The sequence below is a fragment of the Numenius arquata genome, chromosome 4 (genome assembly GCF_964106895.1).
Source record: "Numenius arquata chromosome 4, bNumArq3.hap1.1, whole genome shotgun sequence".
NCBI classification, from domain to species: domain Eukaryota; kingdom Metazoa; phylum Chordata; class Aves; order Charadriiformes; family Scolopacidae; genus Numenius; species Numenius arquata.
In genome coordinates this window covers 62,439,778-62,583,007 of record NC_133579.1, presented here as the reverse complement: position 1 = coordinate 62,583,007, position 143,230 = coordinate 62,439,778, and the positions used below count along the sequence as shown (strand labels likewise).

Genomic DNA, 143,230 nt, shown 5'->3' with positions numbered 1-143,230 from the left:
GCATTTACCTATACGTGCTGGATTATAATTATGGAATAAACACACCACCTAGTAAATCTCCTGCTTCTTCCAGGTCCTTTCCCATGTGCCAAGGGAATGAGAATATGTCCTGGTTTATACCTCCTATAATTCAATATCTTGAGAAGGTTACACAGGGTATATATTGGGGCAGATTTCAATGCATTGTGCCTTTGGGAAGGTAGTTATCCCAGTTCAACTATATGTTTATAGGCTAAGTTTTCCACAAAGGAAATACAGCTGGGCAGAATTAATCTCACTAGCTTTACATGAGGATTAAATAAGACATTCAGTAGAGGGTTTGGGAAACAAAGCAAAAACATAGACATTATTACAGATATGTTTTTGTGAGTTATAATCCCACTTTGTTCCTTTCTGGGTTTTCTGACTTTACAGAAGTCAGTGATAATCTTAATTTACGGGTATTCTTTTAAAATATAATTCTAGCTTTACTGTGGCAGTGAAAGCATGACTAAATTCTAGAGCATGTAAATTTATAAAAACAAGAACTTAGTGTTTTAGCCCAGTAAAAATGTAGAACAGAGGGAGTTTGGTTTGGGGGCTCTATAGTAAAGAAGTTACTACAAAAGCCAGCCATGGATATGAACATCTGTCTGCTCCTGTTCCAGCTGTGCCAGCAGACAAGACTACCGCTCCTAGACAGACACACAGCACCATCCCTTTGCTGCAGGTCACTGTCCCGCAGGGCTCCTCACATGAGCTTTGCACAAGTTATTTTAAGAGCTCCTGTTTGGATAGTTTCAATTAACCAGGGTGACTTTAACAGAAATACGTTGCAGTCGTACAAACAGCACTGCCAAGAGGTCTGTGGTGGTGTTCCCAGCCCAAAGGAAGCACAGCACGGGAGCTGGACCACAAGAACCCAACTGTCCAGCCAGCACAGTGACTCTCATGGTGCCTAGAACACAACAGCTCTCTAGCTCCGGTTTGGGGCTTATTTATGTTTAATACAGAGTTCAGTGCAGTTTAATAACTGCATTAAGTGGAGAAGGTTTTGATCATCAGGATGAAAGTATTTTCAGGACCACTATTTTTTTTTAAAAAAAAACTAAGGTATCTGATGTTATAATTGTCTATTTGCTCCAAGGAGTTTTTATACTTATAACATTCATCTGTACACATTCAGTAGATATGGCAATTTTAATACTTTAGGAGCATGAAATTAATAGTAGTGAACTTTGAGATGCATAATACATTGACTATAAATACAGTACACAGTTAAGTGATGCAAACAAAATGTGCTGCATTTAATTCGTTTTCATAGGTACAGTACCTTTAGCATTTATATATTAAAATCCCATTTTACGTCACACAACCTGACTAGGTGAATTTATTATCGGTTTGAAACAGATATTAAGTACATGTATGTATATAGCTGTCAGTTTTTCCAACAGCTCTCAGAGTCTTTCTTTTTTGTTATGTGCTTCACAGACTGTATTCAATCTTCTACCGCTGCTGTCCTTCGCAGAAGTGTGTTTATAAAGGGAATCAGCATTGCAGGAAAAAGTCTTAATTAAGCAATTCATTAGTTAATATTTTACAAGTTGAGTTCCTGACTTACAGTTTTCTGAAGGGCTGCTGACAATTGTCTGTCAAAGAGTATGAGATAAAAAGAAAAAATCCTAAGGCTTTGTTTTCTTGTTCATATTTTTATATTTTATTTTAATTTGATTTATTGTATTTTAAAGCAAGAACCCCACAGCCCTACTTTTGCTTCTGCCTAGAGGAACTAGAAACACTACCCAGGCAGGTTTTCAAATACTCTTGTCTTGTCCCTCTCCTGGTAGTCGAGTGCCCCGCAGCACTAGTACCAGCTGTTTAAGAAACTCGGGCAAAACCATTCACTCCAGGAGAGCCCCGCTCAGGGAACACATTTCAGAAAATCCTTTTTGATCCTCCCTGCCTGTAACAGGAGGGGCAGGCAGTCCCTTGCACATTAATCCCCGGCGTGGGGACATCGTGTTACATTGCAGACATCTGGGACGGCAACCAAGAAACCTACTTCTTCGGCATAGAGTGCCCTTTGTCTCACTGCGCTGCCAGGATTGTGGGAAAACCAGAGCTCTTGCTTTTGGGGTTGGGGTTTGGTTTTTTTTGAGGTTCATTGTCCAACAAGCTATGAGATCCTCTGCAGAGGCTTAGGGTCTTCTATTCATCTTAGACCTTGAAGTTTGTTACAGTAGAAAATTACGAGATTTTTCACAGTACTAGAAAGGATATGTTGTCTGCTTGTCTCTGGTGCTTTCTCCAGAAAAATGGCCAAACATGTACGCCAAGTACAAAATAAAGCCGTGCATGCATTATACTAACTTACGAAATCAGCTTCTCAGCAGCAACAAAATCTGTCTGCAAATAGCAGGGAAAACAAAACTGTCATGATACGGCACACTGAGAAAACTTGTTTTAATTCTCCCCTAACATTTCATTTACTCCCTTGTCCCCAACTTTTTTATTCATGGCAGGGATCTAAATTTAGGATGCAAACTTTTTGCTGCAAAAACTGTGTAATTGCATACATGGCATATGTTGGGCAGATGCTGTATACCAGGCACATCTTTGGGGTATATTCTGTTCCAAAACCAAATCATCTGGTAAATCCAAAGTGTTAAAAAGGTAGTTACCCTCCCTCACTCTGGTAGAATTATTTTCCAATTTTTCTCAAAGTGCAGCTGGCTGCCCTTATATAATGAGGAGTGATACTCTGCTGCTTCGTTACGTAGTTTGGTTAGGCATCCTTTACCACACCTACTTGTTTGGAAGCAGATACGAAAGCCTGCACAGCTTAACATATTGCTGATGTAAAATTAATTCTGATACTGATCTGTCTTTCCAACTCCTTGTAAAGTTAACAAGAGCTGACCAAACCATTAAGGAAGCAACTGTAACAGAATTAACCTCTCTGTAAAAAACTGATTGTGGTTCTTTGCTTGCAACTTAAGGACCTTCCTGGTCAAGCCATGACTGGTTCCTGAGGACCATTGCTTTGCCCGAGGAAGTGATTTATTCACTCAGCCTAATAGGAGGCGGCAGAATTTTTATCTACCCTTTCATTTTTGACTCATTTCCTTTTTGTTTATTCCCTCCCAGTCATATAGTCTTGTCACATCGTCACTGTCAGGAATTATGCTCTGTCTCAGCTCATACTGTCACTTTAAATCTGATTGTTAGAGCAAAGGAAAAACGAGGTCAATAATTGCTACTATTTTGTTGGGTACTGACAGGCTACATCTAAGGTCTCCCTAGAGAAATCTTCTTTAATTACAAGTTAAGCTGATGTTCCCCTGTGTAGTAGGTAGAATTGAGCAGGATTACTTTTAAAAGGATTGCACCGATCTGCTTTGGTGACAGTTTCATTTTGAAATTCTGATAACAAGCAGGAGGATGCATTATAAAGATACTGTTCTTGGGAGCGTACACGACTGACACATACTGCAAATTGGGCCACAGCAACCACCCTTCCTTCCCACTCTTCTTTAAAGGCCAGATGAGTTCTATTTTGAACACGGTGATTGCCATGTATTATTTTAGCGATTACTTAATACGATTGTAAAGAACAGAGGAAAAAAAAGTTTGGAAATTGTAGAAAGGAAATCTTGCAAGCAGTGATTTCAGAAAGGGAATTTTTCATCCTGGAGACTCAGCCTTTTAAAAGATGAAACAATGAAAAATGTGTAATAGGCTGAATGCTTTCAAGTACTTAAATTTTGAATAGATTTTGGGAAACCAAGTAAATATTAATGAGTTCTTAAATCACTTTCATTCTAACCCATGCAACTGTAGTGCAGAAACCTTCCAAATTCCTTTTCCTTGTACTAAAAAAACACCACATAACCAAAACAGCTGATTAATTTTGCAAAAACTATTTATCTCAAAATGTTATATGATCTCACAGTAGTGTGGCTGGTAAAATAAGACTTTATAAGAGAAATTAATATTTTCTATGACTCCTAGTAGGTTGCATAATCCAGAAACAAAGACCAATGTCTGAAATAGCTCACATACTTACAGTGTTTTCATGAAAATTGTTCTGCCTCTTAGGGCTTACTTACTCAACCTTTGGGGCTGATGGTGCTTCAACCTGATTCGAGTCCTGACAGAAGCCATAAAGCAGATATTCCTCCACCTAGGTCCTTATTTCCACGTGTGGGATGAGCGTGTGTAGCACCAAGCAGAACTACAAAACCAAGTGAAAAAAGACCTCTTGTTAAACAAAACTAAAAATCCCAAAGCAGAAGGAACCTAAATATTAGTGCTGTATCTCCAGAAGTGAAAAGCATGGAGTACGTTGGCTCCTCAGCTGAAAACAGCTCAAATTCCCATTTCCTACAGGAGCACACCAGCCACCAACCATCAGGCTTAAGAGTGCTTCTCCAGAATCTCCTGGCTGTAAAGGCCTGTCAAGCAGAACTGAGGTGCTCACAAAGTGCCCGCTTCTGATGGCAACTGCCAAAGCCAGGCAATCCAGTTTCAGGAGTTTTACACCAAGTAAAATGCTGCACAACTCACTCTGCAAATATAACCACACTAAAGCAATACATGCTGGGTTTTAGTTTTTCTTCATGTATTATTATAAAGTTAGCAGTACACGACAGAACTTGCTATTCTGCTTCACTACAGCTAGAACCTACCATTTTCAGAGAGACATAAGAACTATGATAGCTTGTGAAGCCTTATAGCATCAAGAGTTAAATCCCAGTCTTTTGGGGGGGGGGGGGGGGGGCGGAAAGCAGGGTTGTTTTTGTTTTTTTTTAAGTTAGGAAGACAGAATGAAAACACACACACAAAGCTTTTATAGTTTGATCTTCATTTTCCATGACAATTTTTTAAGAAACGTGAATGTTAGGAAAGCCCAAAAGTAAACTTATTTTTTTTCATTGCATTGGGTTGTCATCTACTGCATTTCCCAAAAGCACCTTATGTGCAAGAAAACTTTATCATTCCATAAGCTTTTGTTTTAGAGAAGCATCTCAGCAGCAGCAAGGATTGCCTATAGATTCACACCTGTAAGAACCAAGAAAAAATTTGGGACTGAGGTGGATATTGCAGCTGTAGATAAGGACGAGATGGATTACAGCTGATGTGGGTGTGCGTCTACACTGTGGTTACAACTGAGGATGGAGTGCAGGCATGTTGTGTGAAAGAGCAAGCATAGTTGTCTCCTTGTGTTGGTCCCCCATCCTGAGGTGACCAGTTGAAGCCTTGCCTGGAGCTCCGAAACCTAAAATAGGTGCTTGCCCTGTTCCACTCCAGGACCAACCACTGCAGGCGGGGAAGCCAAGCCCAAGAGGTGTTTTCCTTCCTGCTCCATCAGAGATGATTCCCATAAAGGGCAGCTTCACCGGGAACCATCAGTAATAACAGGTCTCAGCACAGAAATCAAAGAGAAACTCACGAGAGAAACATGCGCTCAACTTGGTTTTGATGTGTCCTGCTAGCCTTCTGTTAGCATCCAGCACATTAACCTGGAGCTTGTGGTTGTTGCTGGATTTCAAACTCCCCCCGTTGGAGGGAATGCTGTAGCTGCACAGCTCTGCCTGTGTATTTTTCCACTATGACTGACTTTAGTGTGGCTGGAAACAGGGCCAAGATGCAGAAAGGAGATGGTGAAACATGTTACTTCTCCCAGCACTAAGCCCTCTTCCACTCCTAGCACCCTTGTCTGCTCCTGACGGATGGTGCCATTTGTGTTACACTCGGTGATAAAGGTGGGCTGCTACCAACAGCAAATTGCATCAGGCACCCATTTCAGTCCACACAAAGAAAGAGGGGGCTGCTGTTCTGGGGGGCAACGAGCAAGCTCACCAAAGGGCTCTGCTTCCTTGGTGTGAGGAGCTACGAGTGCCACGTGGGCGGCACGGCAAAGGCTCTGCCTTTAGTAGGCCACCGTTTCTCTTAATGCTCTCTGTGAATAATACCCTGAGAGACATAAGGTGCCTAAGCAGGGGGGTGTTAAGAGAGCTGTGTCCTCTGAATCTTATGTAGGCCACCCAAACTCACACTCCACAGAGGAGGACGAGGAAATCGTTCAGCCTTCAAGCCACAAAATCATCTGCTTCCCTTTGCTGTCTCAATGCAAAGTCTCACCTGAAGGAAAGAACTTTTAAATAAAACACTGAGGATAATTCCAAAGATAGCACAGGAACAGATATCAAAGAATGGGGTTGGGCTTCTGCTACTAGCTGCTTTAGCAGAAATGGCAATTAACTCAGGCCAGGTCTGTACTAAGTCCTTTCTGGTCTTACTCTTTTCTGTGGAAGCCTCTAGATCTGCCCATGGGAGCTGTTGTTTTGAGACTTTGCTGTTTCTCCACCCCAGGCAGTGAGGAGGGATGTTTTCTGGGCCCACAGTTCCTATTGCTTTAATATTCCGGTCTTGTTTGGGGGGAAAGACACCCACAAAAAATACCATCAACACAAGTGGAACTGCATAAAGGTGGCATAATTCACCAGAAACACTTGGAGACCACAGGGGAACTTGCTTAAGGTGCACATTAACCAAAAGACCAGTTTTTAACTCCCTGAAGAACAGAGGGATATTATCAAGAGGAAAGATTTCTGCTGAACTGTTGTAATCAACAGTTACTGGCAGGCAGAGACTATTTTAATATTGAGTATGATCTCGAGATTACACGAAATAATGAAGAAAACCGATACAGATGAAAGAGGCTGTTATGGTTTGAGAAACCCACAACAATTTATTGTTGTTTGGGTGATAGAATAATTGTCTAATGACCCCTCCCCACCCAGGAAGGGGAATCAGAAAAAAAAAGGAAACCTGAGGGTTGAAATATAAACAGATTTAACAGAACAAGGCTAAATAATTAACATTGATAATACTAAAGAACCAGTATTGATCCCATTAGCAATATAAAATATAGAAGTATTATACTCAGCCAATACCAGTAGGAAGCTGTGCACTCCCATCAGGGGACAGCAAATGTCAGGCTCTGTGAGTGCTATGGCTTTGGGAGGAGGGGAAGGGCTCAGGGGTCCGGCATTGGGGCAAGAAGTTCTCTGGACCACTGCCATCAAGGAAGAGAGAGGACTCCTCAGCAAACTTTCTAATTTATATTGAGTGTGACATACATGGTATGAAATAATGTTGTAAAGCAGAATGTCTTTGAAAATAAAAATATGGCTAACATTAAGTTAAAGCAAAACTAGCTACTCGTGATGCCACCAAATTCACTACTTTATCATTCCCTAATTCAGTGTAGACAGCCACCACCTGTTGCATTGCAGACCAAGCTTCAAACCACTCTTCTACCCAGATTGACCCACATCTCACATCTTTTTATGACTTCCCTAACCACTTGTGCTGGCGTGTCCCCCTAGATCTCTAAGCATAGTCAGCCATCACCAGCATCAAAGAAAGGGGAAAAATCAGAACTTAAGTAATTTACCTCAAGTTCTGGATTTTAGTTCCTGCTTAGACATCTACTGAAGTATTTCACGTGGAGACAAGAGCTGCAGTAGAAGAAATGAAGAAGAATAAATTGCAGAGTTAACCCGTCTAGTCTAAGGCTCAGAGCAGAGGGAGGATACAAGCTGAAAGCCCACTGGCAGAATAGCAGAGTGCAGGTGCAAACACCTGTATCACTGGAGCACCCGGCACACTGGCTGCTGCTTGTACACAAGTACCACTTTCTTCTTTTGGCTGTGTTGTCAAGGGGAAAGACTTGTGTAGGTACCCAGCTCCAGAAACAGTCACTGGCTGTAAGAAAGAGGCTTAGAAAGGCTCTCCAGAAAGGGAGCTCCTGTACACTCTCCAACCCATCTGTCCGCACACCACGAGAAGCCAGCTACCCAGCTCTTGTGTCGGGAGCTTGGACATCTCACCTGGGACCATGGAGGTCATCAGGACACCTCAATATCATGCACCACAACACTACACCCCAGACTCCTTTGAAGATTAAACTCTTCCTTGCAAGATACACTCAAGTAGAGAGAATACAGAACTAAAAGATGACATTGAAGAAATTCAGTTTGCCTGCAGAAGTAGCATCTTTTAGAATGCTCCTGGCAAGCCAAGTGTTCTGCTTCAGGCTCGGTGCGGGTACTGCTGGCAGCCTACCCCTTTCCTGCAGGCGTTGCTAAACCAAGTGGTGAATTTCTCTGAACTGCAATAAAATAAGAGAACCTTTAGACACAAGTGCCCTCACTTTGAAATTACAAGAACATAGGAGAACCAAATAATTCAGAAAAAAATATCTACTGTTCAAAGTCTAGCCACCTAGACAGTGCAGCTTCAGTAACCGTTGAGAATAAAACCTCCAGCTACATTTAGTTATGTCTTATGCATACTTACCAAACTTTACATCCTTCCATTCAATTTTTGTATCAGAACTTGTTATCTAGTCTTCTTATTGAGGAAGCCACCAAAACCATAGCATTTTCTTGCGGGCACTGTAACCTAAGCAGCTACTGAAGCAAATTTTGTGCACCTCCCTCTCCCTTGCAGCTACCTTCCCCTTATCTTTTCACTCTCAGTAAGACCATCATTAACTCAGCTTTCCCTGCAGTGATAAAATCAGCACAGGAGAAGGTGTTCAGCACTTTTGGCTGTAATCACTGTTCAAACAGCTGTTCTCAATCCCCTCTAGAGAAAACCAGCCTATTTGATGTATCAACTCCCCCACTGACTTACTCTGTCAGATAACAGGCAGGCCTGCAAGCAACCAGCCTTGTGCAAGATGCCAACCTGCAGTCAGCAATTTCCAAATATGTGCAAAAATAACCCTCAGCTGCAAAAATATTGCCCTTTTTGTCACAAAAAAAGTGCTATATTTGGTAATATCAGCTGGAAAACATCCAGACATTTGCACATATGCATGCAAGCTTTAGGAGTGGAATGGAGGATATATTGCACAGTATGAGAAAATAATAGGAATAAAATGTAATCTGGTTGAAAAACATTGAAACTCAAATTCTTTTCAGACAGGATGAAATCTTTTAGAAATACCATGTATGTTTCTCAAGTATAAGCACTGCTATTCTTCATTACCTTCAAAGCTATTCTTGAAGTCTTTTAAATAATTTACTGACCAGAATAACAACATCTTTCTCTCCTGGAGTGCTTACAGTTTATTGTGAAAGCTTTTAGAAGAAAGAAAATAAGAAGATAAATATAGAAAGGCCATTCAATTTTTATTTTCTGTGCTAAAGCTGGAACAGCCTTCTTTCGCTTTTTCTCCACCGTACTGTATTTTTCAAACAGAGGTTTTTGCATTAAATTAAAATGTATTATACAACTTGCATTTCCAAACCAAAGATGCAGATCTCTCTTCTCTTGGAACTCACAGTAACTGTATCTTTAGATGGAGCCATCAGTGTTCTTTCTATTACCTATTCCTGGTTATCTTCTACAAAACAGGAGCATTAGCAAGCATTGCTCATGGATTGGATGGGCATCTCACTGGACCCAAACCACCAGCAGAACTTCCCTTGCTGCAGTACTGCTTAGCTTTGGTCACTTCTGTCACACCAAATGATGTGCCTTCTGAGCACAGGTCCAATTACAAAAGTCTGCCAGCTTTGCAGTGCTGCTTGTTAGGAAGAAATCAGGCTGTGAGACTGCTATGCTAGCAAAAACATCCCAGGTGGATGCATCTGATATTGGCAAAAGAGCCCTTTAGCCAGCCCTGTTTACCACAGTCAGAGGGCTGTGCTTCTACTGGGAGCTCCAGCAATATAGCTGTGCTGATTAAGGCTTTGTGATGTAGCTAGCCCCTAACCTTGGTCAGCCATCAGAGTTGAAAGCATGTCCCAGAACAAGGGATGCAGAAATTACTGTATCAAATAAGGTGCCTAGTTTCTGTTTCTTGAAACGATTAATCTGAAATGCTAAAAAAGAAGATCTGAGATAATGTCCCTTCTAGCTAATCTTTTTCCTTCCCTCCCTGTGCATTCATAAGACTTCACGGCAGTCTCATCCCCCAGCTAGTTGTCTGTTTCTCTCATGAGCTCACCCCACCTTGTTCCTACTCTCAGTGAGATTACCTAGCAGTGAGTTCCATATATTTATTATAAATTCCATAGTGCAACAGTTTATTATCAACTTCTGGATGTCCTGTCTCCCAATTTGATTGAATATCCCCCTTGTTCTAATGACACAATATGCAACCATCTCTAGCTCACCTTTCTGCTTTCAGCTTCTCTTTCTCTGCCACTTTCTTTAGGGGTTGTTACACACATATTTCCCCTACAGATATAAAACAGAAATCATAGAAAATAATGCAAGAGATTTCTAGGTAGCGTAAGTGAGATTGAATGCAGTTTACTCCTCTGTAGGAAGTTTATTTCAGAAAGCCATTTAAAATCTGCAAAATAAATAAAAAGCCTCACAAACATACCTCATTATGTATGCCTATATTTAATAATTGTCTTTTATTTGTCTTTTAGTTACAGTTATTGTCTGTAACAATACTTTATGCACATGAAGAACACATTGAATACAAGTTCCTACCCTAGCTCAGAAAAGCCTGGTATTGAAATCTCTGAACTTCAAGGAGCCTTTAATTTCAGAATGTCCATCCTCAGACTAACATGAGTTATGGAGACCCCATGCATGTGGGCAAATTCTCCTTCTAAAGGGTTTGTGACTGCAGCCCCTAGGACCTAAGACTTTTAGTGGGCTCTCTAGCCCGTTAGTGCTCATTCCTATTCCCAAAGGATCAAACAAGTTACTTTGGTTATAAGCTCCTTGTTTCTAGACTGTGGCATTAGTTTACTAAGGTTGGGAAATTTTTGAAGATTGGCACTGGGAACAATAGCTGACAGGGACATGTCCATCCACTTGCTTCTGTGAATGAAAGGAGTTTTCTCATGCTTATATTTTATTCCAGTAGCCTGCTTTTATAGCTGTATAAAAAGAAATTTAAATGACTTAAGGCAGTGTTTTCAGTGGGCGGTAGATAATGCTTAAAGATCATGGGTATTTTGACTAATCAAAGGTATTTTGGTACCGGCACTGTTTACATAGCACATACATAATTTTTTGCATAGTTTATACTACCTTTTACTAAACTATTAGGAAACCAGTAGATATTGGTGTCTCAGTGAAGACCAAAGTTATAAGCACAGAATGAGAAGTGATTTTTTTCCTATACCTACTGATTTTGAAATAGTGCTTTAAGCACAATCAGCATGAAAACAGTAATTCACATATGCACACTATGCTACTTATTCACTTATTTCCACTTCTGTTGCAAAAATACTGAAGCTCGTTAGAGATCTTTATGTTGCTTTTTATCATTGGCTTTATGCTCCCTCCTGATCTATCCATTTGGGTGATTTGATTTCCTCAGATAACCTAATGTCTTTTTTGTAGGTGTAGGTAAATAGAGTTTCTACAAATCTGTCTGAAATCCTGCCAAACTGCTAGCATTGCCAATGCCCAGAGCAATGTCCTGTACAACAGAAGGAAAACCACGAAATACACGTTAACCTTTAGCCTTGTAACTCAAATACTTTCATTGATAAAGGCTATTACAGTGATTTGTCAGAGAGAAGCGAGTTGTGTGGTTTTGTTCAGGCTGGTTTTATTTGCTATTCTTTAGAAATACAACTGATCACGTTGAGCAAGACATTTGCATCTAATCTGCCCAGAGGTGCTATTAAGGACATGTTCCAAAACCCAGAAAACCAGCATGGTCTCTCATAGCTGTGTTGACAGGAAGGTGACAAGACTAGTCACACAAAATGACCTATCTTTTTTAAAGTAAGATTATTCTTTTTTCCAAACCATTAGTACTAGTATTAGGTATATAAACAATTGTATTTTCTTTAACAGCCTTGTAAATCTCTGTCTTGTAAACCTCTATTTTTGTTCCTGTAAACTACGATAAGCTGTGAAAAAGCTAAAAGTGAGACAAATGCTGGGACATTCTTAAGAAGTATATTTCTTTCTTCTGCTGCACATCCTAGAAAAAATTCTACTCTCAAATTACAAATGAAAGCAAACCAGGCACTGAATTGATCCAGTGCTAATTAAGACAGACTGGAGCAGGGCTGGGAGCTGGTACAAGTCCCCACTATGTCATTTAAAAACACATTCATAAGGAGGTAGATTTAACTTTAGACTGGCTCATCTACTCAGCACACTGTCTGCTCATCCCAGCCAGGTGTAAGAGATCAACTGTCACAAGCTGGATCAATGAAAGCATTAACCTATGCAAAAAGCAGTATTGGTATATTTTGCAGACAACACCAAGCTGGGCAGGAGTGTTGATCTACCCAAGGGTGGGAGGTCTCTACAGAGGGATCTGGACAGGCTGGATCGATGGACCAATAGTATGAGGTTCAACAAGGCCAAGTGCCAGGTCCTGCACTTGGGTCACAACAACCCCATGCAGCAATACAAGCTTGGGGAAGAGTGATGGAGAGCTGCCCAGCAGAAAAGGACCTGGGGGTGTTGGTTCACAGCCAGATGAATATGAGCCAGCAGTGTGCCCAGGTGGCCAAGAAGGCCAATAGTATCCAGGCCTATGTCAGAAATAGTGTGGTCAGCAGGACTAAGGAAGTGATCATCCCTCTGTACTCAGCACTAGTGAGGCCCCACCTCAAATACTGTCTTCAGTTTTGGGCCCCTCACTGCAAGAAAGACATTGAGGTGCTGGGGTGTGTCCAGAGAAGGGCAATGAAGCTGGTGAGGGGTCTAGAGCAGAAGTCTTAAGGAGCAGCTGAGGGAACTGGGATTGTTTAACCTGGAGAAAAGGAGGCTGAGGGGGAAACCTGATCACCCTCTACAACTACCTGAAAGGAGGGTGTAGCGAGGTGGGTGTCAGTCTCTTCTCCCAAGTAAGAGGCGATAGGACAAGAGGAAATGGCCTCAACTTGTACCAGGGGAGGTTTAGAGTGGATATCAGGAAAAAATTCTTCACAGAAAGAGTTATTAAGCATTGGAACAGGCTGCCCAGGGAAGTGGTTGAGTCACCATCCCTGGCGGTATTTAAAAGACACGTAGATGTAACACTTAGGGACATGGTTTAGTGGTGGGCTTGGTAGAGTTACGTTTACAGTCAATGATCTTAAAGGTCTTTTCCAACCTAAATGATTCTATGATTCTATGATTTTTTTTATCTTCATTCTTCTCTTTCTCCTTAACCATTATTCTAATTCCTCTGTCAGAAGAATTCAGTCCCTAATTTCCATTTCAATGCAGCTGAGAGCAGATTTGTCTACAGTATTTTAATATAAAAGGATATACATGGTTTATTATTTTGTTCTTGACGTGTAAGATTTTTTTATATAATGTAAGCATGAAAGCAAGTAGCTTTGCATGCTCATTCCTACAAATCACTTGAATCCATTAAAGTGTTTTTTCCAGAGCAGTTTGTCAAGTCTAACCACAAAACCATCAAGCACAGGAGTAGTTCTGTTTCAAATTAATAAAGCAGGTTGGCTCATCATAGACAAACAGCAGTGTGGCATTCCCCAAATGGCAGTACCTTCCTCGTGAAATAATAGCAGAAAAACCCCATAGCTCAAGGATGTAAAAATGGAAGCAGATCTTTTGCACAGGTCCCAGACCTGGAAACGGAGCCACCTCCTGTGGCAGAAGCCATCCTTAGGCTGCTGAGGAAATTGCAAAAAATGCCTTCCTCCAGGGTCCCTTTTCTAAAAGCTGGTTTAGTTCCCTCAGTGCTGTGAAGTATGACAATTTTTTTCATATCATGAATCATCAGTTTAATTCTCTCCTTTTTCAAAGCAAGTCCTATATTTTTCTGTTAAAAAAAAATATATATATACTTTTAGTTTTGGGGGTTTTGTTGGGTTTTTCTTTAAGCTAAGGTGAACACAGCAACATTTTGCAGAGACAGAGCTTTACAGCCTGGGATGCTGCAAAACCTCTTGCCGCCACATATTCACACAAAACCTGTCCACGTTGAACATCCTGATGACCAAAACATAAGAGGGGAAGAAGCACAAGGGGCTTGGAAGTGCCAGGAGCTTCTCCCTGCCCAGACCACAACCCAGCCTCAGCAGGGGAATGCAGAAGCCACGTCTGGACCTGCCAGGGTGCAAACGTGGTTCTTCACAAGGCAGATCTGCTAACGGTGACTGCAGCCCAGGCCAGCATAGAGACACCTGGCATTCAAAGATGCACACAGCCTTCATCAGCTCTCACCCTGTGGAGATTCTCAGCATCACTCTGTGTCTTTCTCCTCAGCTTGGCTGCATTAGCTCAGTGCTGAAATTAATTAATCAAGCACAGTAGGGCATTGTTGGAAGGAGCCGAGGAAGAACCTGGCTGACCTCAGGCTCGTGGCAAAGAGTTGTTCAGGCACCGGCATGCAGGAAGCCCCTGCCCAGAACTGGCGTCTGGGAATAAGTATTTTGGAGAGGTCACCACATCTGACTGAGGGAAGGACTGTGTTGATCATGGCTTAGCTCCCAACTCAGTCACAAACAGACACAAGCTTGCCAGCTTAGCAGCTTCATTGACTTAGACCTCAAAACACAATGTCTCTATAACGTAGCCCTCCTCTTCCTGCCTCCTCTTCCTCCCTCCCTACATGGCCTGAACTTCATTACTGGGGATCTGGGTTCTCCTGCGGACTTTTTTAGGAAGTCAGTGCCTGATTTAGAGAAATCTCAGTTGACTTACCCCAAAGGTTTCCTTCTTTAAGAGTAAAGCATTGAGATAACTCAGCTGATGCGCTGTCACTGGGCTGGTTGCAACCAGGGAGCTTTGTGAAGCCTACCAAAGGATTCACCAGCTCCTCTCTACAAAAAAAAAAAAAAAAAAAAAAAAGTCAGTTGAGGAAACATAACAAAAACAACTGCAAAAAACATCTTTAGCAGAGTGAAAATGACATCCATCAGAGATGGGTTTGCTGTGATACTTGTTCTTTTTAATTTGTAAAATCTTAATTTTCCTCCCTAAAGAGTTCTGGTTTGGGCAGTTTCCAGTAACAAGGCCTCTATTGTTATCTAAACCACAATCTGCCCTAAATAATTTTTAAGAGGTTTGTTTTTTTGCAGTAGACATGCTATTGGGTACACTGGAAATACTTGAGCATTACACACTCTTTGCCAGTTTGTTGAGGGTTTATTAATTGTATTGTCTACGTGAGCCATGAGATAAAAAGGATGTGTGACAAAGACATTGTATTTTTTTAGGAGCACCTGAAAGCTTTTGACCGGGAAGTAAATGCATTTGTGGACTACATGTTTGGACCTCGAGGTAAGCTGCTCCACCTATAGCCCGTTTAGGAAATAATACCTACCCCAATTACCATCCAAAAATATTCTAATAAATAGAAGCAGTCAAAATCTTCTATCTGAATAATTTCTCATTGAAAAACGTGGACAGGCAGAATCACAGTATTTGCAGGAACACACCATTATTGTAGGAAATCTGTCAATGCACTGCATTTATAGAAAGCTAATAGATTTTTGTTTTGACTGTTTAACATAATATTATCTGTAATACAAATTAAAACTAATCACAGATTATACTGAAGGTGAAAGAAGAAATGCAACCGATTTTTTTTTAAACCTTAAAAAAAAAAATCAATAGAATCGAGAGTCCTTTTTTTCTGAGAATATCAAAGGATTTCAGTTTTACATTCTAGTGTAGATTAAGAAAATGGAAAGCCTGGATTTTTCTGAAAGTGGAAGATATGTTTTGGGACTGATTGTTATTCATAATCCAGGTGGTTTTTTTGGTCCAGATACCTATCAGATAGCCTAATTCAGAAGGATGCTCAGAGCAAAAGCAAGAAAGGGCTTTTAGCACCCTGCAGGATCATGTCCAAAATTTCAGTAAACCAGTAGTCGGGGCAGGAGAACAGATGGATCTTTCTACTTCCTATTTTTGCTTTCTAAAACAGTTTGGACAAGAATAACTTGAATAACTGCAGATTGGAGATGCCTCATGCCTTGTTAGGACTGAAGAAAGTAACAATCAAAAAAAAAAAAAAAACCAACAAAAAACAAACCCAACCTGAAGTAGGAGTGCAGAAAGAAAGAGAAAGACTATGGCAAGGCGAGGACAGAGCATCAAAGTCAGGGCTAAGACAGCCAAGCAACTGGAGGAAAGGGGTAAGACAGGAGCTTAGACAGCAGACAGTCTTCAGAGAAGGTCCCTGTAAGGCCACCCTGCTGCTGGTGGGGCTGGGCTTAAACATCCAACTTCAGGAATAGCCTTGCAAACTTTTCCCAATGGATAAATCCAGAACTGTTGCCCACGTGGATGGACATAGGCTTACGTATTCTCATTTTGTTGCAATAATGCTCTCCAGGTCCCAGAAACCATTCTTGCTTAATTAGAAGGACGAAGGGAAAGAAAACTGTGGCATTCTTAAAATTAAGAAATTCTCATTTTTCTTACCTGGCTGCCAGGCTACAAAATCTTTTCCATCATCTCTGCAGTAAATGTGAAGCTTGAAAGAAAGATTTCTGGTGAAGAAACACTGAACAGCTAGGGAACTGCAGAAGCTATTAAAACAGAGTAAGTTTTATTATGGCTTCTACAATACTCATAAAAGTACTTTTTTTTTTACTTTTTTTTTTTCAAATGGAGATAGTGTTCTCCTTCATTCCTCTTTCCTTGTTGGTCCAGAACAAATTGTTTGAAGGAATGAATTGTAGTTAATCCAATGCAGAATACCTCACAGATCCCTTTGGGCTTTTAGAAAGCACTTCAGTTAAACAAGTATTATTTGTATTACTTGCCAAGTACATCATGATCCCTCTCCAGACATCAATGCTGAAGATAGCATTTGTTTGTCCGTGCCTCTTCACTATAATCTTTAGCGGGTGGTATAATGACACAGTATCATACATTTCGTGAATAACACAGTTCCCTCCAATGTGTTTATACACATAAATAATTCACAATGAACTGCAAACAGTTTAAAATTGGATAGAATGATGCCACAAATGAAAACTAATGAATTCTTAAGAGCTTCCCCAAATGTCTAAAACGAACAAACCATTCTCCTGCTTTCTCTCCTCCAATTTTCACCTACAGTGCACACTTCATTTAGCAGCAAGATGGCTTAAAAGGACAGATAACGGTGTTCCATTTTTTTAAAAATCAATCCCATATTTATTATTTGTATTTTACATAGTGACTCCTGAAACATTGGTATCACTATACAGGGTTCAGTCATCATTACCAGATGCGGCTGAGGGCATGAGAAGAGACAGAAAGCCACACACTAGTTCCCGGAGGCAATCTCTGCTGACACTGGTGGTACCAGGTTAACATAAGCTGCAGTGCTATGCTACTAGAATAAGGGGTGTACTATCAAAGACCTGAGTTTGATTTATATATAGGCACATTTTTTGCCTTTGTTCACTAGTGTCAGCTGGACTTTGTACACAAATTTATCTCAGTGTTTGCTTTTGAACTAGCAGACCAAGTCCTTTGGATCAGGGAACAGAAGCCATACACATGCCCATCAGTTGCATCTCTTAATAAGAAGTGGTCTTGCAATTTGGCGTCGGTCCGTATTATTCTGCATAAGAGATAATCCAGGCTCAAGGAAAAATGAGAAACAGTGAAATAGCTACTTTGTTCTGTAAGAGAGCATTTTTCCAGGGTCGCCTTCATCTGCAGAGTATTGTTTGGTGTTATGCAAAATCAAGGAATATTGAATTGCAGGAGCTAAATCTAGTCAATTGGTTGCTTGTTTCATCTGTGAAAGAAATAGAGGTGGTCAAGAATAGATATATTTTAATAAAGTTATGAAATAGTAATAAGCACTCTTCCTCTCCTCAACTGAGTGTGAACAGTAGCAAGGTATTGGTGCAAACCCATCTACCCTCTGCACCTGAAAAGGTCTGAATCTACTCAGGCACTAGCTGGCCAAAGCTATACAGAAACCTGAATCAAAATGTTTCTAAACCTCACTGATAAAAGCCTGATACGTTTAAAGAACCTGGGAGGCCTGCCACTCATTTCAAAGGAGCCAAGATTTCACCCCAAGGGTCTGGCACATTGTAGGCAGTGACCGTGAATGAGCTTATTCATGGAGCGACCAGAGCTTGTGGGTGCCTGCTCCTTCCCCTGCTGTAGTCCAGCACTTTCACACTGTGCCTTTATTCACTGCCTTGGTCTCAAATTCATATGCTTTGTGGGTTCAACATTGTAGAAGTAATTCTTTCTCCTATTGACAGCGTATCTTTATAGTACTTGAACACAGAGATCGAACCATCAGTCAACAGAAATACTTTTGATCTCTCCTTCTTCCAATAACTTCTTTTGAAATACACTTCCTTTCCTTTCCCTTCCTGCCACATAAAAACCTCCCTCTTCTTGTCATTCAGGGATAAGCGTAAGTGGAAACAAAATAGTCACGTTCCTTGGCTGCTGTTTATAAACCACTTTCTGCCAATAACTGTCTTACTCTTCAAGGTACCAAGGTCGGGGTGGAAAGTAATCAATAAGACTACATATTTGAATAATTTCTCTTGAAATGGAAGTAGTATAGATCTTAAAAATACTTGACGTGCTGACCTGAACAAGCACACAAGTTCTGCTTTTGTACGGATCAGCCCACATGCTTGTGGCCACTCACAGCAGAGTGAAAATTTTCTGAGGGCACACTAGGACAGCATTTAATGCTGTTTAGTTTAATTTGTATTCTCCTCTCTTCCAATTACTTTTCCTCTCTGAGCAAACATGCTGTTTCATTATCTGCTGATGCCAGTTGGCTTTTGGGCAAGTAACCTTTATGCACCAAGTGTTGCAATCCTTGGATGATGAGACCCTATCTCTAGATAGCAGCTGGCACGATTGCTTTGTACATCTTCATTTAGGTTATCAATTAAATCCTTATGTTCCGAAAACATACACTAGATGAACACATGCACAGCATTACCTGTCCTATGACTCCTGTGTCCTGTTTAGAGCCAGTATGTGAGGAGAACCTGTGTGGAGCCCACATGGGAGCAGAATCCCCTCAAAAACATCCATTCCAGAGCTTCACATGTGGCTCATGAACTTTAAGAGGGCTGTTGGAAGTGTTTTACTCTCACACTGAGTTGATCTTAAATAGATATTGAGATTTTAAACAAAAAACAGGTGTTCTGTCTTGGTAATGCACAGCAAAGCAGGGGCACCCTAAAGGAAGGATGGTGCTTTGTCATAGATGGTTGTGCTGGAGCAACTGCTTTAATCCTATGCCTCTCCTAGAGACTTTTGGAAGTCCAGAAGGGACAGACAAAACCAGGGGAGCTCTGGCTTTCCACAGTACCTTAGGTCTGATTGAAAGTCTTTCCCGAAAAAGAGCTAACATCCTATGTGGAGCCCAAATCCAACAGATGAGCGTTATAGCCACTGCGATGGAAGCAAGGTGGGAAGCGGAGGGAGACTGTCATAAGAAAGCTGATGCTCATAGCCCTGTTCATAAGCAGATTACTGTAACTCACTTAAAATCTCACTTTTTGTATACCTGTATGCATGTATTTCTGAGGAAAGAATAGTCGGAAAGGATACAGTACAGCAAAGTTGTAACTGGCAACAGTTTGTTAAGTGCTTGGGCACATTTGGTTTGTGCATTGTCCATTGCCCAGTCCTTTCCAAACTGAACACAAGTGGAAAAACAGTATTTTTTTCATGCACCGTGAATACCTTCTCTTCTTTTACAATTTTTAACATAATCTTGGTCTTTGTAAAAAATAAACTAAGTAATTTAAAACAGTTTCTACGAGCTGAAAGAACTACTGTGACCTGCACGATAGCTTCTCACTGACTTATTTATTCACTTACTCCATAAATTGTGACAGATTTAGAGTAACCTTTCTGAAAAACTAGCCATGATGCCCCCTGTTATTTTCATGGATAAACGTCTGAAGATTGTTGCTATGGAAAATTAACTCTAACTTTTGCTCCATCTTGGGGGGAAAAAAAAGAACACAACAACAAACAAAACCACTCCTTTCGCTCATAGGACAATGAAGCGATGCCTCCAGATTGGCATACAGGATTAGGCTTTGCTCATATACACTGAGCTATCTGATTACTGCCAATGGGATTACCTGTGTGAATAAGGCAAGCAGGATTTGACCTTAATATTTCATTTCAGGACGAGGCAAATGGGGCAGAAACTGTGAGAAAGCAAGCCCTTGCCTTGCCAAATATCTTTGATAACCATCAAAGTACACATTTGCCATTTGTTTTTCGTATTTAATGTTTCTTGAAAAATCCTCCCCTTGATTTTCTAGCAAATGTAATATACCTTCATATTTATATGGCAAATGCAGAATTAAAATATTATATGAACTGGCAACTTAACATGCATACTTTGTATTAAATACATTCTGCAAACTGTCCATTGAGCAGATTAAGACATGATTCAATTAAATATTAAGTTAAAACATTAAATTACATTTTTACAAACATATAGAAATATTTTCTTCTGTTTTTTCTTTCCTGTTAAAATAAGGAGGTTTAGGTCACCTCAAATTATTATGGAATTTCATGCAGTTTCCAGCACACATTCTCTGAATAAGTACACAGTTTTGGGGAGGTAAAAGCCAATAGCTCTCACAAACAAAGCCTGGCAGATTCCCTCTCATGCTTTTAGCAGACTTTTTTCATGATATGATCCGCCTTATTTTAGCAATACTTCACCATATCCTTCTTAATTGCCTGCTGCATGTGTTTCTTTCCAGATACCAGGGTTAGAGGATGGTTCCTTTTGGACTCTTACCTTCCCACATTTTTTCTCACTGGAGCATACCTACTCTGCATATGGCTGGGCAACAAGTTCATGAAGGACAGGCCTCCTTTCTCTCTCAGGGCTCACCTCATTGTATATAACCTTGGGATTACACTGCTCTCCTTGTACATGCTCATAGAGGTAAGTGTTCTTCCATGCAGCACAGCTGAGAAAGGTAAGCAATATACAGGTTTTAGCAGAAATATCTTGGCAACAGACAATTTTGCTAGAAAATTTAACATCAGCAGCAAAGTAAATTTAAGTTGAAGAAAAGTCCCTTAGCAATTGGACAGTGAGTTGTATAGTAACTTATCAGCTTATATCTCGGCATGTTTTAACTGTCCTTCCTGAGCTACCGTCCACTCCTGCAGACAGCTGGCCGCTACCAGGACAGTGTCTACAAGCATGAACTGGAAACTGCAGCAGTTCCTATGACTGTCTATAGAATGATTTTTCTATGTACAAATGTCAATGCTTAAATGTGAACAGATTTATAGATGAGAGTAAGTACTGACTTATTTATGGCATTGGCAATTCGATGGGTTTTTTTCTGCTCTGCTGGCTAAGAAGCTTTCCTCATATAGTCAGACAGTAAGAGACAGATTTTAAAAACCTGCCACTTCAGCCAAAAGCAAGTGCTGTGGGACTTGGAGGCTGAATATGGTCACACAGATTATTTCCCAAGTACTTATCAGGAAGGAACAGGCTCACAGAAATCAGGATCCATTCAGAACCAGAAAAGAGGTGTGAATGCATCTGACAATTTTGCAACAGCTGAGGACTCACAGTGCTCCTCAGCAAAGATACATGTGTTTTCACCTCCCCAGTGGGGAGCAGAAGCCAAAAGTTGCTATTTTGATATTGTTTGGGAGGTCCTCATTCCTACCCTTGTGATAATTGAATTATTTTTAATATTAAAGCATTAACAACCATCACTCGTGGCCCTAAAAAAGAAACACTAAAAGACGAAAACCACAAAACTTTTTCTGACTTGGCATAAAGAGCGACCCCTGGGCATGAGAAGCCCTGGCTGAAGGATGTGCTTGATTTCATGGTGTGACCTGCAGAGGCGTGAGCTGACTTTGCTGCCTTGCCTACGTAGCCTCGCAGCACTTCTTGCTCCCCGGGCTCCCTGCCACAACAGCAGTTTCCACGAGAAAAACAAGGACTGACTGTTCCGTCAGCTGGAGAAGAAACTTTGCAGAAGCCAAACAGGACCCCAAAGATTTCAAGTTTAAATTAATTTGAGCTAAACACTGGGTGACTGGCCTGGTCAAGAGGCTGAACAGCAGTTTAGGTTTTGTGCCTTTGTGCAAAGGAGTGATTGTGCTGGAGAGGGCTACAGAGCTTCGTCCCGGCCAAAGCTCCAGCTGGCTTCAGCGGTTGCTGTGGGCATCTGAGAGTGCAGGATCAGGCCCAGAGCAAAGGAGAAACCAGCACAAATGCTGGAAGGTTTGACGACTCCATACTGATTGTCCTCCAGAATTTATATTAGCACTTTGATGTTTAAATCCCTATTTTGCTTGAAGGTATACAGATAACTGTCTTCAGTAGCAGGACTCAGCAAAAAGAATTAACTGAATACAAAACAAAAATACTGCTCCCTTCCCCTGCAGGCTGATTTGGCTTGCCACAAGTAAATGAATGAACAAAGAGAATTTTAGCAGGTCTCACCTACATGAATGAAGCTAACTTGGGTTTTGCCCGATTCCCACCTCTGTAGGAATTGTGTTGAGCCAGCTCCCGTTCAGCCACCTCACTGCCCAGCCCTTCCTGAGGCTAACTTTGCTGCAGACGATTGCTGAGTTGCATTAGTCCTCTGGTTAGTCCCTTCAGACCTTGATTCTGTAGCTGGAGGCTGCCGATTTATGCCTCCCGGACTGCAGCTGGGCATGGCTGGCAGTGGCTCATAGCTCCACATTCTGCATTTTTTGGGAGCCTGGGGGGACATCACTGATCTGCACTCCCAGCTGTTTTACTGCACATTTCATTCTTGGCTCTGGACTGTCAGCCAGGCTGGGTTTACACTGGACAAAACACTCTTTCATAATAGCGGCTCTGGAATTTTTTATATTCTTCTTGCCTGGTTCCTATCACAGCTTCTCCTGTGAAGGAACAGAAGCCAAGACTTGCAGACCTGCCTGAGGTAACTTGCACATCCCTGCTGAAGGAAAACAAGCAAAAAGGAAACCAGCAGAAATCATCTATATATCAATCGCTATCAATACAGACTGGGGGATGAGGTATTAGAAAGCAGCCCTGAGGAAAGGGACTTGGGGGTGCTGATGGATGAAAAGCTGGACATGAGCAGGCAATGTGCACTTGCAGCCCAGAAGGCCAATCACATCCTGGGCTGCATCAAAAGAAGTGTTGCCAGCAGATCCAGAGAGGTCATTCTGCCACTTTGCTCTGGTGAGACCTCACCTGGAGTACTGTGTGCAGGTCTGGAGCCCTCAATATAAGAAGGACATGGACCTGATAGAGAGGGTCCAGAGGAGGGCCACTAAAATGATCAGGGGGTTGGAGCATCTCTGCTACGAGAACAGGCTGAGGGAGCTGGGGTTGTTCATCCTGGAGAAGAGGAGGCTCCGGGGAGACCCAATAGCAACCTTCCGGTACCTGAAGGGGACCTACAGGAAGGCTGGAGACAGTCTGTTTACAAAGGCCGGCAATGACAGAACAAGGGGTAATGGCTTTAAACTGGAAAAAAGCAGATTTAGGTTAGACATTAGGAAAAAGTTCTTTACCATGAGGGTGGTGGAGCACTGGAATAGGTTGCCAAGGGAGGTGGTTGAGGCCCCTTCCCTGGAGACATTCAAGGTAAGGCTCGACGAGGCCCTGGGCAACCTGGTCTAGTTGGGGGTGTCCCCACTGACTGTGGGGGGGGGTCAGACTAGATGACCTTTGAAGGTCCCTTCCGGCCCAGATGATTCTATGATTCTATGATCTTCAGTATGGAACACAGTTATGGTGACTCAACATTTCAAAATGCCTCATTTCTGAAGCTTCTCTCTGGCCCATTTCTCTGTCTTTTATGAACAGTAAGCTCTTTAAGGCAAGAGTTACCTCTATTTAAAGATTTCTGCACAGTGTTTTTTTTATGTAAACACAGCTGAACCCTCCAGTATGATCCAGGATTAATTCCTAGTTAGAGACATTATAGCAGTTGTCCTATTCCTCCACCTTCCCACTGCACCTGAACCCCTCTGGTCTCTGTAGCAGAGAAATCACAAAATCGTAAGCTCTATAATACAGATGAACCACCAAAAAACCAACAAACCAACAAAAAACAAAACAAAACCGACCCCCAAAATCAAACAAAACAACAACAAAAAAACAAAAAAAATCCCAAACCAGTTATTGGCATAGTTGTTTTTATCTCTTCTTGGTTCTGTTTGTAAGGTGCCACAGCTTTCCCTGTGATAGCTCCCGAATAGAGCGGGTGCTTCTTAGTCATTCCAAAGAAAAATATCTCATTTAAAAGAAGGGGTGTATCTCCAAATGCAGACTGTCCCACATGATGACTTTAATGAGAAATACGGAAAACCAGCTGAGGGGGGTCATCCGTGCTACAATTCTTCACCTCCTAACCTAGTTTAGCTGTCTCTTGACTACAGTTGATTTGCACAACCCTCAAGGCAAGAAGACAAAGGTTATAGCAAGGAGTTACAAAAAAAGGGCTAGTTTTAAATCTCCAAAGGCAGATTCCTCTTTTCACACAATCACAGAATCGTCATGGTTGGAAGGGACCTTTGAGATCAAGTCCAACGACAAAAAAAAAAACCAAAACCCCCCCCCCAAAAAAAACCAAAAAAAAATCCACACCAAAAAAACCGCAAACAGACACAAACCAACAATCTCGGGCACTAGAGCATGCCCTGAAGTGCCATGTCTACATGTTTCTTAAATACCTCCAGGGATGGCGACTCCACCACCTCCCTGGGCAGGCTCTTCCAGTGCCTGACCACTCTCTCAGTAAAGGAATTCTTCCTCATATCTAATCTAATCCTCCCCTGCTGCAACTTCAGACCATTTCCTCTGGTCCTGTCATTATTCACTTGGGAGAAGAGGCCAACACCCACCTCTCTACACCCTCCTTTCAGGTAGCTGTAGAGGGCAATGAGGTCTCCCCTCAGCCTCCTCTTCTCCAAACTAAACATGACCAGAAAAACTGCGTTTCATTGGGACAAAACGGGAACATTTCAGCCAGAGCTCCATGCACTGCACTGTGGGCATGAAGTATCTGCAAGCCAAATTTAGCGCCATGAGCTTTGAGGTCAACCAATCCCTAAAGTACTTGGAGGAACAGCTCCAGGACAACTCTAAGATGTGCCATCAGCATCAGGTCAGGTATCCTCACTATACCTGAAGGACAAATTCTAAAAAAACCCAAACAAAACCAAAAACAGCTCTGCCCAGCTGCCCTTATACTACTGAGATCTCAAAACTTTGTCAAGAAAGAGTTAGGTACCTTCGAAAGCTTCTCAGAAGGGCAGTTTATTAGACCTTAATTTAGACATTTGAGTCAGACAAAGGGATTTTCTTGAAGTCATCAAAGGCACTTACCTCTCCCCACTGAATATAATGGAAAAGTGGTGTACTTGGGTTTGAAGCATGGCTTTTTCAAGTGTCTGAAGCTTATATTAAAGTTCTATGCTTATATTAGGCAGGCTGCAGGAGCACTGCCAAGGGAGTCAGAATACAAATCCCTCCATCCCTTCCCCTACAAGAGAAGGCTGCATCATAGGTTTGTTATTAGATGGTGCTCTTCTGTACCATTAAGTGTTCATAGACCCATATCAATAGAGCTGATCCAGTAGAACAGTTTCCAGTAACATTGCCAAAAATCTGCATAAAGAAAAACAACCACCACTTTTTTTTTAAAAAAACAAAAATCAAAAATTTCAGCAATTTTCACTGAAGAAAAATATGTCTTTCCTCTACAAAAATCTCTGCCTAAGATCCTAAAAGTGCCAATTATGAGCAGAAAACCAGTTTACTGTGAAAAGCAATCAGGACTTTGCATATTTTATAATGATTTCATGGGCAAGTCAATTCACAGACCACACTCCAGGGACCCAGTCAGAAGCACCAGAGGCCAAGATAAGGTTTTGAATTTCACTGCAGGATAGAATTGTCACAACTCCAATGCTAAATTAAAACTGGAAACAAAGGAGACCAATACTGATCTCTGAATTGTGAAATTACTCAGGTGAGGATACTCTCTCTCATTAATAGGAAAAGACAATCTCTAGCATGGTCTTAGGTTGCTTTCCCCAGCAGTAAGTATCACCTCTGCCCTGTTTAAATTAAATCTCAGCTAGTCATCAAGCTCTCACCCAAGTCCTTTTGTTGATCAGGCACTGAGAAAACCAGGACACTGGCACCATCTGTGTCAGATTAAAAAGGAGATCTAGAGATATGTGTCATTAGCATAGGGGTGGCGTGATGTCTCAAGCTGCCTGTATCCCCAGGTAGCTTCACAGACTTACTACAAATCCATAGGATTTGTAAGCAAGCAATCACATTCATGTGGGGAAGCAGGACTTGCATGTGAGGAGCCCTCAATTCAGAGCAAAGAGGAAAGAACTGCACAAGCCTTGCAAGACCAGTGCATTAACCTTTTTAGTGAAACTAGAAGAAAAGTCTTTTACCCTACAAAGGATAAAAAAAAAAAAAAAGAGACAAAATTACTTTCACTTTACCGGTTTCTAGGACCTGAAAATTCACCAACAGTAAGTCAGATTTCTGAATTATAGTCATGACTTGCAGGTCCACAGGTGACAAGATGACATGAGGATTCCCAGGAGTATCAGAATTGCCTTCTCTGTATCGTCTGCCAGCAGGGAAAGATCAGAGGACAATGCTGACACAATCTGGGCCACTAGCCGCCGTTTTTAGCCCTACACATTGCAACTGGGACAACATCTCACAAATTGCTAGAAAGTATGATGCCTGGATTTAGGATAACTGTGGGCAAAATGAAAGGAACAAACCTAAAATAAGAGGAGCAATTCAACTCTGTTTTATTCCATCATTATAATAGCTGATGTGAGAAAAATTTGCTTCCTAACTGTGCAAATGTTAAAAAGATAGGGTTGAGTAGTGAAAGGTCTAAGTTTAATTTTAATAGTGCAGGTGATGAGGAAAGGTTAAAAAAAAAAAAAAAAAAAACATTGATCCTAGTTGATTTTACTATCCTGGGATTTTACTATAGAAATACAACTTCAACATAATAATAAAAAAAAGAGAAAATTAAGTTTGTAATCAATTATTTAATCCTTCGTTAATTGTCTAGAAGTTAGCAAATGTAAATTTAGCAGAGAAGCAAGGAAGGATTCTAGATCCATAAGAATCAGTGCTTGAGGTAAAGGCTTCTTTTGAAGTAATTCTTTAATTAGGACAGAAATTCTATTTTAACCTTAGGGGAGCTAGAGGAAAAGAACAAAATGAGAAACCAGAAGAAATCAGGTGTGCTTTTCTACCATTTAGAAGAAGGGAGAAGTGAGAAAGACAAACTGGACAGCAAAAGGTCGCTAAGACTGCAGTGTAAAGCAGTGAAATGTAAGGACAAAAGTAAACACTTTTTGAGAGGGTAAGAACTTTGTCTGGATAGAGTTATATTCCCAGATGTTCTTCGATCTTAATCAGATAATTTGTCTGGAGACCTGAGGAGCTGACTTTGCTGTTCTCACCTGCAGTTTTTCCAATGAGACACATTGTCCTCACTTCTCAGTTTTCATCCTCTGAGTTCTCCGTGTCTTTTCTACTGACCTTTCCAAGCTCTGCATTTAGATAAAATGTTTAGCCTGCTCATGAAAACGGCAGCGCTCTGGATCTCACCCACCCAATACAAACAGATTTCAGTAGAACATTGTTGCAAACCAAGAGCAAGATTTTATAGAATAAGGGTTTTCTTCACATGTGCAAATCTTCCAGTACAACCACTGGTACTATAAAATAATACACAGAAGCTATTCAAAATGGAACATGTAATCAAAGATTCATGGAAAATAAGCCTGGAAGGGATTTGGTTTAGCCTATTTCACTATCCCAGAAAATAGCAACACAGAAAAGAACCAGCATTCATAACTCCAAGTCATTTTGAAGTCATTAGTTCACTAATCCTTCTAGCAGCCTCCTATTTAAGGGGTATTAAATGGAACTGGCTAGGAGTTTCTCAGTAACACAGCTTTACATTTGAAAGAGTTTTTGTGACAGAAAAAGAATTCAGACATTTATTGAAACTATAAACTTTCTGATCTCAAAATAAGAAGAAAGCATGGACCACTTGCTTCCTCTGCTCTGGAATAACCAGTATCCTTCTACTTAGGATGCCCGGGTAGGATAAGAGACCCAGCATGGAGCCCAGCTCTACATATTGCAGGTCAGGACAGAAAACACCTGTCAGTATATCACAGAATTAACCAATATTTTTTTGGGCCACCACACATGTAATTATTGGACCTCTACCCAGACCCATGGAGAGATGGGAAGGCTTACTGAAGAGTAGCTCAACGCATGCTCTTTACATTCCTGTCCCCATGAAAAAAAAAAAAAATCTCAGCTGCATCATAAAGAGGGACAACAAAATATTTCAATTGTGAAAAATCTTGTGATGTGTTTCCTGTTCAGCATCTGTTTCTCAGAATCACGTAGGTTGGAAGGGACCTTTAAGATCATTGAGTCCAACCATTAACCTAACACTGCCAAAACCACCACTAAATCATGCCCCTAAGCACCATGTCTACATGTCTTTTAAATAACTCCAGGGATGGCAATTCAACCACTTCCCTGGGCAGCGGTTGAATACTAATTCCAATATTCGGGTTTGGCTTCACCTTCTGAACTTTTTCACAGGTACCAAGGTGTTTCAGAAGCCTATTTAGGATGGCTCTGATAGGAAAAAAAAAAAAATCAAGGCAGATCAATCTGGAGATAAAAGTCATGAACCAGGAATCAAAGGGGATCAGTCTGGACAGCAAAGCAGTACATGCAAAGCTTTGCTGAAGTGTTGATTTTGGAATTATCTCTAGGAGCTAAAACTCGATGAAAATAAATAGTGAAGAAATGTATACATATTAGTACAAATAAATGAACTAAAAATTAGAAGGGTGGGTGTGGTGAGAAAGATCTGTGCATTTTCCTGAGACCGCAAACCAACCCTCTCTCCAGGTAAACTGAAAATATTCTGAATGCCTTACAAGGCTTGCTCACCTTCCAGATGGTGGTGCCTCACCCTCTGTCTTTCTCCTGCTGTGGGACAAGGGGCAACACCTTGTTGCTTCTGGATATTTTCTCTCTGAGAAAGCGCAACATGCAACAGAGCTTTTTTGACAAGTCAAAGAGCACAGAAACCACAGTCACTAGAAATAGCAATATCCATTCAGAAAATGACATTGCTTTCCTTTCTAGCCTACCTGTAGAGGACAGATGCAGGAACAAGCTACAGCTGTGAGATTTTTGAGGCTGAAAGCCTCAAATGAGCACAGCTCAGGCACCCAGATTAGGGCTCTTGGTGCTTAGTTTGCTACTCAGCAAGGTGGGAGGCATTGGCATAATTTTCTGGCACCTGCTGGTCCTCCTCTGCTGAGATTTCTTACAGAATAACCAGCTCTCATTCCTGAAGAATGTGATTTAAAAAATCCATTTAAAAAAGAAACAAAGGTAAGAGTTAGATAGCAGCAGTGAAGCAAGTGTTGTGAATCCTTGTGCTGTTTATACTTGAGCAGATGAGTAAAGGTTATTTGTTGGTGAAACAACTGGAATCTGTTAAGAACATCAGAGCAACAGCAAAATATCAAAACTTGACTAATAACAGGATGTTGCTACTTAGTTTTTCACAAGGCAGCATTTTCCTCTTTACGTGATCTGTTTTTCTAAATAGCTTCAAACAATGCATGTGTTAATATTATTTTCAGGGTAGGCTGCCAAGAATGCAAAGCATTCAAAGAATTGTTTGCTAGAGAGAGAGAGAATTTGTATTTTGAAAGAGAGAGGGGATTTCTCATCTCTTTAATATATCCTGCACTTGCACAATCTCTGCATGACTCACAATACCATCAGCTCCACAGTGGTGAGAGCGCTCAGCATGTGAAAGGGAACATAACTGAAACTGTATAGTAATGTATGAGTTTGGTATCAGAGAAAAAGAGACCTAGTCACTGAACATCTTGTTTCAGGGTACCAGCTTCCTTTTCAGAAATAGAATCATAGAATCATCTAAGTTGGAAGGGGCCTTTGAGATCAAGTCCAACCATCAACATAACACTGACAAAAAACCACCAAAACCATCACCAAACCACATCGCTAAGCACCACCCCTACCTGTCTTTTAAATACCTCCAGGGATTGCGATTCCACTGCTTCCCTGGGCAGCCTGTCCCAATGCTTAATAATCCTTTCAGTATAAAAATTTCTCCGAATATCTAAACCACCCCTTGCACAACTTGAGACGTTTCCTCTTGTCCTATTGCCTGTTACTTGGGAGAAGAGACTGACACCCACCTCGCTACACCCTCCTTTCAGGTAGTTGTAGAGGGTGATCAGGTTTCCCCCTCAGCCTCCTTTTCTCCAGGCTAAACAACCCCAGTTCCCTCAGCTGCTCCTTAAGACTTCTGCTCTAGACCCCTCACCAGCTTCATTGCCCTTCTTTGGACACACCCCAGCATCTCAATGTCTTTCTTGCAGTGAGGGGCCCAAAACTGAAGACAGTATTCGAGGTGGGGCCTCACCAGTGCCAAGTACAGGGGGACGATCACTTCCCTAGTCCTGCTGGCCATGCTATTTCTGACATAAGCCAGGATGCTGTTGGCCTTCTTGGTCACCTGGGCACACTGTTGGCTCATTTGGTACCACTGGGTAAGCTGCTTACCTTCTACATCATTGATAGCCAACACGAAAGTCACGGCCTAGGATCACCAGGATCTCAAAAAAGTACTCTCTGCCCTCCAAGCTTCTTCACTAATTTTTTGTTTAGGAAGTTAGCCAGAAATCTTAAAAATTAGACAAAACTCAAAGCGGATTCTTCTCTTTTCCCTAAAGGAGACCCAGTGGTATGTAAGAGACCTACAACAAACTACAAAAATGTTGAGCTACAGAAAAGCTAACATGAAAGAGCAAGGCTAAGATAGTCAAAACAGATCTTCTAAGCCGCTTCAAACAGAGACAAATCAGAGGGAACTCTTCTGCATGACTGGGGAATAGGCACAGTATGATCTGCAAAATCTGGCATTAAACAGAATCATGGAAGAACAAACAAAAGAAATTAAAGAAAACCCTGCAGTCAGAGGTGGTATTCTTACCCTGAAGCTTGCTCTCTATTTGCATGCTGACCAATTGTGATGAGCTGCAGATTTCTCAAATGCTAAGTTAAAAAATTGTGATATTTAAAAGAAATAAATATTTATTTCTGAGCCTTTAAGGGTTTTCTCATCTCATTTTCCAACGTGAGACCTATGAATAGAATACTTGAAAAAAAGTCTTGAGATAAGACTGAGCAACTAGTTCAGCACCAGCAGGCAAGTTTCCTGACTTTTAACACACAAGAAAACACCACACAAAATAGATTTAAAAAAAAAAAAAATCAGTCTGTTATCATATACAAATCAGAACATTTGTAAATCTTTTGATTGGTATGTTTTAAAATAGCAATTTTTTCTAGCAAATTTCTGTGAACCAACATTTCACCTATTGTAGCAGAAAATTTTATGAGGTTAGGTATCTTCAGCAAAGCAAAAAAAATGGATTAGTTGTTAAAGGAAGAGAAAAGACGTTGAAAGAGTAAAGCGCTTGCACAATTGGAACCTGAAAAAAGCAGATTCCCAAAGATACATTAAAAGAGGAATGCACAGATTTGACCAATTTAAGCATAGGAAAAGTACGAATTTGCAGATATAGAATGCAATAGAATCAATCAGGTTAAATTGCTTTAGTTAATATTAGAAGAAAATGTTAAGAATTGCATACCTCTCATAAGGTTAAATTAAGAGGTTTAGATTAAAAAAAAAAAAATGTTATAGGCACATCAGATCATATCCAGGGTGGCATCCAGAATGTTGCCTCCAGATGGGCTCCTGATACTCCAGTGCTGTTTGGCCGTATTGCTCCCAGCCAAGAACAAGATGCCAATTCCATTTTCTTCAGCATTTCTCAAGGAACAAGACCGAGCTGAGAGCAAATCTTCAACAACAGCCTGTCAATGATGCTGTAACCTCGCTTTTCCAAAAGTCTCAGTTTGGGGATCACTCAGTCACCTCTCATTTGCAGAAAAAAATCCAAAGCAAGAGAGTGCACAAAGAAGGCACTGAGAGGAGATACCCAGAAAAGCAACCATGCAGTAATGTCTCCCCATCCCTCACAAAGCTGCTACCCATTGCCAGCTACAGCGTAGGCACAGATCTGGGGACCAAGGACATGCCACAGGGTGGACAGCTGGCGAGCTGCATGCCCTCTGCCTCCTATTCAGAGAACAGGAGTGACCCCTGTTCCACTCAGATGCTTTTGGAAAGGTAGCAGGGAAACAGATAATAGGGAAATGAAGTGGCTTTTCTCAACAAGTTTTAACTCCCTTCTCCTCCAGCACCTCTGCAGGTTACATTCGTTGGAGAAGCGTGACCCATGCCTCCCCTTCCCACCCACCTGCCACAGTGGGGAAAGGAGAGGAGCCCAGACATCCCAGCCCTGTGCACTTGCAGGCACAGCACCCAAGCAGAGGCCAATTTGGCAAGACAAGTTGTAATCTCAGCTGCACCGAGCATTTGCATGGGGATCTCTAGCTGGATATTTGTTGTTTCTCCTGTTTTTAGACTCCAGTCCCATCCTGCTTGGTTTGGTGACCTCTGGCACACGCTGTAGGCGAATCCACTGAAACACAGGCTGTTCCAAAAAGGAGTGGGTTTGTTTTGGCTTTATATAGCAGTTACCCACAGAACGCTCATTTATTGTCTTTTAGTCTCTCTCAGCAATCTCTATGGGTTATTTTAGCCACATACACCAACTATGTTGGAATTACAGAAACAATCGCTGAATTGTAATTCAGAGGAAAAATAATAGAAGACCCTGGCTCTCCAGGGTTTGTTGCTTTTTAATGTAAATTTATAATAAATATTCTGGGCTATTTTCTAATTCTCCAAATAATATTATCAATAATTTTTTTAAATGCATTTACTCTGGGAATTAATTCAGTTTGATCACTGAGAATATCTCTGCTTCACTTTTGTATAGACTGTCACACATTCAACACAGGAAACTACTTTTCAGTCTGAAGTGGAGGGAAAAGTCTGTACACGCGCTGATACACACCTTCCCCAATGTAGTGCCAGAGTTGAAGGCAGTCCACTTCTCATAGCATCTTGCAATTCTGCTTACAGCATAACAATTCAATGTACTTCTCCCACCACTGCTCACTGCATCCTCTGTAGAGAGGGAGACAGACCCCAGAACATGAATCGCTCGGTTTGGCCCCCAAAATCACTTTTCACACATTCAAGAATAAGCCAAACCTTTTTTTATTTTTATTTTTTAAAAAATCAATGGACTCTAGGTAGCATTTATAGACAACAAATTATACTCCCTATTCCAAAACAGCTGCTGAATGCTTTAGGTGGTCATTACTATAAAAATATTCCGTATCAAAAACCACCACATGGGTTTCTAGACACATCCTGCTCCACCACAGCATTGTAGCCTGACACTTCATTGCTTTGTCTGCTTCCCAGCATGAAATGTACTGAATCTATGAAATTGCTTGTGTGTCTATTCATGTCTCCACTCAGCACTTTGCCCACTCTTCTCTACTTCCTCCTGCATTTAACAGTGTAAAATAAAGAAATATATGGCATAAGGAAATATTTCTTCCATTGCACTACTTTGGACTTGCCTTTTGTTTGCTTGCTTGGCATTGGGGATTTTTCTCCAGGACGGTTTTGCACAAGTAGGTACGTTAAGCTCTGTTCCTATCGCTTCAGGACAGAGATACAATATTCAAGCACAAGCTTTGGAGAGAGGATCACTGCACTATAAGTAAGAAGAGATTTTAATGGATGCCTTGAAGGCTCTAAAGCCAGAGAAATGTAAAAGGCATACCATTTCAGTGTGTCTCTCCAACACAATCTGATGCCTTTCCCATTTCAAAGCAGAAGATATTAGTGAACTGTCTGGTTTAAGAGCATCAGCTCATGGAAGGAGTGGGGACCTACTATACTTCTGTGCTGCTTTTTTCAATAAACACAGAACAGCTGCAGGGGTAAAAGCAAACAGCTATGTCTGTTCATGAACATCATTGCCGTGTTTTCTGTTCCAGCTCATCCTGGCCACATGGGAAGGAGGATACAACTTGCAGTGCCAGAACCTCCACAGCGCAGGGGAGGCCGACATCCGGGTGAGAGACAGCAGCAGCTCAGCCCCCAGCATCCGTGGCAGCCCTTCCCTCTGCATCCTCATAACTGCCTTCACAGCAATTATAAGGACATTATCAGTAACATCTTTAACATGAGGGTTTTTAATCAGGTTGCCTAACAGCTGGTAGCAAACAAGAAATGTTATCTTTCTGACTCAATACAGATGCACCTGTATTCAATACTGTAGAAAGCATGACAGGGAGTATTTTGAAAAGCCATATATCAAGATCTGTGATCAAAACAGTGTTGCCTGACTATTCAAATAGAGAATATAGAAAATTTTAAAGCTTGGAACAATAATCAATTATCTAAAGTGTAACACTTGTTGGGCTGTAGCTGGAAACTGATTTAAGTCCAACTCTAAGCTCTGGAAAACTGCAGAAATGTTTTTCTGGCTTAACTAATCTCTGGTTTCAACCCTTATTTCTGCATCACAGCAATTCCACGTATTAACCCTCTGTCATTCCCCACATCAGGCTTACATTCCAGATAGTGTTAGGGCTCAAGGACAGAAAGATTGGTTAACCTATATAAAATTTTCCCCAACCCTCAGAATTTGCATGTGTTATGGCAAGAAAAAGGTCAGTTAAATGCCTTTTCCCATCAACAAGGTGTTTTCCCTCTTTCCATTTTAACTAACTGCCTGGCACATATCCTGAGATTTGATAAAGTGTCTCAACTCTAGAAGAGGGTATGTTCCACTATGTTGAATGTCAGGTCTGCATTATTTAAAAAGAAGAAGCTGCCAGCAAAATCTGTTCAGCACCAAGAAAGTGTAAGTGGTAGAACCCTTAAAAAAAAAAAAACAAACCACAAAAAAACCCCACACAACTGTATCTTTGATAAAAAAATAGAACAATTAGAAAAACCTTCTTCAAAGTCTGTATTTCTTAAATTATATATAGATAATGATATAGTTATACATTCACAGAAAAAATTATGCATTTTTTTCTGAACTGCCTCATTGAAAAGGGGAATAAAATTTAAGCAAGAGCTTGTGCTCCTCTTCCAATAGGATATCATTGCCTTTTGGGAAGTTGCATGCCTAGAGACTGATGAAGTACAGCAATGTTTAAGCCCTTTTATGGACAGATAGTGATCTCCTGCTGCTTTGTTCTTGCTTGTACAGGTAGCCAAGGTGCTGTGGTGGTATTATTTTTCCAAAGTAATTGAATTCATGGATACTATCTTCTTTGTACTGAGAAAGAAAAGCAGCCAGATCACCTTCCTTCATGTGTATCACCATGCCACTATGTTTAACATTTGGTGGTGTGTCCTGAACTGGATACCTTGTGGGCAAAGTAAGTCTCTGTTTGCTTTATCACCTGAGGTATAAGTCACCTGTTGCGGGAGGGGAACCGCACCAGCAGGCAAAGGAAGCCTGTCACTGCACTATATGGCAACACCTTTAAGGTTCATAGCCTGTGTTTCAGAACTGCCAAACACCTGCAGATTGCAGTAAAATTAAATGCACGGTTAAAAGCTTAAGGCAAAAAAAATTATCTGAGTGTTCGGCCCTAGATTTTCCACTTAGATGCCACCACCTCTCATATTTACTCTCTTCAAACCACTTTTAGACAGGATAACACTACTGAGTAGTACACAAGAATGCAATTTCTGTCTAGTAATATAGCATACCAAAAAAACCCAAAAATACAATTTTCTTTAACATCAGGGATTGTTTTAGTAGCTACCAGTTCATATCATTATGCAGTAGAGACTTTTAAAAGTTAATTTATAAAGGCTTTAGAGAATTTTGTGTTTAGGATAGAATTGAGGGCACTCAGAAGGCAGCAGGCTAAACTAAATCAGCATTGCCTCCATGCAAGCGTGCAGCAAAACTTAAAACTACTACTTGAACTGTGAAAAGAACTGCCAGAAGTATTCTATAAGGTCTTACATTTCATATTGATACAGCAGCATCATTTGGCTCGTTATACTTTGGGTCCAATAGATTTCACAACACTAACCTCTAAATAATTGGATCTTAAGATACTGCAATTGTTGTCACCTCCCCTGTTAAAGTGGGGAAGATGCTCCACAAGCGGCTCACTTAGTATGATACCAAGTCCAAACAGCAGAGAATGACTTCAGGTGTCTCACAACGTGCACACTTTTCCAGGGCTTCATACAACCAGAGCCTTCCTGTAGCTTTGTTATCAGACCTGAAAAGAAAATCAGTTTTCTTACTTTGAGCTATTATAGGGAGTCACCTCAGTCCTCTGTAATATTTTATAAAACAAGTTGTTGCAGATGTTTTCAGAACAAAAAGCAGAATTCACATTTGTTGGCACTTATTTTGAACAGCACAAAAATCAAAGTAAATCACTGTTATAGCAGAGATCAAAGTTTTCACAGCAATTACGAGCTATTTCCACAGAGGAATAAACAACTTAGCAGGGGTTTGTGCTTTCTGTTGTGCCTGAACATATTCCCCAGACTTTGTACTAGCTTTGCACTATTATAATTAACGGAGTGGAAAATTCAGTAGCTAAGTAATTAATTAGTAATTAATTAATCAGTGGAAAAATCAAAACAATTGGTGAAATCATCTTGTAGTCGTCATCTGCCATCAAACACATGAACATACAGCAGGTGGAGTACTGCTGCTACTTCTCAATAGTCTGTAAGGTACAGAGGGTAATTAATTTTCTCTAGAATTAGTAGTTACTAACTACAGCTGATTAGAGTGGCAAGGTATTATCTGGGGTGAAATTCTGAAAATCTGCATGTAGCAGAAGAGCCACTGAAGAAAACAAGAGCAGTGCCCAAACACAGCCATATGAGGCCAGTTTAATTCAGAGTAAAGCCCTTACTACAGCATCAGGAAGCAGGAGAGTGGGTGCCTCCCAGTGCACTAAGTTGCAGCACTAGCAGGACTCACCCACAGCGATGCCTAAAGCTTACAGCAATAATGGAGAGGCTCATCCCCCCCATTTGGGAGAGAAACAACAGCAATAACCAGAATACAAAAGGAAAGTGGAGAAAATGAAAAAGATGGGATGAAAATACAATATTCAGCATGAGAAAGACCCTGCAGGGAGTACCATTCAGTTTGTCAGTTGTCCCTAGGACAGCACCTCTTCACATCAGGAACGTATTTAGCAAAGGATAAGCAGAGGGAAGACTTACCATATGCAGCAGGCATTGCTAACAATAATATCTTCTTTCACTTTTTAGCATTTGGTATATTAAATGTTTCCCTTGTTGGATTTTCACAGGTTTCTTTGGACCCACTTTGAATAGCTTTATCCACGTACTCATGTATTCTTATTACGGACTGTCAGTCATCCCTTCTATGCGCAAGTATCTGTGGTGGAAAAAATACCTCACTCAGGCACAATTGGTATGTATCTATTTTAATCTCACTTTTAATGACCAGAAATCCTTCAAAAAGCCAGAATTGAATGATAGATAAAAAGTGCCAATTGCAGAATTAAGCCAGTTGGAATTCAAATCAAAATACTATCATAGTTTAGGTTGGAAAGGACCTTAAAGAGCATCGAGTTCCAACCCCCCTGCCATGGGCAGGGACACCTCCCACTAGACCAGGTTGCTCAACCCCATCCAGCCTGGTCTTGAACACCTCCAGGGAAGGGGCATCCACAACTTCCCTGAGCAACCTGTTCCAGTGCCTCACCACCCTCACAGTGAAGAAGTTCTTCCTAATATCTAATCTAAATCTACCCCCTCTTTCAGTTTAAAACCGGGACCCCTCATACTATCACTAGATTCCCTGATAGAGTCCCTCCCCATCTCTCCTGTAGGCCCCCTTCAGGCACTGGAAGGCTGCTATCAGGTCTCCCCAGAGCATTCTCTTCTCCAGGCTGAACAACCCCAACTCTCTCAGCCTGTCCTCATAGGAGAGGTGCTCCACCATAGGAGCATCATGCAGACTAAGTCACTAGTACAGCTTGCACAACTTAATAAAGGAAATGATGCTCTGAAATATTTCCTACAATACAGTAGAAACTCTACAGTCCATAAAATTCCATTATTTTTTATGTCTTGCATAGAAAATGGACATTGCTTAATCATGGCAAATAGATGGGAACTTCCATTTTCAGTTCAGACTGATAAGGCTATTACCTGGAGTCTTCAGAGTTTTCTCAAGTTTCTGCCCAGTATCTGGCACAACACAGTCTGGGAGACTGAACAACCCCTATTAAAATAAAAGGGCTTTCATTTTGCCAACTAGGCCTCATAATTTTAGAAGCCTGACCCCTTTGTTGTTTGTTGTTGGTTGTTTTTTTTAATTTCATAAGAGTATCATTTTAACTTAATGCTCACAATACATTCACAGATTCAGAAAGGGACAGTTTGCAAGAGGGCTCGAACTTTCAAAGAGCAGGAGTAGGTGACTTTGTGATATCTATTTTAGCTAGCACCAACCCTTTCTCAGCAAATACTCATGCATGATCTTTCCTCCACAGGTCCAGTTTGTGCTCACTATTGTGCACACACTCAGTGCAGCTGTGAAGCCATGTGGATTCCCATTTGGCTGCCTCATGTTCCAGTCCTCCTATATGGCCACACTGGTCATTCTCTTCATAAACTTCTACATTAAGGTAAGCAGTCTTCCAAGAGCTTTCTGATAGGGCTGGGGGGGAAGAAAAAGAAAGAAAAAAAAAAACCAACTTTTTTCACACCAATCTTGATGAACTCATATGTAGGATTAGCATCAGTACCTAAAATGTTTGTATTAAAATATGTATGTCAGTTAAGAACGACAGATGTAGTAACATCTGCAAGAAATAGACATTTAGTAATGATGACCTCCCCCATTGCAGCTCAGCTCCTCCATACTGCAATAACATAGTCTTGTAGCAGGGCTCAATTCTGTACTCGTATACCAAGTACTGCATTCAGGACTTGGGAGGTCTGAATTTGCTCTGTTGGGCAACTTTTTGAGTCTTCCTCCCTCCTTGGAAAAAAAAACAAACAAGCAGCCCTGTCTTTTTAGCAGAGACTGTTCCAGCCTGCCTGCATACATAGAGCTTCTAGTGAAAAGGGCTTAAAATCTCTTTTGACTTCAAGAAGTATTACAGTAATACTAGTAAGGTAATATCACACACAGCAGTGAAAAAAATACAGTTCCCTTAACACAGTCTGAAGGAAATCTATACATCTGCATCAACAAATACCAGACAGCTCCATTTTACAGTTAACTGTAAGTAGTGTTTGGAGGCCACTAAATAAATCCAAGTATTTACTTTGGATTTTGCTTTTATAGACATACCAGAAAGCACCTTCAAGAACAGCTATAAAGGAAACCCCTGTCACAACAGAAGTCAAGAATGGTTTCCATAAGGACTACTTTTCTGCTGCCAATGGATTCCTGAACAATAAGAAAGCACAATAAGTATAGCATTTCCTATATTTTTTTCTTAAAAAAAAAAAAAAGAAAACAAAGACTGAATTACAAGCTTTAGCTTAAAACCTATTTGAATACATTTATCAGTTCTTTGTACCAGATGCTTATTAATGTACTGCTATTTAGGTTTTAACAAAACAAGCAGAATTACTTGTCCTGTCAAAAATCACCATCAGAACGAGAAGGCCAAGATCTTTCTCATATGAAAACAAACTCTCTCATCTCTAATGCTGACACAAAAACGCCTTATAAAACACTTGATGGGAGAAATCCATCAATGCCTTCAAAATGTTAGGACTCTGTTCAGACTAACACACTGAGCATTTTCTCACCTCTCTACACATGAGAGGTCTCAAGGCAAAGCTTCGCAGTGCACCCGACGCAAACAGCTAAATTGTGGTCAAGGTCAGGAAAAAAAAAAGAAAAAAAAGAACTGTACTGTTTCTATCACCATACCTCTCTTTGCTGCTTCCTAGCCGTTCTCCAAAGCACATTCCCTTCCGTGGACACCAGTGAGGTGCAGTTATCCCTTTGGGAGCCCTGGGAAAGGATATACCAGAGAGCAGAGCCCAGATGCACTATCCCAGAGTTTGCAGACAGACTCATACCTGACTCAAACACCACAAAGGCTGGCAGGAGCTTGCTGTTTCAGGGGGCTGGACTGGTAGCAGCTGGGGCTGCCCCATATGATATTTAGAGTATATGATATTACACAATGATACGGGGTTTTGAGCTCTAGTCAGAGTAAAACAAGTCACTTTGGATGTGCTAAATTAATAGTTCTCACTAAACGGATTTTGAAAGAAATAAGAGCTCAGCAACTTAAAGATAAATCCTTTGAGTGTAAACATACACAAAGTTAATCCTATACAAACACTGCTAATTTGAAGCAAACTGATACTCCATACATTAATAGACTGGAAGACAGAAAATCTTAAAAGTTAATTCAGCAATGAGCAAAGCACATTATATAGGAATTTCTGTGCTAGGTGGGCTTTATTCAGACTGGTCTCTGACTGGAAAAACAGATGGGAATGGGGCACAATCCTCTGCAGGGAAAGCAAAGAGATTAAAAAAATAGATCCCAAAACCCAGAGCCACAAAGCCTGGACTCTACGCATATACTATTTCTCACTGGCCCTCCCAGAAACTTTGCTTTGTAGATCTTTCTGGTTGATGCTGTAAAGCTCAGAAGTTGTAAGAAATTAGTAGGTTTGACTGAAGGAGTTATACATGGCCCTGAGTACAGGGAGAGCTTCAGAGCTCTGCAGATGTCAGCTTGATGCTGGAAACCAGGGTAAAGGCAGAGGGAATCAGAGGGGCTGAAAAGAGAGCACACAAGGCAACTGGCCTCCATTCATTTAAGGCAGGCAAAAACACAGTTGTGTAGCCCATCGTGGATTTTAGGCTGAGCGGAGTCCCTAACCTTTTGACAGCAAAGAATGCATTTGACTATCAAGGTGGACAATGTCAGCGTGATAAAGTTTACTATGGCAACCAAACCCACAGATATTGTCTTTTGCTTTGTTGAAACTGCATTCAAAAGAAAAAAATAAATGCCTTACTTGAAACTCAAAGGGCTGGGGGGGGTGGGGAGGGGCAGGGAAGAAAAAAATCCCAAGATGGTCTCACCTTGCAGATCCAGACCAGCCAGGAAGGCTGGAATCAGGTATGCTTTAAATTCTTCAGATCTGTCTTAACATCTTCAAAATGCTGCAACTTTGAAGAAAAGGAAGCGTTGACTTTTTAAACTGATTTTCCTGTAATACATAACACTGTAAATAAAGAAATTTTACTATCAGGGTATCTACACTCCCTTTTATTTAAGGCTTCAAGTTGCTGGGAACTGGTTATTTGAGACTACTTTTGTTCTGAAGTTTTTTCAAAAAGCTGTTAGGACATTTACCTTAGGCTGAGCAAAAAACCTCCATGACTTTACACACCAAATCCACGTACACAGATGTAAAGCTTTCTTGTGTTTTTGTACAACTGTTGGCTGTGATCTGCTCTCCTCGTTGACTGGGCGGGTGACATTCCTGCCTATCATGCTCACTCACATACTAATTAGGTTGATAGGAAACTGTTCTCTGCAGCATGCAGACACAAGATGTTTACACTTCCTACTTGAGATAGCTTCCTTTCGTAGACTGAATGTCCCTCTCCCTCCCAGACAGTCCTGCTTCTTAACAGTGGCTCTGGAGGCAACACAGACTCCCAGCTCTCCTCCTCTGGGTTTTAGTTCAGATACATGAAGTAGATTTTAATATCTCTTATTGAGTTTGCTTTTTCCATTGGAGAGAAAACGCACTTTCAGCCCAAACTTCAATCCAAACAAGACTTGTTAAAATTATCCTGGCTCTGCTGCCTTCCCTGTTCCCAGGCTCCCTGCCTTGCAGACAGGCAGGTGAGTTCCCATTGATTCATCAATTATAAATGGGTCAAAAGAGCAGCCTTGACTTTGACAGAGAAAAATTTCTAAGTATTATATTCTAAGCATCCCACTCATTAGGTCAAGTGAGTTTGACTCCCAATTCTTTTTATTCATGTTTAGCTTAATGCACTCTGTGGCACACCAAAAAAAAAAAAAATCTCTATATTTTGCTGTGTATGACAGTGTGAGGGCATTAGCAAAGCATAACTGGAGATTCATAGTTGAGAGCTGGTAGAGATAAGATTTACAGAACATCAGCTCTCCACCCAAACAAACCCACCTGGGGAGAAAGAGCCTGTTTACCTGTTATTTGCCAAGATGTAGAATCCTGTCAGTCAGTCCAGATTTCCTTACCAGCAACACAGCTTCTTGTGCCTGTTGCTTCTGCTATATAAAGGTTTAAAAATATCTCATTTAGGAGTTCTATCTGACAAAAATAAATCAGCAGTCAAGACCTAGTAAGAAGCACATGAATCTACAGCGACTCCTGTGAAGACTTGGCAGATATGAGAGGCTTTTAGTAGACACATATCTCCCAAAGGATGGAAGATATTTGGTTTAGTTTGTTTTACCAGAGAAGAGAATGGAAATCAGGTTTCTCCATGAGTGATCTAATCACCTGTACAGCAAGAAAAATAAAAGCATCGTACAGCATCCGTCCTCTTCATGGAGAAAATCCCAGTGAAAAAGTGTTGCTGGATTCAGCTATTCAACCTTAACTTGCCGTTAGTTTCCAGTCCATAAAATGCAGAAACCATATGCAAAGGAATCCTTGACACCCAGCTCCAGCCATGAAGGGAAACCTAGAAAGCGGTAGGATACTGAAATGGGAAATGTTAAGGCAAAGATGCTCCATCATCAACACGCTCACTCACAAGTGGGCAGTCAGTTCATTGCTTCTCTCACAAGCAAACCATCATAAAAACAAACCTAACTAGAACAATTCTGAGCGCTGCTGTAAAGCTTGGTACTAGATGTTACCACACAGACATGATGTCTAGCACCATGGATGGAAAAAGTTGGTGTTATTCTTGGAAAGAGATAAAAGCTGTAACAGCTGATAGTGACAAAGAGGATTCAGTCTGAAATCAGCTCCTATCAATGTACAGGCTGAGTAGGAATTCTGGCAACTATGTGTTCATGGGGCACTTCAAGCCACATTCACAGAAAGCAGCAGTCTCTATTTTATTTCTTCGCAAGGACTGCCAGCCCTTAAATAGTTCTTTTTTCCTCCTCTCATATATACTCTCTCCTTGTGCTATGTTTAGAAGGAATTTCCACATCCTATCATCAGAAAGTGAAGTTTGTCAGGCATGTTTTCATTTAGTAGCATGCTTGGACCACTCCAGAGGAATAGGAGAGGAGAAAGCACCTCATCCAACCCAACAGGCAAAACCACAATCGCATGACTGCCTGCGTTCACCGAGGAACATTTGTTGTATGTAAAAAAAACCCCAATGTCACATTTTACCAAGATCATCCTCTGGCAATACTTCAAACATGAGGGCATATCAATCACCTTTCTAAGGTGATGTCAGGGCATTGCCTTTACTCTGAATTGACGCAACAAGAGTTTTATGCTGCTGGCAACTCCTCTGCCCTACAGAGCATCCGTGCCTAGAGAAGGTGCTTATACCCACATCAAGCCTCAAGACTCTGATAAACGAGTCCCTTCATTATGTGTCACCATCGGCCAAGCAGAGATCATGGACTGAATGAAGAATCAGATACTGTAGCTTTAAGCTTCCTTCACCCATAAATACCCAGCATGAAACACAAGTCCAGCAGACTTCCTACCCTTGTAAATGAAGGCTGAAGCATATCTCTGCCAAGGTACAATTGTTCCTTCAGGTGGGGCAGGCCGATATCCAACAGCTTTGTAGAGACTGCAATATCAGAAGTTGAGGCACAAGAAGGATAGCTTCGCGGTCTCACACCTAACTAGTTAGCACTACAAGGAGTCATGACTGTTCTCCAACAAGACACTGGAGTTTGGGGATGTTTAACTAACAATACCACCTCTAGCAAATTTCCAGTTTCTAAACTTAGATTATGGTGTCCATGGAAATACCATACACATTGCATACACTTCTGACTTAATTTTAACCTGAACTAAACTACTAAGCCAATTAGCACTTTTTCCTATCACACTGTACTACAGCTGGGAATTCCTAGCTCATACGCAGCCCCGCTATGTATAAAAACTTGTCTTTTGAACAAAGCTAAGGTTGTAATAATTTGCTTGTTCAAAGCTTGTACTTACCCATAAAGTCATTCGTTGGTTCTTAGATTGTTTTAAGCTGGACCCTGATAGTAGAAAACTCTGATTTTCTCCGGTGTCTCTCCTCTATCTCAAAAATATAACTTCTTTCACATTGAAAATACAAACACAGAGGGTAGATGTGCAAACACTTGACCCTGCTGTTTTGGGCTCAACTGAGCGTATACTTAACCAGGGAAGTAAAGTGGAAGAGAGAGCACTAGGTTTGATTCACTGGTTTTGGATGTTAGTAGCCTCTCAAGGAATGAAGAGGAAGGAATGAGCTTTACTAAGGCCCTTCCAGGAACACTGGAACTAAAGGAGAGAAGTCAGGCTGCTGATGTGCGCCAAAGCTCAGCTTTACAAGGCTTCTTTCATGGTTGGCTATAAGTAATGCTTTTTCAACTCTTGCTCACGATAAACAAAACCCACCCTGTAACACATGACCCAGAAAAGTTGCTGGTTTTGTTTCCAATATACAATAGCTCTCAACTGCTCCTGGAAATTTATCTATTTTCCAGTGCACCATTCTTTCAGACACAGCCCTGCTGCTTGCAGAAGAGGGACCTGTCCCAGAACACTGATCAGCACACTCTACTGGGAGCAGGGCAAACCGACCCCAGGCCAGGGCAAACACAGACAGTTCCTCTGGTCACTCTGCCTGTTTTCAGCCACAGAGGACACCCTCTTCGCTAGCGTTGTGAAGCCTTCACGTAGCTTTGCCACTGGCTACCAGTAGCCCTCTAGACCTTGGATAGACCATTGCATTGATACAGAACATGCAGGTAAACAAGCACTTGGAACAGTATCATCGCCCAAAAGAGATATGGCATGAAGACAGCAGAGGTTATAACAAAGTTTAATATTAAACTGGTTAAGAACTTAAAATGCATGAAGCAGTTGTCCTTAACCTGCACTTTGCATTTCCTATTTCTTTTTCTGGGTACTGATGCATGGCTTTTGCACTTCAGCACCCACATCATCTTTGTTTTTCTGGCTCAGAAGAACAGGTTGAAAATTGAGCCTTATCTATTGGCACTGAAAAGAATAAAAAAATAAAAATAAAATAAAAATAAAATAAAAATAAAATAAAAATAAAATAAAAATAAAATAAAAATAAAATAAAAATAAAATAAAAATAAAATAAAAATAAAATAAAAATAAAATAAAAATAAAATAAAAATAAAATAACACTTAAAAGAATGTAAGTGAACAGGCAAAGGAAACCTGCCAGGCCAACTACCAACCTTCCAAAAGGAAATGTTAGGGTAACCCAATTACAGGTCTGTGTTGCTAAGATATCATCTGCAGAAGACAAATGGACTTAAGGCCTTCAGGAAGTTTCAGCTCAAACATGCTGAACTGACCCAACAGTGCAAGAAGTGGTATGAGATGGGCTGTCCAAGATCAGAAAAAGTCATTCCTGCCCCAGGTGCTGTCTCCAAACACAACTGCTACAAACTACAGAGGGTAAGACCATTAAGAAAGACCAAAATTTCAAGCATGTCCTCACAGCTTGGGCAGTTCACAGGTTACCAAGCTAAAACTCACTGAGCTTCTCAATAGATAGTGTTTTATGTGAAGGGACAGAAAAAGAAGTGCAGGGGTAAGAGACAGCTAAGCTGTATGGCATCCCTTTCTGCTCTCCCATACCTATCACTAAAAACAGCCTTTTACGGTTCAAACTTTTCCAATAAAACAGTTAAAATCAAGTGCAAGTCCATACAATGTTATAGTAACTTTTAGTAAATAAGAGATCCTGATCTCTCCTTCATCCGCACCCTCTGAACTGCTCAACACTCGCCTTCTAAGATTTGTAGTGACAGGTTACACAGGAAATCAACAGTAACAGACAACGACCATCAGTCTTGTTTCCGTAAATGATCTAGCAAAGATACTTGGATGAAAAATTTTTTCAGTTGCCGGAGACACCAAGAGAGCATTCTGTCAGCACACATCAAGGGTGGGGAAACGTAGCAAAACAAGACTTGCTACACATCTACTCCATGGTGCTGACAAAGCTTAAGTGCTTAGCAGCTCTAACTTAGAGAGCAATGAAGCCATCAAACAACATCTCAGAAATGAAACATCAACCATTAAAAAAAAAAATTAAAAATTAAAAAAAATCCTTAAACCATAGAGAGCCATGACATCTCACCCCCTTCCTCTTTCAAAACTTCCCTTTGGGCAGTAAGCTCCTTGGAGATGCAGGTGAGCAAGCCCAAACCAGCTACAGCAACACTCACCCCAAAGGAGATGATACAAGCCCCAAGGGTGCAGGTTATCAATGCTGTTTGTGTGGCTTTGCAGAATTCAGTATACAAGAGCAGCCACAGTGTGGAAAGCTCCTCTCAGTTCTTCTTGAGGTCTGCTTCACCTCAAGCACCTTGTTAGGCCTGGTTGCATCCATCACGTTTGGCAGGGTTGTGGGGAATAAAACCACAGGATGTAGGCATTTACCCGGGAACTACTAGAAGGCTCACCTTGGTACTTGGGACTGGGGGCAAGACTGCACAAAGCGTTCCTTCACATCCACTAGTGTGAACTCTGAGTTACAATAACAAACAACGGGGCAGTTCAAGCCTTTACCACACTCTTAGACCTTGCATTACTACTCGGGTAGTAAAAGCCCGGCTGGTTTTCTATTTTAGACCTGGTACATCCAGGCAATATGAAGGGATGCTCAGATCACTCAGGCTGATATCTTAAAGCCTGGTTTTGGTTAATGACAGTGCTGGTGTAACCAAAGCATACGACCACACCAGTGGGACACAAAAGCATGCTGAAAACTCCGTTACTGGGCTGCAAAACTAAATAGTTTTACCAGGTGTAAGCAGAGCTGTTTACAGAGGTTACAGCTTCATCCCCCAAAAGACATGGTCACTTTGGCTGAGTGCTTTGAGATACTGGATTCAAACAGCAGCTGGGAAGACACTGAAGAGCAGCAGGAATACAGCAGCTTAGTCAGGTCACCAAGGCCAGCCCTCAAAGAAATAAGTGCAAGGTAGCGGATGCGAAATCACAGCTTTAGCCCTTCATATTGTGAATAGGAGAGAGCAGACAAGCATCTGGAGCTTTGGGAAGAGCAGGGATGAAGACGTCTTTTCTTTCAAACCAGCCCGGAAGGAAAGAAAAACCACCCACCCCTTGACATGGATAATGATGGAACTCCAGTAAGGACTAGTTAAACTAAAGGAATAAGCATAATCTCCAGAAAATGATGAAGTGATGGCAGCAGCAGCTTCTCACTGTTCTCTGCACTGGCACTAACCTGCATGATCCTCTTGAGAAAGAACAGTTTCAGCCCCTCAAAAGACATTCAGTGGCAAAACAAACCCTGGCAGAACTGGGCTTTTGTCATGAAGGTACATCGTGTGCAGGGAATGATTCCCTCCATTCTAACCACACAACAATCTGAGACTGGTTTTATAAGGTAAGTAGATAGAAACACAGAGCTTGGAAACATGCCACCTTCCCACAAATTCATTAAGATGCACCAGCACGTGCAAAGTCTGCCACAGCATTAAAGGCAGTTTGTGAAGAGCAACTGTGGTTTATTTAGGGAACTCTGTCACAACAGAAGACAATGTTAAATAGCATGGTTTATTCTGCTACTCGCTTTCAAGAGACCTTTGATGCTAGTTTATCTAATCTTAACATTGTTCACTGTACTTTGAACTCTGCCAGAAGGCAATAGTTACTGGTTTTAAAAATAATTTCTCCAGCTTCACTTGCCATTTTCTCTGCAATCCTGCAAAGTTTCTCGCCGTCCATAGTCTCCAGTTTGCCATCAGGCATCTGGCCAATACCTAGTATATCCCTCTGTGCTTTTATCTCTGCAAACTAGAATTGAGTGGCTCTGGTTTCAAGACAGCAGTTCCCACAGTGCTGGATGCACACGAGAGAGGCTACCCTTAACATGCCCCGTGCAGGGTATACGGGACTCCATAGTACCTCATTATAGGCATGCACAGTGCATCGATTCAAAAGAAATGAGGAGATTTTTATCCCATGCGAAAAATATTTTACTTAGAATCAGCCATTAAATGCTTCTACATTTGATAAAGGTATTAGCAGAATACTCAAAGAAAGCCAGTATGTGCATCAGTTTGGTGGCTAAATCATGATATTTAGTTCATTTTCCTATTTCTTTTATATTTAATGGACCCACCTTGCAAATTTTCAGAAAAACTCAATGCTATCAACACAGGGGTCAAAACTGGACCACCCAGTGTATATTCTTTTTAAGCAAAAAAAGGCTCAATATCAATGTTATTTTCCTTTCCTTTTTTTCTTTCGCTTTAAAATAGATTAACATCCTTCAGAGGATCATCTTCTCTACGCTGCATAAGATGCTCAAATGTTAAGAGCAGTAACGAATTCAGGGGTTTGTTAATCAGAAGGAACAATGAACACGTTGTTTTCTACTGGCTTCTTCACTGGGTGTTCATGCTGCAGGGAAGGAAAAGAAAAGATAATGAAAAAGATTTCAAAAGCTTATACAAATGTTTGTATTGCATAAGAAAAGAAACTGTAGAGATCCTAGAAGCACATCTAGATTCAGCTTTTTCTCAAGCACCCAGCCTGGAACAAGGTGCTGCAGGATGAGCAGCTCCCATGATGCGATTGCTCCTTCTTCAGCCCTGCCCCTCTTTAAAGCTGTCCTTCATCAGGAGCACCTCTGGTAAGGGAAAGGCCTCTGTCCCGGTGCAACTCAGTGCTTGTAATGGAAACTTTTCCCTCCGGAAAGGCTCAGTACAGCAGCTTTAACAACTAAGGGAAACAAGCCCTCAGTTTTCAGCATTTCAAAAATCCCAGTCCCCTGTAGTGACCACAGACACGGCTATCCCCTCAATGCAGGGAGCTTTCTTCAGTGCAGTGCAGACACACACAGCATCGCACACACCACAGTAACCCCCCAGTCTTATTACAGGAATGCCAAACCCCCAAAGCCATCAAGGTCTGCACATAAAAGCTGGAACAGCAGCTGTAGCAAATACACATGTGCATGTGATGAGGTGGAAAACTAAGCACTGTATCAAAGTTAACAGAGTATTCAGCTTAAACTACACATTAAAATGAGGGCATAATTAATTAATAATTAAGTAATTAAACTCTGAAGAGTTTAAGAACTTAAGCAATATTTAACTGGGATCCAAGGCAAATGAATAAATTTGGGTTTTGGAAATGAAACTTGGAGGCATCAAGGCTAGATGTTGTCAGAACCAAAAAGCAGATGAGAGAAAGCACACAAGGTGTTGTCAGGCTGCAGAGCTCCTAGCCACAGGATGTCACAGATGCACAACCCCAAGGACAAGTGGGACAAAGTGAGAGAAGAGAACTGCATTAAAGGTTACTAACAACACAGAAACCAGCCTCTGGATGAAGGAATCCCTGAGATACGAACCCAGGAGAAGCATCACCACCTGAAAGTCCTTGTCCTTACCTTCACCCTTAAGTAAGTGCTTTTTCACCACTTTCCCTAGTCCCTGGCAGGGCAAATACTGCTTTCTCAATGCTTTCCAGGCATTAGGACTGTGAGTCCCATGAGGAACCAAGCCCCACAGATAACTAACCAAAGGTTTCTCCTGCCAGGTCTTCAGTTTCATCTTTTCACTTCCAACACTTATCAGTCAGGCCACAGTTCAGAGTCCACCACCCGTACCGAGCTGCTCGTGTACTGCACATACCGTTGTATTCTGGATAGTGTCAGTAAAACTCTTTGCTGTTTCACCCAGGGCTGAGTCAACAGACTGAATTCTGGAAGAAAAGTGAGCTTGGCTAGTTCATCTGTGAAGTATTAGTACTCACTGATAAAACTTCAACAGAGATATTGACCAATAAAAATAACCTCAAGATTCCCCCTTTTGCAGCTTTTTACCCAGCATTTGTACCAACAGTATGTTTTATATAGGAAATGATCACTGCCTACCTACCACCTCTGACCTGTAGATACAGATATGATGACCAGAGGGTACATCTTGTTCCAAATCCTGGTAAAGGTCTCTTGAGGTATGTGCTTGTCTTGCACAGCTTCCCATGCAGAGCGTCCCTCATTGCACCCTAGTCCCAATTCAAAACTCTCACGAGGCCGCAAAGGCTCCATCAATGGACACCGAGTGGAGATGCCATACTGACTTCAGAATACTTCCCTGTATACCAGCAAGGGTACCACCAGACTAACTAATGCCCTCTTTGACCACCTGAGGAATTGTGAGGACAGCTGGTAGAGACATACCTTTGCTTTTCCTGATTGCAGAAAGAACTGAGTTTGAGCAACTGCTCATTCAAGAAGTCCTAAAAAGAGCCCCAAAGAAAATTCTCGTTACTTGGGAAGGGGTACCTCTGAGGGCCAGCACAGGAGAAGCTGTACACACCACTGCGTCCTTCTCCATGTTTGCCAAGATTTGAGTTTCCTTCTCAAGACTGGCAAGCTCTTCAACAAAAATCTTCTGAAAGGTCTCCAACTTACTCAGCCTAGTGATGGAGAACAGAAATGAGTTTGACACTTAAACACGCAGTAGCCCAAGGCAGATGACAATCCCTTCAGCACCAAACTTGCCTCTAGGCAGAAGCAAATGTCCTTGCTGAACTACATAGGGCAGGTTTGTTCTCAGGTATGTCACAGAACACATGACTAGCTGTACCAGGTCAAACAGAAGATAAGTTTAGCTAGATAGCCTGTCTTAAATACCAGCCAGTAACGGAGGCTCAGGACAGAGCATACAACAGGGTTCACAGTGCAATACTTGCCCTGCAAACTCTCCCAAGACTCCAGGGACTTCAGTAGAGATTTCCCAAGCTGAAGAAAGCATCTTGGCACAAATAACCTTTGATGGGTTTTCCTACCACAGGCTTGATATACACACAGCGCTGCCACAGTATGCCAGTGATTTCTAAACCTTAACCAGCAACACCCTTATTTGCTAGGGTTTGCGACATTTTCCCTGGCAGTGGTATGCCAAGCCATCATCTGATGGCAACTTTAGAGACTACCCTTCCGGGGTAGGACAGATTTGGCACAGTTCTGTCCCCAGTATCCTGCAGCTCTGATTGACTCCAGATTACTTAGTTAACATCAAAACATGGCAGCAGTTCACCGCCATCATCTTCCACCCCAAAACATTCCCTGGTGGTGTTTTTGGAACAAAAATTTCTCCATGTACCTTAATGACAAGCAAATTGTGCTCATAGATATCCTACCAATACCAGGGATTTTGCATTTTAAAGGCTATTATTTCATACTGCATCTGATCTAAATCCTGCGAACTGAATGTGTGGCAGGTAGAAAGGCCTGATAGACTTACTCACATCTTAGGCTATACTTGTATTTCGCTTATAACAAATCCATAACTATAATTGACTTTTTAATCTAACTTCTATCTGAGAAATTTAAGAAGGTCCTTTTGCTTTACAGGTTGTCAAAGCCCCATCTGGTGAGTAGCGGTAAAGTCCACTAACTAGCACTTATTTTGTGCACATGGAAACAATCTACAGAAATGGGTCTATAACAGACCCCTTACTTTTCTTCTCCCTCACTTCATTAAGTAAATCAGACTTTGGCTTCTTTCTTAAAACACATAGAAACAGAAGTTACTAAGTGTAACAAAGGGGTTTTAAAATAGATTTGCAAACACTGATGACAATCAGAAGACAGTCTAAGGACTGCTCCATTGACTGCTCCTAACTCAAGTTTGCTTTGCATTAATCCATCCACTCTCCTCCTAACAGGCAAAGCAGGATAAATCACAGGAGCTACGCTTCTGAAAATCTTCTTACAGAAGAGCAGGAGACACACACACAAGCTATTTTGCCCTACAAATCATAATAAGTTCAGTAGCTTTACTGTCAGGTCTGCTTACAAAGAGGCATTCCTTTTCATATCAATCAAAATTTACACAAAACTGATGCTGTTTTCAGCCAGCAGCAAACAACTTACCTGCATTCGTGTATCTGTTTCAGCAGGGTGGACACATTCTTCTCTGAAGTCCTCAGGGTGTTCTGTGCACTGGTCTCCATCCGTTTGTACTGGGACTAGCCACAGGATGCACCGTTAGGGATAAGCAATGGCCCAAGCCAAAACCTACAAGTCTAGTTTGCAAAACCCTTCCCTGAAAGGCAAATCCCTCCACAGGCTGCTGTTCAGCTTAACGGAAACCATCTTGAACCAAATTTAAACTGAAGTGAGATGGCATGTAGCCAGGATACTGCAAATATGAACTGATTTCGTTCAGCCATGCTAGTAACACCAATAAGCTTCTACGTAACCCATGCGACTTCAGGGTCATGTTATCCAGCCAGCAAAGAAGTAAGCATCACCCATACACCAACACACTTAACTGCATTAAAACAGGTCTTTGTTGGCACTACTTCAGATCAGCATTAATGAAAACTATCCATTTAAACCATAACTGATTTTTAAATGCAACTACCTCCAGCCTTGATTCAAGGACTTAGTGATAAAAGTTGAGTGAGAACACCTAGCACCAGCTCCAAAAAAAGTAATGGTTACATGATACAAAGTGCTGGTCCACTACAAATCTGCTCTGCCACATCTAGTTTAAAAGCTTTGAATAAACATGAGAAGATTTTGTGATGGGTCACTGTGCTCTCCTATTAAACTTGGTTTAATGCCCACATTACTTGTTATAACTAAGTCAACAGTAACAGTTGGTTACTTGCACTGCATCTCAAGTATGTCTATGCAGTCAAGTAAACCAAGAATACACAGTTTATACACTACCAATTGTGCAACCAACACCTTCAAGTACCATTAATCTCAAAGATACAAGTGTGTCCTTGTGGATCTACATTTGTTCTAGACAATAGGTATAGCCTACATTGCTTTCTGGTTCTTATTATGAAGAAGTTGCATAGTTTTATGTCACAGTGAAAGTGCTGTGCTCCAAAAGGGAGTTTCTGTATTTTTGGTATGTGCCCATGAGGACAAGAACCCAACAGCTCAAATGCAGGTATACTGTCACTATGCTGAGTTACCTTTCAAAAAGCTTTGATCCCTTCCCTCTGAGGAAAGTATTTGAAATGCCTAACCAAATCTGATTTTCCAAAATATAAATAAGACAAAAAAGGAAAAACCCAATTAAAACTTCCTTTACGCCTTTCCTGTAACACTTCTCACGGTATACAGGTCATGCACAATACTTTTAAGAGCTCCAGGCTAACAGACACTACAGCCAAAACCCTGCTCTTGGGCACAAAATATTGATGAGATGTTTGCACCAACTCCCCTGGTGATAAAAAGGTAATCTCATGTACTATAAGAAAATGCCCCACATGGCACACATATTAAGAGAGTGCACATTACCCAGAACAACTTCTTTAGTTGGCCAATAAAGCCTTCAAATGCAGCAACCATCCCTGAATCGCTGAAGTCTTCATGCGGCATCTTGGAAAAAAATGCATCATCCACACTATCATCCATTTCCCGACCTAGGAGAAAGTGTGTACCCGGTTAGGTACCATGCTGGAGGGTTTAGTGGATATAAAACCTCCTGCTACTGAAGGGTTCATCATCCATGTGAACCACAACATTTCTTACAGAGAATTTGAATCTTGTTCTTCTAGAAGGTCAACTGCCCCAAAATGCAGTGAGGAAGACTTTTTAGAAAGCAGCATGGAAAAAGGGGCACAATACTAACCAAACGCAAAGAACAACATATTTACAGATAAAAGCATAACACAAGGAAAAAAAAAAAAAAGTCAGGCCACTATTTCCCTGTCTTCCTCTTGTTCATTGCAAGAAAAGCCTAACCCCCTTCTCTTCAGAGTTTGCAGTGTTTTGCAGTTACTTTGTCCATTATTTGCATGCTTTTTTTCAGGTTTTTTTTTTTTTTAATAGCTCTGGAAAATCACCATACAGAAAGACTAGAAAGGGCAGACATCATTGAGCAGCTTCCCAAGAGGATTGTGGTTAGGGAACCCAAAGCTCCTTATTCAGACCTCTGCACATGTGGTATCCAATGGCAGTGCCACAATACACGCCCTCTGCTACATTTTGACTTTTGGAGAAGATATCCTCCCTACAGATACCTCTCTTCAAGCCTCCATGTGACTATGATTTCTACCATCAAAAAAGAAAAGCTGAAAGCATTTAAACACTTTAATTGCCAGCCTGACTTTACCTGTTTGGATCTCTGCTTCCTCCTCTACTGAATCAAAAAGTTTCCTTCGTACATTGGAAGTGTCAAAGAACAAATGACTTGTTTCCTGACTGGAATATTTAGGCTTTTTAATGACAGTGTCAGTGACTATACCTAGAAAGAGAACAGAAGATGTTTCAGAAATGACCTGTTCTTTTGCATGAGGTACGTGGCAGTACCTACCAGCTACTCAAGCAGAAACCACCACTGGAATTACCAATTCTGCAGAATAGCAACCAACTTCATTTTAGGGTCTGGCATCACACTTACAGAACAAGATAAGACTTCACCAGCAGTCTTTTCACTCACAAAAGCAGGCAACTAGAGTGCCTAATGCTACGCAGACAACAACAAATCTCCAACTTGAAGACAATTTCATTTCTTGGCCCACTTCTCTAACCATAAAAAATACTCTCATGTCCAGCTTCTTCCCATTCTCTTTTCTGAGCCATGCTCGCAATCTGAAGTTGCACTGCACTTTGACATCATTAAAACTTAGTTTTCAAGCATGTTGTTTTACTTATTTCATATATTTTATCTTGGGTCACTGGGTTTGTAAGTTCCCAGCTCTTAATAGCTATACTAGTAGCTCCTCTGTGATCAAGGACAGGACTTAAGAGCAAGTGATAAACTCAGGAATGTAAATAAAAAGTATCTTGGTGTAGCCTGTCACAATATACAAAAGAGAGAAATGAAGATATTTCTTATGCAAAAAGTACCCTTCAAATATCAAAAATCTCAGTGCCTACTTGTCTTTGAAAGAAAAACTAAAACTCTGTCAACATCCCTTTCTACTCTTTAAACAGCCCTTCCACGTTATCAAGGCTAACAAACCTGAGTCCTTCCGCTTAAAACTTTCTTCTTTTGACAATTTCTCAGATGCATCATGAAACTTCTAAGGAGAGAAGGGAAACACAGTAAGAAGGTACCACCCTGCACCACAGACAAGCTGTCAGGGGTTTGCCCAGTTACCGACAGCAAAGCAACATGATGCACTTTTTTTAGATGACTGACAGCAGAGCAGAAGGAATTTAAGTGCTGTATACTGCACCTGCGTGGCCTTCTCCTCATCACTGGAATAGCCCTTGGCAGATGCATCAAGCAATAGTGGACTCCCTTTGAGCTCCTCTGAGAGCATTTCATCTGCACAAGAGATCAGCCAAATGGCACAGGAAATAGAGATTGAATCAAGTATGGACCAGAAAGCTCAATTTAATGACATACATAAGGAAAAAAAAAAAAAGAATCCACCACCCACTCCTTTACCTCTTCACATAGGGAACAGACAGTGGCTCAAACTCAGTCCAAAGGCTGTTTTATTTCTGGCTGTCAATTAAATTCATTCCTTCACCTCTCAGCCCCAGCTAGTGTTCTCCCTGCCTAAGAGATTACCTACAACAAATACCCAGCCCTCATAGCCATTACAAGAAACAGGGCAGAATGCTTATGAAGAAAATGTGAAGGAAAAAGGCAAAATTTATAAAAAAAAAAAAACCAAACAGCAAAAATACTACCCAAAAAGCACACACCCACACATATCAAAACAACTTTTCTAATGCATTGAAGAAGATTAAAAAAGAAATACCAGCAAGATCCACTGTAGGTAAATTGTCTCCCTTGGAGCTGGATGTGCTTTTTTTCCTTAGCATCTCCTTTTGAGATCTTCGCCTTGATGTTTCCTGCAAAACCAAAATCAAGTCTAAGCATGTAATTTATTTGAACATTACTACGGAAGTAGGGGCTTGGGTTGATGTTTTGTTTGGTTTTGAAACACACCAAGAGCAGAGATACACCTGAAATATGCCTAACATACCGATATCTCTCTCCAATACTGAGGGAGACCTGTGCCCTGAAGTTCAGTGCATGAAGTTCTCCCTTTAGCCATTAAGGTTATATAGTGGGTGAAGTTTTTCATAAGCAGAATCAAAGCATTTTAGTCAAGAAAGAAGAAAAACGGTTTCCAGGGAAAAGAAAAGCTTTCAATGCAACTACCAGTTCCAGAGAGATTTTTTTTCCCAAATTTTCTATATTTATGTGGGGACATTTCCAAAACGTTTGATACACGGCACTTAACAGCTGGGCACTGGAAAAGCCTGGCATTGCTAAACTGTATTTAATTTTGCTTGATATATGTCTGGCCCACTAGTTCTCCTAACCATGGGTTGTACTGCTGGTTTTCCCAGAGCTATAGCTGAAAGTGGAGCAGGACAGTGCATGAACCAGGACTCAGCATGAGCATAGGACTTGGAATAAAAGCCCTGAAAATTGCCAGCAAAATGCAGAGCAGAACATGAGCTTTCTTAATGCATCAGCTGCGGGACAGGGCAGAGGACAGCATGGGGACACAGCCAGCATGGGTAGGACCCAACTGGGATTTCTGCAGATATTTAGGTAGGCACCTCTAGCTCTTGGCATGCCCCTAGAGTCAAACTTGTTCCTGTTGGAGTGACACCTGCGTCAAGCCAAGGCAGGTGTCACAACAAGCATGCCAATTCCTACCCAATTTTCCAACACAGAATGATATGGGTATTCCATCTATCACAGGAAATTATTATAGTTTTTAGAACGACTTGCTTAGCGCTCATGCACAGTTGTTTCTATGATGTTTCATGTGTTTTCCTAAGATTTCCTTGTTTCCCCAGCCTTTAGTACACCTACACAGTCTCAGCAACACTTAGTAGGCAAATTGATCCATCAGAACATTTGAGAAGAAAGATAGCACCGGTTTATTTAATTCCAACTCATTTGTACATGTTTTGCATACATAATGTTTTTACATCCAAGGCACCTAAGCATGACAGCTCCCTACCTTCTTTGTCTGGTAGTCACTGCCACTACTTGCGGAAGACATTGGAAGCACTGCAGGGAAAAAAGTTTACCTGGTTACTGACAACATAACCGTGTGCCTTAACCAGTTAAGGTTTGCATCACAGCTAAGTTTCAAATTTGGTTTTCTAGGCACTTACAAGAGAAAACTTCACAATGCTTGCATTAAACTTCAAAGCCCCTTTCTAATAAAGCTTCTAAATGATGATGCAAATACACACAACTCACTGCATCCAGAGCAGTTGCCAGAAAAAGGAGGCAAGCTCAGCAGTTTGTCCAGTGGTCCCCAAGCTACAGCAGGGGTGCATGGGCTGGTACTGGAGCGAGAACAACTCCTCCCATGGAAATACAGTATAAAGCATAATTTCTCCCTCAAGTTTCTTTTGCTTTTTCATCCCTACAGAAAACAACAGCTACCTGAGCAAGGTTCATCCTCCATGAGAGGGACAGAGAGCTTCCAACTCTTTCTGGGCAATTTAGTTTGAATTTGGAGGTCCCAGCAGCCAACATAACCATGGAGCACAACCATGGGGAGGTTTGCTTTTGGTCAAGCCTAAGCAGAGGATGCTATCAGAGATTATCACATCTGATTTTGCAAATCACTCTGAGGACAACGGCTCTGTCAGCTTATAAACAGGGGAGCAGGGTGCCATGGTCTGAAAACCATGTGGTTTTTCAAGGTTTATTCACCATGTTAATTGTATTTCTGGAGAAACGAGGAGTGGAAAGTTGTACAGAAGAGGTATGGAAACTACAGAGAGATCTTCCTCCCCTTGCATTCAAGAGCACTAACACAGCCATCAGCTCAGCACCTGCAGGATCTTCAGCCCCACTACACATAGGGTTGCATCCACACCACACATTTAGGTGCCAGATCTCCACCTGGACGTTTGAACCTCAGTACGTTCACTGGAGGGAAGGGAACTGGAGCTTGGTTCTTTGAGAACAATCCTGCACGATGCACCTCCTCCATGGGGCACACCTGACTGCCAGCCTCAAGCCTGCTCTCTCCTACTTGGATCAGGACTCAGATGAATCCTCCTTCTCAAATCATCACCAGCCACTTCCTTATCTGCAGCACAGAACATTGCGCATAGTTAAGTGTCAACAGGGGACCAAGCTTACCTTTTAATTTACTTCTCACCCTGGGTCTTTTTCGGGTATAGTCAAGAGATTTTGGCAACGACTGTTTCTGAGAGTTAAGGATCCAGCTTTTTTCACTCTGACCAGTGCTTGTATTTTCATTGTTGCTTTCAGAGAAAAGATGTTTCCTGTAATTGGACTAAAGACACAATTAAGAGTGAGCCCTGTGCAGTCAGCTTCCTCTGTCCACCCAGAAGGCCCACAGCTATTCCTCCTTATTTACTACCAAATTATTGTTTCTTACTTCCCCACAGAGCAACACCTAAAGTATTTTAAGCTGTAAAATCTGCCAAAACAGCAACAGTTAATTGTCAAACCAGCACCATAAAACCACCAAGAGGCACATGCTTGTCCTTTGCCAACACTGGGTTTATAGCATCCTCCATCCCCATACCCCACCTCCTTCTGCATCCAGATAAAAGAGCTCTTGCAAGGAGGAAAGCCTTGGCATGCCCAAGCAGCAGCCAAGAGCACAGCAAGAAAAAATGAACATAGACATTCACTCGTGGGTCTGGCAGTCCTGGCACACCCTGAGCACCTCTTTCAGTAGCAACAAGAGGGTCATTTTGAGGCTACAAGGCTCACCGTCCTCCACATCTATGCTGGGTAAGCCTTAAACTTCAGACAATTCATACAGATGGATACACACAGCAAACAAAGCACACACAACATACCGTCCTTCTCTCGAGCTTGTTTGATTCCTCATTCTTGTTTCCCGTTTCATAACTCCTGCCAAGTAACCCATAAAGACCCAAGTTAGACTAGAAGGTGCTGCAACAGCACATCGCAGCTGTGCAGAAGGGGTACAATCAAATAGTAACGCAGGGGGCTCCTTAGGAGATCAGCTGGAGAACCAAACTGTTAAAGAGCAGTCTTTAGCCAAGTTTTTCTTCTTTGGTTGGTTTCTAAAAGTAGCAATCTGTGAATACCTGGAAATTAGCAACTTTTAAAAGAAAAAAAAGTAGGCTACATCCTTAAAGGTGGCAAGTCCCTGGCATCTTGCTATAACTGGAGGTAGCCAAAGCAAGGTAGAGGGCTTAAGCATTTTTCCAAAATTTAATCAATAATTTAGGCATATGATCAGGGAAGGGAGATTTTTAAGAGTTAAAGTATTATTACTGACAGAGTGGACAGGAGTCATTCTCTCTAGTAACTTTTATATTCTCAGGTACCATTTAAATTAGTATTGATTAGTATTGAATTAGTATTGATAACACAGATACTGTGGCAACTAAGCAAGGAACTATTTTATTAGAAACATTGCACAGCCTTTTTGATCCCAACTTAAACCAGCTTAACTAAGGCAACGAACTCTTCTTTCACAGAACAAAAGGTTCATAAATGGCGCACGTATAATCCTGTACCTCTGATTTTGTGAAGAAACTTTCTGGCCAAGTATTCTTCCTTTGGATTCAGCAACCTAAAAGAGAGCCAGGTGTTTCTCCAATTACCCCATGAAATAATCTACAAAACTAAAATATATCAGAACTCAGAAGTGCTAGAGGAGGAATGGATTACAAGCCTAGCATGGAAATTCAACTTTTTAATGGAGTGGGATTTGTTGATTGAAAGCAACATAAATTATAACAAACCATTTCATCTTAAACAGAATTACTTTCTCTTTTCACTGCTTTATGAACAACGCTCATTTTAAGCAATAACATCATAAGAAGCATCGTTTTAAGCAATAACACCACTAGTAGCAGCACACGCTACCTGGACAACCTTTGTACAAGGCTGCGGAGCCACGGCCAGGGTACCATGAAGCGGGGTTTTATGCTGACACCCAGTGGCAGTAGCAAGGATTGGTCGGTGTCCACTTTATAACAGAAATCTGGGGTGTCTCATTGAGCACCCATCGTCTCTGAATTAACAGGCAGCAGTGAGAGCACCTGCTCTGAGAAAGAGGCTGAAAGCCAAAGGTTTGTACAGCGAAGCCACCTGGATGGAAGCCATCAGGAGCAAGTTTTCAGCTTCCAGGGAAACCCCACCCTGGTCAAAGTTTCAAAACAGGCAGAACCACTAATTTTTATTTGATTTTCCTAACAGTCTGCAAATATAAGTCATGCAGAATTTCCAATATAAGTTTTGTGATACTGTCTTTAACCAGGACCTCCCAACACACAAAGTGTGGCTCAAAAATATATTTCAGTCTCTTCTGGTTTAGCCTAAGAGCTCAAAGCAAAGGATGCTAAGCAATCTGTTTTTGATATTCAGTAAAATGCAAACAGTAAAATGCCTTCAATCGCAAAGATATCCCACAGCTTCACTCAGGCAAGAGCTCAAACTCCTGTTGCATTTGGTTTTATCATATATTACTCACGACAAAATCCAAGTGGTGATGAGCATTCTCCCCATCACAAAAAAAAAAAATTCCATGCATAGCACCATACAGAAAAAACAAGACCCTCAAATTCCCAGTTGCCTGGTTTGCTGTAACAGCACATCCATCCTTACTGCAGAGATATCCCCTGCTTCAAGTTACTACTCTGTCAGCTGCTGAGCTGGGACCTTAGTGTATCTCCTAACAGCTTCTGCCGCAACTTTACCTTTTCATGGCTTGCAGAGTCTGAGTTTTCAAAGTCATAGAAGTCCTTCCTGCAAGACAGCGTACACGTGGCAGTGACATACAAGCGTGGACAGTCACCCTATATAACTTTTCCCCACTCTTATGAACTCTGTTATAGAGTAAATATCCAAATACTTTAATATGCTAAAAAATGCTGTTTCCTCAGCTTCTAAGAAATACTTGTTCCTTTCCTTCTGAGTCTCTATTATTGTCTTATTTCATTCTCACACTATAATTTTAAGAGAAACATTCAGAAGATACAAACAGGTTAGCCTCACCATTTTTGTATAGAGGACATTTTGTTTCCACATGTCACTAATAGTATGTGGTAGGAAAAAGTCATATATGAATTTAAAGATAAAATTTCAGAAGTATTTAAAAGGAAAAAAAATCCATTTAATTCCCTTTTGAAAATTCTAGTACTTAATGTTTGTTCCCTAATCACTTCTCTGTACACGTGCAGATTTTTTTCCATGCCTTTCAACAATTAAGATTAAGTGAACCTTTATTTCTTTCTCCAAATCGCAGCTATTTAAAAAAAAAAAAATCTTACAATTAGCTTTCAACATACAGTATACCCTTCCCTTCTTACTAGCGAAAGGATAGAAGACCAAAGAACTAAGCTCTTCTTGTTAAAGCTTCCTGAGGGGAAAAAAAAAAAAAAATTTAAAAAATGGTCATTCTCATATAAAACACTAGAGGGAGCAGAATGACCGAACTAAGACCTTCATCTACTCCAGTTTTACAGCCAGTATTTGCTGCATCAAGCTATTTGGTCCTTAAAACACAGAACTTGTAGTAGTGATGAAGTCCTTTAACACGTTTTTCCATTCTAATCTCCAAGCAATCAAAAAAAAAAAAATCATCTAAACACTTGTTTTTTGAGCTAAGAGCCAAGAGACCAAAGTGGGACACCCAGGGAAGCCCTGGAACAGCCAGAAGGGCAGCAGGATCCTCGCTTACAGTTCATTTACCCTCCTGCCCAGCAGCATTAACCTGCATACAACACTTGGATGGCATAGAGCGCAGCAGGAGAGTGTAATAAGACAAACTTCCAGCGCCACAGATCACATACAGTCCTCAAATCCTTGAGTGCTTCCACCCACCCACCCATTGGCTTTGAACATGAGCAGACCGATGTATGGGTGTGAGGGAAGGGGACAAACTGAGAAAGAGACCGTCCTGAAACTCTATGACACACAACGCCAAAGAACTGGGACAATACCTGAAAAGGCTAAGGTATTTGTGAGAGAAGTTGCCACTCGTAACCCAACTCACTGGAGGATGGGAGGATTATGGTTGGGTGAGGAAAAAAGGGAAAAGTCAACCTGACAGTATCACAGAAGTGAGGGCATTTTTTGGCAGCCTAGAGTTAGCTTCTGACGTGTTTATTGTTTTGGGGACCCAAAGGTTCCCACTGAGATGTTATGACCCTTCATAGCTTCCTTCTTGTTTTTGCTCTGTTCTGTTCAGGCAGCCCAGCCTGTGGGCACTCCCTCCCCCCATTAGCACTAGAAATGGTCTAAAATCATCTGCTACACCAGACCCTGCATGGGCACCCGGCTCGTGTGTCATACCTGCCTTCAGTCCTCTGCTTGGCCAAACTTGTTTTTCCTTTTTTCTTTACCCAGGTAACATTCTTCTGTAAAGAAAAGGGTTGCAAGATCTAAAACTACAATATGCAAAGTCATGTTCTTATCCTAGAACCTGCCAAAAGCAGAGATAAGGAGTGCCAGGAAACATTATTCACTTCTATTAGAACAGCCATCCATCTCAGTTTCCTGCAGTTCTTTCCTACCAGAAAGTATGAGAGTCCTGGAGCTAAAAATTGGGAGGCCAAGGGTGTGAGAAGACAGAAAGAAGTAGTTCAAAAGCTTTGAATTCATTGTGCAGCAGGCAACTGTTACAAAACCTTTGAACTGTCAGTTAAAAAATAATTTAAAAATAATCTAAACCTAGCTCATGGAAATGTAAACCCAAGAATGAGTCTAAAATATGATTTCTTACTCCAAATGAAAATTATTGCATTGGGAATTTCATTTCTCTCATGTAGTGCATAGATTATTTTTTTATAGCTAGACACATCAATAGAAATTTCTAAATGCTCAAGTTGTCTGAAGAAACACAACTATAGATGGCTCTCGGTTACTCGTTAATTTACCCAGGTTGCAAGCTCCTATGCCAGGAGTACAGGCAGATCTGGTGTGGGAAGACCACTAGAGCTCAGATACAAAACCGAATAAATATGTCTGTAGACGTCCAAGACTTGCTTCCCCTCAGGAAGCAAACCTTTGCTCTTGCAGGCCACACGTAAGTCTGTGATACATGAGTTTGTCCCACAGAGGGCAGGTCTGGTTGCCCACACGCCATGCTCCTGGACATAAGCACAGCACACCACCACCGAGTGCTATATACTGAATGAACTCAGCTGAGCTTGAATTACTTGGTTGGGCCACACTAGGCTAAGGTCAGCAGCCACTGCCTCTGCAGCTCACTCTTGGAGCCGAATGGCATATTACATCGGGTACAAATGACACTATGTGGGCTTAGGACACCACTCAAGGGCAGGAGTGGGTCAACCCATCCTAGCTTTCTTCTGCAACTCCATCAGAGCACCTCTTCCCTGCCCCATGTCTCTTCATTCAGGTGGGCCCCAAGGTAAACATACCTTTGGTGTCAATTCCTCCATGGGGTCTTCTTCTAGGGCCTTCTCACTGGGGACAAGAAGACGCATGAGGGGAATGCAGTGCTGAGGGACTGTTCATTTGAAGCCCAAGGAGTCAGTTTATGAAGTACAAAGCGGAAAAGAACCTTATACCAATTAGCATCAAAGCAGTGGTTTAAAAACGTATATAGGTAAAAAAGCTGATCAGTAGCTCTACAGAAGTCCAACTCATTAACTCTAAGAAATGCTATCCTGCAAAGCCCTGAACAAAGGTATTACTAATGCCGAGGTGAACTCAAATGCACATGATCTTTCACACAAGTCATCATCCTCATTATGAAAAGCTACACATGTGGTGAGCTCCAGTTACACAGCTTAAGTTAAACTCTCTGTAATAAAGCTGATGCTCATTTTGCATTTGGACTAAATCAATGATGAAAAAGAAAAGTAACACCAAAGTAGCAGCCAAGCCAGTAACCAAACATCACCATTCTGCAACTCCAAAGTGCTGTAACTCTGGGCAACCAGCCTTGCTAGGCAGGGTGGCAAAACAGAATATTTTTTTTCCAGTTACTTGATGGAATAAACCTCAAAATCACATGCATTAAAACCCCAGATGAGGGAAAACAAAAAAACAAAAGCAGAAAAAAACCAGCCACCTCGCAACTTTTTGTCTCCGAGACACTCACCTAGGCTTAGCTTTTGACCTTGGAGATGGAGTTTTGGACCTTTTTGCTGAAGGAGGCAAAGAAAGTACAGCTTCACCCTCTGGAGCTACTTATTAAACACTTCGTCTGCTTTTGCTCTAAGGCCCACAAAAGCAGAGCCTTCACCATGTCATCTGGATGTCAATTCACTGGGTCAGACTTAAGGAACTGAAGGGAGCCATGCCTGACCTGAGCCTTGGTTAGCATCTTCCACTTCATTCTGTTGGCTCATTTTCATCGCGGTGACACCAGAGTTACCCGTTTTCTGCTTGGAGACATGAAACCATGAACAGAGCATGCATATGACCAATAAGAAAGTGGAGGAGTTTGGAGGGGGAACAGAGACTTTCAGTGCTAGCCTGTTGCAACAGCTGGATGACAGGTTCATCATTAACCACACATAAAAACATTTTAGGTTGCACGTAAGTGATACTATGAGCTTCTCACTAACAGCATTGCATCATTCCCTTGTATAAGGGGGAGTAAAATTTATTTGCTTTTTAAAGCAGTTTTGCCAAAATTGCAGCTCTGGAGGCAAGTGTTTGGGCTGACTTCTCACCAATATAAGATGGAGTTAAAAAACATTGTCATATCTGGGTACAAACTAGTTTTCTTTGAAAGAAGGTTTTAATCACACCTAGTAAAAAAGCAGACTGGAGGAGGGGGAAAGGGGCACAAGGACTGTTTCACCATACACCAAACACTTACTGATACGGTGCCTGTTAACTGTTGGCTGTGCTGAGAGGCTAAGCTCTCTGGTAACGAGTCCATGTTTTCAGAGTTTGAAGGATCTTTTCTGCCCTCTGGATTAGCAGACTCGGGTATCACTGCAGAACAGCAATGGGGTGAGAACTCTGTTGCGACAACTGAACACACACACACATTTCATTTCCATTCTTACACACGTGCATAAAAGCACAACAGTACAACTTATTAGGTGCAAACATCCCAAGATCTTGTTTAACAGAACAAAAACATCAAACATCTCCAAGTTACCTAGTGTAGAATTGCAATACTAAATAAAAGGGGCAGGCTCAAGATGATGTTTAAGCCCCTCATACTATATGAATATGTATAAGTTTATCATCTTATTGCTACCTTGACTCTTAGCTCCGGAAGACACAGAACAACCTTTTGTGTCTGGCTAAAGCAACAGACCAAAAGGATCTTCCACCATCTCAGTTTCCCTCCATCAAATCTCCACTAGGCAACTGCAGAAGTTGTTTCACTACAGATGAACTACCTTCTGCCCTTTCTAGTCCTCAATCGCTTCAAGTAGTAATGCCCACCTTGTACCTCTGTGTGTGCTTCATGGTGGACACTGATGAAGAAGCTTCTCCCTCACCTGCACCTCCAGAATCTGGAGGACTTCCATTCTAGCTGATTTTGGGTTATAAATGGAGGAAAATGGGAAGGACTACTGAAGAAGTCTGTCTCAGACATCTAGAGCTGGAAGTAGCCCTTTCAGGTATTCACCTGGAGGAACCCGAAACGCACAGTAACTAAGAGGAAAGTAAAAAATTTGCTTTTAACATAGGCACAGAAAGAACACTACCTAACCTAAGGGCTCTTCAAACTTATGATTCATTTACTGAGACAGAGTGGTAGCAATAGAAATAGAGCTGCAAGTTCATTGTCTTAGAATACCTGGAAAGATCTGTTAAGCAAGTTATATCAAGGAATAATGCACACAAAAAAATAATCACTTTAAAAACTGAAGTACAGCCCATTTTGCAGCAAGGATATATCCCAGTCTTCAAAGATAAGAGATCACTGTACAGAAAAAAAGCCGCCTCCCAAATTGCTACTGAAACTGAGCTAAGGAAATATTTCCTGCATAAGGCCAATTTTGGTCATGCATGCCTCTTGCTTTTGTGCTGAAAGCAGCTTTTCCTTAAACTATGGGTCACAGTCTTGACAGGGATTTACAGAAGAACTTCAGAGCAAGGTAGAGGGAAAGTAAGGAGCTACTTTCTCTTCCCCTTGGACAAGAGCTGGGCTTGGACCTTCCTTTGTTCAGGCACCCAAGTGTCATGCATGTACTTCAGGCTCTGTGTTCCCTCAATATCTATCACGCTTGGAACAAAATTAAACTCAGGCCTGGAAGGAAACATCTTGCAGATGTTCACTGGCACCATGGGGAAGTGACACCATTTGATCACAGCAAATTCAATGTGCTCAACTCAAAGAAATACAAAGTGTTGGCTGTAGGCTGGTGAGGAGGAGGAAATAATGGCTACTCCAGGTCCAGCAAGAGCCTTTCCTAGCTGTGTAAGGCACACAGCTACATTTGTAGTTGGGGAACACACAGAGATAGCCCTGCAACACAGGGATTTACAGCAGCACTCGCAACGCCCCTGCACATGGCAGCGGGTCACCTCCTGCAGAGAGGAGCTGAGCTACTGCTCGCCTCTCTACAAACAGGGGCTGCGGGTGAGCATTTCTGCTCCCCTGGCTGCACTTCCACAACAGCCCTCAGCATCTCCAGGGTACCATCTGCTCTGCGTGGCCTAAAAGGACCAGAGCGCACCATTCTCTATCACATCATGTTGTTGAAAAAGAAGCAAAAGAGGCCTCACTGCAGAAAGCCTTGGAAGAGGTTGTCCCACCACATACACCCACTGCACAGAGGAGAGAGCACACTAAGTGCCAAGGTGCAAGCGCTGGTCCATCAGAGGACCTGTGCTTCCATGGGCACACAGATGCCACTGTCCCCTCCTGAGGGGAATCTCCCACAGGCACCCACACAGCACAGCCAAACCAGGAACCACACATGGGGCAAGCAAGGGAGGGTAGATGTGTGCATCCCACTGCACTGCAACTGCTGGTGGAGAAGCACTACTGCACGCTCTTTGCATGTCCAAGGTCTGCCATCAGCTGAGATGTGCCATGCCAGGCTGCCTGCCAGTGCATGGATGCAGACTCCACAAGCTGTTCCTCTGCCCATGCAATCCCAGCAGCACATGGCCATGGTGCCCCATCCTGACTCGCTGGGCTAGAGGGACTTAGCATCTGCTACAAACACCAGTTACCAAGTTCACAAGATACAAACAGTAGAAGATTGAGCTTGGGGGTTGCTTTTTTTTTTTTTTTAATGTGGTTAACTTTAAGCTTTGGACTGCAACTGAAGATACTCATTTGAAAAATGAATAATTTCATAAAACAATAATTTTAAAAAATCACCTGCTTCATTCTGCCTGGCTTGCTTCCCAGCATGGGCAGACACCTCTTCAGCCACATTTATCTGTTGGTGTGAATTAATCTCATGTGAAAGTGACCTTAAAATAAGTAGAATCTTTATCTGGTAAAGTTGGCTACATAATAACACAATCAATAGTTGTTAATTGCCATAAACAATTCATTGGCAAATAACTGGATGCTAGTCGAGTTGACCATTTGGAAGTGTCTCAACTCCTGCAAGGATAAATGACAGCCTCTATACTATGGCTATTTACTGTCATGTAAGATTTTCTGCAAACCCCATGGTCTGTGGATGAATCACATGTATAAAACATTAACCATATTAGCATCTACAAAAAAAAAAAAATCACAGCCATCCCCCTTGTTTGTATATTAGCTTATTAAAAACTTGAGGTTTTAAAAGGTCTTAAAAATTTTCTTTTAATCCAGAAGTATCACATAAAAAGTACATCTAAGATTTGTGTCTTGCAGCATCCCTCTTCTCCAGGTTCTAGTGTCACAATTTGTTCATCCTGTGCAATGTAGCACTTTGAGCTAATATAAGAGAATGTAAATACTTTGAATTATAATTAAATGCCATAGGCATTCCTACTTCAGAAACTCAGCAAAAATAATCACATCACACTGAACTGATTAACAAGCCAGTTTAACCTTACAGCTTCTAAACCCTAAATTTGATTCCCCTGAAACTTCTTTCCTAAAGTCTCTAATCTCTCTTCCAGGCCAAAGCTAAGAACATTTTTATGGAGAGCCACAATTCCTCCATTTATGGAGATGACAGACATGTTGTAAAACAGACATAAAAAATAATCACCCCAAAAAACCACTGAATGTTTTTGCCCAATGTATATCAAGTAATATAGTTTAGAAAAGAAAAACTCATACTAAGAGCTTACCATCATTTTTTCATCTCCCAGAACTTTTCTAAGTACACTTAAGATTTCAAACTTAGCACTGAAAGATATTTTGATTTTTGTTGCTTCTGTTTTGTTAAGAATAGCAGGAATCTTCATGTAAATTTTCACAATATTATCTCCATCCTCCTCTGCGTTAAAATAAAAAAGCAGTTAAATCTGGTTTAGAGCAAGCCATTCAGTGTATCACCCCAAAAGCATTTGAATAAGTGTTTGTGGGTTTTGGTTTTTTTCAAAACAGTCTCTTTTACATCTTGCCCACACATTTCCAGTTACTCTGTTCACTCATTTCTTTCTCTCTGGATCTAGATGATTATGCTATTCCCTAGCACATCTATAAACTGACCCCTCAACACATCCTGCTTGGGTTGAGCAAGTAGGTTATGGGCACACAGACAGTCCAACAAGCAGAGCTGATGCAAGGTGACCAAAGCGCACAACAGGGGGAGGAGGAGACACAGGAACTCTTTGGCAATGGTGAGATTTTGGGTTGTCTCCCTGTATCTTATGAACCCACAGTGAAACATATAATAATGCTGGTTGGAAAACCTTACCCTTCAGGCTGTAACTGCTGACTGCTTCTTTCGATAGCCTCACCGAGTCCCAAAGAGCACCCTTTGAAAACCAAAAACAACCATATCAGGAGGGCTGAGCAAGCACACACTGCATTAGACAGCTAGCCCAAGGCCACCTGGGCTTTGCTATTACCTCATTACTGTCCACATAGAAAGTTACACTCTGGCTGTCAGCATTGAAGTCAATCCAGAACTCCTCCAGCTTCTCATCCGATGGTTTCTTCACCTGGGGAAGCAGAACAGCAATGCTGCCATTCCCAGAAAATCCCATAACTGCTGTCTCACTCAGTTTTCTTTAACAAGACAAAGCTGGAAAGAGTTGCCCTACATATGTGTGTACGCATATTCACACCTTACAGAAATAAGAGTTAGGATCAACGTACAAGTTCCCAGCCTGCTGCTCACCCAACCATACCCGCAAAGTCAGATGTTGCTCTACATCAGCCAAGGGAAAGGCAATACTTCACACAAATGCTCACACGTTTGTGGCAGGAAAGAGTCTGTGAAAGTTTTCTGTGTTTCTGAGCACTTGAAATAAGCATAAGCAGTGGAACCGGCTTCCATCAACTTGGTTTTAATTTGATACAACTGTCAGGAATGGTGCCACAAATACATTTACTTAAGGAGCAGTAAAGCAATCTTCAGGATCTATAACTATGACCTCTCCTACACTGGCATCATGCTAGTCTTGTTTTCTGGCAGCCTGGGAGCAGCTCTGCTGGAGGAATCAGTTGTCCTGTCCTCCAGTTTCCTTTTAGAGATCTCTCTTCTGTCGCCACCATGAAGAGAAGCACTGCCTCTATCATTTGGCTGATACAAAAGCAAAGTCAGCAGCAGTAAGTTGGCAGCTAAGTGACAAACAAGCAAGCTTTATAACTAGAATAGAACATTACCCTCTACACTCCAGAAAATTGACTATTACCTCATTCATGTCAGCAAAAGCAGATATGCAAGGAAATGAATAGACTCTGGAAGAAAAGCAGACTTCACGTGATACATTCAACATCACAGTCTGACTTTACAAAAGATAAAACCATTAAGATCAGGTACTAATCTTATTGTCCATAAAAAGGAATTAATAAATTCCTGGAAGTAAAATAAGCTTGAGGAAGCTTAGAGAATATAGTGTTTTAGTTGTGATGCTTTGTCTTCATTTATTTTACTTTCGAAAGAACCACCATTAAAATGAATAAAGTCACTTTCTTAAGAAGAACTAATTATTCATATATATGATGTGAATACTTTTCTTTGGAATATAACCCAAGTCAGTTTACAATCCTAGCTTTTCCCCTCTGCAGTAAATGACAGCAGCATTTTAGTCTGTTGGTTCACAGCTTACCTTCTTTCATCTCCAAGCCTTTCATTTAGCTGGTTAAGAAATTTTCTGCAGTCCTTCAAGACAAATGACATCTTATTAAAAAAAAAAAAAATCAGGCTACATTTCCATTGCAAAGAGTTATTCTGTTGGGCTGAGTAACCTCTACTCCAGTTATAAGCTCTTAACTAATCAGTATCATACCAAAGGCCACTGAGAAGAAACATTCAAGTTGCTACAAACGGTTGGACCCAACTTATGACCAGCAAGCCTCCAATCATAAACCACAAAAATTAACTAATGCTTCAGAAGTAAAATAACTTAGAAATAAGAGCTATTTTAACAATATGCCATTTTATATTTGTCAGATTAAAAAATAAAACAAAACAAAAACCTCCATCCACAAATAACTAAATAACAGTGTATTTATAAAACCAATTTTGTAAGAACTTCTTACAAGGACATCCTGACTGAAGTCAACCAAAACCAGCCCCTATACAGACCTTGTCAAATATGTTGTTTTCAAAATAAGGACCCTCACCGTCTCAAATTCTCTATCCTTGATCTCTTTGAAAGCTTCAGCAAGATAGTTATCTTCAAACCAGTGGTGAACAAGGTCATCCCTCCATTTTTTTGTTGTTAACCTACAAAGTGCCTCTGAAAGGGCAACCTGAAGGTCATAATCTACATGGTAAACATAAGCACAGGATAAATATCACCCCCCAGCATAATAGCGGGTTTTAGCATCGCTACTCTTGCACTTATATACTACACAGTCATATTCATCAGCTAGCTTCAGTTTCACCAAGGAAGGCAGTGGAGGGTAAGAGCCAAACGTTAGCTCCAGGCACCCTCAGCTCCCCTCCCCCTGGCTCAGCAAGGTCAAGGTGCGGAGCACTAACCACGATACACACGCATGCATGATGCTCTTGGGGACCAGGGAAGGGATGAAAGCAAAGCCTTGTCACTAACTCACTACCATTAAGTCACATTTGACACACCACCGTAACGCCCTACAGAGTGTAACTGCTAGGTGAAAACAAAAAAGATTTCACTCAAGAGGCTATAAACATTATTAACTGATATCTGTCCACATCGTGGTGAAGTAGTTAAAATTTATTTTTTAAAGACTAAGAGGAAGCATACTTTGTAAACATGTACATAAAGCTGGCCTAATTACCTTTCTACATACATCAGTTTAGCTTTTCTTACTAGTTAATACAAATTACTAATACTAACCAGAAAGAACTAATGCATCATTGCATCTAACAACTTTTGATTAATATTTTCTTAAAGTACCATCTGATTTTCCTCCCCAAAAGTCTTGACAAGAAAATAATTTAATTTATAATTTTATCTACAATAAATTAGCAGATGAAGTAAAGCTGGAGAAGCCCAGCTTTATAAGAATAACCACTAAATACTTCTTACCACCAGCCTCCAGTATAGTTTTTGCAAGGTCTTTCCTGAAACAACATAATGCAATGAGTTAAAGTGGAAATAACTTTAACTGCTGCTACGGGGAAGACAGAATTTACCTACAGCATCTGGAGGGAAAGCCACTTACGTGAGTGAGCACATCTCCTCAGACAGAGGGAACTTCTTCCTCTCCTCTCTTGGGACACTGTCAAGTATAGAGTTGAGGGTCCTCAAAGCCTTTACCCCCACAGAAGAGGCAGAAAAGTAAGGTAAATAATTCAGTAACATATTTTTCACACTTTGTATCTAATTACACACACTTGTGTGCATGTACATGTAATTTTCTTCTTTTAGTAGGAGTCTTACCTCCTGCCGCAGAGCACAGCAAATATTTGCTTCTGTCACTAGATGCCCTAGTTCTGGTAAAAATAAATTCACCAGCTCTTTCTTCCCTAGAAAAATCATTTGAAAGGTTATAGCTAGCAATGAGGTGGTCTCCACATAAAAGACAGTTAAAGCAACTACAGTTTCTTGTGTTGAAGGAGTTAAAATATCCCAGCTGGGAATTAATTTTAAAACAAAGCTTCCAACCATCTAATCCTAGACAGAAACGGGAACTCTTAACTTCTCTGTAACAAAAGCTCCAGAGAGTTACCCAGGTCAGCAGTTAAAGTAACTATTTAAATAGGTACAGAAAGGAGAAGCTACTTACTAACCATGAGAGATAAAACCATAATACACAGCTTTTGTCAAAGTCAACAGAACTAACCACTAGAATATTAACCCGAGGACACTCATGCCCGCTCTGCTCCCACTTGAATACGCTACAAGGATGAATAAACTCAAGTTACCCAGCACACAATGTAATGTTTCATTTTCACATGACTTGTAAGCCTGGAAGTCCAGGCACACAGATACTTGCTCTTTCTGGAAGCACCTGCTCCCCTGCCCTAATGGAAAGCCAGCTGCAGCCACAGACAAAATCTTGCCACTGAAATGAATGACAGACAGATATCCTTCTGCCTAATTAGGATGGCTGAAGGAGTTACCACGTTATTCTGCAGAGGCAGTTGCCTTCAGCAAGGGAATAACACCTGAAGCCACTATGAACAGATGCACAAGAGCAGATCATCTAGCCTGAACTCCTTTCAGAAGCATCCCTTACTCTATTTCACCAAGTGAAATAACAAGATACCACAGCTAGATTATTATAATTTTTTTCAGCATATTTAAAACAAACAAAAAGAAACAGTAAAAGGCTTTGTGATCTAAGTGTCAATGAAAATTAACTGGGATAAATCAGCAGGAGGATTTAAAGAAAACATCGCAGAGAGGAGGAAGGGAGTGGAGAGGAGAAAAGAAAGAGGATAGAGTTCAAGCAGAATAAAGAAATGTGCTCATGAAACAGAGATTCAGAATATCAAGGAATGGAAGGGAAAAAAAAATACTGACCTTCATTACTGCACCTGCAAATCACCTGATAGAAAGAGTAAAAGAAGCCTTCCTTAACACACAACAGCCCAAGAAAAGCAATACTCAAAGTGCTGAGGTGTTTATGCCCCCACCATCACACCTTTCAGGGGCTAAATAACATAAAACATTAGTTTACCCACATCAGGAAAAGCAGTGCCACCTGATACAGGTATTTCACATATGCTCACCCCGATCATACAGGATGGCATCACGCAAGAAGGGTAAAGGGAGCGAAGCACCCACTTCCCCCAGGGATTTCAGCAGCACTTGAGTGTGCGGTGCCCTCAGCTTCCCTGGAAAACCCACATCGTGGCATCGCTTTGTTACTTTTATTGAACGTATGGGCTTATGTAGAAACACATTTTATGTTTACACACTCCAGTACTATATATCATAATATATGAGGTCTGAAGAGTGTTAAAGTCCATTGAGGAAAATTAAAAATAATAATGAACAAAATCCCACAACCAATAAAAAAACCCCATTTCATCCTCCACAATGAAAACATATGGAAAAAGTGGACCTGGAAGATAAAGAAATCAAATTTTGACAAATAAATAATTTATAGAGTATTTCATATAATTTCAATGCGGTTAGTAGAGAAAGAAGAAAATTTGATTTTGCTCAAATATCTTTTATCAAGCCTCCAAAAAAGACTCATAAGTATTCAAATAAGTTCTGATGCACAAAGCTACACAGTTCAAGTAAGCTACAGACAAGACTGGGGGAACAGTTTGGGGAAAGAAGGTAAAAGCATTCTTTCTATGGAAAATTTACATCACGAGGCCTCCAATACCTTTGAAGTTATGAATATTTAAAATAGAAACCTAAATGAGAATTGGGAGCAGCTCAGATTATTCTTTAAAAGTCAGCTGTTTTGAACACCACAGGAACAAATCACCAGGACCACCTTGGCAAATACATTTGCACATGAAGTGCAGCTCAGTGTCAGTAATTTGTGTTTTTTAAAAAGAGCTTCAGCACAAAAGCTTTTATTTACAAAATGCATCAGAAGTTCTTGCACATTTTCCTGCAAAACAAACACTTGGCTTCATATTAGAAAAACGAGAAAATGCTGCAGCTCTGTGCAGCCCCCCCTGCAGCAGCTTCTCCTAGGTGTGTCAAACCTCAGTCTGACGCCAGCCCAGAGCACACACCTGGGCACTGCCCGTCCCCACCACCTGAGCTGCATCCCAGGCTCAGTCCTGGGGCACAAAGTCTGCACAATTGTTTGTTTTTTGAACAGAAAACTGTCTGTGAACCATGGCTTTTTATCCAATAAAGGCAACCCTTCTGCCCCCTTAGTGCATGTACATACCAATGCAGAGTCAAAGAAGTCTTCAAGTAGTAACATCAAAAATTTATTCTCATCTGGGTCGATGAGGTTCACAAACGCTCTTGCTCTTTCAAACCAAGATACCAGGTAAAAGTTAAAAGAATCAGTTAAAACCTGGGAAGGAGAGTTAATAATCCTTAAACTAGCTATCGACATAGCATTAAGGAGCTTGAATTTTTCTAGGGGGCTATGAAAAGTGCCATTCTTACTCCCGCTCAGCAGGACTTATCCCCCTCTTCCCTCCTTTTGCCTTCCTTTCTCATCTAAAGGCACACACTCTTGGTGCTCAGGACCTCCTTGACACAATGCACAGGGCCAGTGGCATCGTAACTCCTACAGAAATTTCTAGAGGACGTCTTTTCACAGTGAAATAATATTTAAAAAATTCATGAAGCTTTGCCAAAGTCATTCTTTTAATACTTTATGTTATTAAATATACTGCATAGCAGCACACACCTATGGCTAACTAGAAATCTGTGCTTCACTGAAGATATAGAGTTCAGATTGGAAAAACTTCATTAATAAGCTCTCCATACATGAATTTTGAGCAACTATATCCCTGAGAAGCATAATTACAAGGCAGGATTACAGCATCTTGGACTGAGGACTCCTTGGTACAACCCTGCTAACAGAGAGCAAGTGTTAACTGTTCCCTCCTAGATCCCTATGCTAGATCCAGCACAAGTGCATTTCTGCTACTACAAGTATTACCAGCTGAAATCAGTATTCTGCCATTGTGACAGAAGATAAAATTCAATTGTAGGTTAAATGCATCTGATTTACTATGTATCTAAAAAGGGAACTTCATAAAGGGTATGTCAGTTTTTAAAATTATAAAAGCACGAACTGCTCATCAATTCTATTACTAAAATTGTATTTTGCTGGAGCACTTAAAATGCATTTAAAAATTCTATATCATTTCACAATAGGACTCATCAAAACTCATCCTCTCCTTCCATTGTGAGCTTTTAAAAAAAGAAAAAAGCCATAAACCCATTAAGTCAGGTGAAGCCACGGATGCTAGCTGCTGTACGGAAAGTAATGCAATGAACATAAGCATTTTTTCCTCACTCAGCTCATGCAATATATAGAAAAAAGAAATTTAATTTCTGCATGGCCAACAAGCCATCCTCTAGTTCTCACTTCCTTGGAGTTCTTTTCCTGATGCAAGCAACCTTAAGTCACATTAGTAACTTGTATACAGTATTATACTCATCTTTTCTACCAGTCCTTGCTGAATAAACAAACTCGTCCCTTCTTGAAGATCACTTTTAAAGTAGAGTTGAATACATTTCAGGAGCAGTGAAACGTTCTGGAATTCATTCTTGTCCAGCTCCTACAGAAACACAGAGTGCTGTTCTTCATTAGTCTGATGCACATAGAGCTGGGTGTTAAGGTAGTTAAGATTATTTACCGTACTCGCCTTTCTCAGGGCTTTGTCTAGCTGAGTGAAGAGAGATTCACTGTATTTCTGGGGAGGCTCTATTTCTCTCTCCTGAAGCAGTTCGCTTATTTTCTGAAATCCCTTCCCCTTAAAAGCATCAGCAAGAAGTGATTCAAGCTGCAGAGCAAGGGAAAGCAAACAACTAGCGAGGGCATTTGAGTCATTGCAGCACTAATCATGAGAAAACACTTGTAATGCTATTTTAAAAGTTGCAGGCTTTTTGTTTGTTTGAACTTTGTTTCTCTACTTTCATTTTACTGTTACATCTGAAGGTGAAACATCAGTCTTAGTCAAAAAAGACAGGACCTTCGAACCTGAGTAATCTTAAAGGATACTGAATGAAGAAACATGCAACTCGTTTAGTATACTCAGCTGGTAATTCTGTGTCCCACAACTATTACAGTAATTTCTTCCCCCTTACTAAACACAAAATTAAGGGGTCTGCTGCTCTTACCACATTACATTAAATTACTAAAAACTTAAGGTCATCCCATATCCATTTAAGAATGGGCCTTTAAATATGTATATATTTATCTGTAAGATAAAACTAAGGATGCATTTAAAAGATATTTACATAGTCTTCTGCTATGGCTGCCACACTGCCATTCATCTCTTTATTATGGTCCTCACTTTTTTCTTCCTTTAAAAACAAAAGGGAGAGAAAAACCACAGAAAAAAAGCCCGAAAGCTGAACATTGACCCCTTTTTCCCAAAGGGCCATTTTTCCTTCTTTATCTCCTACAGAAAGTTTCAAAATCCCCACGCACCTCCAAACTAGAGATTTACCAAAGCCGTAACCACAGGAAGTGGTAGCGGGGCCCCACGGGTGTCCCCTGGGGGCTGGGAAAGAATCACGCTGTGTGTCCCCGTCCCCCCATCCCTCGGCCCAGCTGCCGGTTCCCCGCTATAGGGAGCGAGGCTTACCTGGGCCATAGCCGGGGGCGGGGGGGGGTCTGGGCTGCGGCTCCGCGGCGGAGGACGGCCCAGGAGCCGGGGGAAGATGCCGGGGCTGCTTCACTCGCTCCCCCACGGCTCTCGTACGATCGCGGCTAGCTACTGGAGACACTAGGGTGGAGTAGGGACCCTCACCAGCATTTCCCACGGCTCCCAGCACTCTCTTTCCCTCGGCAAACCTAACTCTACCCCCCAACTCTAGGTGGGGGGGAGTGGGGAGGAGAGGAATGCCGGTTTTCGCACCCGCACTAATAAGCCGCACCTGTGTCCGCCCCCCTCCCCACACACCGGTGGCGGCGTTTGGCACCACCGTCCGAGCGGAGGGGTACAAAAGAGGACCCCGGAGACAGGGCTATTTTCTCTCAGGGGGTCGCAACCAGCGTTTTCTGCAACAGGATGGGTTTTGTTTTCACACAACTAAAGGTAAAGTTTAGTAAATTTTTAGAGGAGATAGAAACAAATAAGAATATCCTTCAGAGCATGTAGGATGGTTTAAAGGACTATAGCAAGGATTCCATCCTATATATTTTCTATATATATTCTATCTAGTCTTTCAAGGATTCCATCTCTATAATACTATGTGCACTGTATTTTTTTTTTCTTTCTGAGAGCTAAGAAGAAACTTTTTCTATCCAGAAGCCCTATCAGCTATTTTTTTCCTAAAAGAAAACGGTAACAAAAAACCCCTACCTCTAACTTTTTGATAAGTTAAAACATGCTCATTAGTAAGATAGCACTGACTCTGGGTTTGTGTTTTGAACTTTGTCATAGAGCACGGCGTGAAGGAAGAACATGCTTAAAAGCACTTAATTAGTTTACATCTAAATCTGAAGAGCAGGTTATTTCTATACTCCCTTTGACTCCCTCCAGGGGCTTTTTAAGCTGCCGGCAGCTCCGAGCCGCCCTCGAAATCAAATATCAGAGGTACCTCCGACTTCCAGACCCTGCCCAAATTTGCAGAGGTCGTGGCCCCCCGGTGCTTTGGGGGGGCGGGGTTGGATTCGAGCAAGACCCCCCCCTCGACTGCCGCCCCTTCTTCCCCATCTCCGGGTAACCGCGTGTGGAGCCTACATGCGGGGGGGAGAGGGGAGCAGACTGCCTGCCCGGGGCGGGCGGCACTGCGAGGCTGGCTGGAGACCCCCACGTCCCGGGGACGCCCCGATCGCATAAAAAAGCGGGAGTCGCCGCCTGCCGCCGTTGCCACTCTCCGTCATGAAGCTCACCTGGGACATCAACGACCCCAAGCTGCCGCAGGTACCGGGCGGGGAGGGACGCGGTAGGAAAATTCCCGGCCGGTTATAACGCGGGGCCAGGCGGCTGGGGTGCCGGGAAGGAAAAACCTTCCTTTTGAGCAAAGCTTCATATTATGGCTGGCTTAATTCTTCCGCACCTTTTTGCATATAGTTATAAAGGTCTTGATGGGCTGCAGTAGTCCATACAAAATGACCTGTAATAACAAAACATGGATTTAATACACAGCTTTGGCCAGCTGTGTGTGACTTCCTAAAGCGATCTTCAGCTCCGCTCTTTGGTCAGTTTCCTTCTCCTTCATTCCTCATTTAAAGAAATGTTGAGAAAGCTTGAATTATAGTAGCAGAAAATAGTCATTCCACGGTTCTATCTAAAGATTTTATGGGTTTGTTGATGCAACATTTTATTGTTAATGAGCAATCTGCTTTTTTTCTAGTTGTGAGCTCCAAATACATTGTTAATTCACAACTTTTTTCAGCTTAGAATTTATTTAATTTTACAGAGCCTGTACAATTACAGAATGGCTTAACGCTGTAAATACTGGTAGTTTACCTGCATTCACTGGGACTGCTCACATGTGGTACAGATGTATGTTAAATCAGTGTTGCAGGAACTCTTATTTATACTGTAAATATTTGGAGTTTAACATCTTGGTTATTTTTTCATTGCTCCTGGTAATTACATGTTGGTAAGGAAGTCCAGAAAGCCAGTGACATCCCAAATTGAGATTTTCTTTCTCCAAACCATACATATATTGGAAGTATATTTACAGTGACCGTTTTTTAATTTTTCTTTTTTTAAGGGAGAAGCCTTATTCAACTTATATTAGGTGCCCTTTAAGAAATCATTCTTTAGCTAAAATTTCTAGTTTCCAGTCTGCCCGTGCACAATTCCACAATGAGGAGAACTTAATAGCAGGTATGAGCAGGGTTGCTTCTGTCCCGTCTGGGCATGTTGGTAGTACACCAGTCAGTAAGTTCCAGTAACAAGGCTGATCTCTTACAGCTGGGTAACCTCACTGCAAAGAGGCATCTGTGACAACAGACAGTGTTATTACGGATCATGATGCAAAAGAAGAAAGGCTCCTGACTTTTGAGACATGGAAGCTCAGACTGCTTCTCCCCTTTTATAGAGCATTTCAGAATAAGCTATCCTTTCAAATATTTTTTTTTCTGCTGCTTGGGTGGTCATAGAAAAAGCCCTTTTTCCCCATTATGTATTTTGTAACTGGACAAAAACACCAGGTTGCAATATTCTGCTAAAAGTCTCTTGCCCTCCCCCAGGAGCCCAAGCACTTCGACGTCTTCCAGGAATGGCCCGATGGCTACGTGCGGTTCATCTACTCCAGCGAAGAGAAGAACGCGCAGAGGCACCTCAGCGGCTGGGCCATGCGCAACACCAACAACCACAACTGCCAGATCCTCAAGAAGTCCTGCCTGGGGGTGGTGGTGTGTGCCAGGAGCTGCGCTCTGCCCAGCGGAGCCCGGCTGCAGCTTCGCCCTGCCATATGCGACAAGGCTCGGCAGAAGCAGCAAAGTGAGGGGTGCCCCAGGAGAGCGGGGATGCCCAAGGGACCCCATTCCTTTCAGCTGGGATTGATTTCTAAACTGGGATCGCTCTCATTTGCATGCAGGCTAAGGCATAATTGCAAAGACTCTGACAAATACACTTATTTCCCAATTTCATCAATGTCTGTAAATACTGAAGGGGAAATGGATCTAAAATCCTTTAACCCATTAGTGTTTATATCAAGTACGCAACTCTAGTCCATACCAGTCTGTTATGCTTGGTAGTCTATGTTGCGTTTGCTCGAGCATCACATTTTAATCTGAATTTCAGTGAAGGCTGACCATATTGCTCATATTTGAGCTCTGTTTACTCTCAGACAACATCCTTGCCTTTAACCAGTGTCTTCAGTAGTTTCTTTATCTCCATCCACAGAGAAAGCCTGCCCGAACTGTAACTCTGCCCTGGAGCTGATTCCTTGCCGAGGACACAGTGGCTACCCAGTCACTAACTTCTGGAGGCTTGATGGCAAAGCAATATTTTTCCAGGTAAAAAGCATGCATATGCGTGTGCGCACACACATAGATTATATTCATATATAGATTATATCCAGAGAGAGATTTCTCACTTGCTCCCTCTTTTTTTTTTTTTTTTTTGTTTAACACTGAGCATGGTGAGCACAGTGGACTCCTGGTACGTGACTGAATTCCTCTGTAGTACACACATGGCAAGAACAAATAAAACAGTAACACTTGGCTGTCTTTTTAAAAGCAGCATTTGAGGCTTAACTATATTAAACTTTAACTATAATATCATTATAGATGTCTAAAATTCTCCTCTTTACAGTACACAAATATGAACAAAAAGGTTGTCCTGCACCCTGGCATCTCACCAAGGACCTAATATTTATTTCCTGTTAAAATAAATAAACGGGGAAGGAAAGGCCTTACTTAAATTGCACAAGTTGAAGTAAGAAAATTCTACTTCATGTGAAAATAACCTTTAAATTTTAAGAGGATTTAAAAATTTGCCAGAAAAAAAAAGGAAATTTAGAAAGGTAAAATTTGAAATTTCAGGTTGATTTGTTCTTGTTTTATCAGCATTAGGACAAAAAATTCACAAAAAGCCTCAGTTCTATAAGATGACATTCTCCACTGGATGATTTTTTTTTTCCCCCCAACCCAGGTTGCAGTGAATTCTGTTTTCCAGTTAGTTATTGAAAGCAAACTGACCACGTACCGAAGTTCTCACCTGTATTATTATTACTATTCAGATATTTTGTTAGACATGTGAAAACTGAAGATTTTAACCATCAAAGTAGTTGATAAATCCTCCCTCAGAAGTTAATTTCTATTTGAGAAAGGACAGCATTTTAAAAGCCATTTTCAGTTTCCTACTTTGTATTAGGGACCATATGCAGGTCCATTTAGGGGAATGTAATGGGTAAAGACATGTAAAATACAATGTCTCATCATATAGTAATATAACTTTGGATACATAGATCTGTTATCCACAGATGTTTCAATAGCAGAGCATCTTTGGATGGCTTTCTAGGGTACACTTTTCAGTCCTTTTCAAGAAGATGCTTACTGTAGAGTAGAGAATACTTGTCATCTGGTGGTGTGAAACCTCTTTAGAGCCTATTTATACTGTTTGAGTGGTGGCTGTTATAAAGCAGAACTGAGATCCTGAACTGCAGAAAACCAACCAAGCTACATTTATAATCTTTTTTCCCCTTGGTTCTAGTTGGTTATTCCTGAATATCACAAACATAGGTAACACCTTTGCTCCTTCATCAGCTCTGCAGTCCTCACTGACTTCTCCCTCACTTTTTCCTTCTATCTACCTGAAAATCATGATTGATTTTATTTTTACATTTAATCCCTCCTTGTTGGTTGGTTTCTTCTCTCTGTTCTCTTGTGCCAAACCACAGACCATGCCATGGCTACCTCTCATTCTACTTACTGCATTTTCTCTTCTCTTATCCCCTTCCCATTCACATCTGTTTCTTTGCTAATCCTAATCTAGGCTAAAGGAGTCCATGACCACCCCAGGCCTGAGAGTAAATTGGAGGCAGAGGCAAGACGAAGTGCAATTAAGAAGCAAATGTCCTCTTCTCACCATTCCCAGAAAAAGAGACCTCTCAACTCAGAGGTAAGTCAAAGTCATTAGTCAATTAAAAAGGTGCCATAAGCATGTACTGGGGATCACAGGGCAAAACAAATCTGTTCATTTGGGGCTGAAATGAGCAGTAGCACAAGTGTTGAGACATACACAGGTGTGCAGGCAGTATTGATTCCTGAATCTCAAAGATCTACTTGTCCTTGTCAGGCAGGAAGGTACCACGACAGTGGCAGTTACGCCAATAACCTACAGAATCTGCCCTGCATGGATGGCCCAGAAAGGGTTGGTATCATCACAGACACCAGTTTTTCGATTCCAGCCCAGTCTTACCCTCCGCTGCAAAACTCTGACCTGTACAAAGCCTCTTACGACTCGGCTAGCTTCCAAGAGGACCAGCTATTGCCATATTCAAAGTGCCCCAATCCAAGGATCTACGTGCCCAGGCCGTGCAGCTATGAGTTCGGAGTTCCCAGCTTTATAAGCTCTAGCCCTTACCCAGCATTTTACAAAGATCTGACAAGTCCTGCCGTTGATGCTGATCCCCTCAGTTTGAATGGATCTCACTACAATGCTGTGACTGCTCATGATAAGAGCTTCGATAATCCTGGCAGACATTATGGACTGAAATCAGCTTGGGGCAAAACCGGCAGTGGAGACCGGAGTGACTATGGACAGATGCAAACAACTGTTAACCACCCTTACTATGTTGGGGACTACCCCTGCAGGTATGGTCCCAGCCCTTCTCCCATAGCCCCGCCATTGCAAACCGTCATCACAACCACCACTAAGGTGTCCTACCAGGCCTACAAGCCATCCACGCTGAAATACAATGACAACCTCTGCGATATGAAAAATCTTCAGAGCTATACCCACGTGGCAGAAAATGTCTCAGGCACTATCTATTCAGGGATGAAGATTCAGGAGGACTTTGGGATGATAAAGTCGGCATTGCTCTACCAGCATGACCCAGTCCCCACAAAGTCCGAACCAGCCGAGAGTGTGGAGACCTATCGGTATGGACCACTGCTGGGGAATAACTATGCTGAGCATGAAGGTGAGACTTTAAGGTTTGAGAGTGCTGAATATTGACTAAATGTTGCCCAAATGGCAAGTGCATGCATGTGGGAAAACACATTCTCGTGCTGACCATATGCATGCTAAGCACAGTGGTTTGGGATGTGAGGAAGCAGTACATCACAACAACTTAGCCCCCAAAAGTGCCTTCCTGGAGCTGTGCTGAGTGAAGCGTATTTTGCACAAAATTTCAAACCAGCCCCACCTGTTTTCTAAAATGGCATGAGGAGCTGAGCCCCAAACATGCCTGGGGGAAGGCAGCGTGTAGGCACAGCATCTCTGGAAGTCAACAGCCGCTTCTGACAGGGGATGCAATCCGCTTGTAGCCACAACTCCTGCCAGATGCCTCCAGCTTTGAGAGAGAATGCTCCACCTCTAAAAAAGAAAATGCTTACCAGGTAATGGGAAAGAAAGATGAAGGAAGGTGGCTAGAGATTATAGTCAACTGAAAGAAATGACAAAATGAAAGAAGTAAAAGAAATGAAAGCAACACAATTTGCTGAATATTTGACCTGAATGGTCCGTTCATCTTCCGTGATCCATTTGATGAACAGGAAGACCAGCTAGGTTTCACTGAAATGAGAAATGAAAAATCTACACACTAACTTCATGTTGCTTTTTGATCCCCTGCATCAACGGCACTTACTGTCCAGCCTTTCTATGCAAAAAGGAAAGCCCAGGCATAGCCTCACTGCCACTGGGAACGGACCTCTTGCAACTCCTGGCTTTGTAGGCAAGGAGGTTCAAGTGACTCACGCCAAGCACGCCCAGCATTGCATGGGTGTCAGGGTTACATACATGGTCCTGAAAAGCATTTGCAGTGAAACTGCTTTTTGTCTAAAGGGGTCTGGCAAGCTGGTCAGACCAATACTGTACAGGCGTTGCTGCTGAGATTCCCTCTACCCATGAATACAACTCCATCCTGGCTAAAAACACAACATGCTACCTGCTTAGCAGTACAGGTCAGTGTTGAACGCACCTTCCTGGCTTACCTTTCTGTGCTGTATCTCCATTAGATCTTTTTCCTTCCTCCAAGAGATTTCTCCTAGCCATTTTTCTTTCTACAATCTTAACTCCCCATGACAGCACTGTTCTAGAAACAAAGCAACCAACAAACTGAGAGGTCAGAAAACAAAAATCTCTAGGCACTCTGAGCTAAACAAAGAAAATGTAAGGACTTGCATCCCCAAATTCCTGGCTAGTTGAACTACTTCTCCAGTAGGCCAGAGAGAAGAAGAAATGGATGAGTACTGCTGGTTTAAAACTTAGGTATTTTGAAAGTTGCCTAGCAGTGGGGAATGGAACCTGTACCAAACCGTGCATGTCAACAAGGGAGCTACGTAGACACAGGGGATTGGTCAGGATGACAGAATTTCTTACTAGCATCATTATTATTATTAAGTTACCAAGTATCTTTAACTTTTTGGACACTCAAATATTTTTTTTAAAAGTCTGGTTTATGTATATTTTTGCTATGTTTTGAGTAACAGCATGCTACCACACCCTTTCCATAAACATGAAATCGCGCTTAAAAACAAAGCATCATGTAAACTAACATGAGCAGCTGGCTAGTTGGCTTCAACACACAGAACCTTGTGATGCTATCATCAAACTGCTAAACAAATCTTACTTGCAAAGCATGGTGCACAAATACCCAAGTTTAAAATAATTATTTCTTTTTGTAATTTTATGAAAACAATGTGCACAGACTGATAAATGAAATTGAGCCCCACAGGAATTTAGCTAATAGTGTCCTGTCTCAGTAGTGGATTGTTCAGCATTTTAAAAAGTCAAGCTGTGTGAAGCTGGAATTTACAAAAAGACTAAATGAATTAATCTGCAGAAAGCTCACATTGTCTTTTAGGGTATTTGCTGTATACCTCGCTTGGCTCATGTTAAACTCTCTACTTCCTCTACCAGGTGTTTTAAATTCCTGACAAGAATAGATAAAGGTGAGCAACATCAGTTTGATAATTATCCCAGACAATGACCTTAAAAAAAAAAAAAAAAAAAAAAAGGGGGGGGTGGGTGGTAAAAAAACCCACCAAATTACCCCACAGAGACTCATGCGAAGTTTCAAAGTTTAGGAATATATAACACTATGCCAGTTTGCAGAAATGAGATTTCTCATCTGTACTCCAAATCATATTCAAGCTTTTGGTATGTAGAATAAAAATTAAGATTTACAGCCTTTGAAGTTTAAAAGAAGCATATTGGACGAGAAAAAAGCCAAATAAAATGACTTAAAAAGTCAGGAAAGAATCACAGCAGATGCGAAAGTCAAAGATAATTTTAAAGCTGTAATTTGCTCCATTTTATATTGATTTTAGAGGAGTTAGACAACCACAACACAAGCTTCAAGTGTATTAAAACATTAAGACAAGCTGTGTGGGTTTTGTGATGTTAATATTACTGGTATAAAACTTGTCATTGTAGCTGTACGCTGGAATCATTATGCTATGCTCTTTAAGCAGAACTTTGTACATGAGTTAAGAAAATGCAGCCAGTTGTGTTAAGATGCTACTTTTTGGGTGTGGATTTATATCTAATAAACATGACAGCTGTTTAAGCACAGTAAAAAGCTATAGTAGTAATTACCTCACCACATGATCTGTAGCACTAGAACAAATAAAACCACTCTAAAGGTTATTGCCGTCTTTCCTCACTTTGCTCCCTTTCATGCACAAGTGTCTGGGACAAGATAGCCGTACGTTACCATTTCCAAATAAAAGATCAGATGGATAGTCTAGTGCTGTACATAGTTTTCTCTCCAAAATATGTAAATGTAAAGGCAACGCGAGCTTCTGTAACAAAAAAAAAGCTGAAATTGAATGCCTCCTTGTTGGCTTATATAGCTGCAGAATTGACTTTAAAAGCATGTTTCTCAAGCCAAGCAGCAATCCTGAGGAAAGATGCGTTCCCTTTAGTCCCCGAGTAAGCAGCTTCTCCTCCATTAATCATCCCCTTCAAGCATGGTTTCTGGTCCTGTCTTGAGCACATGAGAGGACCCCCTTGCCAGCCCGCATCCTGTACTGTGGCAGACGTCTTCATCTAGCAAATTCCAGTTGTTATGGCAAAGCCACCGGGGGGGGGGAAGGTGCTTTCAAACCTCGGCCACCTGTGGCTCCAGCTTCATATGGACTACAAGGGCCCTACTGAGGTAAAGTGCCATCTGTCCCCACGCTGAGGCTGCCCTTTGTACCAAAAAAGAGCCTTTTAATGGCAAAGTTTAAAAGCTCAGGCGTTGAATGGATGCCTCCCAGAGACAAGAGGCCGCTTCACAACGTTTTTCAACTGTGTACCTGCTGTACGCAGCCACATGTCACACATCTGACGGGTGCAACTGCATGTGGGCATCCTTTCATGGTCCCATCTCCTCCTGCCAGGAGGACAGAGCTGGACATGCTGTCACGCTCCACGGCCACGTGTGTCCACTCAGTCCTGCCAAAGACCTCTGCTGAGAGTCTGAGCAATTGGCTTCACCCTCACTCTTCTGAAAGTAGGTTACCCCTGGGCTTTTCAATTGCACTAAATGCTAGAAGCAGGGTGTGCAGAACCTTGGTTGTTTGGGGCTTACTGAGCTTGAAGTAGGTGATCTCCTCATTTTGGGGTATAAAATATCATCTTTAAAAACAGAGGCAAGCTTTCGTCTGAGCTCTGTGGGTGGAAACCAGAGCTACTCTACAGACACTGTCAAAGCAGCAGGAAAGAATATGATTTCTGACACTGGGGTTTTTTTGGTTTTGTTGTTTGTTTGGTTGTCAGGGTTTTTTTCCCTGGGGGTTTTCTGGGATTTTTTCTGGATTTCTAGGGTTTTTCTTTTTTGTCCTTTTGGGGGAAACTATCTAATACAACTGAGTGACTCCCATTCACAAAAGTAGATCATGTTTCTTGAGAGACGCCATTTAGCAGGATGCACAATACAGTTCTGGAGATGCATTTAGGAAAGTTCATGGCATTCCCACCCTCATCCATAGCAATAACGTGCAGATAAAAAGGGAAGAACCAGGATATTTAATGTTGGAGTAGTTCCTCCCAACACTAGGAGGGAAAAGTTAGTCCAGGCAGGTTAAAACTCCTCTGCCTGAGAAGTAATGAGACTGGTGTACGGTGGTGTCCCATGCCTGGGTAACCACCTTAGGTGTTCTAGCTGCATAAAGTAAATATCTGCGTGTCAGTCACAAGCAAAGGGAGAGTGAACCTGTTACCGCTTACATCGGGCTACAGTTGGGATTGTGCAAAACAGGGAGTGCATTTCAACAGGACACCTCTGTGGGCTCGCAAGGGTCCGTATGCAACATGAACCTCAGTGGGATGACACAGGTGCGAACAGGTAATCACACAGAAGCATCACTCAAACTCATTCAAACAGATACCAGGTGAAGTTTACACAACCCCCTGTTATCTTCAACATGCATGCTGGCACTTGTGATGGTGTTTGAGAGAAGCCGGTTTCGGGTATTTAGGCTGGCATTTGAGCAAAGCATCAACACCTTTAAGGACAACAACCAAAGAGGGTTCTTTCAACAGAAAATTAGCAGCAGGTCTGCTCGTGGTGTTGTGTAAAATGAGCGGGGAAGCAGGTGCAGGAGGATGTTCTCTTGGAAGTCCTTTGACAAGGCTCACAAACATCCCGGCAGTTCCTGGGCCTCTCTGTTCCAGCCTGTTGCCTTTCCTTCGGTTTCCCGGTTCACAGCCAGAGCACAGCACAGCACCTCTCTCCTGTCTGCGTGACAAAATGAAGTGTGAAGTGACTGGGTTGCAGTGCACCACGTTGCAGTTTGGCTTAAACGCCGGCAAGTTCTGCCCACAGCCTTTCTGTCTTCACCCAAGCAAGATGTCAGGGAGCTTTATGGAAGGTGCCAATAACTGACACACTCAAGGTCCCAGTAATAAAATTTAGACTTAAGTGCTACACCTCTCCAAAACTGATATTGAAATTATTTAAGTATCAGACTCCTTGTCAGTGTGAGATGTGCTATAAGTTACTGTAATTAGACTAGAAATGCCCCAGAAGCAACCAAGAACATTGTTCTAGGGACCTCCCAGATAAGAGCATTAAAGCAGCTGTAACTTCCTTCCCTTACTCGGCCTAATCTCCTCAGAGAAGGGACTACAGCTTCACAAACCAGTCTGACAGGCCACCTAATACTCAGGCACACAAGCCCAGCAAGGTCCCAGGAAGCCTTACGCTAGCCCCATGCCCCTGCAGGGGAAGGTAGGCAGAAGGATACCCATGGAAATTGTGTGGCAGCACCAGAGGAGGAGGAAGGAGCTGCTGTGGGACACCACAGGGGAGCTCCCCACCACAGCGGAGAAAGGGCTGCTGTGGGACAAAGCTAAACTGAAGAGGAGGAGAGGACAGGAGCGCAGGGAGGGGTCATCGCAGGGCAACCTGCACCGTTCCCACCGATGGTGGAAAGGTACTTCCACACACACCATGTACACCCGTAACAGCGTTCAAACACATCCTTTCAGGGAACACATGGCTGAAGGCTTTGCCACATATGATCAACTCCTGTCGACTCTGCCTGAATTCTGCTTGTGTGGGTGAAGGCACCTTCTCCCTCCTCGGGCCCGAGTCTCACCTTTGAACTTCGTATTACCTGGGAGGCACCTCTGATGTTTTCATTTCAATAAAGGAAATGGGCATATTCTGTTTCAGAAAATACAATGTTGTTTTCCATAACTTTCATTTCAGCAAACTGTGTGCGAGCCGTCAAATCCTTTGGATTCCAGAAAACCGATTCCCATAGCCCTACGTTCCACACAGTTGACTTGAGGTAGAAGCAATTAATCTGTCAACGGTGCTTAAACCACCACACAGTTACCACACCAGTTACTGAGGAACAAGAGGAGGGGGTGGGAAAGAAAGATATGATTAAGACAGCTTCCCGTTTTCGCTCAGCAAGCCCGAGCTGCCAGTTTGCTGAACCTGATGTGAATCTGAGTTTCTAAAACAATCATTCTGCCTTTCCCTCCGTGGTGCCACTAGGAGTTACCGTGTTTAAAAGATCTTTTCCTTTCCCTTGCCCCTAGCCCTAGAAAACATTAAAAAATACAGGAAGTGCAAGCCAATGTTGAGAATTAAAGCTTAAAATGAGACTTCACTGCCAAAATTATTCTCTGACACTAAATGTGCGATTTTTATTAACCGTGCCTTCTGTTCACACTGGGAAAATGTGGGTCACAGAGGACCGAGAAGAAACTTCATGCTTATTTTTAGAATATATATATATATATATATATTTTAGAATACATATAGCATTCAAAGTTTCCAGCCGCATCAATATTAGCAATGTGCATTTTAATAAACTGCTTGCAATAAATAATAAAAGAAAAAAATCTGGCAGACTTTTTCATTACAGCTATGGATATTACAGACACGAATTCCTGTACAAACCCTAAGTAGGCAGGGGCTTTGCTGGCACCTTTAACACACAATTATCACTAACAGCAATAGTATTACCGGCACTCTCAAGGTGGTGTCGCGTATTGTGGCGCCACCTTCCGGACACAGGTGACACGGCTGTTGTCGCCAGGCACGGGTCCTGCCCGGGGCTGCCGGCCGCCTGACTGGGTTTTGCCCTCTCCCCGCGCCGCTTGTCGCCCACCGCCCGCCATCTTCTCCCTCTCCTCCTCCTCCGCGGACACCGCCCGCACCTCACGGGGCCCGCGTGACGGCGGCGAGAAGGGGCGGGGCCGGCGGCAGGCCCCTCCCGCCCCCACTGCCTCGCGCCGTCGCCCCGGCGACGCGGCAGAGCGGCCCGGCGGCGGTCGGCGGTTGGGCGGGACCGGGGCCCGCAGCGCCGCAGTGAGTGGGCGGCCGCGCTCGGTGGCGGCGGGGGGGTGGCGGTGGCCGTGGCCGTGGCGGTGGCGGGGAGGGAGCTGGGTTCCTTCAGCGGGAGCGGCGGTGGGCGCCCCTGAGCCTGTCCTGCCATTTGGGGCGGCCCCAGGGTACACCAGGATGAGGGAGATGCCGGTTTAGGAGGGAACAGCCCGGGGTGCGTCGTCTGCCCCTCAGCGGGACGGCCTCTGCCAGCCCGCAGGCTGGTTTGAGGTGGGCCGGGTCACGAGTGGCCTTTCCTCGCGGGTATGGGGGCTCAGTTCTGCAGCGCTGGGCTCTGTTCATGTGTGGAGCGTGTGGAGATAGGGATCCTGCCTGCTTTGGCTGTAGTAAGGCAGGTCGGGGCCTTGACAGCCTGACATGTGCAGGGTTAATGAGAGGAGGTGAATTTTTATTTATGAGAACCAGGGTGAAACTTCCAGGCCATCTTGAGTTTCATGGCCTGAGGAAGTGAGAGGAGAGTTGTGCCCTGTGAGCATATATTAAGGCAGGCAAGTGTGTAATCTTGGGAAGTAACTGTCACCAGGTGAAACTAAAATTGGCAGGGAAATGGACGTTTATTGAAACTTACAGCGGTGTGGAGATGTTGAAGCATGAGTAGTCTCTCTTCCTTCTGGATGCTGGCCAAAGCTGGAGTCTTGAAAGTCCTTCAGCAGGTCTCACTGAAACCATTACTGTCCTGCCACTTGCTGTACCTTCTGCTCATTGCATTGCGGGAAGAGGTTTCACGCGGTGGGAAGAGGTACTCTTTCTGGCGTGGGGCAGCAGCATCCAGGCAGGTCACTGTTGAAACATCCTGAAAAAGTTGGTGCGGATCATTTTGGTTTGAAACCAAAGCTAGTTTGGAACAAAGTGAGGGAAAATATCTCCAGCAAACTGCAATTCCTGCTTTTTGATATGCCCAGTATAAAGAAGTGAAACAACATCTTAGACTTTTGAAGAAACTTTTTTTAAAAAATATTTAAGGCAGTAAATATTTTAAAGTACAAACATTTATTGTCAACGTTACTGACTTCTTGCTTGCAGCTGAGCAGTCATGCTTCTAAATAACAACTGGTCTTTGATTAGAGTAATGGATTTGTAGTTAATCTCAAGAACTGAATCCAGCTGTCATGGGACCCGATTACCATCAGCTTTAGTAATACACGGTCACTACAAAGAAGGTTCTTACAGAAACAATAGGTTCATTGGTTTGTGGTTGTATGGTTGATACTTTTTTTAACTTTTAAAATTTGTATCAGCATACATTCTCTACTGTGCAATACTGCCAGTTTTGATCCTTGAAAGTAGTACCATGCTCTGTGAACAGTTTTGGTGATTTCAACAGTTACTGTAAACAGGTTGGTGAAATTGGGCGGTACGTGTTTTGCTTACCTGTGTGGGAGGTTTTTAGTGGGTCATGTATTCTAGTTTGTATTTTAATTTGAGAGTAGGCTGTTTAGCATGCAAATGTAAAACTTTTGGAAATGCATGACACTTGTACCGCAGAAATGCAGATGATTTGCTGTTATTCATTCCATTTTGAGATGTAATTCAGACAATAAAATAAAGTTGTTGCTAGTGCTTAAAATTAAACACCAGTAATATAGTAAAAGTGAAAATGTGCTTAAATTATTTAGTACTTTTTCACATTCTCTAAATTTACACAAATTACTAGATTCTTTCAAGCTATTGTATTTTGTCCTCTATTTGTCCCCTGCTTTAATCCTTCCTTAATCCTGTGTGAAGAGATTATGGGCAATATGTCATTAAGAGTATAAAACAAGCTGTTGTTTACAGTAGGATTTCTCTTTTCAGTTTGGTAGCTAACTATTAGGACAATTTTACATTTTAGAGCTTCATATAACTGAGGAAATACTGTCATAAAAGCTTTATGATGGGAAAGGCCACTTCAGAGGCTTACATTAACCAAAAAAGCTAGATTGAGCCTTTGCTTTTCCCCAGGTTGGTACAAAAGAGAAAACTGAACTGCAACTTGAAGAAAATAGAGACGACAGAGAAAAAATTGTACACCTGAGCTGGGTGCCTGTCGTGCAAAGTATGAAGTGTGCAAAAGTCTGTTGTAGTAAAATGTGAATCTCTGGAGCATTTATGTTCTAACTCATCATGCTCTGTAATTCCAGTAAGAGAGAAAAAAGCCCCTGACCCTGATGTCACACCAGGCTCATAAACACAAGTACCTGGCAGCCTCATTTATTCTAATATTAGTGGACGGTGGTGGTTAGTCTTGCAGGATCCAGCACTGTACTTCTTGGTCAGCAAACCTCTGCCACCCTCCAGCATTTCCTACAGACTACTGTGTGCCGTAGCATTGCCATAAAATTGACTCTTTTTTTTTTATATACTTCTGTATGAAGGATGAATTCTCTAAAAAGTTGGAGAAGAGTTTAGAGTCAAGTGTGATATTTGCAATCCTTTTTTTCCACTGCATTTGGTTTTCAGTTGATGATGTCTCACTATAAGAGTTCTCTTCTTTGACTTCTTTGTTAACTATGACCAAGACAACTCTTTGACAAGAATCATTAGTGGAATGGCCTAGCGTGTATCAGTGTGGTGATGAATGTATGTGGTATGTATGATTGATACATAGATATTGTTGTCAGGATACGTAGTTTTCACACCTGGTTTTGTGCTATTCCATAGAGTAATTTTGACACTTCCATTTGACTATTGCAGAAATGTGCTGACATTTGCACTTTACTTGAATTAAGTGTTTTCATACCCTAAAAATTACAGTATACAGCAGAAAAAGAATAAGGCAATAAAATATATTACACAACAGACAATGCACAATTGTGTTTGTGATATGTTACATTACATAGGACTTGTGCAGGGAAGAAGCACTTTACGTGATGCTGTTTCAAGTACACATTCTATTATTTCAAGTAGAATTGGACAAAAGGAGCAACTGTAAAAGTATGTGATTAATTTATACTCCAAAAATTACTTGGAAAGCTGATAGGATTTAGGCACCAAAATTAGAGAACTTCTAGACACAAACCTCAAGTTTCGACCTTTATCTGGGTCTGTTTATTTCAAATACAGAGGTTTTTCATCTTGGTGTTTTGGTTCACTTTGTTAGAGAGCAAAAGGTTGAGCAGGAAATGCATACTAGTTCTCCAACTTTTCAATGTATGTATGTATGTAACTCTAGGAGTTCAGGCTAGGTCTGTCTGTGGCAGATATTGCTGAATCCCTTCTGAAAATCATGTCTTAAGCAACGTACAGTGATATTTGTTGAACCAGAGAAACATAGGCACCCTATGTTTCTCTAACCCTAAACATAAATCCTGTTATGTTTAACTCCACTTCATGTTGTATACATAGATATACCTATACACGAAATGCATAAACAGTTTATCATTGCTGATGCTTTAGATGCAGATGCTGTGGTTTAAAATGTGTATTAGAATACTTTCAGAAAGTTTTTTGCTTTGTTTTTTTTAATACATATATATGTATATATGAAACTAACAATTGAAAACTTGCAAGATACGTATGTGGTATGTATCTTAGCTTGGCATAAACACTTGATCATCTGCTTATTACTAGAGTCACCAAATAGTCTTGGTGAAGAAATGGCATTATTCAAGGTATTAACGATTAGACTGCATGCAGGTACTTTGGGGAATAAAATATAAAGCTGAATTCTGAGAAAAACAATAGGTTGAAATATATGAAAGTACAACTTAAAACCCAATCATAATTTGAATTGTCTATGCTTGTCACTTTTCGTTAAATCTGTTTTTTAGCTTTGTTACAGAACACATTATCAACCAGCATCTTATTTTACTGTAGCTATGGCTTTTGGGGAGGATGGATAAAAATTTCTTTATATTCTTCACTGCCAAACTGGCAGTTGTCTGGTGCAAAGATTATAAATTGAGATGTCCACTAGGTCACTTGTTACTGGCATGTTGTCAGCTGATGTAAGATTCCTCCCTGGTAACAGAAGAAACAGGGAGTAACAAGGTGCACATTATGCCTTCTCCAAGGAAGCAGCCTTTCAAGGAATACCAGTTTAGAAACATCAGTGTATTGTCCAGACAGATGCTTCCTTTACACAGAAGGCTAGTCTACTTGAGAAGGATGTGCTCTTAAGAGGTGAATTTTATTCCTGAATTTTGCCAGGCAAAATGTAAATCTCAGGCCTGAGCCTTGTTACCAGCTGAATTTTAGTTCCTTAATCTGTTTGGACAGCCTTACCAGCCTGTAGCTAATTCTGGCATAAGGATAAGGACTACAGAGTTGCATGCTGAATCCTGCATCTCCTATAGAGGTAGGTTGACAGTGATGCCAGTTGATTTGAGCTTTATTTTGTGTTTTCAGACAGCAGAGGCAAAAGGTAGAGATAATGCTGGAATTCGGTTCCCAGTCAGTGCTTGGTTTGTTTAAGCATTTGGGTTATGGTGAGTAAATGGTCCAGTGATTCGTTGTTGCTTGCAAAAATAAGTGGATGACTATTGTGAGTTTGCATAAGTGCTTTAACATCAGTTTTTAGGATTGCATCTAGTAGGCAGGCCATGCTAAGGTTAGAATTAGGATTTGTGCATAGGACCTATGGGAACTGGCCTTGATCTGAAGTGTTAGTGATGGATAGGATTGTGTATAATGAAAGCTAGGGTTCTGATTCAAGTTTGGATCAGGATTCACATTAAGGTTTACATATATTCAGAGGTGGAGATTCAACATTGTTTAGTGGGAATTCTTTTCCAAATGGTAATTCAAATCTAGTCTTCTGTACCAATTCACGCAAGCTCTGTACTTCCCTCTGCGGGCCTTGTAAAACTGAACAATAAGCTTAACTCTTCAGCCATTACTGTGCCTAATCCTAACTGTGGCTATAGAGTAAGAATTCTGTGAACTTCAGAGCAAGACATTTATAATAAGTCAATTCACCTTGGTGAAGAATGCAGTGTTTATCTCGCTTCTTCACTTCCCTTCCTCACTTAACTTTAAGCATAGTGAGCCTGCTTACACTACCAATCCAAAACACACCATTCGGTCCCTAGGTTTACCATAGCACTCTGCAAAATTTGGGTTCTTCTGTCTGTTTTCCCAAACTTCACCTCTGCCTTTGTTACAGATTACGAACCTGCTGCTGTCTGCAAATTAAGAATAAAGAGTTCCATCAGAGGACACCAGCCTTAAACACATTCTGGTTCTAAGGAATTATGATGGTAATCTTGACTCTCCAGTCCCTGCTTGCTCTAACCCTAATCCTAGACTACGCACCTTCTGTGGTTTGCAGGATTTAAAGGAACGAGTTGTATCAAAGTGTTCTATTTAAAGAACACATACAGATCTCGGGATTGTTACTGTTAGATACAAATAGTAGAGTGACTGTTTCCTAAAATACTGTAAAATTACATATTTCCCTATTTATTTTTTTTTAAAGGATCTATGTGAGAATGACCATGTTGTTCTGTCTCTTAATCTTTATATCTGGATCTCAAAGCAGCTGCAATTTAGAGGAGACTAGTGAATATCCTGCTCTGTTATGAGAAGACATTCATCAACGTAAAACAGTCTGGAAGAAGATTTCTCAAAGAAAATCAAAGAGCATAGAATCCTTTAATAAAACAGAAGACATTTAGAATTTCGTAAGCTTTTGGCTATCCAGGTCTTAAAAAAAATGAACCGTTACACAATCATGAAACAACTAGGTGATGGCACCTATGGCAGCGTGTTGATGGGGAAGAGCAACGAGTCAGGAGAACTTGTGGCTATCAAAAGGTACGTAACATCTAAATTCAGTAAAGGTACTTGCAGAAGCTTAGATGTTCACTTTTAACTTTATTGTTGTCTGCCATCTGCGTTAGAATGAAAAGGGACATTTTTTTCTAAGGAAATTAACAAAATTCATTTTTTTAATTAGGATGATTAACAAGATGATTGTGGATCAGACTTCAGCTAACAGATCAATAGTGAGACACATCAGTTTGTCTAAGTCACTGATTTATCTTGGCTTATAAAATTGCATGCTGTTTTTGTCCAGTTCGAACATGTTTCCTTCTAGAAATGTTGTTAGGCTAACATCAAAGGAAAAGCAAAACTGAATGTGCACTTGATTAATTAGGGAGTTTGTTTATCTATATGAATTGTAAGAATACCCATCTTAAATGGGTAGATTTGAAATACCTTCCTACCTCCCCAAATCTTTATAGGTACTGCATTAAGTTTCAGATATTGCTACAATGATAAATACCAAGTAACAATCTGGTCCGGTTAATGAAGGCTGTGTCCTTGGATCTAATGAAGTTGTGCTGGGCGTAATCATTAGTGTTGTCATACTTCCCTGAAAAGATTATTAGAAAACAACAAAAATTGTACTAGAAGAGTGGGGAAGTTCCCCTTGTATTCCTACAGAATTGCAAGCAGGATGTAAAGTGTAAGTAGAAATACCAGAGCTTGTATGTTGCTGAGATACTTTTTTTTTCTCCATTTATGAATTTACTGCAGAAAGATAATTGTAATATAATTGACTGACTTTTGTTTCAAGAATTTCTGAGAATTTCAGGCTTCTCCATATACTGCTAGTACTGTTACCTAAATTATTAATCTAAGCTTAAAAAAACCACCCTGCAATTGATTATTTTCATCATTTTTAGGTAAAAAGAACAACATTTTGTGGGAAGTGTTTTTCATTCTCATGATTTCAGGATTTGGAATTCTTTTGTGTGATTTTTATGTTTGAGATCTGAGAGAGAGATTATTTGAGATTATTAAAGTTTGAGATTATTAAAATAAACATTTCATTTATTTTTAAATGAAAATCTTGGGTTTAAGTATCTTCATTCTAGGTGCTAGAACTATACAGAAACACAGCAAATAACATGACATTCATAACCCTGTCCCAAGATCTGAGCAACACTGAATATCCATGTTTGTCTCTATGCAAGACTTAGAAATAAATGTATTATACTGTTATATATAACGATTAGTTTAGAGACTATTATATGTATGTATGAGTATTGCTTGAAAAAATGAAAGCATTTTTATGTGGTGTTTAATACTTTGGAACAGGATTGTAAAAGTGACTGATCAAGTCAGATGTTTAATTATAATGTTAAGCAGTCAAGACACTTTTCAGATTTCAAAAATATAATTTTCTTGTTTTCCTAGAATGTGCAACTTAAGCACAAAGAGGTGATTTTTCTGGTTTGAAATATCCATGTTTTATGTGAGCGTCACTGTTGCTTTCCTTGTTATTAACAGCACAATTCAAATGATACAAAGGGATTTTGTCCCTAATGTTTTTATAAATACTTTGGAGTACCATGGTATCTCTGGCTAACTATGCCTGTAAAATATGCTTGTAGTGATTAATTATCAAACACTTAAATTTCTAGCAATTCTAAGAGTTGAGTTTGTTTTTAATTATGTTGCTGATGGGTATTCTAGAATCTTTTAAATTGAGTTCAAAATACAGCTTATGCTACACTTGGAAAGTAACGTGTTTAGTTTTTTTGTTCTAAGAGTGTTTTCTCCAGTTCACTGAAAATACTTTATCTTGAACTTGTATTTCAGAATGAAAAGAAAGTTCTATTCATGGGATGAATGTATGAATTTGAGAGAAGTCAAGGTAAAGTGGTGAACATACCACATATAAAAACAGGTGTCTGGTTAGGTTTGCGTGAAGGAAAAGGGCATCTGCAAAGCCCAAGCATAAGGCCAAACTCTATGTACTCTTTAAATGGGGGTGACAGTTTCCGCAAAACCACGGGCTGCAGGCGCTCCTGGGGCTCCTGCCGCTTTGTGGAATATCCCACCCTTCTCAAGTAGCGGCCATGGCTCATAGCCAAGACTTTTGTCTTTGAGAGAAGATAAAAGAAGTTGATTTTGTGTGCTTTTCCATTTTACCATCCTGGTCTTTCATTTTACTGCAGATTTCTAGGTGTATATCCAGTCCTTATATCTTGTATTTGGGTCATTTGTAGAAAGCACTGGGAGTTTTGGCAAGCCAAATGATAGAATAACACTTGAAATCCTGGGCTTAAATTCCAAGTCAACCCATATTTCAGGCATCTAATTTCCTATATATACAAAACTCCCTAATAAAGGAATTGGGTATTCATAATTTAGGTTTAATTTTCTGGAGATTGCATGTAAGCAGTATCTCCAAAAGAACACCTGTAAGAGAGTCCTTGTTCATGAAAGTTTCATAACAGCAAGAGCTGTTACAGCTTCGGAACTGTGTTTCATTGTAGGGAATCAGTTTTTTGTGTTAATCTTCACCCCAGCTATGATGTAATCCCTAGAAATACAAGTTTTAAACTACTATTAATATCGTTGCTTTTACTTTGAAATTAATTTAAAATGCTATTTTGTTGTTTTTGAAACAGATTACAGACTCTCAAATGGACATGTTTTGTAAATTCTGTGCTAGAAATTTTTACATGTTAAAAAATTAGTTCTAAAGTCACTGTTGATTTCTCTAAAGCCATATTTTGCTCTATTACAGTCTCTGAAGAAGCTAAATCACGCCAATGTAATAAAATTGAAAGAAGTCATACGAGAAAATGACCACCTTTACTTTGTATTTGAATACATGAAGGAAAATCTCTATCAGTTAATGAAGGACAGGTACGTCTTTTTCACAGAACAAATAGGGTGCTGTGATGCTTTATTTAATGATTCTTATGCTATCTTGAAGAACACATTGGAATTTCTGGTTTTGGCTCTTCTTGCAGCCCCACTGATGTGAACAGGAGTTGCTGCACCTGCTTATCTGAGGGTAGAATTCTGCATTACAATATTTCATATTGTAATGCTTTTGGAAATAACAGGTTTTTTCAGTTGCTAACATGATAGTTTGCATGTCTTTGGTGTGTAGAGCCATGAGAGAAATTCCGAATACTCTTTTTTTTCTTTATTAGCCTTCACTTTAATGTATGAAGGATTGGATAAACACTGTTCGTTCTGCTTTTGCTCATGGATTTGGCTTAAGGTGGGGGTGGTCATCTGCATGTACATGCATGCATGCTCATAAGAAATACCTATATATGGACTGTGTGATGCTGCAATCATGGACAAACAGTACGTAGCAAGGCTTGCAAGGTGGACTTTCCAATAGGACCTTGCCTTTTCAGTAACATTTGTCTTTGTTGAATACTTTTGCCTTAAATGTGTATTTCCTCAAGACAGTGTCATGCACCTTTATTTCCTAATGTGCAAAGCTGTTAGGTTCACATCCTGAGATAGCTGCTAGTGGTATTAGCACAATGTTACCCTACAGCAGAAAAGCGCTGCTCTCAATCAGGGTTCCCTTAAGGGTACCACTGGGTAGCACACCTACCTCAGTGCTGTGCTGTGCAGTCTCTTCCTTGCTACATTACTGTGCATTCCATGTTCAAGCACATTACTGGCCAACCAGCTTCTACAGAAGAGACAGGATCATGAACCTCTCTGCATCACTTAAAGTGAGTGAAATCAAGGCCTGGCACCAAGTGAGTTTTGAGATGAGAACTAGTTGCCTCTGTCTTACTTTGTGCGCAAAACTTGGTGGGTCTGTTTTTGTCTGTTCATGATGTGTTATGCAAAATGAAGAAACACCTACATTCTGAAAATACATTATTATTATTTTTAAGTATTTGAAGTTGTTAATCTGTTTCTTCACAGAAACAAGTTGTTCCCTGAGTCAGTCATCAGAAACATGATGTATCAGATATTACAAGGGCTAGCTTTTATCCATAAACACGGTAGGTTTCATACTAGAGTTTAACTGTGTAGCACTTTTTTAGAAAATAAGATAATGCATAGTAATAACGTGAATAAAAATATCTAGCAAAGGCTATTAATTATCTCTTATAAAAATTATTCTTATCTGTTTCAGGTAGGTGTGTTTTTAAACCATATCTGGTTACACACTGTTTTTCTATAATCAGATTTTTCTCTTGCTTTTTGAAATAATTGGTTATTGTTCATACACTGTTCAGTACTTTTTTTCCACCTTATTTACCAGATGAATAAACAAACAAAATAACTTGTATGCTGTGTTATACCATGCATTTCTGTTCCTCAAAAAGTTTTAGTTAAGGAGCATTGATAATTTACAGATGGCAGTTTCTCCTGTCTTGAGATACTATAAGATACTACATCTAAAAAAATATTAAAATAACTTGTTCCCTAAGAGAATCAAACAGCGTCCTTATCAAATACAACCTGGATGTAAATATTTTAAGAGATGGGACTTTTCTAGGAATTACAAGCACAGTCAAGGTGCTGTATGCTCACCACAACAACAATAAGTTTCACAGCATTTAGAGAACTTCTAATGCTCATGATTAGTATCTGTCTGCAAACTGCATTCTGAAATACTGGTATTAAGCTCCTTTGCATTTAAAAAGGTAGTAATTTACTCTCTTGCTCAACTCTTTTATTTAGTACTTGTCTTTCACATCACATTGGTTTCCTTAAAACTTTTCAAAGACAATAAGCTGAGAATGATAGAAGAAACAATACTCCCAGTGATCTCTGATTGGGTTTTGTGTACCCTGGCGAGGCCTGTTTATGAATTCAAATAAATAATTAGTTCTGTTAGTATTACCCAGAAATTGCCATTTCTATGTCTTTCTGATCAAGATAATGTACAGTTCTCTGATTATTAGCATCATCTTTTCCTTCCTTATTTCTACATGAAATAAATGAGAAAATTAGAATCTAAGAGAAACTGCCATTTCTAACTTACAATATTAGTATTTTGTTTTGTTCAAAAGTGTTTAGAAATTATGGGTATAATAAATTTGAACACTTACATTTCACTGTAATCATTTCAGCTGATTTCTTACAGTAGCTGTCACTTTCTGCATGTAGAAATCAAGTGCTTTATTGTAGCAAGTGAATTTCAATCAAGTTGATATATATTAAAACAAATTGTGCTTACTAATTAAACAGCAGAATTTATTTGCATAGTGACTTACCTGCTGTCCAGGTGTACAGGTGCTCAAGCCATCAGCAAGTATTAAAGAAACTTCATGTGCTTGCATTATCAATATTGGCATTCCTGAGCAGGATTTTGATCTCTCTTACATGTCTGTGTCTGCAAATTGTTGCCACAATGAAAAATAAACTAGTTAAAAATCTTTCAAGGAATTTTATAAATCAAGTAAGTGTCAGATGCTCAGTTTTTCATATCCAAAACTGACAAAGGAGTTGTAGTTTTTACAAAAGATTTCATTCTGAAATTTGTTTGTTATTTGATATTGCTGCAATAGCCAATTCATTTTCCTTAGTGTGTTAAAGACATTTGTTAATTTAAGAAGCTTTGGTGTAATAATCACTGGAAGGAAAATGTGTGCGCTTACTGGGGGAGCGTTATCATTGTTTTATGCTGAATTAAAAAAAAAAAAGACAGAAAAAAAAAAAAAACCAGCTTTATTCTGCTAAAACATCCCAAAGTAAATTTTGGATTACTCTGTTAGAGGTTGCTGATTAAAAAATGATGACAAAATAACTCTCTGTTCTTTTTTGTCTGGTCTTCTATAGGATTTTTCCATAGAGATATGAAGCCTGAAAACCTTCTCTGTATTGGACCAGAACTTGTGAAAATAGCAGATTTTGGGTTGGCTCGAGAACTAAGATCTCAGCCACCTTATACAGATTATGTTTCTACCAGGTGGTAAGTATATTAAGAAGTTGATACATTATCTTAAATAATTACCTTTCTCTTACCATTTTAATTTATCTATTATTTCTTTCCATCCTCATAGGTACCGTGCTCCTGAAGTTTTGCTGAGATCATCTATTTATAGCTCACCTATTGATATGTGGGCAGTTGGCAGCATAATGGCTGAATTATATACACTAAGGCCTCTTTTCCCAGGCACAAGTGAAGTAGATGAAATATTCAAAATTTGCCAAGTATTAGGGACTCCAAAGAAGGTAAGACTTAGAAAACCCCATACAATTGTATTTTTTTTTTTTTAAAAAAAAGCTAAATAAAATTATTATAAAGCATTGAATGTTAACTCTCTTTCAGAACATACGTATAAAATACTGTTTTAATAAGTTTCTTGCAGACTTAAGGTTTTCTCAACCTTATTTCTTTTAAGCTTCTATTATGATATGTAATGCTAGTCTTTTGTTGTATATTAGCATCTGTTGTATATCATACCATTATGTGTAGCCTTGCTCTCCTCTGATGAAAGCCATATAAAATTGTTTAATTCAGTTATTTAAAGCTATGCATATTGGAAAGAGAATCAGAAGTCTCCTAGGATTTCATTTTGCCACAGCCAATTTGCTTCCCTTTCCGGAAAGTGTAATTCTTCTAGACTAGCACCCAGAATTTGGAGGCTGGAGAAGATACCATAAATAAGTAAAATTATTCTTTTCTTATTTTTAAAGCATGAAGGAAACATTTGATCTCAAACACAGATCCCTCAAAAATATTATTAGCAATAAAAAGTAATGGAGGAAAAATGTGCAGTGTTTTAGAGAGGAAACAATTATTTTCAATTGTTTTCTGGATGGGCTAAACACTATTTAAAATTACAAGGAAGGTTTGGATAGCGCATATAAAAATGTAAACAATTATATTTACTTCAGTTAAAAAGTTGTTTTAGCAAATTGATATATGAACATGCAAGAAAAGACATGCTTACCTTCAAAATTTTGAATAAACTGAAAAAAAGACCATGTAAATATTTTTTGGAGAATAAGGTAAGAGATGGCAGGTGTATATCTGTGTGGGCACAAACATAACTTGGTGAAGTAACTGAACACAGAGTTTCCAGATCTGGAAAATCTAAGGATGGGAGAGAAACATCAATTTCATTAGTGTTCTACTGATATAAAATACAGCATAATTCTTGTCCAGTAAATGGGTTGTTATCAGTAGACAAATGAGGAACAGAAAACCTAGAACAGAAATAGATTAAGCTTAGCTGGGAACATGCAGAGCTTGAATTGGTGGGAAAACATCGAAGAGAACATACTGAGGAACAGGTGGAAACTTATGACAGCAGAGAGTAAAAGGTCAGAGGTGGAGAGTTATAGATGATATGTTGTGGAAGTGAAAATAGAGTCTAGAGGACTAAGTGAAAATTGCCATGATATGTAAACCAGTCCTTGCTGTGACAATTGTGCATCAGAAATAATGTGTAATATGAGCAGTATTTTAAGACTTGAGTTTTCGAACACAGATGTTAAGCTGCTTAAGCAGCTCACAAGTCTAGGATATTAAGAACAACATATGATGTATAGTAAAAATATCTGGGAAAGAGCAACGTACTAGCTTCCAGAACATTTTCAATGTATAGCATAAACAAGTTCTGGAAGTCCAGGGAGATCAGAGGGAGATTTTCACTGTGTGTAGCAGCAGAGCAGTGCGGAGCTGACTGCTGTGGTTTTTCTCTAACCTTGTAAGTAGTTGAATAGAAACAAATCATGACTAGTTACACTCTGACCTTCCCTGACTAGCAAGCTTAGAAATGCAGGGAGCGTTACCAGCTGAGTATTTCAGGGCAAACTGTGGCCTCTTCTAGAGACCCTGAGGGCTAGAGACACTGTAAAGTCAGCCCTCTAGGATCAGGAAGTTCCTTTGTGCCCCTGTCATCTGCTAGGCAGACTTGGGAATTTTATCTCCTCGTGAATGCTGAGGCATTCCTCAGGGAGATCAGTGTGTAAGAAGAGTACTTAAATATTATGACAGGAATTATCACAACAAATGATGCATTTGTTACAAGTGAAGTACTGTTCTGCATTATGAAAAACAAAGCAGTTATTTTAATAGTCTGGTTTTGCAGATAGTTTTAAAAATAGTATTTTTTAAAAATAGTATTTTTTTTCAGACATACATTTTAATTTATTCCATTATCCTGCAATAAGGAATTGCAGGAATTATGCCCCGAAGCTATCTTCATTCCAATTTGCCTTCCTTTGTTTAAGTCCGTAATAGCATACTAACAACTTCTGTGAGTTTGTTTGTTTTTAAATAATGACAGGCAACTATTTTGCTTTATTTTATAAATGAAGTTGCTTTATTTATAAAATGTTGCTTTATTTATTTCATAAATAAAGCAGTAAGTTGCACCATTCAAGTACTGGCAGCGATGGTACACTTGTAGCGTGCCAATTTAATGAAAAATCTGATGACTATCTGAAAAAGAGAGTAATGAAATGCATTTTCATTAGTTGAAGGTTAGCAATGGCATTGCTAACTTTTATTATAAATTGGAATGTATTTTTCATTTTTGCACTTGTACTATTTTCACCCTATCCCTGCACTTCACCAGTTCAACACACAGCTCTTGCTACTTTGTTCTAAATCCTTCCTTTATCACTCTCTCTAGCAGACAGAATGTCACTACCTCCAGTAAAGGAGGGAGATGGAGAGCAGGAGGAAAGAGTCTATCTCCATTAATTTAAATGAACAAATAATTCTCTGAGGTGGAATAGGAAGTCACTTGAAGTCTTGAGACTTATTTTAACCAGACTTGGTTTATAATTATATTTGACTTCTTTGATTACTATAGACTCTGTTAAAGGAGCTAAAACTCTAATGAAATTCAACAAGGGCAAGTGTAGGGTGCTGCACCTGGGGAGGAATTACCCCATATGGCGGCATAGGTTAGGGGCTGACCTGCTGGAAAGCAGCTCTGTAGAGAGAGACCTGGGAGTCCTGGTGGACAACAAGTTGACCACAAGCCAGCAACATGCCCTTGTGGCCAAGAAGGCCAGTGGTCTCCTGGGGCACATTAAAAAGAGTGTGGCCAGCAGGGAGGGAGGCCATCCTTCCCCTCCACTCTGCCCTGGTGAGGCCACATCTGGAGTACTGTGTCCAGTTCTGGGCCCCCCAGTTCAAGGACAAGGAACTACTGGAGAAAGTCCAGCAGAGGGCTACAAAGATGATCAATGGAATGGAGCACCTCTCTTACAAGGAAAGGCTGAGAGACTTGGGTCTGTTTAGCCTGGAGAAGAGAAGACTGAAAGGGGATCTTATCAATGCTTATCAATATCTAGAGGGCGGGTGTCAAGAGGATGGGGTCAGACTCTTCTCAGTGGTGCCCAGTGACCACACAAGCTGGAACACAGGAAATTCTATCTCAACATGAAGAAAAACTTCTTTACTTTGAGGATGACAGAGCACTGGAACAGGCTGCCCAGAGAGGCTGTGGAGTCTCCTTCTCTGGAGATATTCCAAACCGGCCTGGATTCGTTCCTGTCCAGCCTGCTCTAGGTGACCCTGCTTTGGCAAGGGGGTTGGACTAGATCTTCCAACCCCGACCATTCTGTGATTCTGTGAAAATAGGAATGCCTGTTTTCCACTATATAGGAAGGAGCTACTCAAGCTGCATAAAATTAAATTTGATCTAATACCTCAAAAATATGTAGTCTTTGTTCTTTTTTGGTGCTTATTTTTCTTTCCTTTGAAACAGAGTGAGTGGCCAGAAGGATACCACCTTGCTTCTGCTATGAATTTCCGTTTCCCACAATGTGTCCCTATAAGCCTAAAAACTCTCATCCCAAACGCAAGCAATGAAGCAATACAGCTTATGAGTGATATGCTGAACTGGAATCCGAAGAAGAGACCTACAGCAAGTCAGGTCTGAGCACCTGAATGATTAAGTATAAAACTGAATTTTCATGCATTGTTAAAAAAAATGTAGATAAAGAAAGCAATTGGTTGTGATAATACTGATGGCCAGAGAAACGTCTCTTCATTTTGAACACTTTGGTGGGAATAAGACTGAGTAGTGAGGAGAGAAAGTTCTATGCGTGGCTCAGCAGACATCATAAACTTTTTAGTTATTTCTGCAATGTTGTCTTCTGTATTGGCATATTCTAAAACTTTCTCTGTACAGGATAGAGAAAAATGTGAGCTGAAAACTTCCTGAATTGTAACTGTAAGTCACTTCGGCTTCCTTCTATTTCCTCCCCCATCTGTACAAAGGGGGATATTGAAAATTTAGCATTGTTTTTTGTGAAGCTGCAGATGAAATGCAGTATGGAAGAGCTAAGGATTATTTTTACTTGGAGATAGGACATAAACTGTACTAAGTGGCAAGGAAAGAACTTTGTGGAGAAAATACCAATAGGTCACCAAGGTCACAATTTTTCTCCAAGTTAATTTTAAACAACATATTTCAAGTACCAAAGATGGTTACATTCTACTGATTAATTTGTTGTTCGTTCTTTTTTAGTATTCCTACCTAATGCAATCCTACTTAGAAGGTATAAAAGGGGAATACAATTGGGAAAGAAAAAGCACATACTGCAGGCTATGCCAGGTGGATGTAATTTAAGTGATTCAGAAGCTGTTAAGCAGATGGTACCAAGTAGAGCAACCATTTCTTTCCACTTTATAAAGCATATCTATTGTTATAGTCAGTGAGATCTAACTGTAGTCCAGTGCTACATATTTCTACACAGAGTGCATGGTGCTTTATGAAAGCAAATAACCAGCTTTTGCCCAGGTGACTTGTCAAGGAAGCAGCTGCAGCAGTTGTGTAATCCACAGCCAAAAGGGAGAGTTTAATGTATATACATGGAAACGTGTACAAAGGCAGCAATTCTTAAGTGTAGCTGAGGCAAAACATCTCTTTGAGAACTAACAAAGAGTAGGATCCTACCCAGAAGGAGTTGCAGAGTGTGCTGTTTTGACATAGGAGGAGCTATGTTAGTAAGGTATGTCCATGCTGTGCATCCAGCAGTGAACATGAAAAGGTCAGAGAAAAAGAATGAAATACACATCTGCCTGAAGACAGATGCTGTAGTTTCCTGATAAATACCATGAAGGCACAGCAAGCACAATGAATGCATTTCAGTGCAGAACAAAAACAGGGAAGGCTGGGGATAAGAAAATGAAGGAGAAACTTTGCTTGTTAACATCCTCTAATTGTAAAACCCATACATTAGTGTTAAATGGCAATCATCACACTTCTGGTTTTTGGGTTTTTTAATAATAATTTAAAAAAAAGCTGTTCCTCAAGTTGCCAAAACATAGTTAGCTGTGGAAACATGTAATAAAGCATGTGGTAAAGGTAGTGGAGAATACCTGTTTTAAGATTGAAATTTGTTACTGCATGAATACAGAATAGTGTTAAATGTAAAATGCACCTCAAAACACAAAACCTAGAAGTAAAGGAGGAAAAGAAAGGACATGACTGCTCTAACATGTACAAGTGCATCCATCTTAATTGTATGATGGGAAGAGTTTAAAATACAGAACTGACAGTTATGAATGCACACTGTTTACATACGATCTCACTATGCATCCATCTTGCATCTGTGCTGTACAGCTTGCTCAAATGCTTCAGAAACCTGCTTAGATCCTTGGTGAGGTTACCAAAGTCAACTTTTTGAAGTAAAATTAGTGTGTTTTATCTTCTTTTCCAGGCTTTGAAGTACCCTTACTTTCAAGTTGGCCAAGTTTTAGGACCTCCACCACAGTATCTGGAGAAGCAGACTCCTATTAAACCAGTTCAGCCAATAGAGGCAAAGCCAGCTTTACCTAAACTGGAAGCTATAGCCAAGCCAGAACCTCTGTCTTCACCTGATGTACCTGACAAAACAGAGCCACAGTCCCTGTCAAAGGTTAACCACCAGCCTCTTCAGCAAATTCAGTTGCCTCAGAATACAGCTAACCAGCAAGTGCCAAAACAGCAGCAGCCACAGGCACAACCATTTTTTCCAACTATCAACAAAAACTCATCACCAGTAAGTTGTTTTCAATATATACTTAGGTGTTTGTTTTTTTAAAGTTCTTATTATATTCAACCAGGCGATCCCTTGAAAATTGTCATACTTTTCCTTTTTTGTTTTTTGAGGAAATGCAGAAAGATAGTTAGGGACTAATTAACAATATAACTGGCCACTTACTGAAATGCTACAGCAAATCAGAATAATGAATTGCTTCTAACAACAATGTATGTTCATTTATAATAACCTTTACTGACGCACTCATGTAGTACTGCAGTTACAACAGCTATCATTTGTTGACCTTTGAAAATATACAATACAGAAGTGGAAAGGGAGAACTTTGCTTGCCTCAAGCAGGAAAATACCTGAGAAAGTTAATCCAATTCCTAAGTTTGTAAAAATTTAACAAGTAAGATTTTTAGCAAGGTTAATATTAAACTTTGCTTTGTAATCTTCATTTTGCTTTCCACTTACACTCACTGAACTACAATATAAAATATGTTAAAAATAATAGGTATTCAGAAAATACTGGAAAGCAGGCTATAGTCTGATGAAAGAACAGTTTTAAAATCTAATAATTTCTTTGGAAGGGAATGTTAAGGAAAGGCCTGACTAGCTTATTTAATTTGCTGTATTTACTTTGGGGCCACGGCAATTGGCACTCCTAAACCCTGAGTGTGATTGCTGTGATGGTTCTGCACCACTGTGCCCTACTTGTTGACAGTTCATCTACCACTGTTGAGAGCATGAGTTCAGCAAGATACCAGTAGTAGAGGCTGAGAACTGAACTGGGTCTGCAAGTAGAACGTTAACTTCACTACTTCAGGTAGATTTGAGTGATTTAAGGATGACAGTCCAAAAGAGATATGCTCAAAATACCTGCTGGCATTATTGTTATGTTTTGTGCTTAAAATCATTCTGAGACTATGACCAAAATAGGCACAACACAATGGGAAAAATTCCCTCAATGTTCTTAGGCGGTAGTCAGGAAGTGAACTAGATACAAAATATAAAATCTGAGAATTGAATTGAAGGCTTTTTTTCCTATTTAAAATAGAAACAAGTAGCTAGTGGCCCTCAGAATGGTGCAGTAGGTCCTAAAAGCTGCAGAAGACGATGGGGTCAGACTTTGGTAAAGGCTGTGGATAGCTGGGATGACTTGGATGACACTGAATTTGGAATGTCATGTTCAAAGAAGCCCAGCATTGCACTGTTAAAAGAAAAGAAAAACAAGGAATGTCTTTTTAGGTAAGTCCTATAATTATAAAATCACCTTTTTTTTTCTTTTTTATTTTTTTTCAGTAAACAGTGTCTAGTAGACACTGTAGTTCTACAGATTAAGACAAATCTCCTAAATTTTAAGTCACCAAAATTCTGCAAGAATGCAAAGAGCTGTATGAGCAGACCAGCTTTGGGTGGTGTTGACAGCGCCAGTTATATCCAAGCTGAATCAAATTTGTTTTCAGGCACTTTATGGTTTAGGTGTTTGTTGTGTTATTAAGAACCTGAGTTTTATTAAAATCAGATATACTAACTTCATTTCCTTTGTCAGTTAAGTTTGGTACTAAGTTCTGCCACAGTTATCCACATTTGCTTTTATTCTGTAGCGTTGAATACACTTTTTACTTCAAAGTCCCAGGTCAAACTCTCATGAGGCATGAGATTTGGCTGTTACTTTCTGGGAAAAAATTCTACTGATGAAAGCAGGATAAGAGAAGAGCACTGTACTCTTCAGGCTAGGGTCAACTTTTGGTATTCTGAGCTGGAGTTGTTGGTCACATTGTTTGAACATTTTCATTTTTCAGTGTGCCAGAACCAAAGGCTTCATGCTGTATCCAGCCAGGAGGGGAAAATAAGGTTCTGATGAGAAATGATTCTGGAAGATCAAATACATCAGCAAAACAGTACTACCTAAGACAATCAAGATATCTACCTGGTAAGGGTAAAAGTCAATACATATGAAAATACAAGCTGTGAACAATCTACATACAGTACATTTAAACTTTGGATTTCACACTGGATAATTTTGCTTTTCATAACCAAGCTAAATATTCAAATTTTGGACTTTCCCAGAACATATTTCATCACAATTGATGCAGAAGCTCCTGGCTATGTAAATGTGGAAGGGAGCTCAACGCTGCTTGTACACTGCAGAATTTCACAGGCCCTCTTATGACCAGTAATGCATAAACCCCTAAGTAATATGAATCCAGTATAGTGCATAGTTCTCAGTTTTGCAGTGTCAGGAGGTTTGGGTTTTTTTAACTTAAAGTTCTGATAAGCACAGTTACCTTTCTTGGTAGGAAGTGTTTAGAAATATCAGCCACTTGCACTGGTAGGAATTCACACACTCACTTCCCTTCCCAAGGCAGTCATCCTCCTTAAAAATAAATAGATAGCTTAGTCTAAATCTGGATGATCTAATCAGGAAAATAACATGAAATGATGTAATTGCTAGGAATAAGAATGGGAAGGAGGAGGAGAAAGAAAAGGGAATGTTTCCTTCAGTTAGTATTCTGAATATTCTATAACCAAATGATTTCTTTGGTATCTCAGTATCTTTTCTTTATTACCATGATAGTTTGCACAATTAGAGTAAGTGTATCATGACTTTCACTGCAATCCACGTATGAGAATTTAGGTGGCTCAGAGAAATTCCTGATTGTCAGGCAAGTTGTTTTGCTGCAGTGTATCACTAATTTCTCAGGAATTCATTAGGCCAGTGATGACTTCTGAATGTGAAATCACTTCCTGAATATTAAATAGGATGCCCAGGGACTCAACAGTTCTAAGTCCAAAATAAAAAAAAAGGAAAAAAAAAACAGGGGGGTGGAGGGAGCTTCCCTACCTCAAGGTAACATAAATGGAAAGTTCATCTATTTTCTTATCTGTTTTTAAGCATGCTTCTAACGTCGCTCTGGTTTTAGTAGAGTTTTCAATAAGAAAGGCATAGATGTAAAAAATAATTAATTTCAGTACTCAGGAGAATCATAGCTCCAAGGAGCGTATTTGTTATTAATCCATATTACTTTAGTTGTTACCACTAGAGCTGGGAGCTGCTTTCGTGCTGTGTAATCCCATTAACTCTTGTAATGCTCATAACATGCTGAAGTAACAAGAACCATTTTGTCCTACTTTTTAACTTATCCCTTGAAGAAGTAGTTTATTTTCAGCCTTAAGAACCCTACTTTTTGATAGGTATTTTTAATTTAATTGCTTGAGAGACAAAAATACCAATAATGATATTATGGTTTTATAGAAACCAAGTAACTACTAAAAAGGCTTTTAAAAGTTCTCTTGAAAGCATGAGGAGAATTGTTCTTAAATCAGTGTCTCTAGTTTTCATGGTTTGGCTGAAAAATCTAACCTAATCAATGGACGTTGTTCTTTTACATTAATGGTGTTTACATTATACCACAAATAATTGTGTTATTTTACTGTTCTAGAAATGTCCATTTTTCATTGGTTGAATTATGTTTGAAAATGTATATTTATAACATTTCCCATAATTTGTTTTGTAAGGTGTAAACCCTAAGACTGTCTCTTTAGTAGCAGTCAGTAAAGAAGGATCACATGGAACTTGGAACAACCAGTTATTTTCTAAACCGCTGGCACATACTGGAGGAGGAGTGGCTTTCAACAGAAATACTACAGGTAACAGTGTAATTAAAAATGGTCACATTATATCTCATCATAGTTTAATTAATTTAGGTAAGACCATCTGGTTTAACTTCTGTTTTCAGGCCTAGGTTCTAGGCTAACTTTTCTTTTCTTGTTTTAATGACAGACTCTTAAAATAACAACTTCTTTATGTGTAAGCTATGTGTTTTACTTTCAGAGCATAAAGGAAATATAGACCAGCCCCTATTATAAAGTTCTGTCAAGATAAATTTTGTCCATAATCCTCTTAGACCATTATTTCACTGTGTTAATTGAAGTGAATAGTTTGACCTCGTTACTGCCTGGTCTGTGTGCTATGGAACACTATCAAACAGCAGTCTCGGATATGAAAACAAGATGGTGGGTGGTGTGCTCACCTAATAAAAGTACTGCCTAATATTCTAAACATGTTGTGTAACAATCTACTAGCCTTGTCCTAAATACTTTGCTGCATGAAAATTCCCCTTATTTTCTGCAAAGAACTTCCAGTAATGTGCCTTTTGGTACTGCATTTTGTGGAGAACACTATTATCAGCATTTTACAGAGTGAAGACTAAGACTAGTTAAACAGTTTATCTAAGATTTCACTGAGGAAGGCATCAGATTCAAGACTAAAATCTATCTTCTGACACCCAACCCTTTGCTTTAAGTACACAGTTCCATCACACTCTTACAGGAGGTTACCTTGTTAACAACTTGGCAGCCATTGTCCAGTGGGCATGAGTCACTCCCAAACACTTTAATGCCAGTAAACCATCAAGCCTTATATGCTTGTAGAGAAAGAACTTTAGAAGGTTTGTTTACTTGCAGATGCTACACCCCTTTTTAACAGAACTTTAGTAGCCATTCTGCAGTGTCACCAAACCTGCTTTTCCCTCTGAAAGTCAGGTGAACAGTAAGCTGTCAATCTGCAAGTAGATGCAAGATTTTAGGAAGTGGAAAAATAACAGCGCCTACCAGAATTTTGATGAAATAGACTTTTTTTTAAGCAATCATCATATGTACCTTTTTATTTTCCTAAATATAGTATCTGGGTACCTTGGAATTAATTAATATACTACAGTCTTGTAAGGGAATTAGGCACAAAAAAGCAAAGAGCTGTTTCCAAAAGTATACGTCAATAAGCTAGACATCTACCTACTGAATTGCACTGAAAATAAAATGAAGATAAATGCTAATGGTAAAAATCCTGATTTTGTCTTACTAGCTTACTTTGGGTATCTACCAGCAGTTTAGAGAAAATAAAACCTAAAACTGATTATTTTGTATATTTAAAAACACTTGATATTATTTCTATCAGTATCTTAAATTGCATGTGATGTTTCATATACTGGGGAGGCAACAATGTTTAAGACAGACACACCTGAAACCAGGATAGCTGCAGCACCAATCACAGAAATGCAACACATGTCAATTATGTATATTTTCTTTTTTCATATTGACAGATTTGAAAGTTGACACCGTGCTGTTTAGATAACTATGTTTAGTTTATTTAAGTGCTTTTTTTCCTCATCCACAACATTGCCTTAAGGTAAATAAGATAAGAGCAAATAGTTACAATCACTTTATTTATGAAGAATTCTAATGTTATGATCAGTCAACTTTGCAGATATGCCTGAGTGCTTAAACTTGTGATTTATGCATTTGTGTGACTGGTATGTTATTGCATTGTTGGTACATCACATTTTTATTCCATTATTAGAAAGGACCTTGTAAAGTAACTTGTGAGAGTAACATTTCCTGCTTGAGAAAACATAGGAATGAGAGATTATAGTTACAAAAATGTCAGATAGTTATCCTTTCTTGCTTTGTTTTCCCTCATTTTTTTTACATCACCTAGCCAGGTTTTCCATACACTTTTTCTAAAGTTCTGTCTTTCCATCTTTTTCTTCCTTTCATTTCCCTTGTCTACAGATGAGAACTTAATTATACCTATTGAAAAGCTATCATGCAAAGAAAGGTTGAATGAAATATTAGAGGATCCAAAAGGTAATTTATGGCAATTATAGCTTGATTCTTTGTGCGTTTCCTATAAGGTTTTACATTTTCTTGTAAAAATTGCATTTATAATGTAGATTCCAGATATCATACGCATTTTCAGTTGTAATCTGTTTTGTAAAATCTTGCTCTCTTCGTTGTGACTTCTTCTGGACTGCTGGTACTTACTGGGCTTTAAAAGACAGAGAATATTTTATTACCCTAATTATAATACACTCCATGTCACTGCACTATTACTGGACAATGGTAAATCAGCAGCATATACATTTCTCCTGAAGGACTGCTTGTTCATAACAGCACTTGGGACTTGCACTATTGACTGCATTCTGATTCTCTCTGTTACACTGATTTTACAGCGCTGTGATTGCGTAGATTTTGCTGGAGTTACCTTAGCGTAAGAGGGTGGAAACTCGGGTTTCCAGGCAGCCTATTTTGTATCTAACACACTGTTCACTGTGAGCGTTGTAAAGCTGCTGGAATCTTTCACCTCTCCCCCAGTTTCTGGCCCCTCTGGTGTGTACTGCCTGTGTGGTATGTCCCATTGCAACTATTCATTTTTGAACTTACTACCCAGCTCGAATGATTCAATGATTTTATCCTTTGTGAAGAATCAGGTATGTGTTGTTTGAGGTAGGAGGCATGGCCTGGGCCCTGCTTACACTTGCTGACATCGTAGCAATGAGTGCTTCCCTATACACCTGCTGACGGACCTCCTGGATGCCTGATGGATTATTACTTCTATAGCAAGAACTCCTTCTTTTGTACAGCAGTGGTTAGAGGTAAGGAACTGTGCTTTTCAATAGGATTATTTTTTTTATTTGTAGTTACTCTGTTATTTTATATTGAACTTTTTTTTCCTCCTTCCCTTGTTCTTGTCCAACAAAAGATCATCCTTCCAGACCTCTGTTTCACCCAGACTGTTCTTCCTGGCTGAAGAGTTCATAAAAGACATTGGACATTGAGAGGTAAGGAGAACCAAAAGTAATTGAGCAATTTTTGACAGATGGGCAGTTTTGATGAGCTTTAGATAAGAAGCAGACAGAAGTATTTGAGTTTATATTAATTGAGGCCTGTCATGTTCTTATCTCCAGACCTCAGAATTTTAAGGAATGCTACTGAGCTGTCAGAGCTCTGAACCATTCCCAATGAAATAATTAGGAACTGGGGGAATAAAAGAATGCGTGTGTATGTGCATAGGCAGGTGAATGAACCACTAAAACTGTGTTGTTTTGTTTTTCAGGCAAATTCCTGAAAAGGAAGAACAACTTTAAAAGACTACAAGAAAGTTAAATTCTATTATAATACTTGATTAAAGTTGTATTTTTCACCAGGCCTTTTGTGTCATTTTTTACTGTGCTGGAGACTGGCATTGACTCGACACAGGGGAAACCATATGGAGACCCAACTGTTTGTGGAACTGATAGAAGTAACAGTTTGGGGAGACTGGCAAAACTGAGTTAGCTGAATGTTTTTTTGTTAGTGCTCCTCAACAGGGAGGTTTGCAATGACCCAACACAGCTATAATTAGCTGAGGATAACGTTTTGGGTTTGTAGATGACCAATTTTGCAGCTTATAGATCCACTGCTCTGAGCTCTGAAATTATCACAGACAACTGGGAGTATTTGTGTGAAGAGGAAGATTTTGGGATTGCACTGAAGCCAGAGATTTAGGAAACAGAAAAACTGTCAAATCAGATACTGCGTGTTTTACTGCAACTAGCATTGAAATCATGCTGAATATTAATACGATAAAAATGCTCACACTTGGTAAAGGTCAAATTAAAACTACTGTGTATGGCCTTGTAGTTCACAAATTTACTACTACCGAGTACAGAACCACATCACTAGAGAAAAGCATTTCTCTCTTGACATTGTGCCAGCGCAGTCTTAACACTGCCTCAGGTGATGACAGACATGGAGAAGGTAAGAAATTTTCTTGGAGCAGGGAGTCTTAAGTATTGTAACAGAACCCTCTGCCATTAGACAATAATTTCAGTACTAATTTTGTGTGTAAATGCACAGTTTCTCAGCTTCCAAATGAGGATGGTTACATCAACCTTCCCAAAGTAGCACTCCTTTAAAGAAAGACCTGGACCAAAACTAGGCACAACAGAATTATAACCGAGGTTAAAGAAAGAGGTTAATTGGGTCTGACATTTATAGCAGGCCTTTAACTGTGGAACCAGCAAAGTCAACTTCAAGTGAGGAGTTTGGTTCTGTTATTTTGGACAGATTTAGGCTGAAAGTGTTGAGCACGAGTACTGTTGAGCACTAGTTTTCAAATATTGAAGTGCTTAAACCAGCTTCCAGTAAAGCAAGTAGCTCTACATAAAAGGTAAGATCCTACCTTTCTCCAAACCTCAGTGTAAACCTTTCTCCGTGTTCTAAGTTTGATGAAAGTACTAATGAAGTGTTCATCCTGCTCTGCTGTCTTTATTCCTGCTGAATTGCAGATCGGATGTACTGGGTCTGCAATTTAGCAGGTCTGTTAAGTGCTGTAAAGGGTCCAACTAACACACAAGCAAAGAATGAATATATACTTTTTTTCAACAGGCAAGCACTAGGGAGTTTTTAAAGAACACTTATACTCGGTTCTCTTGTGATACTGCAAATGTATTTTGAAGTGACTATAAAAGTGCCTAGGCAAGGTTTTCTGAATGCAACTGAAAACACTAAAACTCTGTAATGTCAACAGGAAATCCTGGCTTTGTAAGTGGTGCTGCTTACAACCCATCAGGAGTATATATCCCTTCCTTTCATAAAAAAGAAGTTGGATCAGCTGGACAACGGATACAGCTAGCCCCTCTTGGTGCACCTGTATCAGGTAAGAAACATCCTTTTACCCTACATATCTGAGACAAAGAGTAATGTTCATTTCCCATGCTGCCTAAAAGATTTATTAGCCCCTTAGTAAGGTTTTCCTCAAGTTTTGTAAATAAAATTCTTGGACATAAATTGTTTTTAGCATAAGTGAATTGAATGTAGGTGTCTAGAAGCAGTCCTGATAGCTAGAGAAACTATTACTGCTATTATTTGTTGGGTAAAAGAGAAGATAAAGGTGCAAACCTTTTGTAAATTCTAGGTTTGAACCATTTGCTAAACTACTCTTCATTAGTGGTGAAGGGCTAAGCAGAATTGTAAAAATATGTAACTCCACATCTCTATAGTAAATGATCATGTAGACTGGACACAAATATAAATCCACGATTTATGTAACTAGTAGGAATTGATACAGTCACTAGCTATTAAGTATGCAAAATAGATAAATTCAAGTTTTAAAAAAAGCCTTATATTTGAGTGGATTTGGAGGAATTTTCTTGACAGAGGCTTTGACATAGCTTGGCACTGTCTTGTGTGGGTCTCTAATCAGTTTAATGTCACTTAATGCAATTGAATGATACTGATCTATGCTTACAGTGGCCTCAACAATTTTAAATGGCAAAGACCTTCATCAAGTGACTTAGTAAATTCACAAATAACATTACAGATATGGTATAAGCAGTAAATTAAAATTATTTTCTCTCTTATTTACTGGCCCTATGTAGTTGGCCTCTGGTTTCTGGGGTGGTCGCGTAAGGCAGTTTTTCACTGTGTCTTCATCTCACTGTTGGCTGTGTAAGTCTGTGGATACCAAGATGACAGAACTCTTGCACCCGTAAAATACCATGAGTGCTTTGTGAAGTGAAACTTTCAATGTTGCTACATTATAGAAGATAAAGCCAAACGAGAATGCAAACAGCCAGTACTTAATAGTTATGATGCAGTAATGGCATAGCTGTACATTACATTAACAAACACATTAAAAGACTGTTCCATTCATCAGTTAAAAACAATGTGAAACCTGTTTTGAATGTAACTGTTACCTTGGATCCTCTACGGTATGGGTGACATTCTGAGCACCTTCTTTGTTATGTTTCTGATTCAGAGAAGACGAACAGAAGTCCTCAGGATGCAGGAGAAACTGGTTTGTGAATGAAAATTTAGAGCCATTGTCCAAACCCAACAGCACACTTATCTAGTTAATTCAGAGAAAATAGCAAGGCCCTAACCTAATCATGAATTGTTTAAATAAGGGGCCTATGGCAGACCAATCCGATATGGTCCTGCTTAATAATCTTGTCTTTTTGCTGACTTGCTCTTTTGAATTACCTGTTCCCCTTAGGGACTTGCAAGTGACTTCTGAGAAGGGGAGAGGGAGGGAAGGAAGGAAGGAAGGAAGGAAGGAGATGGCACACATATATAAAATACACTTAGATGTATGTATATTCTGAGCGTGAGTTGATGAGAAGCCCACCAGGGAGGGCTGGAGCTGCACTTCATTATCTTATCAAGTCACTGCTGAAATGCAACAGCGAGAGTTTTGATTTGTCACAGTGTGTGGATCAAGAAGTTCACAGGAGGACAAAATCTGCAGCTATCTCTAGACTGCTGTGAGTAGTGAGAATGAAAAGGAATTACATATGGTGATCCAAAGGGAAATAAGTTCACTGTTAATATGTAATTAGAAATGGAAAATGTGTAGTGAAAGTCAGAAAGGCTGGCAGATGAAGGTCAATTAAGAGACTGCTCCATGCCTTGGAGAAGAGCAAGAATCCTATTGCTTAAACCCCTCATATTTAGCCTAAACTCTGCAGACTTGCATGGGAAGCGAGATAAGGACGAAGCAAATGGCAGGTTTTATCTCCTATCTGTCAGTATTTGAACGTTAACATTTTTGCTGACCCTTTGTTTTGTACTATCCAAACTGAAACAAGTTATGCTCTCAATTGTTTCTGCTCTCTTCATTTTTCTGTTATGTTTTTTAATGCCATAATTTAAATAACGTAATGTAGTATAAAAGATTCATTTCTCTGAGGAAAATGCAATGCCAAGACCTGAGAAAAGTGACCTTCATTGCCAAGAGAGCATAGGCTGGAATCATACTTGTTGATCAAAGATAGGGAATGCCAGCCTACAATAAAAAGGAACAGTATTAGTTTTCAAAGAGGTGGAGACCTGACCCCCAGTTTCAGTTCTGGAGATTCCTCCTTTTTAAATGTCTTTATCTTCACCTGTTCCTGAACAGGTTCAACCCACTGTTGAAAAATACCACCAGAGTGAGCTGGATTTCCATAAGAAACAGAATATGTAGGCACACACATACAAAAAAAAAAAAAAAAAAAAAAAGTATTTTATCCATGACGTTAAATTTAAAAGAAGTATCAGTAATACTTAATAAAGGATGACTGAACTACAGAAGTAGGATGGAAGGGGCAGAACATAATTTAGGAATGCTAAGGAAACAATGCTAAGGTATAGTAGAAGTATATATATTTCTTATACATACAAATCCTAATAGAATTTCTTCTTTATATATGAGAGGTCCCAAATGACTGACTTTAAAGGCAGAACTGGTGATGAACATGAAGAAAACCATGAGCAGTCAGCCCCTGCAACAGGGCAATTACTATAATCACCTGAAGCTTGAGGAAGCAGTGACTATATGAAATGCAGAAAGGGGAAACCAGAGTAGGAAGACCAGGAATACAGTAGTGCACTACTCCCAGGGCCTGGGACCAGGTGGATGCGAATATAAGGGAGAAAAAAAAAGCCAAGGACTTGGAACTATCCTATGAAATCAATAGAGAAACAGGAAATGGAGATGAAGAGGACTCACCACAAGGTACACCAGGAGTTGTCAGCTAAGCAGGAGGGAAATAAATGGCATAAAAATCTCAAAAGGAACAAAAGGGTCTCCAGAAGCTGTTGTTCATTCTAGGCTGTTTGGTTTTTCAGAAGTTTAGCAATGTAATAATTATATGCTTTTTCAACTATTTGACACAGAGAGAAGAACACTTCTATTCTGTAACTGTATTGTTATAGGAAATACAGAGTAGTAGACGTACACATCAGTTTTCCCACTAAATTTCAGTCTCAATGTTTTCTCAAGAGATTGATGCAAAACAAGTATCCAGTACTAATAAGATACACAAACTATCGGAAACATTAACCGTATCTGAAAACAGGTATATACAGCTTGTCAGAGACCAAAGCATCCTGCTGTCTTAGCATCTTTGACCACAAGTCATCTTTAAGCTCTCATTCTTTTGTCTGTAAAGGAGTGAAATACCTGTTGAGTCATGACTAATTCTGAGTTCTTGTTCCTTTCAGATTATTCCTGGAAAACCAAAGCTGCTCGTGCTCAGCTACCAGGTTCTACTTTCAATTCAGCAGCAAAAAACATGACTATTTTAACTCGCCCACCAACAATTCAGCCAGTACATGGAAGAACGGACTGGGTGGCCAAATACGGGGGAAACAGATAGAAAATGCCATCATGTATAGATACTGGTGAGCTGTGGTCAGTTCTCCTGCACTGGAAACCTGAAATGCCTATTTGCTAACTTTTTCTAAGACTATGCAATAGTAAAGAAGGAAAAAAGACCTTGTGTCCTGTGGAAGAAAAATATAATATTTATAGTATACCATGTAAAATACTGGCTGTAAAGTAGGATTTGTCAAAGTATTGTATAACACATATTGCCAAAACTTCTGAGAAGTAGACTTCACTCGACATTTTTCTATAGACAGGTCTCCTATCATTGTACTCCTAAAGCAACTGTTATGGTTGTTCGTCCAATGCAATGCTGACTATCACCATGTGCTTGCTTTCATGTACACAAGCAGCTAGAAGCAGGGCTAAAGCAGAGCAGCACCAGGCTTTCAGGTATTAGGCTGGTTCCTTACCAGAAAGAAGGGAGTGAAAGCACGGACTGAGCTTGATGAAGAACACCATGCTCTCATGCAAAGAATTCACAACTCGCTTGTACCTAATAGCTACTTAGGGTCTGTAATATGCAAATATTCATAACAGCAATGAGAACTTAACTCTTTGTAGCAGAATGTAAGCAATCCACTGATAAATACTACACAGGGAAGTATATATGGCTATAGAATGGCACAGCAATATTGGAAAATAGCTAAACAAGTACTGAATGCTAGACTTACCTCACCAAGCTGTAGTGAAGCCTAAAAATTGGATTCTACTAGATTAACTTATGACCATTTTTGGTCGATCTGTGGAGATTTTTATCTGTCCTGTCAAGGGAGTGTCACAGTGACATTTTAAGAAGCCTGAATCACTGCAGTCTGTCAGTCCTTTTAAGGGTGAATTAGCCAAAAAGGCATAAATTATCAGTTAACTCCTGTTTCTACATATCTTTGATCATGATGATCAAACTAAGCTACCAAAGTTGTATAAGCTACGAGAGGGAGGATATTGGGCTGTTCTTCAACGATGTTGCTTTTCTGATTTAGATCTTAAAGACCAACTTAGGTACCTGAAAACACAAATAAACTTTAATAATGCATTACCTCACTCTATATATGCTCATTCAGTACTTTCCCTGGCTTCTAGGCTAAGTTTTATAGTAAAATCCCACAAAGGACCTTGCAATGTAGCACAAATTGTTTTTAGGATGCTGATCTAGGCTGCTTCTGTTAACAGCTGCATTTAGAATACTTTAGACTTAGTAGTTACATTAAACCTGCCATTTTCAAGTACAAAATGAGTATGTTCTTTAAAGATGTAAAGCTGTTCATGATTACTTTGAGCACTGTAAAAAAGAAATGTATTTGTATGGCTTTTATAACTGCACATAAAAATTTAAATTCCTTTGTTGAATTGTTGACCTACAGTGCCATAATATACGAGTTATGTTAACTTACTGGAAGTCAGTTTCATCTACAACAGTTTTAACAAAAAAAGTATTTTGTTATGAAAATTGCACCTAAAGAAAATGCCACTTTAATACTGGAAGAGATAAAATGGGATGGGAATAGCTGGTCAGTAATGCACTACAGACTTTAATTCAATTACCATTGGTCTAGGCTTAAGTATTTGTCATTCCCTTAGTACTACCACATGGCCCTATGCTGTTTAAATGCATCTTAATTTATCTGTAACTGGCTGTGGCAATGAAGGACAACCTCAGACCTTCTGTAACAGGCATAAATGCATTAGCTTTCTAGTTAAAGAACACAAGATAAATGAATCACTCATCTCCAGTACAAGACACCATTGACTTAGTTAAAATCACAGTCTGGTCAAGGAATTAACTAGTAATGTGTCCCTGTCCATAAGTCACCTAAAGCAGAAAAATAAATAGGTGCTATTTATGGCACTAAATATGGCTAGAAACATGCTGTCCTTACTATATGCTAATGAACATTGGAACTGCTGTGACATAACTAAAACAACCTTTACTTGTCCATAACCAAAGCATGACAAGCATTAAGAAAAAAACAGTACTAAGAGGCTAACAGGCTTTGTACAGTCATTTTGACGCAGATGCATTGATACACATTGAACTGTTAGTGCAGAAATGCCATCTAATGCTTAAGAAATTTAGCATATGCTGATAAAGATCCAAGGGTGTAAGAAGTATGTAAGGCTCAAGCTTTTCTCTCTTCCCTTTCTCTGGATTACTGCTCTTTCTCCTGAACACGAAAAATGGTGACGAGCACTTATACCAGCAGTTCTCAATTTAAGCTACTGCTTCCCCAAAGCTCATGAAACAGCAGCAAGGCTTAACACTTTGGTCTGAGTTTAAAAGCTTATCAGTCCAATTCCCTGCTTTTCTCAGTTTATTGCAGGAGATGGATGGATATTGGCACCTTACTTCCACAGAAGATAACTGCTTCAAAAGCAATATGAAGAGGCAAATAAGCCATGCAGTAGTTTAAAGAGAAGTGTCTTAAATGCTAATGTCTGGCTTATTAACCTTTTCAGGCTAGAACATAGACATTGAGACACCTGCCCACCAGCGCTGGGTCCACAGCCTGTGATTAGGCATTTAAAAGGAGGATTTATAGACAAACCATCTGCTGTCCTGCTCAGCCCTGGTTTCTGTGCAGGGAGGTAAGAGGAACCAGTACATACGGGTGAGCACCTGAAGCTGAGCTCTGCAGGATGAAGAATAAGGGCTCCAGGAAGGTTCCCGAGTACAGCTCCCCACCAAGAGACCTCACTGCCTGTGCTCAAGCCAGCTCTGACCCAAGCTGTGTGTGTGGCCTGTGGCCAGGCTGCCGAGAGCCCTGCCGGCGCTGCACTGCAGCTGTGCCCCTGGCCCTGCTCATCCAGGACTCACCCCATTTGACTTGCCATTCTGGCTTGACCTCAGCCCTGCCTCATCACTGGCCACCGCCACACGACTGGCTCTGTGCCTCCTGCTCAGGCAGCGCCAGGTCACCGTCCTGCCTGTTCTGCTGCCACGAGGAAGGAGGGGAGGAAGACCACAAGATGTCACCCCCCTGCAAAGGTACTAGCCTGGTATTTAGAGAAGTCGGAGCAACTCCAGTCTCACCAATCTCATGCATCAACCCCACTGCTTCCATCTCTCCCAGTACCCGCCACCAAAGAAGAAAGGCTGAGGAAATCGAAGCTCAGGATCTGCGCAGTAAAGGGACATGAGTGAAATGAGACCAGAAAAGGGATACATTACCATCCATGGGTAGCTCCCAGGATTATTTCTGTACAGCAGTTTATATTTAGAACTATTTCAGGCAACTGAAGACGAAGACTGATCAACCGAGCCCTTCAGTCTTTAAATAAACTTTCATAAAGCATTTTCCAAATCTAAAACAGATGATTCCTCTCAGAAAAAAAAAAAAATTACTTTAATGTAACACTTGTGTGAATATGCGGTCTGTAGGCTTCTGTTCTCTACACCTCCCTCCGGATCATGGGGTTTTTATATTCACAAGTCACTAGATTCAGGGAATGGAACAGAGATTATTTATACAATTCACGTTCGCAAATATATCCAGACACTGCAGAAAAGGCACCAAACTGTATCAATCCAGATGAATGATTAAAGAAAAAAATAGTTGTGCAGAACACAAAAGTTTGTAATAATAATTTGTTGGTTTATTTAGAATAACATTTTAATGCAAGAGCTATGCCTACAATTCAGCATTATCTAATAAAGCATATTTTTGATTTATGAACAACAATCTGTAAAAGTGAAACAAATGACACTTAGCTGGGCACTTTTGCTTACAAGTAATTGCAAGTAACAGGTCTGCGTTCACTGCGTTACAGCAGAACCTCGACAGCCTGCTCCGTGATTGTGTTTTGTGGGACTGGGTTCTAACACACAGTGCTGGGAGAACAAAAGTCCCTGACTGACAAACATCATGATCAGATAAACTGACAGGGAAAGGGAGAAGTAACGTAACAAGCACATTTGTTATATTAATTACTGGTGACAAATTAGCAACTCCTCTCCCCGTGTTTTAGTGCTATAGATGATTTTAGAACAACAACTCCAGATGTACATTTAAGCTTCAATCCTGCAACTGTCTGTTTGCCAAGAGGTCTTTGCCTACAGAAAGGTGCAGGACCAGAAGCTAAGCTAATGCTATACTCATATTTTCTTGCCTCACAGTGCAGAAAATGTTAAGACAAATACCATTTTGGAAGACATAGCAAGGGCTCTCAATGTCAGTCCTTTAAAACCACAACCCACACGTGTTAGGATACGCAAAATACAAAGCACAGACAGCAGTGCCTTTTCCACTTTTGTGCAGCACATTTAGGCAGTTGCATTTTCAGGCTTCTCAATCACGTATCTTCAAGTGACTTGATGCAGACTTAGGGCTTAAGAGGCTTTTCCATGATCTGCAATCCAAGCCGTCCAACCATCAGTAAACTGTTGAACAGAATAGTGGTTATAAAAAAAAAAAAAAGGTGAAGGCAAAAACCCCATAAAGAACAAGAAGACGGACATCATTGACATTATTTCATTGAGCTGAACTCCACCAGATTTCATTTTTCACAGAACTTGCCATGTCACATTTTTAAAACAATATAATCCACAAAGAAGTTAAATAAAATCCTTATTCAAAAATACAGAGAAGAACAAACGACAGGTGACTACCTGGCACCAGCAACTATCCCAGGCATTGCTTTTCTGGAGTTGTAAAATCTCATTCCCATAACAGCAGACAAGGTTCCAGACGCCACTGTTGAAAAGAAGCCCAGTTAGAACCATTTGAAACAGAAACAGCAGTGCAGCAACGCAATACTTGGACACTTAGCAGTGCCAACCAAACAGGCTGATGTCTACAGACAGGAATTCCTCCCTTCTCTCCGCAAGGAAGCATACGCAAACAGAAATTTTTCACTATGAGGGTGGTGAGACACTGGAACAGGTTGCCCAGAGAAGTTTTGGATGCCCCATCCCTGGAAGTGTTCAAGACCAGGCTGGATGGGGCTTTGAGCAACCTGGTCTAGTGGGAGGTGTCCCTGTCCATGGCAGGGGGGTTGGAACTCCATGATCTTTAAGGTCCCTTCCAACTCTAACCATTCTATTATTTTACTGCACTTTTTTAAACAGCAGAGCTGTTGCAAGCTTCTCAGCAGCTTTGGTAAGCGCACTCCACTGCTCAGTAGAAGCCAGTAGATCCCATCAGAGTTGAGACTACTGTCTAATCGCCCACCACCTCCTGTCCTCTGGGCAGGCCGCTCTCCCGCCCTCAGTTTCTCAGAATGGTTATTTCCTTGATAACAGATAGGCTCAAAACTGCCAAAAAAGCTGTGATGGTGACAAAGTTCACTACATAGGAGGCAAATATTGTTACAGATCCCATTTCTTCTACACCGAGAAATAAAACAACCCCCCTTGAAACTACGCATTAGCAAACAGCAACCTAAGGGATCAAACCGAAAGAGCGACTAACATTTTAAACATTACTCCAAATTATTTAATCTCTAAGTCTGGAAAAAAAATCCCATTGATATTCATGGGAAAGTTACAGTGCCACTGTTTCTGTGAAGAACGGCAGGTGGAGGTGCTGTATACCTTTCTCCAAAACTTCAAGCTTGTTTGCATCAGGCACTAGATGATCTTTATGGTCCTTTCCAACTCTAAAAATTCAGTAAAATTCAGTGAAAGGTATTCCAAAGATATCCTGTCAAGGTTCTTTTTCTGGATTTCTGCCCGTGATGTACTGTGACCAAGCTGAAGCTCAGCGGGAGCCACAAAGGCACATGGTGGCAGAAGTGAGGAGGAATGGATGAGTAAAGAGTTGTCCTAGACTGGGACGTAACACCGCTTTCAAGAGGTCCACCTGAAAGCGCTACACGCACCACATCAGGGTAAACAGAAGCTGCTCCTCTTTCTGTCATGATACTGCCTAAAAGGTCGTGCTGGAGATGCACAGCCACCCCCGCGGCATGCCGGAGCGGAAGAGACAATTCACAAGTGGAAACTTTGCTTCACATTGAGCCATGTTTTACATTTCGTTCCTTGCTGACAAGGCAGCTTGGTCCTCTGCAGGATCTACCAGGGGCTCTGTTGAGCCTTTCAGCACATTATGTGAAGGAGTCCTATTGGTTTTAAATAGTCACAGAATCACAGAATGGTATGGGGTTGGAAAGAACCTCTGTAGATCAGCTAGTCCAACCCCCCTGCCAAAGCAGGTCCACCTACAGCAGGTTGCACAGGAATGTGTCCAGGCGGGTCTTAAATCACTGTAATGCTACAGTATCATAATACTAATAATACTATGGCATAGTTACAGAACTAGAAGGAACCTCAGGAGGTCATCTAGGCTAACCTAGTGCCCAAAGGCAACATCAATTCCTGAGAGACACTGGTTTAACCAGTTACTAAAAGTCCTGCAGTGATGGAAGCCAGCCTGATCTCTTCCAGTGCTTCATAACACTTTCAACTGTCATTTTATCCTTCTCCTTCGCCTGAAGGGTTGACTGCAAGCTAAACCCACAACTTCTTGGCCCATCTACTGTAACCAAGCAGAATAGATCATTGCCTCCTTTCTTTTAAGTACTGCAGACTGTTTCCTCCACATTAAAACAAACATACACTGCTCTTCTGACATGCCTGTGCAAACCAATATTCCATAAAGCCACGTACTGCTTGTCACGCTGCTGTCATTAGTGCAAAAATGCTTATTCCATGACCACGGGCTAAAAACGCTGCTTCACAACCAAACATTTTTCACACATTTCCTGTGCCTACATCAGTTTAACACGGTATCTCATCTGGCAAAGGAGACGGGTATTTCTCACCACCTCTGGCTTCAAGGACAACCTAGGTTTCGAAACCAGGTACCCTGCTCTTACACAAATATCCCTCGGCTGCGGGGAAGAGCTCCTGCCACCACCGCTTACAACATTCGTATAAATAAAAGGGCACAGATCGGCTGAAACTCGCTAAGAAAAAAGATTGCTATTCCCACTGCTACTGGTAACGCTGAGCAAACTCACCGAGGGAAAGCCAGACGTTCTTTGGATCTTTGGACTGCTGGTAAGCGCCGAGTCCCGCTAAGCCACCAAAGAGAAGCCCAGCAGCTAGAGAAGGGACGCTGCCTTGAAGGGAATGAAAGATACAGCAGTGAGTAAAAGCGCGCACACAAAGCCAGCCTGCAAACCAAACGAAAGCACGTACGAGTTTCCCTTACTAGAAAACCCACAAAAACAATCCAAACAGGAGATGCCGGAGTGGGGTTTTTTACAACCACGCTATTTCGCAGACGGCAGCACCGTTTCTCCGCAAGCAGGGCTCAGCGCGCCTCGGCCGGGGTCACTCCCCGCCGCGGCCCAGGACCCGCCGTCCCGGGCGCTGGCAAGGCCGGCGGACACCCCGCCACCTCCCGGGGCCCTTCAGGTCGGCCCGGCAGCGACACAGGCCTCTCTCCCCAGCCGCTCGAACGCACGCCTGGCCGGGGCCGGGACACCCTCCCCGGGACACCCCCCTGCCGCCGCCGGCACCCACCTGCCTTGGCGTAGCCCACGACGCCGCCCGCCGCCACCAGCGCCGCGTAGCCGAAGCCCAGCCAGTCGTACTCCATCTGCGGGCAGCGGAGGACGCGGGCAACGCCTAGCCTCGCCCCGCCGCCCCCCGGCTCCGACCTTGGGCCGTTCTCCCCGCGGCGGCGCCGCCTCCCCCGCTGGGCCCGCCCGCCGGGCCGTGACTGGCAGGCGGGGGTAGGCCGGTCCGCCCGGCGGCCGCTCGCCGCCTGGCTGGGGCAGGGGCGGGGACGCGGGGCCGGAGCGGGTGCGGGGGCAGCCTCGCCGCGGGCCCGAGGGGGCTGGCGGGGTGCGTGGGCCGCAGCGCGCCCCCGGCCTGCGGTTCTGCGGGAGAAAAGGCCTTTAATCACCGGTTACCGACACCGGCAAAACAGGCTCGGCTTGAGGGGATTAATTTAATTTATTGCCAATTAATAACACAGTAGGAAAGTCAGAAATAAAGCAAAATAAAACCAACTCTTCCTCTTCTTCCCAGGCTCAACATCACTGCGGACTCCCCTGGGGGATGAGGAACGGGGTTTGCAGTCAGTCCATAATGCCTCTTCTCTGCTCCTTCCTCCTCAGGCTCTTCGTGGGGTCCCTCCCACGGGAGACGGTCCTGCATTAATTTCTCCAACAGGGGTCCCTCACAGGGGCTGCAGTTCTTCACACACTGCTCCAGCGTGGGCCCTTTCCACAGGGTGCCGTCCTTCATGGACAGGCTGCTCCAGCACGGGTCCCCCAGGGACCACAGGTCCTGCCTGGGAACCTGCTCCAGCATAGGCTCCTCTCCAGAGGCTGCAGCTTCCTTCAGGTCATGGCCACCTGCTGCAGCGTGAGGTCCTCCATGGGCTGCAGTGTGGGTATCTGCTCCACTGTCATCTTCCATGTGCTGTAGCTGGACAGCCTGCTTCACCATGGCCTTCCCCAGGGGCTAAAGGGGAACCTCTGCCCTTCCTCCCCTCCTTCTCCTTCCTCCCCTCCTTCTCCTCTGACCTGGGTGTCTGCAGGGCTGTTTCTCTCATTTTTTCTCTCTCTTCTCCCACAGCTGCTGCTGCACAGTGTTGTTACCCTTTCTTAATTATGTTATCACAGAGGCACTACCACTGTTGCTGGTGGGCTCAGCTTTGGCAAGCAGTGGTTCCATCTTGAAGCCAGCTGGAGCTGGCTCTGCCCGACATGAGGGCAGCTCCTGGTGTCTTCCTACAGAAGCCATCCCGGCACCCCTCCCGCTCCCACAACTTTGCCATGTGAGCCCAATGCAGATGTCGAAAGAAGGCACCTGGATTCCCCAGCAGCTCTGCAGAGCCCAGCGTGCTCGTGCTGAGCGATGGTGGTGATGTGCTACAGGACACAATCCCCAGCAACACACGGAGCAGCCACCCCAGCACCACACTGGATGCTTTGAGAAAGGGGGTTTGGACTCGGTGCCCTCCAAAGGTCCCCTCCAACCTCATGGTTCTGTGTGACATAAGCTCCGTGAAATTGGTACAAGTTTCCCAGCTGATCTCTGCACTGAGGTTTGTGCTTGTGACAAGGTCTTTTATGTGTTTTACAGAAAAGAAGATATCATGAGGCCCGCCTGACACAAGAAGCAAATTACCTCTGACCCCTGGCAGGGCTTGTTCATTAATGTGTACCCAAAAGTTTACCAAACTTGGCAAGTTCCAAGGCCTGCCTGTAGAACAACGCAAACGACTTGTGGATCATGCTTTCTGCTTTGTGGTTGTTGGGTTTTTTCCCCAACTGCACTACTGATGGGAGCTATGCTTGGTCCTGGATATATTTGCACGGAAAAACAATCAGAAGAGCTGAAGCTTGGACACTGCAAACTATGGTCAGACCAATTCCTTCACAAGGCAATGAACTTCCCTCCACACTTGCTTCCGTAAAAGACTCCGAAGAAGAAGAGGTGTTCAGGCTAAACCTTTGTTCTGGTGTGTATGAATGGTTAAGAGACCAGCACAAACGTATTTCAACCAAAAGACAGTTAATACAATTGTCAGGCTTTCACTAAACAAACAAAACAAGACCAAAAAGGGACACCTATTGCAGTTTGATGAGCTCTGTGACAAACCAGCAGTTTGCCCCAGGTTATCTGGAAAAGGAGGCTTACACTGAACAAATGACACTTACCAAACCAGTATTTTTTATCCTATTTAGCTCATCAGTCCCTCACATTCTCAGTTCATTCTCTCATGTGTTGTTTTCCTTTTCCCATCTTCGTTTTCCTTCTCCTACCTCTTCCTCCCTTTTGTCCTAAGGCTTTCTCTGTCCAGTTGCCCTCCTCTTCCCCATATTCTCCGGTCCCCCTTGCTCTGAGCTCCACATATCTTCTTAAGACTTCCTTTACTGTCCTTAATAGTGGGTGCATGGAAAAGACCAAGACTGTGGATCTCACTTGCTGAAGCTTGCCATCTTTTGTGGAGACGACTTGATTTGCATTTTTGTGCCAAATAGTTGTGTTTCAGGCTCATAGGGTTTGCAGTGGAACCTGAAGCATCTAGCCAATATAGTGCTAATGACCGTCTGCAATGACCCGCTGATCAAAACCAGGCTGGCTCCTTTGTTTAAAGCAGGACTTTTGCTTTTGCTTTGACATACCTAAGCAGATCAGACAGTAAGGTTTACCTGTGACCTACTTGATGCCATTGTTTTGCCTTCAGTGCCTATTTCTAGGCCTATTTCTAGTGCCTATTTCCAGCCTCTTCAGGTGTCCCTGCCAAAAATGACATTCACACACTGGCCAGTTGTTTATCATTCCTAGAGAGTGCCTTCATGCTCACCCGGCAAACAACCACCGTGCCACCTTAACATGTCTGCTGGCAGTCACCAGCCATGAGCCAGCAGGATTTGCTAGGCAAAGAGCTTTTCTTGGATGGTCCTCTGTTAGCAGAGGTCTGAGTCTTCCCTGGCTTCTCTGGCATGGGGAGAGGAAGGAGATGGCAAGAAAAACCGTAGCTATAGGGTGGCAGCGTGACTCTGAAGCCATGAAGATCCAGCTTCATTCAAATCCATTAAGAATGGACTTATTTGCAGAGGGTCAGCAAAAGTGCCTCTCTGTTGTGGAGTAATGCCAGCAACACTTTGTTTTTAAGCCTTATGTCTAGATGTTATGTTCTTTAGATATTTGTGTGTTCACAGGATGGTTCCTGCTAGAAGCTGAGGATGTTATTGTATTCCTGCATGTCACAGCATCTCGACCTCTGAATCAGTGTGTGCTAACGGGCAGATCTTGGCAGCACCTGCAGCTTCCACTTAACTCGTTGTTTGGTGTTGCTGATGTCACTGATGACTTCACAGCTCACAGAAGTCAGGTCTACCAGAGTCTTTGTCACTTTAACTGAATTAGAAGCCAGCAACTCAGAAGCCAGTGAGGAGACAGTCCTACCATTCACTTTAGTTTTATGCCTCCTCTGGCGATGCGATGATCCATTCATGTGCATCAAAGCCTCAGCCTGGCAGCTGTGGGTGCCAGAATGGTGGGCTTGTGGTAGCTCCGGTGCCCATAAATGGAGACCAGGTTTGCAGGACGAGGCAGTGTACTTTAACGGAGGAGTGGTATGTTGCAAGAGAGCAAACCAAACCAGACCACAAGTCCGTTAAAGTGTGCTTGGCTCTTGCTCTGTTCTGCAACCTCAGTGTCACCTCTCCTTTCTTTTATAGCATTTCTGTTATTCGTTTGGGTGGGGACCCAATATTGGACCCATATTATTTCACTACTATATGACCTCTAAGGTGATGCCTAATCGTAGTGGTAAAACTGAAAACATGGGTACAGCCACATTACTTTCATTCCTTAAGTGAAGTCTTTAGGAGCTCAATATGCAGAAAAGCATCCAGTGGGTTGTCTAGGCAAGTCAAACTGACGTCAGTGGAAAGTCTGACCAGCTTGGAAGTCCCATTAGAGAGAGCAAGTTCTTTACGTACCTCAATCCCAGTCAGCTTCTGAGTAAGTGACAGAGCAGAACTGAAAACTTTGCTCTGCTGTTCGTACTGATTCAGAAAAGCAGTTACAAGCTGCACCGGGAAAGAGTTTACTTCCCTCCCACCCCCCTTCCCATAATTGTAGAAAACAAGGAGATACAGATGTGGGAGTGCAAGCTCCCTCTACGGAGATGTACCACAGTTCCTGAGCTCAGTCATTGTTACCGTTGTGGATGGGAGTCTAACCCTCCTTAACACCCTTCCTACCAGCCACCTCCTCCAATTTTTCATTGCCCCCTGTCTTTTACTGCTATTCCAAAGTACTGCTGATACTGTTAGGTCTCATGGGTTCAGATGCATTTCTTGAGCTTGGCTGCCAGAAGTTGTTCTGTTCCCTCTTTTCTTTTCACATCACTTTGCAAATGGTGATTAGCTGTAATGTTCTTTCTTAAAAAAAAAAAAAAGAGGCTGATGAGACAGATGTTGCACCCCAAAATCAGGCACACAATAAAAACAAATTAATTGGCTTCCAGAAAAATGTAACATGGAGTAGACTCATGAAAAAAACCAGCCCTCTAAATCAGGGCTGGACATCAGTTCTTCAATAGACCAACCAGCCATGATGTTTTATCTGGGTTCTTACCTAAACAGGAAATATAACCCAGTCTTAAAATACCTATATGTGTTCAGGCTCAGAGTACAATACCCTTTTATATCTGTATTTCCAAACTGCCAAGCTTATTGCTTCTGCTGTTGGGTGATATTTTGCCATTTGCCTGCAGAATCTGAACAATGAAAAGTAATCTTGTTTGTACTCTGTGCTACTTTAAATATTCACATAAAATGGTGAGAATGCCTTTATTTTATTTGGGATGTTTCAATCTGGGGAATATTCATCTTAATAAAATAAAGAGGGGGCTGGGTTCAGACTTCTTGAAGTTGGACACCCTAAAACTCCCTCTTTAAAAGAACGACTCTCTCCGAAATACTTCTCTCTTCAGCTGCCACCATGGCAGCAAGTTAGCAAAGCCCTCTCTTTCTCCCCTCCTAAAAAAAGCCTGAACAGTATTTCCACCAAAGTTCTGCTCTGGAGGTAAATTCTTGATGCCTTTCTGCAGGCATCTCTGTTATTAGGTGTTGGCAGCTATAAATGCAGAATAAGCTGACCGAAGCAGATCCTGCCTGTTCAGACCCTTCCCTGGGGGTTACCAGCTGTGCTTCAGGATATCTGAATATGATGTGTTGTCATTTCTGAACTGCTGCAGGTTGCAATCCAGTTTGGTACAAGACACTGAAATTAACAATGATTTAATAAAGTTGATGGCAAACTGCTGTTATTCAAGAGGTACCCTTTGAGCCATCTTCGCTTCTTCAGAAGAGAGACAGGAGAGCAGCACACACACTCTCCTTAGATTCAGGCATCCTGATTGATACTGCCTCCATGCTGCCGATCTCTGGTCACTCAACAGCACTGCTAAAATGCCCCTTAGATAAAACCGTCACAGCTACAGGAGGAAGTATTCATAGTTTTGCTTCCTTGCCTTGTTTTTTTAGGACACGATGACTGATACCCGTAACATTTGCCTTCTGTTTGCCATCTGAAACTATTCTCGAGCACTGATTTTCTTCTCTGTGGCATGCCTCGTCTGTTGAGATTTTATGTGCTTTAAAGGTTTATGTAGACGAGGAAGGGAAAATCTGCTCAGATATTTGATGGCCTCCCTCTAGTGGCTGTTACCGGGGAATAAAAATGGGGCTGAAGTGAACCCCAAGGTTAAATATGTGCATTAAACATTATATGAAGATGAAAGGAAGTATACTTCGGAAGAAGGTTTATGCCATATCAAAATATGACAGAGAATTACTGAGTTATTGCCAAAGCTCAGTTACTGCTCTTTCACTCCTGAAAGTATTTATCTTGCTACTTCCTTCCCAGCTTTCTATCTCTCCCTGTGACCTTACACATAATGATCTAAGGACACTGGTGGGCCGAAATCTGCATGTAGAGAGGGTTTTTTTATTATTTTTTCCAGTTCTGTTAATTGGCCAAGTAAGACAAATATGCAAACCCCTGTTTTTCAGACATGGGGAAGGGCTCCTCTGCCTAAAAGCCCATCTATCTTATTTATCTAACCACACCCAATGATTTAGTAAAAGATGCTGCTTTCTCTTACAAACCTTATCCCAACAGATATATAAAGAACAGGTAAGATCTGGGAAGTGCAGCGTCTTTATTCCATTTGCAGTGCTTTTCCATCAGTTCTCTGCAGGAAATATCAGTATCTTTGACAAAAGGGTATCTGTATGTACAGCCAGCAGTTGTGTTCCTGCTTTTAAGATCTTTCTGTGACTCATTACCTTTTTGCTTACCAAATGTGCACGTTTGTCTTTTAGACACGAGAAGTGCCAGGGATGCATGACTCTACATTTTTATAGAAAAAGATAGCAATGACAGTGTAGCAAGACAAAAATTGGGGCTGGAAAACAGCCCATTAAAAATGACAAAAGTGCAAAGCTCCTCCAGCTGCAAGAGAAGCTTTACCCTGGTGTCTCTTTTTGGATCTTTTGTGTTTTGGCCTCCAGGTGTTAAGTGGAAGGTGAGGTTTGCAGGCAGGATGAGACATGCTGACCCGAGCTGCATCTACAGAACATCCTAAAGAAACCCATTTCATGAGTTCATGTTTCTGGCACAGCAGAAATTAAGATAGCTGCTGCTCTTTTCTTGACCGCTTCTAATAATGTTGTAGCCTGGGGTTTTGCTAACTAAAAATACCAGTTGGGTTCCACCTCAACCTCACTCTGGGACAAGGTTCTCTGCCGATGTCTCAGCTCCAGGCACTCCACAGTCAGGGGGTAAGTTTTAAGCTCAAACTTATTTGCAAACATACAGGTAGAGTTAAAAAGCCACTTGAGGTCACCTGTTCCATATATACAAATCCCTCTGACATAATGGCCTGCCAAAAGAAGAAGAAAAAAAAAGCAATGTCAAAATCAAGGCTCCAAATCATTCTTTTTGAGAAGTTTTATCTGCAAAGCCACTATAAATAATCTCCTACGCAACAAACATGCTAAAAGGCCTACTGGACATGCAATGGGAATAAGTATGAATAATGAGATGAAATGAAGAAAGTTACATCAGAACATACAGTGAGAAAAATAAGGAGATAGCTCAGAAAAGAAGTGTTACTACTTGAGACTTTTTCTCAGACAAGGCTGAAACACAGCAAAGGGGAATTTCCTTCTGTCAGTGAAGAGAAATTCATACTTTTACTTGTACTAGATTTCCTACTAACTAATTCTGGGTGATGTTGGTGTAATTTCACTGATTTCAATGTAGTTATGCTGATATAAAACTGCTGTAATTGAAGTTGACTGAAGTTGTCAACAATTTTCACCTCAACACAAACAACTATGTTATGCATCAAGAATTCTTGAAAAAAATTTGTATCGTTAGCATTTTGGCATTCCTTTTCTCTTTCTACTTGGATATGTCAGGAATAGTAGCAGTACGCAATGTACAAACCAGTGACTGAAAAATTAAGTGTGCCATACAGGAGGTTATCTACTGCTAATATTATGTCATGAAGTAACATAGCATAGGAAAAGTCAAAGCTCAACCACCATTGTCAGCCCACAGGTCCTTAGGTTCCTCGTCAGCTGTGGCTCTAGCATGCATCGGCGCCCAGCTGAGAGCTGGGATTTATCCAAGTCCACACAGGACACCTTCCCTGCACACTGCTGTTGGCTCTAGCGCATCTGCGTCCCAGTGTGGGACATACACATGGGCTATTCCCACCCACCTGCAAGAAATTCCCCCAAAGGCCTTCAAGAGAATAGTCAGCTAACTCTTGTGAGCCCTAAGTGCTGCCAAATATCCCCCTTTCCAAGGCTGATATATTCTATAAGATTCCTGATGAAGAAGCAACTATTCCAGCTTTCTTGCCGTTTATGTGGCTACTGTAATTCACATATGGACTATGAAGGAGATGACTCCTTTTTAATGTCTTCTTTCCAATGAAGTAATGTCTAAAGACTGTAGCACATTACGATTAGAGGCTATAGGAGTGCGGAAAAACAGTCAAGTGTTTTTCACTATATGAACAGGAAGAAGAAACTGAGAAAAAAAGTACACTTTACCATGACAACCTCCATGGCTGTCTTCCATATCAATCCACTTCACTGCTTTCAGGTCACCTTCCCATGAGGCGTTGGGCGTGGAGCCCGGGACACCTGCAATTAGAGAATAGAAAATCAAATAATTATTTCCTTTAACAGCTATGTGTTCAGGTTTATGTCCACTCACTGGGATCTTTCTCCAAAGAACTAGGATGAAATACTTAGGAATATGCATCAACAGATTCCTGGCTGCTAGCCTTGTCAAGTTTCTTCATTGAAAGCAGCTTTCGTGACATAAACAAGATATCAGCCCAAGACACCTAAACATTTCACTTGAGAAATAAAATCACTCTTTGCAACAGCCTCGATATGATACTGCATGCATGTACTCATGGCACCGTCCCAACCAGCATTGCTCTCCAAGAGATATTTGAATCCTGAGCCACTGACACCTAGTACCTTCACATGAATTTAGTAGTAAATACTTTCCTTATTATTATCTTTTTTTTTTTAGAAAAGTTGCTAACAGAACAAAATCAAGTATGATATAACTGGATGGACTTGTTAAACCTCAATTATAGCCTATAATGTTATATAATAATATATGTAAGTCTAGGCAGATCATCGGACCGATCTAGGAGATAAACTGGTAAGATGACCTCTCCTCATCAGTAAATGATCAGGTCCTGCTATAACCTGGCAAACATCCATTTTAAGTAATTAAGGTGGAAATGCTGAACACGCAGTTTTTGGTATTTGCCGAAGAGTAAATAGGCAACATGTATGCAAGGTGGAGGCAACCGCTGCGAGTCAAGGGAATTTCAGTATCTTCAGTGCAAGGCGGTAGCTATAACAGACCATCGCCATGGGATGATGTCTTTGCCTTTGAAAGCAAGAGCTGATCAGGTAGGAACAGCCAGGGAAACCTCTGTGCCTGGTCTGTACTGCAGTATCATATGCAATTCAGTGAAAGCAGCTTATTGAAGTACTTCCTAAACTGGTCTTCAGAATACAGAAAAACAACAACAACCACAACAAAAAAGCAAAGGTATAAAATAATAAAAGCTTTCTATGAACTTGTCCCTTTCAGCAAATTTTATCTTTCTTATTGGCTTAATCAGTTGTTGAAGAACAAAACGATACAGACTGTGTAACAGCTACAGACTGTGTAACTGCCACCTGGTGTACAAACCACTTTGCTAAGAAAAGCTGGAAAAGCCACAGTTTCTCACTGTAGCACAAACATTTGCATATCACTTACTGGCATGCTTGGAAAAACCTAACCATCTTTTCTTCTTTCCTGCCCAGCAAGTAACGACCAGTGCTCTACCTGAGCTATCACAAGGCAGAACAGGCAATGTCTGCGGAGCCAGCAGGTACAAAATCACAGACGATATTTCTGCTTTCTCCTAATGAAGCTGAAAGCAAAGGAGGAGACTGACTTCCTCAAATGCAAAGAATTACTACAATGTTACTGCTGAGGAGTACCTGGGCCTCAAGCTTTTTAACAAATGCAGCAGAAGTGCCAGCACTGACTGGTGGCGGTGACCAGGGAGGAGAGGATTTGTACCACCCCAGATGCTCCCCACACACCCAAGGGGGTGACAAGGCAGGCTGGGGCATTGCCGCTCCGTGCTGCTCATGCACTGCTACCCCAGAGCTACCCCATAGCGAATAGCCCTCCTCGCTAGCAAAACTGTGATTTTCGTCAATCTCTGTTGTTGTACACACAGGGGCTGGGGAGACCAATAGTGATGCCAGGATTAAGTATTATTACTATCAATAAATACTAATAACCTGGGTACTAGCCTAATGATAGCTGGTGCAAAAGTTAAGCTGGTTTAACAGCTAAACACGTTCAAGTGGTTTTATTCCAGATTTGTAATAGGGATATTTAAAACCTGTTATTCCTCCTTCCTCCTGTTTTCCTTTTAAAGGAAACATTCGTGTGAGTGGCAGGGAGGGAACCATGCAGCTTTTTATCAAAACATCTTCATAACATTTGTATTATTATCTGTGATTTGTACCAACTCAGTATACTTAAAAGACAGCCATTTTCCTCAATTCACAATGAGATGAGAACAAAACATTTTAGAGCTTGTACGAAATGTATAATAGCACTGGTTTGGAGTTGTGGGACCTGTGCAAAGACAGGAAACCTAAGCCCTTCAAATATGATTTTAACTAAAATAAAATTGACATTTTAATCTCCAGTTCTGACATCTCTCTTTCTTTAAGGCTAATTAGCCCTTCTTGCTGATTTTCATAACTTCATTTAAAATGTGTATTAATATAGGCTATTTATTTTGCTAGTTAGCTACAATCCTAAACAGGGTGATTTGCCAGCAGTCTGTAAAGGACAATTTCAGCTGGTGACTGCAGCACACGCAAGAAGCCCTCCATGCTGAAACAGTAGCTGAGAGTGTGTCACCATCCTAACCTTGGTGTTTTCTAAAAAATAAAAGTGAAAGCAAAGTAAGATTTTGTTACTATTTTGGTTTTTTCTGTTCCTTTCCTAGATGGCAACAAGTACAGCACCTCTACAGTTACCATAATCCAACAACTATTTTGCTTGTGATCTTGAAGAGAAGCACAGTGAAGGACTAATGAGATCCTAAAGGCACTGGGTAATGTTGGGGGGGTTGGATTTGGAGTTGGGTTTTTTTGAGAAATTGGATGGGAGAAAGGTTAAACATTAGGGTGTTTTTTTTCTGTTTGCTTGCTTTGCTCTGTGTTTTTAAGCTTGTTCCTGGTAAGTAAGGGTGGTTGTTTGCAAATAACAAGTCATGACTTTTATATCTGATGCAAAACAACCATATGATCCAACAGCAGAACCACAACAGCACTTTGCCGTAAACAGAGATATGTGGCAGCTATAACCACAACTTCATGACTTTACTTCTCACCCTCTGTATATTGGCCCATTATCAAATAAAATAACATGCAAAAAAAATGTGGGTTTGTCCTGGGGAAAATTCAGAAAATGTAACTCCTCCACAGAAAGCATTAAGCTAAGAAAACACTTTATAAAAAGACAAAAAGGGGCAGTGATGGCAGAGGCTAAACACTTTAAATGGCTTGGGATGTGCATTACCATCCCAAATTAAAAACCTGTTCATAACAGATGGCAGTAAATGTGGTGGTGTGCAGAAAGACTTGGAAAATGCTGACACGGTGGGAAAGCAGAAAAATGATGGACAAAACAGGAACAACCCCAGGATATCCACAAAAACACTGGAAGGCACTGACCTTCCAGGAATACAAAACTACTGACTTCACATTATTCACCATCTCCCAAATTGAGTAAACAAGGCATTTTTGTAAGTTAATTAAAGAGTGGGGGAATATGTAGCCCAGCACTGAGGGAAAAAAAATGGATTTACCACATTTTCCTTTACATGTTTGTTTGAGCAACTGATTTCAGATTCAGAAGATGTATTCTTATAAATACAGTTTGTCTGAAAAGTGTTGATGATGGTGAAAGTTAATATAAACTTCAGCATGTGTTGCTCAGTCTACTTTTTTCCAGCTGTCATCTCCCACTCCATGGAGGTTAGCAGCGTTTTGTCCGCCCCAAAAAAGGAGTAGGGAAGAGCCTCCTCACGGGCAGCAGTACTGAGCACTACCCTGAAAACGGGTTTGCCACCACCAGGTCTTAGAAACAGCCACCAGCAGAACTGCACTACTCAGGTGTGAAGATAGAGACAAGTGACTAGAAAGATGGGCCAGCCCCTCCGATGCCTTTAATTTCATGTCATTCCATGGTGGCGGAAGTGTAGAGGCAGGAAAAATACTGCTTCAGAGCCTAGACCTCATTCATATCACAAAGGCAACACAACTTGCTTTTCCGCTAAGTTCTTCCTGGTTTTTTGCCATTGCAATTCCATTGAGAGCTGCTCTGTATGTGTTGGCTCCAAGGGACAGCCCGCTCCCTTTCCTCCTTGCATCGCTACCGTGTATTATGAAGACAAACACAGGCAGCCTACACAGAACAAGCCACTGCGCTGGCATTTCTGTAACACGCACATAAACCAACATTAGGCTGGGACTCTTGCAGTATAAAAGGCTGCCTCATTTGCCTTAACCTTCCAAGTCCTGTACCTGTAATTCCAGGATCAAGCCAACACATCGGTTAAAACCCAGCTACCAATGGGCTAGTCTCCACCGGTCCCCTGAAGCAGCCTCAGCTTCCTCGTCGGCATCTCTCTCTAGGGAAGGGGAAAACTTCTTAACACTTCTGTGCCACCAACTGCTCTGAGCTTTTCTCCTGCACTTTATATGCCAGGGCACAGGAGTTTGCACTTCAGAAATCTGCTTGAAATGGTGTACATGTGACCCTTGAGAATATTATTCTGCAAGATCTGATTGAAATCAACCATAACTTTTGCTAGACTTCGGGGCCATGTATTTATGTTTGGGAAACATGCAAGGCTTGGGGTGGGCCATGTATAGGTGGGCAAGTGCATACCCTCTCCCCTACAAGTGAAGGCGTGCAGCCCACCAGTGTGTGAGAGGGACCTGGAAATTCACAAACCCCTTTGGTGGCTTTTACAGAAGCAAGATGGTACAAGGAAGCACGTGTAGGACTAGTGAGACAGTATGGCCGAAGATGGAAGCCAAGTGGATGCCAAGCTGTCTCCCTGGGTCTTCATGGAGCAGGACAGCTGCTGCTAAGCAGGAAGGTGTGCAGTGTCCACCACCACACTGCAAAGCCCACCACCCTTGGGACCTCCTTTACCCTGTTCTCCCCAGAAGCTAAGCCAAGTGGATAAACATCCAGGACATCAAACTCAAGGAGGCTCAGTACACCTTCGTACTTTGTACACACTGCCGCTAGTGCTGCCAACATGGGCTGTCACCTGCCTGGGTGTTTCTCCATGTGAAACAACAGGAGTGGCAACAACCTGCTGGTGGGGACCACCAAGAGCCACAGCTGGAAACACCTCCATGGAGAAGTCAGCCATGTTGACCACCACAAAAAGCTGGCACCATGCAACAGCCAAGTGGCAGCAGGTGCCAGGGCGGCAACACCTGTGCCCTCTCTGGACCTGATGTCCTACCTGGGATCCTGTTGAGCGTTACCCAGAAGTGCTCATCAGGGCTGTAGGTGTCCTCAGACCACACCAGCAGATCGATGGCACGCTGGTCCTGCAGCACAAACTCCACAAAGCGCCGGGTGACAGCCACGTATGCAGAGCCGAAGTAGATGGTCAAGTTGTGGGGCGGGGGTGCCTTGTGAAGCTGGGGAGTGACCAGTCTGGATGTGTCATGCTCAGCCTCCTCCCTGTGCACGTATTTGGTGCGTGCAGTGATGTGCGGGGGTGGCAGCACCCCAGGGGTGATGTTTTTCCCCCTGAAGCTCTTCAGCAGCCGGATGATCTCCCGGTTGGTCTTCAAGGGGAAGTCCTGTCCGCAGGTGTTGAGCAGGTAGTGCCAGGGCACGGCTGAGGCCAGCAGGTCCCTCATGCAGTGGAGGTCAGCCCGCAGGCGGGAGATGCCACCGTAGACCACCTGCTCCGTCTGGGAGGCGAGGAAGGCGTTGGGGAAGCAGCCCACCAAGCGCTGCACCGCCTGCCGGAATGGGGCGGGCGCCTTGGCATCCACATGGACGCAGTAGACATTTTGGGGCATGTACACTGCCCTGAAGAGCCTCTCGAAGGTCTCAAATTCCTTGTGCAGGGTCATGATGTAGGCGATGGGGAAGGCAGCCTCCTCAGCCGAGAGGGTGCGGGTGATGTAGTGGCTGCGGGCCACGTAGGTGCTGCAGTGGGCTGCCCCCAGCCATGGCTGCAGCTGGCAGCCCCTCAGGCGGGGGGCCCGGCCGGCCAACAGCGTGCCACACGCCAGCTCCAGTGCTTTGGCCTCCAGGGAGCCTCTGATGCCCATCCCTTGCCACCCGCCGTGCCGCAGCAAGATGGCAGTGCTCAGCAGCACCGTGGCAGCCACCAGCAGCTGCGCCACTGCCCACCGCCACCGCATGGCCTGCATTGCCAGCCTCGGCCTACCCCTGGCCCGGCCGGCTGCCCTGGTTTGAGTGACACAGGCCTGATTCCTCTTCTAATGCCTGGGAAAGCTGCACTTTTAGAAGACTCTGGTGTCTGAATTTGTGAAAATATTTACTTTATAGCCAGCCAGCCTCTCTGGGATTCAAGGTCTTAGTGTTTTCAAGCCTTGCCAGGTGCAGGGACAAGGAGGAGCAAGGCCTGGGCATTTGACCCAGGCTGGCCAACAGCATTATTTCATACCATGAACATCACATTCAATATAATTTAAAAAATTTGCTGAGCGGTTCTCTCTCTTCCTTGGTAGTGGCGATGCTGAGAACTTCTTGCCCCGGTGCCGGACCCCTGAGCCCTTCCCTTCCTCCCAAAGCCATAGCACTCACAGTGCCTGACATTTGCTGTCCCCTGCTGGGAGTGCACAGCTTCCTACGGGTAGAACTGGCTGAGTACAATCCTTCTATATTTTATATTGGTATCAGGATCAATATTTATTCTTTAGTATTAGTAATGTTATTTTTTTAGTCTTATTCTATTAAATCTGTTTATATTTCAGTCGTCCGGTTTCCTTGTTTTCCCTGATTCCCCTACCCGGGTGGGGAGGGGTGGTCGGGTGAGAGAATAATTGTCTAAACAACAATAAATTGTTGTGGGTTCCTCAAACCATAACACTGGCACCTCCCGGACAGTCCCACGCCAAGAGGACACAAATGCGTGGCTGACCTGTGAGTTGCAACCCCACCAGCCACCTCCCACACTGGGGAAGGTCAGCCTTGCCACCACCCATGGCTGGACCAGCACCCTGGGGTGCTCCCTGCGCCTGCCACCTTTGAAGCACATTTCCAGACACAACCCCCAGGCTGGTGCTGGCACTGCTGGAGACAAGGGGATGCATGCCCCACAGGGCCAGCCATGTGCTTGCAGCCCTTCTGGCTGCATGAGAAGTCCTGCTTATGGAGGCAGGGCTTCATTCCCAGGTTCATTCAACCTATTTTTAAGCTTTCTAGCAGCAAATTAGATATGTTTTGGGGTGGTTCTGTCAGCTTTTGTCATTTTACAGAGCTGCTCAGGGGAGAAATCGGAGTTAAACTGTCAGTGTTAGGAAGGATGGAGAGAAGATGATGAGCAAATGCTGGTACAATGGAAACTAACCTCCTAACCCTGTACAGCAACAAAAATTTGTCTGCTTGGGCTCATAAGACAGCATACAAGAACGATCTGCTCTGAAATCCTGGTTTGTCTGTTTTCTTGTTTGTCCTGTAAGACAAGTTCTCCCACCTGTCCGTGGGAGGGAAGAGACTGGTAAAGATATGGGGGAGTCCTCAGAAGAAGAGATTTTCTTTCAAGATGAAGTTGAAACAATGGAGGAAAAAACCCCACCACCCCTCCTTAAAATGTTAAAGGCTCAATTTTGTATTTTGCCATCATAAATTTTCATTTAATTGGGGTATGCGAATGTGAAAATGCGTACATGGAGGGGTAAGGGGTTAACTAAAATGAACTCAAGATTGTCAAGCTTTAAAGCAGACCTCAGAACCTGGAGAGAAGGAAATAAAACTCAGGAAAGATAGAAGCTTATTTGAAACTACTTCTTTCAAGACAGCGGTCTGAATTAAAGCAATGCATATCATCTCTTTGGGCTGTCAGGCTGTTGACAGTTATAACAGAGGTAAACTGTACCTGCTGTGTCGAATCATCTGACGGATAATAAAGAAAGGGTCCCGTTTCTAGTAGCTTCATTTGATGGTATGTTTTGAATGAGGTTTTTCTGAGCTGTTATTGCCCCATAAACTAACTCTAGTGTCTTTGGCAGGGTTGCGGGTGGTCCTGCATCACTGAATTTCACTGAATTTCACTGAATTTTTTTAGAGTTGGAAGGGACCATATAGATCATCTAGTCCAACTCCCCTGCTGAAGCAGGATTGCTTAGAGAACGCTACTCAGGACTGCATCCAGGCGGGTCTTGAAAATCTCCAAAGAAGGGGACTCCACAACCTCCCTGGGCAGCCTGTTCCAGGGCTCTGTCACCCTCACCGTTCAGAGGAGCTGAACTCTACAGGGCTGTTCAGGAAATACCTGCTTCCTGGAGTGGGAGTGAGCTGGACCTGTGGGGACATGCTGGGCACCGAGGACTGCCAGCAGGAGAGTCACTCTGCAGAAACCTCCCAGTACCCAGCCTAGCACCCCTTCAGGCATGGCTCTTCCACCTTCCACCCCAGCTGCCCAGGTGGGTGCTGGCATCAGGGTTTGCCTCTCAACGTGCTAACACAGCTTTAGGTGTGGTCAGATGAATTTGCTCGTAGGTGAAAGGAGGGGACTGGTTCAGGTGGCCTGACTGGAGTTCCCCCTAATGAAACCAAGTGCTGTTGGCAACTCAGCATCCGGGAACATCAAGAAAAGTCTCTGTTACTGCTA

The 143,230-nt window shown here is 41.4% G+C and overlaps 6 protein-coding genes across 9 annotated transcripts; 3 read left to right on the top strand and 3 right to left on the bottom strand.

Annotated features, from left to right (window-relative positions):
- Nucleotides 1-15,167: 15,167 nt before the first annotated feature.
- On the top strand, nt 15,168-39,474 carry ELOVL2 (ELOVL fatty acid elongase 2). Its single transcript, XM_074146505.1, has 7 exons — nt 15,168-15,225; nt 20,667-20,854; nt 34,016-34,093; nt 35,242-35,413; nt 37,334-37,458; nt 38,546-38,680; nt 39,346-39,474. The coding sequence occupies exons 1-7, from the start codon at nt 15,210-15,212 to the stop codon at nt 39,472-39,474; spliced, it is 843 nt and encodes a 280-aa protein (XP_074002606.1). The 5' UTR covers nt 15,168-15,209.
- A 9,001-nt stretch (nt 39,475-48,475) lies between these two features.
- On the bottom strand, nt 48,476-74,498 carry SYCP2L (synaptonemal complex protein 2 like). Its single transcript, XM_074146888.1, has 32 exons — nt 74,463-74,498; nt 73,124-73,148; nt 72,038-72,123; nt 71,820-71,908; nt 71,684-71,718; nt 70,794-70,936; nt 70,277-70,329; nt 69,860-69,905; nt 69,071-69,163; nt 68,917-68,977; nt 68,345-68,493; nt 67,431-67,491; nt 64,962-65,074; nt 64,443-64,512; nt 64,230-64,275; nt 63,544-63,589; nt 62,453-62,541; nt 60,856-60,904; nt 59,671-59,726; nt 58,981-59,035; nt 58,289-58,445; nt 57,147-57,196; nt 55,923-56,016; nt 55,389-55,480; nt 55,172-55,232; nt 54,320-54,451; nt 53,503-53,627; nt 52,117-52,211; nt 50,555-50,654; nt 50,416-50,474; nt 49,868-49,937; nt 48,476-48,629 (listed from the first exon to the last, which is right to left on the bottom strand). Exons 1-32 carry the CDS (start codon nt 74,496-74,498, stop codon nt 48,570-48,572), a joined length of 2,496 nt encoding a protein of 831 aa, XP_074002989.1. The 3' UTR covers nt 48,476-48,569.
- Nucleotides 74,499-78,090: 3,592 nt separating this feature from the next.
- GCM2 (glial cells missing transcription factor 2) lies at nt 78,091-82,848 on the top strand. Its single transcript, XM_074146860.1, has 5 exons — nt 78,091-78,132; nt 79,413-79,665; nt 80,071-80,183; nt 81,664-81,789; nt 81,967-82,848. The coding sequence occupies exons 1-5, from the start codon at nt 78,091-78,093 to the stop codon at nt 82,846-82,848; spliced, it is 1,416 nt and encodes a 471-aa protein (XP_074002961.1).
- A 12,467-nt stretch (nt 82,849-95,315) lies between these two features.
- MAK (male germ cell associated kinase) lies at nt 95,316-119,286 on the top strand. 3 transcript variants are annotated; one of them, XM_074146885.1, is made up of 14 exons: nt 95,316-95,416; nt 97,211-97,265; nt 98,145-98,266; nt 99,302-99,381; nt 101,168-101,300; nt 101,392-101,563; nt 105,061-105,228; nt 107,021-107,341; nt 108,405-108,571; nt 109,129-109,259; nt 110,846-110,977; nt 112,898-112,972; nt 115,677-115,805; nt 119,132-119,286. In XM_074146885.1, exons 1-14 carry the CDS (start codon nt 95,316-95,318, stop codon nt 119,284-119,286), a joined length of 1,941 nt encoding a protein of 646 aa, XP_074002986.1. The 3 variants fall into 3 exon arrangements, with proteins under 3 accessions (XP_074002986.1, XP_074002987.1, XP_074002988.1); XM_074146886.1 differs by lacking the exon at nt 112,898-112,972; XM_074146887.1 differs by lacking the exons at nt 112,898-112,972; nt 115,677-115,805.
- A 3,326-nt stretch (nt 119,287-122,612) lies between these two features.
- Nucleotides 122,613-126,930, bottom strand: LOC141464138 (transmembrane protein 14C-like). 2 transcript variants are annotated; one of them, XM_074146884.1, is made up of 4 exons: nt 126,760-126,930; nt 126,252-126,353; nt 123,901-123,985; nt 122,613-123,672 (listed from the first exon to the last, which is right to left on the bottom strand). In XM_074146884.1, the coding sequence occupies exons 1-4, from the start codon at nt 126,833-126,835 to the stop codon at nt 123,615-123,617; spliced, it is 321 nt and encodes a 106-aa protein (XP_074002985.1). In that variant the 5' UTR covers nt 126,836-126,930; the 3' UTR covers nt 122,613-123,614. The 2 variants fall into 2 exon arrangements, with proteins under 2 accessions (XP_074002985.1, XP_074002984.1); XM_074146883.1 differs by having other exon boundaries at nt 122,870-123,641.
- A 6,533-nt stretch (nt 126,931-133,463) lies between these two features.
- Nucleotides 133,464-140,579, bottom strand: LOC141463842 (N-acetyllactosaminide beta-1,6-N-acetylglucosaminyl-transferase-like). Its single transcript, XM_074146487.1, has 3 exons — nt 139,877-140,579; nt 134,838-134,930; nt 133,464-133,654 (listed from the first exon to the last, which is right to left on the bottom strand). The coding sequence occupies exons 1-3, from the start codon at nt 140,499-140,501 to the stop codon at nt 133,464-133,466; spliced, it is 909 nt and encodes a 302-aa protein (XP_074002588.1). The 5' UTR covers nt 140,502-140,579.
- Nucleotides 140,580-143,230: the final 2,651 nt, after the last annotated feature.

Excerpts from the sequence above, each read along its gene's own strand:
- ELOVL2 (XM_074146505.1), top strand. Across the intron at positions 20,855-34,015 it reads CCTTGTACATGCTCATAGAG|CTCATCCTGGCCACATGGGA; the intron begins GTAAGTGTTCTT and ends TTTCTGTTCCAG. Across the intron at positions 38,681-39,345 it reads TCATAAACTTCTACATTAAG|ACATACCAGAAAGCACCTTC; the intron begins GTAAGCAGTCTT and ends TTGCTTTTATAG.
- SYCP2L (XM_074146888.1), bottom strand. The coding sequence starts at position 74,498 with ATGTTACTACTTGAAGACTTCTTTGACTCTGCATTG. Across the intron at positions 71,909-72,037 it reads GCTGTGCTCTGCGGCAGGAG|GCTTTGAGGACCCTCAACTC; the intron begins GTAAGACTCCTA and ends GTGGGGGTAAAG. Across the intron at positions 59,036-59,670 it reads GTTTCTTCACAAAATCAGAG|GAGTTATGAAACGGGAAACA; the intron begins GTACAGGATTAT and ends GTTACTTGGCAG.
- GCM2 (XM_074146860.1), top strand. The coding sequence starts at position 78,091 with ATGAAGCTCACCTGGGACATCAACGACCCCAAGCTGCCGCAG. Across the intron at positions 78,133-79,412 it reads ACGACCCCAAGCTGCCGCAG|GAGCCCAAGCACTTCGACGT; the intron begins GTACCGGGCGGG and ends GCCCTCCCCCAG. Across the intron at positions 80,184-81,663 it reads GCAAAGCAATATTTTTCCAG|GCTAAAGGAGTCCATGACCA; the intron begins GTAAAAAGCATG and ends ATCCTAATCTAG.
- MAK (XM_074146885.1), top strand. The coding sequence starts at position 95,316 with ATGAACCGTTACACAATCATGAAACAACTAGGTGATGGCACCTATGGC. Across the intron at positions 101,301-101,391 it reads GATTATGTTTCTACCAGGTG|GTACCGTGCTCCTGAAGTTT; the intron begins GTAAGTATATTA and ends CCATCCTCATAG. Across the intron at positions 108,572-109,128 it reads AACAAGGAATGTCTTTTTAG|TGTGCCAGAACCAAAGGCTT; the intron begins GTAAGTCCTATA and ends TTCATTTTTCAG.
- LOC141464138 (XM_074146883.1), bottom strand. The coding sequence starts at position 126,835 with ATGGAGTACGACTGGCTGGGCTTCGGCTACGCGGCGCTGGTGGCGGCG. Across the intron at positions 126,354-126,759 it reads CGTGGGCTACGCCAAGGCAG|GCAGCGTCCCTTCTCTAGCT; the intron begins GTGGGTGCCGGC and ends ATTCCCTTCAAG. Across the intron at positions 123,642-123,900 it reads GGGATAGTTGCTGGTGCCAG|ATCATGGAAAAGCCTCTTAA; the intron begins GTAGTCACCTGT and ends CTTGGATTGCAG.
- LOC141463842 (XM_074146487.1), bottom strand. The coding sequence starts at position 140,501 with ATGACCCTGCACAAGGAATTTGAGACCTTCGAGAGGCTCTTCAGGGCA. Across the intron at positions 134,931-139,876 it reads AACGCTCAACAGGATCCCAG|GTGTCCCGGGCTCCACGCCC; the intron begins GTAGGACATCAG and ends CTCTAATTGCAG. Across the intron at positions 133,655-134,837 it reads CAGCCATGGAGGTTGTCATG|GCCATTATGTCAGAGGGATT; the intron begins GTAAAGTGTACT and ends TTCTTTTGGCAG.